This window comes from Heterodontus francisci, chromosome 28 (genome assembly GCF_036365525.1).
Source record: "Heterodontus francisci isolate sHetFra1 chromosome 28, sHetFra1.hap1, whole genome shotgun sequence".
NCBI lineage: Eukaryota > Metazoa > Chordata > Chondrichthyes > Heterodontiformes > Heterodontidae > Heterodontus > Heterodontus francisci.
Genome location: NC_090398.1, coordinates 27,489,172 through 27,633,350, shown reverse-complemented (window position 1 = coordinate 27,633,350; position 144,179 = coordinate 27,489,172). Strand labels below are relative to the sequence as shown.

The 144,179-nt window shown below is 45.7% G+C and overlaps 1 protein-coding gene and 1 pseudogene across 1 annotated transcript; both read right to left on the bottom strand.

Annotated features, from left to right (window-relative positions):
• Nucleotides 1-11,300: 11,300 nt before the first annotated feature.
• LOC137345169 (probable G-protein coupled receptor 139) lies at nucleotides 11,301-12,673 on the bottom strand (annotated as a pseudogene).
• A 33,084-nt stretch (nucleotides 12,674-45,757) lies between these two features.
• On the bottom strand, nucleotides 45,758-136,254 carry LOC137345308 (NACHT, LRR and PYD domains-containing protein 3-like). The gene is made up of 10 exons (XM_068008806.1): nucleotides 136,198-136,254; nucleotides 123,205-123,300; nucleotides 103,060-103,226; nucleotides 90,739-90,910; nucleotides 90,568-90,633; nucleotides 73,605-75,342; nucleotides 52,669-52,755; nucleotides 51,889-52,059; nucleotides 46,931-47,086; nucleotides 45,758-46,762 (listed from the first exon to the last, which is right to left on the bottom strand). The coding sequence occupies exons 2-10, from the start codon at nucleotides 123,266-123,268 to the stop codon at nucleotides 46,675-46,677; spliced, it is 2,709 nt and encodes a 902-aa protein (XP_067864907.1). The 5' UTR covers nucleotides 123,269-123,300; nucleotides 136,198-136,254; the 3' UTR covers nucleotides 45,758-46,674.
• Between the last annotated feature and the right edge of the window lie 7,925 nt (nucleotides 136,255-144,179).

The window sequence follows — 144,179 nt, the reverse complement described above, 5'->3', positions numbered from 1 at the left end:
TCCATTCTGATTGGAACTCTGTGTCCACAACTTGATCACAAATCAAAGCATCCATTCTGATTGGAACTCTGTGTCCACAACTTGATCACAAATCAAATCCCACATTCTGATCACAAATCAAAGCTCCCATTCTGATTGGAACTCTGTGTCCACAACTTGATCACAAATCAAATCCCACATTCTGATCACAAATCAAAGCTCACATTCTGATTGGAACTCTGTGTCCACAACTTGATCACAAATCAAAGCTTCCATTCTGATTGGAACTCTGTGTCCACAACTTGATCACAAATCAAAGCTTCCATTCTGATTGGAACTCTGTGTCCACAACTTGATCACAAATCAAAGCCCACATTCTGATTGGAACTCTGTGTCCACAACTTGATCACAAATCAAAGCTTCCATTCTGATTGGAACTCTGTGTCCACAACTTGATCACAAATCAAAGCTTCCATTCTGATTGGAACTCTGTGTCCACAACTTGATCACAAATCAAATCCCACATTCTGATCACAAATCAAAGCTTCCATTCTGATTGGAACTCTGTGTCCACAACTTGATCACAAATCAAAGCTTCCATTCTGATTGGAACTCTGTGTCCACAACTTGATCACAAATCAAAGCTTCCATTCTGATTGGAACTCTGTGTCCACAACTTGATCACAAATCAAATCCCACATTCTGATCACAAATCAAAGCCCTCATTCTGATCACAAATCAAAGCTTCCATTCTGATTGGAACTCTGTGTCCACAACTTGATCACAAATCAAAGCTTCCATTCTGATTGGAACTCTGTGTCCACAACTTGATCACAAATCAAAGCTTCCATTCTGATTGGAACTCTGTGTCCACAACTTGATCACAAATCAAAGCCCACATTCTGATCACAAATCAAAGCTTCCATTCTGATTGGAACTCTGTGTCCACAACTTGATCACAAATCAAATCCCACATTCTGATCACAAATCAAAGCCCTCATTCTGATCACAAATCAAAGCTTCCATTCTGATTGGAACTCTGTGTCCACAACTTGATCACAAATCAAAGCTTCCATTCTGATTGGAACTCTGTGTCCACAACTTGATCACAAATCAAATCCCTCATTCTGATCACAAATCAAAGCTCACATTCTGATTGGAAATCAATGTCCACAACTTGATCACAAATCAAATTCCACATTCTGATCACAAATCAAAGCCCTCATTCTGATCACAAATCAAAGCTTCCATTCTGATTGGAACTCTGTGTCCACAACTTGATCACAAATCAAATCCCACATTCTGATCACAAATCAAAGCTCACATTCTGATTGGAAATCAGTGTCCACAACTTGATCACAAATCAAACCCACATCCCAATCACAAATCAAAGCCCACACTCTGATTATAAATCAGAGTCCACATCCCGATCACAATTCAGAGCCCACACTTCCATCACAAATCAGAGCCCATATTCTGACCACAAATGACAGAGGACAAATTCTCATTACAGATCAAATCTACATTCTGATCAAAAATCAGAACCACATTCTAATAACAAATCAGAGCCCACATTCTAATAATATATTGGAAAACTCAGTTCCATTTGGAAATCGCAGCTTAATTTCCCATCACAACTAAGAGCCCACATCCTAAAAAACATTAGAGCTCAAATCGGATCACAGATTATAAACAACATTCATATCATAATTCAGAACACACATTCTGATAGTAAATTATATTTCGCGTTTACATCACAATTCAGTGCCCACATTGTGATTGCTAATCAGAGCACACCTTCCGATCATAAATCAAAGCCACATTCTAACCACAAATCAGAGCCCACAGTCTTGACCACAAATCAGAGCCCACAGTTTTGATCACAAATCAGAGCCCACAGTTTTGACCACAAATCAGAGCCCACAGTTTTGATCACAAATCAGAGCCCACAGTTTTGATCACAAATCAGAGGCCACAGTTTTGATCACAAATTAGAGCCCACAGTTTTGATCATAAATCAGAGGCCACAGTTTTGATCACAAATCAGAGTCCACAGTTTCTGATCACAAATCACAGCCCAGTTTCTGATCACAAATCAGAACAAAGAATCTGATCACAGATCAAAGCCCACATTCGGACCAAAACTCAGAGACAACATTGTGATCACACACGATGACACGTCTTCTGATGAGACAGGAGTTCACATTCTAACACATACCCGAACTCATCACTACATCATTGATCACAGCCTAGTTACTGATCACACAGATCGCTGCATACATCTACATTTAAAACAATAGAGCCACATTCTGAACATGACTCAGAGATCACATATTGATCAGATAACGCCGTCCAAATTCTGATCACATGATCTCATATTAACACCCAAAATTCACGTCAATAATCACAGCCCACATTCACATTACCGATCAGAATCCACATTCATACCACAAATCAAAGCTCTCATTCTCATCGAAAATCAAAGCCCACATTCTGTTCATGAATCAGAGTCCCAATTCAAATCACTGATCAGAGGCAACATGCTGATCACAAATCACAAACCATATTGAAATAACAAATCAGTGGCAACATTCTGATCACAAAATAAAGTCCATATTCTGACCACTCCTCAGAGGCAGAATTCTGATTACAAATTATTTCCATATTCCCATCAAAAATCAGAGCCTGCATTCTAATCACAATTCAAGCCCACATTCACATCACAAATCAGAGCTCACACTCTGATTATAAATCAGAGTTCACATTCTGAAAACAAGTTTGAGTCCATATCTTATCTCACATTCTGACAAAAAGTAAGAGGACACATTCTGATGGCAAATCAAATTCCACATCTGGATCACAAATCACAGCCCACATTCTGATTACAAATCAAATCACTTTCTGATCGAAAACCAAACTCGCAATCTGATCAAACATCAAAACCCACATTCTGATGACAAATCTAATCCCACATTCTGATCATAGTATAACATACACATTCTGATCACAAATCAGAGGCAGGATTGGCATCACAATTCAGGCTCATATTCTGAACATAAATAAGAACCCACGCTCTGACAATATATCACAGCCAATATTCAGATCACAAATCACAGCCCCCATTCTGATAATATAACAAAGCTCACATCCATATCAGATCTCAGAGGCCAATTCACATCTCACATAAGAGCTCACTTTCTGATTACAAAAAAACATTTCTCATTCTGGAAGAACATGTAAACCAGGAACAGGGGAAAGTCATTCTGTCTATTAAGCCTGTTCTGCTTTAAAATTAGACCATGGCTGATCTGCAACCTAATGCCAAGTACGCACTTTTGCAATGAAACGTTTAATACCTTTGAGTAACTCGACCATTCGAACTTCTCGTTCTTGTTTTAACAGATTCATCAATAGGGTGACTTTTGTACTGCAAATAGGGGTACATTTCCTGTAGACCCCACTGTAATACTCCTTTCTTTTTATTGGGTAGAAGACAATCTATTATCGCCTGAACCTGGACCTGTCGTGGTAATGCTTGACCTTGACCCAAAATAAATTAGTGACTTTGGCTTGGCAGCTCGCTCTCTGCCAGGTTTATGATAGGGTTATCTTTACCAGCCTGTCAAATAGAGCTCTCAAATCTCTGACTTGATCAAACCAAGTGTCGTTGTACACCAAAAGAACATCGATGTACACAACACTATTACTCAATCTGGCAATGACTTGAAATGTAGCGGTGCATTTTTCATAACAAATGGCATGACTTTACATTGAAACAGAGCATGTGGTGTCACAAAAGCAGACATTTCTTCAGCTTGGTCGGTCAACGGGACTTGACCATATCTCTTCATCAAGTCAATCTTTTTAACAAAGGCCAAGTTCCCAACCCTATTAATGCAATTCTCAAGCCTCAGGTTCAGGTTGGAATTCATCTTAGTTATCACGTGAGATGGGGGCAGTAACTGCAGTGATACAAGGGACACCAACAGATGGAGATGGTGAGAGGGAGCAGTAACTGCAATGAGAGAGGGGCACCAGCAGATGGAGATCTGAGCCATTGCTGATGGGAGACTTTGGGTTGCTGAAAGCTTGAAATGTTCCAAAATTTTGAGGAATCTACTTTATGAAAACTTGAGATGCTTCATAAAAGAATTTCAATACAACTTGTGTCAAGTTGCTAATTGATAAAACTTGTAACATTAAACTAGTTCCTCTTCGGAAAATTATTTTCAGTGATTAACAGTAATGCATAAATAAAACAACAGCCACAAATAAAGTTCAAATAATCATTTACAAATAAAAACTCTATGAATAGGTTGTGTTGAGTTCTTCATCACAAGAATGATGGTATCTCTCTCTCTCACTTCTCTTTCTGTGTTGGTATCTTCTGTACTATAAGTAAAAAGAAGTGAAGTTTTGATCCAGTTTTGTTTTAAAAGTTAATATTGAATCTGTTTTCACCAAGCTGCCAGACAGTAATTTCCAGACGATAATAACACCCTGCCTATTTGTTTCTCTACTCGTGTTGCCTGTAGTTCAGATATTGCCAATCACCTTCAAGCTGTGCTTTCTGCTTCCTGATTCCCGTCTGTTCCTGGAAACAGTCTCTCCTCATCTCTCCAAACTGAGGGGAAAAAATAATTGAAATTAATTTCTCTAGGACAGCAGCTGCAGAGTCGCTGGTAGTTCCTGAATTTAAACAAAAATCCCTCTGAATCCCTCAGGACAGTAGCGGAATGAAACAGTCAGGAAGCAAAGGGAAACAAGTGACACTTTATTGCAGCAGCAAAAACTCTTTGCCAGAATTTCAAGGTACCTGCACTGAGACATTTTCAGTCATTTCCTTAACTTTCTGTTAACTGGAGGTGAGTCGTGAAAGACATTTAATACAATTTGGCTGGGGAGTCAAGAAACAGGGGTCACAGTCTCAGGATATGGAGTATGCCATTTAGAACCGAGATGAGGAGAAATTTCTGCACTCAGAGGGTGGAATTCTGTGGAATTCTCCACCGCGGAAGGCAGTGGAGGCCAAATCATTAAATATATTCAAGAAGGAGATAGATATATTTCTTAATGCCAAAGGGATCAGGGGATATGGGGAGAAAGCAGTAACAGGGTACTGAATTAAACGACTACTCATGATCTTTCTTGAATGGCGGAGAAGGTCTGAAGGGCCGAAGAGCCTACTCCTGCTCCTACTTTCTATGTTTCTGTGCAATTTATGCTACATGGCCATTATCCAATCCGGCTAATTTCCATTCGTGTAAACACGTGTAACATTAAACTGGTTCCTGTTTGGAAAATAATTTTGTGTGATTAAAGGTCATACATAAATTTAAAAAAAAGCATCAAATAAAACTCAAACTATCAATTATAAATGAAAACTCTGACCTGTTGTTGTAATTGCTAGGCGTATTACAACTATTATCTACTAATTATTAAGATCATGATTTACACTAAAGTAATAGTTGTGATTTTGTACACGATAAACAATTTTTAGTGCATGATATGCTTTCTGACTTCTTTGATGATCGAGCAAGAAAATGGCAATTCAGTCATTCAGTAGCTTGCAGGTATTCTGATTCAGGGTCGTTGAGGCAACATACCATCCTGGAATCACATCTGCGACCACAGAAACACCTATCTGTTCCACTAACTATAGAATCCTGTACCACTATTGCTCTCTTGTCTGTTCTCCTCCCTCCCTGCACAGCTGAGCCACCCATGGTGCTCTGATCATGACTTTCACTGCACTCTCCAGAAGAGATCAGCTCAAATACGCCTCTCAACAGCTCAAGGTGGAATAAGCTCCACAGACATTTCTTACTGTCAATACAAAGATTCGAATCGAAATTCATTCTGGGCAATGGTACAAAATAGGCGACTGCGGATCTGCTCCCCACCGAACACACCGCCCGATTTCTACTTCCTTTGCACTCTCAGAAACGGACCTCTACTGCAATTTGATAATCATCTATCAAAACTAATACTGAAGTGCGATGAAACATTTTGGAAGGTCGAATTTGAATGCGGAATACAGGCTTAAAGACAGGATTCTTGGTAGTGTGGGGGAACAGAGTGATCTTGGGGTCCATGTCCATGGATCGCTCAAAGTTGCCACCCAAGTTGATAGGGTTGTTAAGAAGGCGTATGGTGTGTTGGCTTTCATTAACAGGGGGATTGAGTTTAAGAGCCGCGAGGTTATGCTGCAGCTCTATAAGGCCCTGGTTCGACCACACTTGGAATATTGTGTTCAGTTCTGGTCGCCTCATTATAGGAAGGATCTGAAAGCTTTAGAGAGGATGCAGAGGAGATTTACGAAGATGCTGCCTGGACTGGAGGGCATGTCCTACGAAGAAAGATTGAGGGAGCTAGGGCTTTTCTCATTGTAGCGAAGAAGGATGAGTGGTGACTTGATAGAGGGGTACAAGATGATGAGAGACATAGATAGAGTGGATAGTCAGAGACCTTTTCCCAGGGTGGAAAGGGCTATCACCAGGGGACATAATTTTAAGGTGATTGGAGGAAGGTTTCGGGGAGATGTCAGAGGTAGGTTCTTTACACAGAGAGTGGTGGGTGCGTGGAATGCGCTGCCAGCGGTGGGAGTAGAAGCAGATACATTAGGGGCATTTAAGCGACTCTTGGATAGGTACATGGATGATAGTAGAATGAAGGGTAGGTAGTTAGTTTGATCTTAGAGTAGATTAAAGGTTCGGCACAACATCGTGGGCCGAAGGGCCTGTACTGTGCTGTACTGTTCTATGTTCTATGAACCCTCTCTTCAATCGGTACTTAGAAGTGAATACCGGTTAGAAAGTGGGATATTCCCTGGGGTCTCCTGCCTTGAAATTTCTGTTTGTCGGGCAGTACCAAGTCCCTCTCTCAGTGCAATCTCTTATGCTCTGGGGTGAATACCTCCTGAAATGCATTATCCACATTGTTCTCTGCCTCGCGGATGCAGCACAGTGACTCCAGCCACCGCTAGAGTTCTGAAACCCGGAGTTCAAGCTCTGCAGCCGGTGACACTTCCTGCAGATGTGTTTGTCAAGCACACTAGTAACGGAGGAGCATGCATGTGTAGGGAACCACTAGTTACTTAGGAGCTTGCTCACAACCCATGTACGTGTAGGGACATCGCTCGTACCAGAAGAGCACGATCACACCTGGTGTATGTGTATGGGCATTGCTAGCACCAGAAGAGCACTGTCAGATCTAGCATAGTTGATGTTGTAGCACTAGTAAGACAAGAGCATGAACATTTCTGGTGTAACTATGCATTACTAGTGGTACCGGTTGGACTCGATCATCTCTTGTATTTGTGCAGTTTACCACTCGTACCAGAGGACAATTGTCATCGTTAGTGTAATTGTAGGGTACCACAGGTACTGAAGCATCATATATGTCTCCACTGTATGCCAGAGGAAAACTGCATTATCGAACCCAAGGATAGGTCACCACCAGTACCAGAGGAACATTTTTACTTCGAGTGTAAATATTGGGTTATCACTGGAACTGGAGGAAGAATGGTACCGTGAAAGTAAGTTTAGTATTGCACTCACATCGGGGTTGTAAGTCCATTTCCAATGTGAGTTGAGGTCACCACTTGTACTGGAGGAGTATGGTCTCCTCTAATTCATGTGTGGGTCAACCACTCATACTAGAGGAAGGTTTTTTAGTGTAAGTGCAGAGTGCCACTAGGACAGGAGAGGCACGATCACCTCCAGTGTAATTGTGGTTGCTGCACTTGTACTGGAGTAGCACATACAACTTTCGTTTGTGAGGAGGACACAAAAAGACTGCAAGAGATAGAGACAGGTTAGGTGAGTGGGCAAAGTGGCGGTTGATGGAGTATAATATAGGGAAGTGATAAGGTATTTACTTTGGCAGTAAGAAAAAAAAGCTGATCTTTTAAAGGTTGAGAAACTTCTAAATGTTGATGTTCAGACCGAGTTGGTTATGATCGTACAAGGAACGCCAACAAAATAGCATGCAGGAAGAGCAAGCAATTAGGAAGGCAAATGGGATGTTGGCCTTTACTGCAAGCAGATCGGAGTACTGTAATAAGGATGCCTTGCTACAATTGTACAGGGCTCTGGTGAGACCACTCCTAGCGTACTTTGCGTAGTTTCAGTCTCTATATCTAAAGGAAAATAGAATGGCTTTGGAAGCAGTTCACCAGATTGGTTTCTGGGATGAATGAGTTGTCCTATAATGAGAGGCTGAGTAAATTGGGCCTATACTCTCTGGAGTTTAGAAGAATGAGAGGCGATCTCATTGAAACAAATAAGAATCTAAAGGGGTTTGTTAGACTAAACGCTGTGAATTGTAATCCTGGGGAATCCAGAACATGTGGGGCCACAGACTCAGGATAAGGGTTTAGAGCTAGGGTTAAGATTAGGACTGTGCTGAAGAGAGATTTCTTCACTCAAATGGTTGTGAATCATTGGAATTGTGTACTCCAGAGGAATGTGGATGCTCCATCCTTGAAAAAAATATATTTAATGCTGAGATAGACACATTCATAGCCTTTCATGGAATCGAACTATAGAGAGTGGACATAAAAGTGGCGTTGAGGAAAAGGGATCGCATTGAGTAGCAGAGCAGATTTGAGAGACATATGGCCTACTCCTTCTCACATTTCTTATGTTCTTTAGTTCTTATGTAAGTGTAGGGAATCATGAGTAACGGAGGAGCACTGTTACCTCCATTGCAATTATAGATAATCACATATCTTACGTAAGTGTAAGGTTACTACCATTGTACACCTCTACAGTAAATAAAGGGAATTACGAGTATCATACAATGGTTTTTACCTCCATAGTAAGTGTAGGGAACCACTAGTTTGGAGCAGGATGGTGACATTGCCTGCCAGTGTAGATGCTACTAGTATAGAGGAAGATGGACACGTTTACTTTAATCATAGGTGCCATTAGTATGAAAGGAACATGGTCACTTCTCGAGTAAGTGATGTCACACCACTATTACAGAGACATCCTGCTCATCTCAAGCATAATCGAAGGGTACCACTAGTTCTGGAGGTCTATGGCCACCTCTAGTGTGAATGTGGTGTAACTCTAACAAGGATAAGCATGTTTACATGTACTGGTCCCACTAGTCTCAGAAAACTATACTCCCCTGTATTGCTTCAGGACCATTTTTATCACAAATATTACAGGAGTTCTTCTGCTGCCTGATCTGCAGGTGTTGAATCAATAGGTTAGAGTGAAGGTCAGCGTCAGAACAATTCATGCAAAGCGAGCGACATTGGTGGGAATAGGATCCACAGTCATTCAATTTGTAAATAATGTTTTAATTCTGTGTTTTTAAAATTGCCTTAGTGCGAATCTTTTCCCTAATTCTGAAATGTCAGAAAACAACTTACCGAGTTTATTTATGAAATGTTTGCCAACAATGTTAATTATGATTGAAGCTGATTAATTCCATGGAGGATTAAGGCGAATATAAATATAGGTTCCCTTGCACAAGCTCCGAAGTGTACCAGTCTTTCAGCTCCTACAGATTCCATCCATTCTCACATAAAATGGGGAAACCAGTTATTCTGCTGATGAAAGACATTTACTACCCCATTCTCGCAGGCTTGGTTGTCCTTGGTGAGCCATTATAAACTATTAGATTAGATTAGAGATACAGCACTGAAACAGGCCCTTCGGGCCACTGAGTCTGTGCCAAACATCAACCACCCATTTATACTAATCCTACACTAATCCCATATTCCTACCAAACATCCCCACCTGTCCCTATATTTCCCTACCACCTACCGATACTAGTGACAATTTATAATGGCCAATTTACCTATCAACCTGCAAGTCTTTTGGCTTGTGGGAGGAAACCGGAGCACCCGGAGAAAACCCACGCAGACACAGGCAGTGTGCAAACTCCACACAGGCAGTACCCAGAATCGAACCCGGGTCGCTGGAGCTGTGAGGCTGCGGTGCTAACCACTGCGCCACTGTGCCGCCCTCACTGTTCGTAATCTGTGTCAACTATCACTTTGTTTATACTGCATGTTGAATAACATGGATGATAGTCGAATGAAGGGTAGGTAGTTAGTTTGATCTTAGAGTAGGTTAAAGGGTCGGCACACATCGTGGACCGAAGGGCCTGTACTGCGCTGTACTTTTCTATGTTCTATTTTCTATGACCACTTAATTTGTTTAGTGCATGACGTAGTGTTTGGATTCTTCCTTCTCATTTGCGAGAAAGTCTCTCACTCAGAAGCTTGGGGATAAGTTAATCAATGGTTAATACATTGCATTCTTTTGATCCGAATTGAGTAAAATGCAACAGATATCATGAACTTAGTCAAACATTATTCATCCCTCCACCTACACTGGGAGGTAACCACACAACCCAACCGCCTCCCACCAATCGCAGACAATTCCTTACTCAGGAATTAAAGGAGGGAATGTAGGATGTGTCGGATTTTTCAGCTGTTATCTTTCAGGATACCAAAACTCAGCTTTCTTACAATAGGATCTCCACAACTGAGGATAATACTTGGATTCACAGTACAGGATATTCCATGCACCTGTTGCAATGTATGGGTTCGGTAAAAATAATACGTCAGAATTCTACTATTTGAACTTCATTAAAGTGCAACTAACTGAGTTGTCAGGGTTTTCTTTTTTGATTTATTGAAGTAGGGACAGGTGCCACAGACTATCCCATTACAAACTGTCAGGATAATTTTTGCGAATTTCTGTAATACCGTTAAGCATTAGTATTCTCATTCTGTTCTTCTACACTGAAGTATATGTCCTGACAGGAGTATCCCTTTTCTAATTTCACATGTTGTCTCTCGTGGTGATTGAACTCTGTGTCACAGTGACGAATTCAATTCATTATCTGGGGCAAAACAGCTGAAATGTCACATTGATCAGTGTCGAGTTCTGACAGTTTCCTCCATTCGAAAACCTATCACGTTACAAGATCCCGGTTATATTTGTCAATGAGGAATGGTGCCTGACAGTGAGACCCACACTGGCAATATTCACACCAAGAGTCCGGAATGTTACCAATATCAACCATCGCAGAACCTGTTTCTGCACCAAGTGAAGCCCATCATTGTTATCTTTGAAACGTAAACTTGAAATGTGCAGATTTCACAGGAATAAGTTATGTTTACTCAATGAATGAAGGGCGAAGAAGGAATGTAATGCTGACATCAAACGTGTGCGACAAAATGGAAGAACAGTGCGCAAAAGAGCTCATCATATCTTCGCATTTCCGAAAGGAAGGAGCTTGTACGGTAGGAAATGAGTTGAAATTGAGCTTCAGATGTGAACAAGCTTTCTGTAATTTTATCCGCATTTTCTAACTAATCTCAAAAGTACTGGCCAGGGAGATTTCAACACATTCTTCAGCTCTTCTCTGTACTTTCTCTGGGTCACGACATAAATACATGGGTTTTGAATGCAACTCAAAAATTTAAGGAAAGTTCCGGTTTCATTGGCGATATATCCAGGGGCTGTGCGGTCACCACGGTAATAATTGGTGTTTGGCAGTCTGGTCGCCACGAAACTCACAGCAACGGTCAACCACAACAGTACAAAACAGCCCGATACAGTGAACAATAAAATAATGGATTTCCTGCGGTTCTCCATTTCTGAATCACTGCGATTCTCACTCCTGTTACCCCGGAGTTTCCTGCGGGTTCTATTGGCCACTAAAATACGTCCAATGGTTGAACAATTAAATGAGACAATTAAAGCCAAACGACCCAGGCGCTGTGAAACCAGACCCACGCTGGACCCAGTGTTGAGGAAAAAAAATCCACTCTTGCCCGACAGCCCCGCTGCACCTTGTTAATTATTTGCTGAGGTTCGAATGCAAATAAAAAGGGAATGTTCTTGAACAAATTCAATAAACAGAACACTGTTATAACCACACCTGCAGTTCTTGCTGTGCAGTATCTTGCTTTAAACTTCTGGAAGCAGACAGCTACAAAACGGTCAAATGTGAAGGAGACTGTGAACCAAACAGACAAATCAAAGGTGATAGTTGTCATGTATATAATAATCCTACACACGGGGGTGTAAGACAGGAATGAAAGTGGAAAGTGATAACTGAAAATACGATACACCATTACATTGATGATCATGACCAGGAGATCTGCTGTTGCCATGGCCACCATATAAACAGAAATACATTTGGAAAGGCCGCAGTTTTGTCGGGAGAGAATCACAATCGCCACCAAGTTCACTGTAAGAAAGGGAAACGAGATAAATAGCGTTTTAGTGGCTGTTTGAAATATAAATGGTGATATCTCTTGACAGCATTTTACTCCATACAGTGTGATTATATAAGATTAGCAGTGGAGTAAGTTCCTGGGAAACCTATATTTTAATGAGCTGCTGTCGCGCTCCCTCTGCACGGGTGACACTTGATTCTTTATATGGGACCTTGTAGGAACATTATAACATCAGTAAGGCTGTCAGATTGAAGGAAACAGAGAAAGTGTGGGTACCCTGTTCACGAATTTCCTCCAGTAACCACCGGTTGTGTAATGCTGACATCGGAGAAACATGTTATCTTCTTCAACATGCAGTATAAACAAAGTGATAGTTAACACAGATTACGAACAAATAGTTAATAATGGCTCACCAAGGACACCCAGGGGTGCGAGAATTGGGTAGTAAATGTCTTTCGTCAGCAGAATAGCTGGTTTCCCCATTTTATGTGAGAATGGATGGAATCTGTAGAAGTAGAAAGACTGGTGCACTTCTGAGCTTGTGCAAGGAAACCTATATTTATACACGCCTTAAACCTCCAAGGAGTTAATCAGCTTTAATCATAATTAACATTGGTGGCAGTCATTTCATAAATAAACTCGGTAAGTTGTTTTCTGACATTTCAGAATTAGGGAAAGGGTTAACACTAAGGCAATTTTAAAAACACAGAATTAAAACATTATTTACAAGTTGAATGACTGTGGATCCCATTCCCACAGGACCAGCCAATGTCGCTCGCTTTGCATGAATTGTTCTGACGCTGACCTTCACTCTAACCTATTGATACAACACCTGCAGATCAGGCAGCAGAAGAACTACTGCAATATTTGTGATAAAAATGGTCCTGAAGCAATACAGGGGAGTATAGTTTTCTGAGACTAGTGGGACCACTACATGTAAACAGAGGTCTACATGCTTATCCTTGTTAGAGTTACACCACATTCACACTAGAGGTGGCCATAGACCTCCAGAACTAGTGGTACCCTTCGATTATGCTTGAGGTGAGCAGGATGTCCCTGTAATAGTGGTGTGACATCACTTACTCTAGAGGTGACCAAGTTCCTTTCATACTAATGGCATCTATGATTACAGTAAACGTGTCCATCTTCCTCTATACTGGTAGCACCGACACTGACAGGAAATGTGACCATCCTGTTCCAATACTAGTGGTTCCCTACATTTACAATGGAGATAAAAACCATTGTATGATACTCTTGATTCCCATTATTTACTGTAGAGGTGGTGAATGGTGGTAACCCTACACTTATGTAAGGTATGTGATTATCTATAATTGCAATGGAGGTAACAGTGCTCCTCCATTACCAATGGTTCCCTGCACTTACACAAGAACTAAAGAACATAAGAGATATGATCAGGAGTAGGCCATATGTCTCTCAAATCTGCTCTGCTACTCAATGCGATCACTGCTGATCCTTTTCCTCAACTCCACTTTTATGTCCACTCCCGATAGTTCTATTCCATGAAAGGCTATGAATGTGTCTATCTCAGCATTAAATATATTTTTTAAAGGATGGCGCATCCACATTCCTCTGGAGTACACAATTCCAACGATTCACAACCATTTGAGTGAAGAAATGTCCCTTCAGCACAGTCCTAATCTTAACCCTAACCCTAAACCTTTATCCTGAGACTGTGGACCCACATGTTCTGGATTCCCCAGGATTACAATTCACAGTGTTTAGTCTAATAAACCCCTTCAGATTCTTATTTGTTTCAATGAGATCTCCTCTCATTCTTCTAAACTCCAGAGAGTATAGGCCCAATTTACTCAGCCTCTCATCATAGGACAACTCATTCATCCCAGAAACCAATCTGGTGAACTGCTTCCATAGCAATTATATTTTCTCTTCGATATAGAGACTGAAACTGTGCAAAGTACGCTAGGAGTGGTCTCACCAGAGCCCTGTACAATTGTAACAAGACATCCTTATTACAGTACTCCGATCTCCTTGCAGCCAAGGCCAACATCCCACTTGCCTCTCAATTGCTTGATCTTCCTGCATGCTATTTTGTCAGCGTTCCTTGTACGAGCATACCCAACCCCGTCTGAACATCAACATTTAGAAGTTTCTCAACTTTTAAAATATTACCTTTTTTTTCTTACTACCAAAGTGAATAACCTTACACTTCCCCACATTATACACCATCTACCACCACTTTGCCCACTCACTTAACCTGTCTATATCTCCAGTAGTCTTTTTGTGTCCTCCTCACAAATGAAAGGTGTATTTGCTACTCCAGTACAAGTGCAGCAACCACAATTGCACTGGAGGTGATCTTGCCTCCCCTGTCCTAGTGACACTGTACACTTACACTAAAAAATATTCTTCCAGTATGAGTGGTTGACCTGCACATGAATTGAAGGAGACCATGTTCCTCCAGTACAAGTGTTGTCCTAACTCACACTGGAGACAGATTTCCAACCCCGATGTAAGTGCAAACCTAAACTTACCTTCGAGGTACCATTCTTCCTCCAGTGCCAGTGGTAATCCAACATTTACACGAGAGGTAAAAATGTTCCTCTGGTACTGATGGTGCCCTATCCTTGGGCGAGATAATACAGTTCTCCTATGGAATACAGTGGAGACATATATGCTGCTTCAGTACCTGTGGTACCCTACAATTACACTAACGATGACAATCGTCCTCTGGTACGAGTGGTAAACTGCACAAATACAAGGGATGATCGAGTCCAACCGGTACCACTAGTAATGCATAGTTACACCAGAAATGTTCATGCTCCTCTGTTACTAGTGCTGCAACATCAACTACACTAGATCTGACCGTGCTCTTCTGGTGCTAGCAATGACCATACACATACACCAGGTGTGATCGTGCTCTTCTGGTACGAGTGCTGTTCCTACACATGCACTGGTTGTGAGCAAGCTCCTAAGTAACTAGTGGTTCCCTGCACATGCATTATCAGTGACTGTGCTCCTCTGTTAATAGTGTGCTTGACAAACACATCTGCAGGAAGTGTCACTGGCTGCAGAAGCTTGAACTCCGGGTTTCAGAACTCTAGCGGTTGCTGGAGTCACTGTGGTGCATCCACGAGGCACAGAACGAGGTCTACCTAATCCCATTTGCCAGCACTTGGCCCATGGCCTTGAATGTTATGATGTGCCAAGTGCGCATCCAGGTACTTTTTAACGATGTGAGGCAACCTGCTTCTACAACCCTCCCAGGCAGTGCATTCCAGACCGTCGCCACCCTCTGGGTAAAAAAGTTATTCCTCAAATCCCCCTTAAACCTCCTGCCCCTCACCTTAAACATGTGTCCCCTCGTAACTGACCCTTCAACTGAAGGGACCAGCTGCTCCCTATCCACCCTGTCCATGCCCCTCATAATCTTGTACACCTCGATCAGGTCACCCCTCAGTCTTCTCCGCTCCATAACATTTAGATGCTTAATGAAAGAATTTAAATACATCTTGTGTTAAATGGTAATTTTCCAACTATGTAAACGCTTGTGACGTTAACCTGGTTTCTGTTTGAAAAATTATTTTGAGTGAGTAAGTGCAGAAATAAAACAAGATCAAATAAAGTCCGAACATTCATTTACAATTGAAAATTCCCTGAATAAGTTGCGTTGAATTCTTCATCACTGAAGTTATGACATCTCTGACTGTCCTTTTTGTGCTGTTATCTTCTCTACCATTAGTGAGAGGAATTGAAGTATTGATGCAATTGTCTTTTGAAAATGGAGATTAAATCTGCTTTCACCAAACTGTCAGACAGTGCATTCCAAACCAGAACAACGTGTGGTTGATTATTTCCCCTGATTATCTCCTCGCATCGCTGTCCCATTTTTATTCACCTTCATTCTGTGCTGTCTGGTTCCTGGCCCCTCTCGGCTACTGGAAACAAACTGTCCTCATTTATCCAAACTGAGTGAAAGAATTTCACTCGGTGGGCCGAAGGGCCTGTTTCAGTGCTGTATCTCTAATCTAATCTAATCTAATCTAATTTGAATGCTATTTGCTTCTCCAGGGCAGCTGCAGATTAACTAGTAGCTGCTGAATTTGGACAGTGATGAACAAGTGACAAAAATCCCTCTGAATCCCCCAGGGAAGCAGTGGATAGAAACAGTCAAGATGGAAAGTGAAACAAGTGACACTTTAATGCAGCAGCAAAAAGTCATTGCCACATTTTCGAGGTAGTTATTGCTGAAGTTTATGTAAACTGGAGGTGAAAAGTGAAAGACCTTTCATAAAATTTGTGCAAAATGTCTGTTTCTCAACTTTGCAAATCCTTGTGATTTTACAGTGGTAAATGTTGAGAAAATTATTTTGAATGCTTACTGGCTAATGCATAAATGCAACAACATCAAGAAACGAATCGTTTACAGATACAAGTGTAAATATGGGTCAGAATTGTTCTGTGAAATGTCACCAGTTGTAAATGTTTTCTTGGCTGCATCATTTACCTGGCTGCAATTTCAGGAATTGTCATCCAGAGGAACTGAGAAACCTAGGAAAAATTGGCTGTTCCTCAAACTGCAGCAAAAAAGCCTCGCCAGCAAAAACTCTTCACCAGAATTTCAAGTTATTGCTGCACTTTCTGTAAAATGGAAATGAATAGTGAAAGGCATTTCATGGAATTTGTCTAAAATGGCCATTTTCCAAACAGGCCGCTCCAGGTTTTACATTGCAGCAGTTTTTCTACATTCAGTTGTTAATGAGGGCTTAGGTGTGGTGGGGGTGGGGAGAGTGTGTAAGAGGAGAGGGAGAGAGAGATAGGGTCCTGAAATGATCCATTTTCAACATTCGCTGGAATATCCCTACCCCATTCCCACACCATTCCCATTGGAGCGCCCAAAATATCACTTCATTGAAGGTTTTTGTGTGCATATGTGTGTGAATGCCATTGCATCCTTCTGGTCTCTGTACAATGAGCTATGTCAACACAGATCCTGGAATTGGAACCTGGACGATTTCCCATCTCAGACTACCCACGAATCAAGCTCCGTTAAATTCTTGACAATCCATCTATGATAATATTGTTCTTTCCCCGAAATGTTTACAATCTTCAAGCGGCAAGGCTGTGACAACAAATTCCACTGGAACACTCTGGCATCATGGGTTTCAAACCCCTTGACGAAGGTTAATGGATTGTGGTCAGTGTATATCAATGTTGTTTTATAATCATGGTGGACATAAAGTTTAACATGTTTACCAGCTAGCCATAAGCCTAACATTCTTTTATCACAGTGGAATACTTGTTTGGTGGTGCTTCAATTCTTTTGAAAAATTACCCTGCTGGCTGTTCTATGCCTGATTCGTCATCTTGTAATCGGACTGCACCGACCCCCAGGTCATTAGCATCAATCAATACCTTGAAGGGCTTTGTAAAATTTGAAGCAGCCAACACTGGTTCAGTTTTCAAAACTGCCTTTATCTTTTCAAAGGATGCCTGGCATTCACCTGACCACGCTACCTTGGTTTTCTTTTTCTGTAGCAAATCAGTTAGTAAAGTGGCTACAGTACTGAAATTAGGTGCAAACTTTCTGCAGAAAACACACATCCCCAAAAACCTCATGATTTCACTCTTAGTATTCGGGATAGGAACCTCCACTAAGGCTTGTGCTTTTTCCATTTTTGGCAACACTTGCACCACTGTATGCAAGAGGTAGGTCATGCCTGCTTTTGCGAATTCACTTTTTGCCAGATTTGCCAACGAATTAGCTTCCTTTTTACATACATCGCTTCTAACTGTTTTAAGTGTTCTTTCTGAGTGTTACTGCAGAACCATAACACCATAGGAAAGTTGCAGCACAGAAGGGGACCATTCAGCCCATCGTGTCTGTGCCAACAGAAAAAGAAAAAGACACTAGGATCTCTACCTAATCCTACCTTCCAGCACCCGGTCCATAACCTTGCAGGTTACAGCACTTCAGGTCCATGTCCAGCTAACTTTAAAATGAATTGAGGGTTTCTGACTCCACCACCGGTCGGGCAGTGAATTCCAGGCACCCTCTCGGTGAAAAAGATTTTCCTGATGTCCCCTCCAATCCTTCTACAAATCACCTTAAATCTATGCCCCCCTGGTAGTTGACCTCTACACTAGGTGAAACAGATCCTTCCTGTCTACTCTATCTGGACCCCTTATAATTTGATAAACCTGAATTAAGTCGCCCCTCAGCCTCCTCTGTTCAAGAAAACAACCCGAGCTGATCCAAAATTTCCTCATAGCTGCAACTTTCAAACGCTGACAACATTCTTGTAAATCTCCTCTGTGGTGTCTGCAGAGGAATTCTGTCCTTCCTGTAATGTGGTGACCAGAACTGTATGCAAAACTGCAGCTATCGCATAACCAGAGTTTTATACAGTACCAGCATTACATCCCTGCGTTTGTATTCTGTACCTCGGCCAATAAAGGACAACATCCCATATGCCTCCTTCACCACTCTATCTACCTGTCCTGCCACCTTCAGGGACCTGTGGACATGTACTCCAACATCTCTCGCTTCTTTCAAACCTCTCAATTTCCTGCCGTGTTTGTGTGTTCCCTTGCTTTGTTTGCTCTCCCTAAATGAATTAAATCACACTTTTCCAGATTGAATTCAATTTGCCACTTTGCCACTCAAACCAACCATTTATGTCATTCAAGAGTCTACAGGATTCAACTTCACTATCGACTAGACGACCAATTTTTGTGACATCTGCAAATTTTCCAATAATGTCTCCGACATTTAAGTCCAAATCATTAATATATACCACAGACAGCAAGGGACTCAACACTGAGCCCCATTGAACGCTACTGGAAACCACTTTCCATTCGCAAACATATCCATCGGCCACTACCCTTTGTTTCCTGTCACTGAGCCAATTTTGGATCCAGCTTGCCACATTCCGCTGTATTCCATGGGCTTTCATTTTTCTGACCAGTCTGTCATGTGGGAGCTTGTCAAATGCCTGATTAAAATCCATGTGGACCACATCCACTGCACTACTCTCATCAATCTTCCCTGTTACTTCCTCAAAAAATTCAATCGAGTTAGTAAGACATGACCTTTCCTTAACAAATTCATGCTGACTATACCTGATAAATCTGTGCCTTTCTCCCTGGCATTTTATCCTGTCTCAAAATTGAATCTAATAATTTATCCACCACTGAGGTCAGGCTGACCGGCCTATAATTATTAGGCCTTTCCCTCACACCCTTTTTAACCAATGGTACAACTCTTGCAGACCTCCAATCTTCCAGTGTCTCACCTGTATCCAGTGATGATTTGAAGATGATCCTCAGAGCATCCGTTATTTCCTCGCTGGCTTCTTTTGACAACCTCGGACACAATCCATTCGGCCCTGGTGATTTATCCACTTTCAAGGATGTTCGACCCTCTCGCACTTCCTCCCTCATTATGCTTATCATATCTAATATTTCACACTCCTCCTGGTTAACTACAATGTTTGTGTCATCCAACTCCTTTGCGAAGACAAAGACAAAAGAACTCATTAAGAACACTGCCCACATCATCTGTGTCCACGCATAAGTTCCCTTGGACATCTCTGATAGGCCCTATCCTTTCCTGAGTTATCCTCTTGCACTTAATGCACTGAAAGAACCTCTTTCGGTTTTCTTTGATTTTACCTGCCAATAATTGTTCATGTCCTTCCTTTGCTTTCCTAATTTCTTCTTTTACTTCACCTCTGTACTTTTTTTTTAGAATTAGAATTAGAACATTGCAGCGCAGTACAGGCCCTTCGGCCCTCGATGTTGCGCCGACCATCTGACCTACATTATTCCATTTTCATCCATATGTCTATCCAATGACTGCTTAAATGCCCTTAAAGTTGGCGAGTCTACTACTGTTGCAGGCAGGGCATTCCACGCCCCTACTACTCTCTGCGTAAAGAAACTACCTCTGACATCTGTCCTATATCTTTCACCCCTCCACTTAAAGCTATGTCCCCTCGTGTTTGCCATCATCATCCGAGGAAAAAGACTCTCACTATCCACCCTATCTAACCCTCTGATTATCTTATATGTCTCTAGAAAGTCACCTCTCCTCCTTTCTTCAACCCTGTAGATTTTCTACGATATTAAGTTTTTTTGTGACCTCCATAAGCTTTCTTTTTCTGCCTAATCTTATCCTATATGCTTCTACATACGCAGAGGGCTATAGAGTTGGCCGTACCACCCTTTATCTTGTTTGGGACATGCCTATAGATTCTCACTTTTGAATGCCTCCCACTGATTTGCCGCTGATTTTCCTTCAAGTAGCTGTATCCAGTCCACTTTTGCCAGATCACCTGTCAGCTCTGTAAAAGGTCACCAGCTCCAAAATGATAACCCATTACTATTTCATCCATTTGTCCAGCTTCATTATTGAGGACTAAATCTAGAATTGTGCCCCCTCTCGTTGGGCTTGTTATGTGCCAGTTAAAAGATTTCTCTTGAATGCAGTTCAAGAATTTTGTGCCCTCTGTGCCCTTCACACTGTTTGTATTCTAGTCGACATTAGAGTAGTTGAAATCCCCAACTATTATTGCCCTCTTGTTTTTGCTCTCAAATCTGTGCCTACATATTTGTTCTTCTATCTCCCTCTCTCTATTTGGGGGTCTATAGTACACTCCTAATAGTGTGGTTGCCACTTCAGTATTTCTGCGCTCAACCCATATGGCCTCATTGGACGTTTCATTTAGCATATCTTTTTTTTTATTTCCAAAATATACTTTATTCATAAAAATCTGTAAAAATTACATTGCCAAACAGTTTCCAAACAGCACCAAAAAATACAAACATTGCAAGGGAGATCAGTTTCCTTCAATACTGTCATCTGTTTCTTCCCAACCCTTCTGTTTCACAATTGTCATGTCAATTACAGTTTTACATTTACAGCAATTGAGAATATTAACGATACAGTTCGAGGGGTTTCCCAGTGATCCAGCCCCTCAGTCCAGCTTGGTGGGGGAACCTTACACTGTGGTCTTTCCCCATTGAGCCTTTGCTGCGGCTGCCCCAAGCTTTAGTGCATCCCTCAGCACGTAGTCCTGGACCTTGGAATGTGCCAGTCTGCAACATTCGGTGGTGGACAACTCTTTGCGCTGGAAGACCAGCAAGTTTCGGGCAGACCAAAGGGCGTCTTTCACCGAATTGATAGTCCTCCAGCAGCAGTTGATGTTTGTCTCGGTGTGCGTCCCTGGGAACAGCCCGTAGAGCACAGACTCCTGTGTTACAGAGCTGCTTGGGATGAACCTTGACAAAAACCACTGCATCTCTTTCCACACCTGCTTTGCAAAGGCACATTCCAGGAGGAGGTGGGCGACCGTCTCTTCCCCACCACAGCCAACGCGGGGGCACTGTGCGGAGGGGGCGAGACTTCAGGTGTGCATGAAGGATCTGACGGGGAGGGCCCTTCTCACCACCAGCCAAGCTACGTCTTGGTGCTTGTTTGAAAGTTCTGGTGATGAGGCATTCCGCCAAATGACTTTGACGGTCTGCTCGGGGAACCATCCGACAGGATCCACCATTTCCTTTTCCCGTAGGGCCTTGAGGACATTCCGTGCAGACCACTGCCTGATGGACCGGTGGTCAAAGGTGTTTTTCCGCAGAAACTGCTCCACGAAGGATAGGTGGTACGGCGCCGCCCAACTGCATGGTGCGTTCCGCGGCAATGTGACCAGGCCCATCCTTCGCAACACCGGGGACAGATAGAACCTCAGCACGTAGTGACACTTGGAGTTTGCGTACTGGGGATCTACACATAGCTTGATGCAGCCGCACACGAAGGTGGTCATCAGGATGAGGGCCACGTTGGGTACATTTTTCCCGCCCATGTCCAGAGATTTGAACATCGTGTCCCTCCGGACCCGGTCCATTTTAGATCCCCAGACGAAGCGGAAAATGGCTCGGGTGACTGCCACGGCGCAGGAGTGGGGTATGGGCCAGACCTGCGCCACGTAGAGCAACAACGTGAGCGCCTCGCACCTGATGACCAGGTTCTTACCCACAATGGAGAGAGATCGCTGCCCCCACATGCCCAACTTTTGTCGTACCTTGGCTACTCGCTCCTCCCATGTTTTGGTGCACGCCCCGGCACTTCCGAACCATATCCCCAGCACCTTCAGGTAGTCTGACCTGACGGTGAAGGGGACAAAGGATCGGTCAGCCCAGTTCCCAAAGAACATGGCCTCGCTCTTGCCGTGGTTAACTTTGGCTCCCGAGGCCAGTTCGAACTGGTCGCAGATGCTCATCAGTCTGCGCACGGACAGCGGATCCGAGCAGAAGATGGCGACGTCATCCATGTACAGGGAGGTTTTGACCTGAGTGCCTCCGCTGCCTGGGATTGTCACCCCTCTTATGCTCGCATCCTTCCTAATAGACTCAGCAAAGGGTTCAATACAGCAAACAAACAAGACCGGGGACAGAGGACAGCCCTGTCTGACTCCAGATTTGATCGGGAAACTTTCAGATTCCCACCCGTTGATTGACACTGTGCTACTGATGTTTGTGTAGAGCAGTTGGATCCAATTGCAGATTCCCTCCCCAAACCCCATTTTGGAAAGCACGTCCATCATGTAGGTGTGCGATATCCTGTCAAAAGCCTTCTCCTGGTCCAGGCTGATGAGGCAGGTGTCCACCCTCCTGTCCCGTACGTAGGCGATCGTATCCCTGAGTAGCGCGAGACTATCAGAGATCTTCCTGCCGGGTACAGTACAGGTCTGATCGGGGTTTCATTTAGCATATCATTCCTCCTCACAGCTGTTATTGATTCCTTTAACCATTAATGCTACACCACTTCCAAGTTTCCTTCCAAACCACACACCTTTCATTCACTGTTGCTGGGATAAAATACAAGAGCTTCACTGTGAACAGACCGTCGCAAATGGTCAGCAGCTGTTCAAAACCGGGCTCACTACCTGCTCCTCACGGACAATTAAAATGGACAACAAAAGCTGGGTTTTCCAGCCACGCCCATATCTCGTGAATGAATAAATAACGTCTCACCAATTTATAACAGTAGTGTCTGGTTACTGTTGTGCTGAAAGCTCGACATCCTTTGATGCTGATTTATAATGATAAGTTAATTGTCTGGACAACCTTCGCTACTGAAGTAACTCTACCCATCAGTGTTTTCGTACTCCATTGTTAGAAAAATCTTTTTATATGTGTTAATGCTTATTAAGCTCCTGTGTGCTAAACTTTAACTTGCAGCTCTGATTTGTGACTGCTTAATTTATTTAGTACTTGGGGGAGAGTTTGGATTCTTCCTGTTCATTTGTGAGAAATTCTCTCACTCAGAAGCTTGGGGATAACTTAATCGATGGTTAATAAATTGCATTCTTTTTTATCCCAATTGGGTAAAATGCAACAGAGATCGTGAACTTAGTCAAACATCATTCATCCCTTCACCTACAAAGAACAAAGAACAAAGAAAATTACAGCACAGGAACAGGCCCTTCGGCCCTCCAAGCCTGTGCTGATCCAGATCCTCTATCTAAACATGTCGCCTATTTTCTAAGGGTCTGTATCTCTTTGCTTCCTGCCCATTCACGTATCTGTCCAGATACATCTTAAAAGACGCTATCGTGCCCGCGTCTACCACCTCCACTGGCAATGCGTTCCAGGCACCCACCACCCTCTGCATAAAGAACTTTCCACGCATATCCCCCCTAAACTTTTCCCCTCACACTTTGAACTCGTGACCCCTCGTAATTGAATCCCCCACTCTGGGAAAAAGCTTCTTGCTATCCACCCTGTCTATACCTCTCATGATTTTGTAGACCTCAATCAGGTCCCCCCTCAACCTCCGTCTTTCTAATGAAAATAATCCTAATCTGCTCAACCTCTCTTCATAGCTAGCGCCCTCCATACCAGGCAACATCCTGGTGAACCTCCTCTGCACCCTCTCCAAAGCATCCACATCCTTTTGGTAATGTGGTGACCAGAACTGCACGCAGTATTCCAAATGTGGCCGAACCAAAGTCTTATACAACTGTAACATGACCTGCCAACTCTTGTACTCAATACCCCGTCCAATGAAGGAAAGCATGCCGTATGCCTTCTTGACCACTCTATTGACCTGCGTTGCCACCTTCAGGGAACAATGGACCTGAACACCCAAGTCTCTCTGTACATCAATTTTCCCCAGGACTTTTCCATTTACTGTATAATTCACTCTTGAATTGGATCTTCCAAAATGCATCACCTCGCATTTGCCCTGATTGAACTCCATCTGCCATTATTCTGCCCAACTCTCCAATCTATTTATATTCTGCTGTATTCTCTGACAGTCCCCTTCACTATCTGCTACTCCACCAATCTTAGTGTCGTCTGCAAACTTGCTAATCAGACCACCTATACTTCCCTCCAAATCATTTATGTATATCACAAACAACAGTGGTCCCAGCACGGATCCCTGTGGAACACCACTGGTCACACGTCTCCATTTTGAGAAACTCCCTTCCACTGCTACTCTCTGTCTCCTGTTGCCCAGCCAGTTCTTTATCCATCTAGCTAGTACACCCTGGACCCCATGCGACTTCACTTTCTCCATCAGCCTACCATGGGGAACCTTATCAAACGCCTTACTGAAGTCCATGTATATGACATCTACAGCCCTTCCCTCATCAATCAACTTTGTCACTTCCTCAAAGAATTATATTAAGTTGGTAAGACATGACCTTCCCTGCACAAAACCATGCTGCCTATCACTGATAAGCCCATTTTCTTCCAAATGGGAATAGATCCTATCCCTCAGTATCTTCTCCAGCAGCTTCCTGCCACTGACGTCAGGCTCACCGGTCTATAATTACCTGGATTATCCCTGCCACCCTTCTTAAACAAGGGGACAACATTAGCAATTCTCCAGTCCTCCGGGACCTCACCCGTGTTTAAGGATGCTGCAAAGATATCTGTTAAGGCCCCAGCTATTTCCTCTCTCGCTTCCCTCAGTAACCTGGGATAGATCCCATCCGGACCTGGGGACTTGTCCACCTTAATGCCTTTTAGAATACCCAACACTTCCTCCCTCCTTATGCAGACTTGACCTAGAGTAATCAAACATCTGTCCCTAACCTCAACATCCGTCATGTGCCTCTCCTCGGTGAATACCGATGCAAAGTACTCATTTAGAATCTCACCCATTTTCTCTGACTCCACGCATAACTTTCCTACTTTGTCCTTGAGTGGGCCAATCATTTCTCTAGTTACCCTGTTGCTCCTTATATATGAATAAAAGGCTTTGGGATTTTCCTTAACCCTGTTTGCTAAAGATATTTCATGACCCCTTTTCGCCCTCTTAATTCCTCATTTCAGATTGGTCCTACATTCCCGATATTCTTTCAAAGCTTCGTCTTTCTTCAGCCTCCTAGACCTTATGTATGCTTCCTTTTTCCTCTTAGCTAGTCTCACAATTTCACCTGTCATCCATGGTTCCCTAATCTTGCCATTTCTATCCCTCATTTTCACAGGAACATGTCTCTCCTGCACGCTAATCAACGTCTCTTTAAAAGCCTCCCACATATCAAATGTGGATTTACCTTCAAACAGCTGCTCCCAATCTACATTCCCCAGCTCCTGCCGAATTTTGGTATAGTTGGCCTTCCCCCAATTTAGCACTCTTCCTTTGGGACCACTCTCGTCTTTGTCCATGAGTATTCTAAAACTTACGGATTTGTGATCACTATTCCCAAAGTAGTCCCCTACTGAAACTTCAACCACCTGGCCGGGCTCATTCCCCAACACCAGGTCCAGTATGGCCCCTTCCCGAGTTGGGCTATTTACATACTGCTCTAGAAAACCCTCCTGGATGCTCCTTACAAATTCTGCTCCATCTAGACCTCTAACACTAAGTGAATCCCAGTCAATGTTGGGAAAATTAAAATCTCCTATCACCAGAACCCTGTTGCTCCTCCATCTTTCCATAATCTGTTTACATATTTGTACCTCTATCTCACGCTCGCTGTTGGGAGGCCTGTAGTACAGCCCCAACATTGTTACCGCACCCTTCCTATTTCTGAGTTCTGCCCATATTGCCTCACTGCTCGAGTCCTCCATCGTGCCCTCCTTCAGCACAGCTGTGATATCCTCTTTGACCAGTACTGCAACTCCTCCACCCCTTTTACCTCCTGGGATATCCTGGGATATTTAGTTGCCAATCATGCCCTTCCCTCAACCAAGTCTCAGTAATAGCAATAACATCATACTCCCAACTACTAATCCAGGCCCTAAGTTCATCTGCCTTACCTACTACACTTCTTGCATTAAAACAAATGCACCTCAGACCACCAGTCCCTTTGCGTTCATCATCTGCTCCCTGCCTACTCTTTCCCTTAGTCACGCTCACTTCATTATCTAGTTCCTTACAGGCTTTAGTTACTACCTCCTTACTGTCCACTGACCTCCTCATTTGGTTCCCATCCCCCTGCCACATTAGTTTAAACCCTCCCCAACAGCGTTCGCAAAAGCACCCCCAAGGACATTGGTTCCAGTCCGGCCCAGGTGTAGACCGTCCAATTTGTAATAGTCCCACCTCCCCCAGAACCGGTCCCAATGTCCCAAAAATCTGAACCCCTCCCTCCTGCACCATCTCTCAAGCCACGCATTCATCCTGACTATTCTTTCATTTCTACTCTGACTATCACGTGGCACTGGTAGCAATCCTGAGATTACTACCTCTGAGGTCCTACTTTTTAACTTGGCTCCTAACTCCCTAAATTCTGCTTGTAGGACCTCATCCCGTTTTTTACCTATATCATTGGTGCCTATGTGCACAACGACAACTGGCTGTTCACCCTCCCCCCTCAGAATGTTCTGCAGCCGATCTGAGACATCCTTGACCCGTGCACCTGGGAGGCAACATACCATTCGGGAGTCTCGTTTTCGACCACAGAACCGCCTATCTACTGCCCTTACAATCGAATCCCCTATAACTATAGCCCTTCCACTCTTTTTCCCGCCCTTCTGAACAGCAGAGCCAGCCACGGTGCCATGGACCTGGCTACTGCTGCCTTCCCCTGGTGAGCCATCTCCCTCAACAGTATCCAAAACGGTATACCTGTTTTGGAGGGAGATGACCGCAGGGGACACCTGCGCTGCCTTCCTGCTCTTTCTCTGCCTTTTGGTCACCCATTCCCTTTCTCCCTCAGCAATCCTAATCTGCGGTGTGACCAATTCACTAAACGTGCTATCCACGACTTCCTCAGCATCGCGCATGCTCCAAAGTGAGTCCATCCGCAGCTCCAGAGCCGTCATGCGGTCTAACATGAGCTGCAGCTGGACACACTTCCTGCATGTGAAGGAGTCAGGGTCATCAGCCGCTGCCCAAATATATAGGACTTACTTACTGTAAACTCACTTACCCAGCTGCCAGCTCGCTCTCCCTGTCGCCGTTGCAAAAAGACTGGAACCTAACCACCTAACCCAACCGCCTCCCACCAATCCCAGACTATTCCTTACTTATGAGTTAAAGGAGGGAATGTAGGATGTGTCTGATGCTTTAGCTGTTATCTTTCAGGTTATCAGAACTTAGCTTTCTTACCACAGGATCTCCACAACTGAGGAGAATACTTGAATTCACAGTACAGGATATTCCATACACCTGTTGCACTGTATGGGTTCGGTAAAAATAATACGACAGAATTCCACTATTTGAACTTCATTAAAGTGCAGCTAACTGAGTTGTCAGGATTTTCTTTTTTGATTTATTGAAGTAGGGACAGGTGCCACAGACTATCCCATTACAAACTGTCAGGATAATTTTTGCGAATTTCTGTAATACCGTTAAGCATTCGTATTCTCATTCTGTTCTTCTACACTGAAGTATATGTCCTGACAGGAGTATCCCTTTTCTAATTTCACATGTTGTCTCTCGTGGTGATTGAACTCTGTGTCACAGTGAAGAATTCAATTCAGTATCTGGGGCAAAAGAGGTGAAATGTCACATTGATCAGTGTCGTGTTCTGACAGTTTGCTCCATTCGAAAACTTATCATGTTACAAGATCCTGGTTATATTTGTCAATGAGGAATGGTGCCTGACAGTGAGACCCACACTGGCAATATTCACACCAAGCTTCCGGAATGTTACCAATATCAACCATCGCAGAACCTGTTTCTGCACCAAGTGAAGCCCAAAGATTGTTATCTTTGAAACGTGAACTTGAAATATGCTGATTTTGCAGGAATAAGTTATGTTTACTCAATGAATGAAGGGTGAAGAAAGAATATAATGTTGACATCAAACGTGTGCTACAAAATGTAAGAACAGTTTGCAAAAGAGCTCATCTAATTTTCACATTTCCGAAAAGAAGGAACTTGTACGGTAGGAAATGAGTTGAAATTGAGCTTCAGATGTGAACAAGCTTTATTTAATTTTATCCGCATTTTGAACTAATCTCAAAAGTATTGGCCAGGGAGATTTCAACACATTCTTCAGCTCTTCTCTGAAGTTTCTCTGGGTCGCTACATAAAGGGCGGCGCAGTGGTTAGCACCGTAGCCTCACAGCTCCAGGGACCTGGGTTCAATTCTGGGTACTGCCTGTGCAGCGTTTGCTGTGACCGTGTGGGTTTTTGCCGGGTGCTCCGGTTTCCTCCCACCGCCAAAGACTTGCAGGTGTAGGTAAATTGGCCATTGTAAATTACCCCTAGTGTAGGTAGGTGGTAGGGAATATGGGATTACTGTAGGGTTAGTATAAATGGGTGGTTGTTGGTCGGCACAGACTCGGTGGGCCGAAGGGCCTGTTTCAGTGCTGTGTCTCTAAATAAATAAATGTGCAATGCAACTCAAAAACTTAAGGAAAGTTCCGGTTTCATCGGCGATATGTCCAGGGGCTGTGCGGTCACCTCAGTAATAATTGGTGTTTGGCAGTCTGGTCGACACGAAACTCACGGCAGCTGTCAACCACAAGAGTATAAAACTGCCCGACACAGTGAACAATAAAATAATGGATTTCCTGCGGTTCTCCATTTCTAAATCACTGTGATTCTCACTCCTGTTACCCCGGAGTTTCCTGCGGGTTCTATTGGCCACTAAAATACATCCAATGGATGAACAATTAAATGAGACAATTAAAGTAAAAGGAAGCCAAATGACCCAGGCGCTGTGAAACCAGACCCACGCTGTACCGAGTGGTGAGGAAAAAAATTCCACTCTTGCCCGACAGCCCCACTGCACATTGTTAATTATTTGCTGAGGTTCATATGCAAATAAAAAGAGAATGTTCTTGAACAAACTCAAGACGGGACGGGAGTTACACGGGGGTGTCTGTTCACGGAGGAGATGATACAGGGTGGGAATTAGTGGTGGGGAGGCTTTTACAGCACAGGGAGGGTATTTAGAAAGGGGGGAGTGTTTACAGTGAGTGCAGGGGGAGAATTAGAGGGTGATATTCACAGAGGGAATTAGATATGTTATAAATTGGAGGGGTGGGAGAGGATTGTCCAGGTTTAAAATGGGAGGGGGGAGGATTCTCCAGTCTGTTCCAGGGGGTTTAGATGTGAGACTGTTTACTGGGAGGGCGGAGGGCTAATTACATGGGGGCCTGTCGACAGGAAGGGTATTAGATTAGGGTCTGTTCCCGGGGGTGGTATTTAGATGAAGGCCCGTTCCCGGTGGGGTGGGGGGAGGTATTTTGATGGGTTGTCTTTGAACGGGGGGAGGGGATAATTAGATGGGGTCTGTTCATAGTGAGGGTATTAGATGGGGGTGGGGGGTGTCTGTTCACAGGGGGATATTTTCCGGGGGGGGGGAATAATTTCCAGGGGAGGGAATCATTTGCTGGGGGAAATAATTTGAGGGGGAAATTTTGCGGGGGGGGGGGAATATTTTGCGGGGAGGGGGGTAATTTTTGCGCGTGGGGGTAATTTTTGCAGGGGGGGGGGCAATCCAGAAAGAGAGAAAATGCCACAAAGTGAGAGAAATCCAGAGAGAGCCAGAGAAAGTAGAGAAAAGAGAAAAAAAGTCAGAAATAGTCAAAGGACAGAAAGAGACATACAAAAAGAGGAGGGGAAAAAAGTGGAGGGAAAGAACATAGACAGAAAGAAATTGCAGGCAGCAAAGAGGCAGACAGAAAGCCAGTGAGAGAAAGGCACACAGAATCACCGAGAGAGAGAGAGAGATTGAGAGACAGAAGGACAGAGAAAGCCATTAGACGGAAAGATACAATCACTCAGAGAGAAAGAGAGAGAGAACAGAGAGAGAGAAACACAGTGAGGGAGAGAGAGAGATGGGGAAACAGAGAGAGAGAGAAACACACACACACAGACACAGAAACAGAGAGAGAGAGAGAAATAGACACACACACACAGAAACAGAGAGAGAGAGAAATACACACACACACACAGAAACACACACACACAGAAACACAGAGAGAGAGAGAGGGAGAAACACACGGAGAGAGAGTGAGAGAGAAACACGAGAGAGCTAGAGATACACGAGAGAGAGAGAGAGAGAAACACAGAAAGAGAGAGAGAGAGAGATTCTCTCTTTTTCTCTCCCTCACTGTTTCTCTCTCTCTCTCTCTCTGTCATACACACACACACTGTAATCTGCTTGCAATTCTCCTGGGCACTGAGACACAGAAACTCACCTTCACAAACCAGCCGCATGGAAAGAAAGAATGGAGTCTGATGTTGTCCTAATATATCCCAGAACCTGTCACTGAAAACACCAGTCCATCCAAAATACAGCTCATCCAACCAACTCTCAGCTTCCTCCATCTGGACCCTCCCTCCCAGGTATGGGACAGTCCAAGCTGTGTTTCTGTGTAAACAGGGAATGGGGGAGAGAGGGATATTCCAGCCATATCCCAAATGGACCATTCCAGACAGAAACCTGTCTGTCACTTTCCCCCACCCCCAAAAAAAACCTCATTAACAGAGCAGAAAAGCTGCTGTAATTTAAAGCCTGGAGGGGCCACTTTGGATAATGACCATTTAACACTAATTGTATTAAATGTCTTTCACTATTCACCTCCAGTTAACAGAAAGTTCAGAAAATAACTGAGAATGTCTCACTGCAGTTACCTTGAGTTTTTGCTGGAGAGGCCGGTTTGACTGCAGTATAAACAGGCAGTTTTAATTCGGATTTTCAATTCCACTGTGTGACAAAGACTGAAACTAGAGACAGGTTAATGGTGCAGCCAAGAGAACTTTTATAACCGGTGACATTTCACACAATAATTCTCACCCATATTTACAGTTATATTTGTCAATGATTTCTTTGTACTGTATTTGCTGCTGTGTTTATGTATTAGCCTGTAATCAATCAAAACAAACCTTCTTAACATTTACCAGTTTAATGTTACAAGGGTTTACAAAGCTGGGAAATGGCCATTTAACACAAATGGTATTAAAGATCTTCCACTTTTCACCTCCAGTTTTCGAAAGTTCACTGATAAAGACCTCCACATTCTGACAAAGAGTTTTCACTGCTCCAATAAAGTGCCCCTTGTTTCCAGGGTCCACACTAACCTATTTCATTGGAACAAACCTAACTGTAACACAATATGTTTCCTTCTTCATCTTGTAAATGTGCATCAGCTCACCCTGAAATCTATCTTTCTCTGAAGTATAGAGTCCTGTCTCTTTCAGTATATCTTAAAACAAAGATGCTCCAAAGTGGAAATCTGTCTCTTTTGCCTATTTATTACACTACCCACTAAAGTTGCATTTTAATCACTCCTTGCCAATTTTAATCACTATAAAATTGTTGGCCATTCCTTGAAACCTCTCCCCTTTCTCTCTCACATACACACACAGTCTTCCTTCGAGACTGGTAAACCTCCTCTGCACTCTCTCCTAGGCCTTGACATCCTTCCTAAAGTGTGGTGCCCAGGATCGAACACAATACTGCAGTTGAGGCCTAACCAGCAGTTTGAATGAGGCGATTGATTTTAATTCCTTGTCTTAATTATGTTTAAAAAAATCATCTGAAGTAACAGGCTTGCTGATGCTCTTTACTCTCATGGCAATGATCTTTAAATTCCTAGTATTTTATGCATTACTGCAAATATCTCCTTCAGTCTGGAGGAACTCACAGTTGTCTGGTGAGAACACTATGTGTCAATGGAAGGGAATGAGATATAATAAAATAAGGGAGCTCGGTTAGTGGTTACTCTGAGATGGGAAAGGGTCCAGGTTTCAATTCCAGGATCTGTGCTGACAGAGCTGATTGCACAGAGACCAGAAGAATGCAATGGCATTCACACACATATGCACACAAACACACAAAAACCTTCAAAGAAGAGATATTTCAGGCCCTCCAACGGGAATGGTAAGTGAATGGGGTAGGGATATTCCTGTGAATGTTGCAAATGGTTCATTTCAGGACCCTATCACTCTCTCCCTCTCCTCCTGCACAACACCCCCGCCCCCACCCCCCCCATCCCCAAGACCTCATTAACAACTGAATGTAGAAAAACTGTTGCAATGTAAAACCTGGAGTGGCCTGTTTGGAAAATGGCCATTTTAGACAAATTGTATTAAATGCCTTTCACTATTCATCTCCATTTGACAGAAAGGGCAGCAATAACTTGAAATTCTGGCAAAGAGTTTTTGCTGGCGAGGCCTGTTTGCTGCAGATTGAGAAACAGCCAATTTTTCTTAGGTTTCTCAGTTACTCTGGGTGACAATCCCTGAAATTACAGCCAGGTAAATGATGCAGCCAAGAAAACGTTTACAACTGGTTACATTTCACAGAACAATTCTGACCCATATTTACACTTGTATCTGGAAATGATTCGTTTCTTGATGTTGTTGCATTTTTGCATTAGCCGGTAAGCATTCAAAATAATTTTCTCAACATTTACCACTGTAAAATCACAAGGGTTTACAAAGTTGAAAAACAGCCATTTCGCACAAATGTTATGAAAGGTCTTTCAGTTTTCACCTCCAGTTCACATAAAGTTAGCAATAAATACCTCGAGAATCTGGCAATGAGTTTTTGCTGCTGCATTAAAGTGTCACTTGTTTCACTTTCCATCTTGACTGTTTCTATCCTCTGCTTTCCTGGGATATTCAGAGGGATGTTTGTCACTTGTTGTTCTGGTCTGGAATGCACTGTCTGACAGGTTGGTGAAAGCAGATTTAATATCCATTTTCAAAAGACAATTGCATCAATACTTCAATTCCTCTCACTAATAGCAGAGAAGATAACGGCACAAAAAGGAAAGTGAGAGATGTCATAACTTTAGTGATGAAGAATTCAACGCAACTTATTCAGAGAATTTTCAATTGTAAATGAATATTTGGACTTTATTTGATCTTGTTTTATTTCTGCATTAGCGTTTCCTCACTCAAAATAATTTTTCAAACAGAAACCAGGATAACGTTACAAGCATTTACATAGTTATAAAATTACCATTTAACACAAGTTGTATTTAAATTCTTTCATTAAGCATTTAAATGTTGCATAAAGTTTCAGATTGAAACAAACATACATTCCTCTAACTTACAGCAAACTTTCAAACACTCATGAACAGAGAATCTCCCCATCAACAATGGCTCAGTACCTCCATCTGCTGGTGTCCCTCTCTCACTGCAGTTACTGCCTCCGCTCACCATCTCCATCTGCTGGTGTCCCTGTCTCACTGCAGTTACTGCCCCGTCTCACCATCTCCATCTGCTGGTACCCCGTCTCACTGCAGTTACTGCCCCTCTCACCATCTCCATCTGCTGGTGTCCCTCTCTTACTGCAGTTACTGCTCCTCTCACCATCACCATCTGCTGGTGTCCCTGTCTCACTGCAGTTACTGCCCCTCTCACCATCCCCATCTGCTGGTGTCCCTCTCTTACTGCAGTTACTGCTCCTCTCACCATCTCCATCTGTTGGTGTCCCTGTCTCACTGCAGTTACTGCCCCTCTCACCATCCCCATCTGCTGGTGTCCCTCTCTTACTGCAGTTACTGCTCCTCTCACCATCTCCATCTGTTGGTGTCCCTGTCTCACTGCAGTTACTGCCCCTCTCACCATCTCCATCTGCTGGTGTCCCTGTCTCACTGCAGTTACTGCTCCTCTCACCATCACCATCTGTTGGTGTCCCTGTCTCACTGCAGTTACTGCTCCTCTCACCATCTCCATCTGCTGGTGTCCCTCTCTTACTGCAGTTACTGCTCCTCTCACCATCTCCATCTGTTGGTGTCCCTGTCTCACTGCAGTTACTGCTCCTCTCACCATCTCCATCTGCTGGTGTTCCTGCCTCACTGCAGTTACTTGAAGCTGTCCAATGGACAAAACAGGCTCTTCAGCAGTTGGACAGTCAATAGTCTAGGTCCAGTTGAAGTGATGCTCTTCTTCTCCCAGCGGTGATTTCAGCAATTACAGTTCAATAGTTAAAGTAATTGATTATTTTCTTTTCAGAAATTAACCTGGCTTGACTTATCAGAATTCGGAGAGTATAATAAATAGGGTTTAAATAAACCGAGGGAGAACTCTCTTTCCTTCAGTATATGCTGGCAGAACAGATATCTGTGTGTCTGTTAACTGTGTCTGTCAAATGCCAGTTTTTTAAGCTAATTTTGCAAAAGGGAATCAGCAATCATTGTTTCTTTGTCCTTGTTCTCCAAATGGCTGTTTCTGGGTAACCAGGATGCTTTATTTGAATCTGGTTGGTTCCCTCTCCGTGTGGTTGCATCCAACGGCAACTAAAATGCATCTTCTTAGCAATTCCTGAAGCTTGTTTGTTCTTAAAGCAGGAATGATCCTTTTGCAGCCTTAAAGGCACGCCGAATACTTCCCAGAAAAGACAAAATAAAACTGCAGGATCATAACAATGTAAACAGGTGGAGATGAGAAAAAAGGTAAAAATAAAAATTAAATATGGCTTAATTCGCTTCTTTATAATTAATTAAACAAACCCCAGTCAAAGGAAAGTAATGAGTGGTAGAATTTTTTGTTTATCTATAAGGCGTAACGTTTTTCAGTATTAGAAGGATGTAAGTTAGTAACGTAAGTGGATGGTGAGTAGAGGTATTAATTAAAATAATTAAGAAGATAATTAATTAATTAAGTAAAACACAATCGGAATGGCAGGGCCTGGGATATGTTGCAGCTCTAGTATGTGGGAGCTGCTGGACACGAGTGTGATCCACTGCAACCACAGCTGCAGTAAGTGTCTGCTGCTCGAGGAACTTCACCTCAGATTTGACGAGCTGGAGGCCAAGTGACAACACTGTGATGCATCAGGAAGGGGAAAAGTTACTTGGACACTTTGTTCAAGAAGGCAGTCACACCACTTAGGCTAGGGTTTGGTGATTTGGTCAGTGGTCAGGAACAGGAGGGTGTGACTGCGAGTGGGGCAGGTAAGGGGATTGAGAAGTTTTATGTGGAGGAGCCTCAGCACATGCAATTGTTCAACAAGTTAGAGGTTCTTGCAGTTTGTGTGGAAGAGAGTGGGGACAGGAGGGCGGATGAACAAACTGACATCAGCACCGTGGTGCAGGAGGCCACTCAAATGCAAGGAGTACATAGGAATGCAGTGGTCGTAGGGGACAGGACAGTCAGTGGGATCGACACTGTTCTCTGCACTCAAGTGTGTGACTCCAGATGGCTGTGTTGCTGGAGTTCGGAACATTTGCTCAGGGCTGAAGAGGAACATGTAGCCGAAGGGAGAGGGTCCAGTTGTTGTGGTCCACCAGGGTACCAACGACGTAGATAGACTAAGATAGTGGTTCTGCTTATAGATTATGAGCAGCTAGGGGCTAAATTAAAAAGCAGAACCACAAAGGTTATCATCTCTAGATTACTATCAAAGGCACCTAAAAATTGGAATTGGATAAATAAGATGAGAGAGTTGAATGCGTGGCTCAAAACTTAGTGCTGGAGAAATGGGTATCGATTCATGGGACACTGGCAGAAGTACTGGGGAGAGACGGAGCTGTGTCTTTGGAATGAGCTTCCCTTGTGCCATTTTGGGATCAGTGTCCTGGCGAGTATTATAAATAGGGTATGAGAGGACTTTATATAGGGGTGGGGCGGAGCGGGGTGGGGAGAAGAGAGATGTGGTACTGTAATATTCATGGGTGATTTTAATGTACATTTAGATTGGACGAATCAGATTGGCAAATGTAGTCTGGAAGATAAGTTCAAAGAGTATATTTAGTACAATTTCTGAGAGCAGTAGGTTCTGGTGCCAATCAAGGAACTGGCCATTTTAGACCTGGGAATATGAAATGAGATGGGAGTATTGTCCTATCAGAAGCTGTCCCTCAGGTTTGGTCCACCTGCCAAAGTAGTTTAAACCATCCCCAACAGCACTAGCAAACCTTCCTGCATGGATATTTGTCCCAACCCAATTCAGGTGTAGACCATCTTGCTTGCTCAGGTTCCACTTTCCCCAGAACTGGTCCCAATGTCTCAGAAATCTGAAGCCCTCCCTCCTGCACCATCTCTCCAGCCACACATTCATCTGGTGTATTCTGCAATTTCTATACTCACTAGTACGTGGCCTTGTGAACAATCCAGAGATGACGACCCTTGAAGTCCTCCTTGCTAATCTCTTTCCTAACTCTCTGTATTCAACCTGCAGGACCCCATCCCTCTTCCTATATCGTTGGTACCAACATGGAACACGACCTCTGTCTGTGCACCCTCGCCCTCCAGAATGGCCTGTAGCCGCTCAGTGATATCCATGACCCTTGCAGCAGGGAGGCAACATACCAGCCTGGAATCACGTCTGCGACCACAGAAACACCTATCTGTTCCACTAACTATAGAATCATCTACCACTATTGCTCTCTTGCCTGTTCTAATCGTTCTCTGCACAGCTGAGCCACCCATAATGCTCTGGTCATGACTCTTGCTGCACTCTCCAGTGGAACCCTCTCTTCAATCGGTACTCAGAACTGAATACTGGTTAGACAGTGGGATGTTCCCTGGGGTCTCCTGCCTTGACCTTCCTGTCTGCCTGGCAGCACCCAATCTCTCTCTCCCTGCAATCTCTTATGCTCTGGGCTGAATACTTCCTGAAATGCACTATCAACATCGTTCTCTGCCTCGTGGATGCACCACAGTGACTCCAGCCACCGCTCGAGTTCTGAAACCTGGCGTTCAAGCTTTTGCAGCCGGTGACACTTCCTGCAGATGTGTTTGTCAAGCACACTGTTAACGGAGGAGCACAGTCACTGATAATGCATGTGTAGGGAACCACTAGTTACTTAAGAGCTTGCTCACAACCAGTGCATGTGTAGGAACATCACTCGTACCAGAAGAGCACGATCACACCTGGTGTATGTGTATGGGCATTGCTAGCACCGGAAGAGCACGGTCAGATCTAGCTTGGTTGATGTTGCAGCACTAGTAACAGAGGAGCATGAACATTTCATGTGTAACTGTGCGTTACTGGTGGTACCGGATGGACACTATCATCTCTTGGATATGTGCAGTTCACCACTCGTACCAGAGGACAATTGTCATTGTTAGTGTAATTGTAGGGTACCACTGGTACTGAAGCAGCATATATGTCTCCACTGTATTCCAGAGGAAAACTGTATTATCTAGGCCAAGGGTAGGGCACCACCAGTACCAGAGGAACATTTTTACCTCTCGTGTAAATGTTGGATTACCACGGGCACTGGAGGAAGAATGGTCCCTCGAAAGTAAGTTTAGGATTGCACTCACATCGGGGTTGGAAGTCCATCTCCAGTGTGAGTTTAGGTTAACACTTGTACTGGAGGAACATGGTCTCCTCTAATTCATGTGCAGGTCTACCACTCATACTGGAAGAACATTTTTTAGTGTAAGTGTAGAGTGTCACTAGGACAGGAGAGGCAAGATCACCTCCAGTGCAATTGTGGTTGCTGCACTTGCACTGGAGTAGCACATACACCTTTCATTTGTGAGGAGGACACAAAAAGACTACAAGAGATACAGACAGGTTAAGTGAGTGGGCAAAGTGGTGGTAGATGGAGTATAATGCAGGGAATGGTACGGTTATTTACTTTGGTAGGAAGAAAGAAAAGCTATTTTTTTTAAAGTTGAGAAACTTCTAAATGTTGATGTTCAGACGGGGTTGGGTATGCTCATACAAGGAACGCCAACAAAATAGCATGCAGGAAGAGCAAGCAATTAGGAAGACAAATGGGATGTTGGTCTTTACTGCAAGGAGATCGAGGTACTGTAATAAGGATGTCTTGCTACAATTGTACAGGGCTCTGGTGAGACCACACCGAGCGTACTTTGCACAGTTTCAGTCTCTATATCGAAGAGAAAATATAATTGCTTTGGAAGCAGTTCACCAGATTGGTTTCTGGGATGAATGAGTTGTCCTATAATGAGAGGCTGAGTAAATTGGGCCTATACTCTCTGGAGTTTAGAAGAATGAGCGGCGATCTCATTGAAACAAATAAGAATCTGAAGGGGTTTGTTAGACTAAACGCTGTGAATTGTAATCCTGGGGAATCCAGAATATGTGGGGCCACAGTCTCAGGATAAGGGTTTAGGGTTAGGGTTAAGATTAGGACAGTGCTGAAGGGACATTTCTTCACTCAAAAGGTTGTGAATCGTTGGAGTTGTGTCCCCCAGAGGAAAGTGGATGCGCCATCCTTGAAAATATATATTTAATGCTGAGATAGACACATTCATAACCTTTCATGGAATAGAACTATCGGGAGTGGACATAAAAGTGGAGTTGAGGAAAAGGATCAGCAGTGATCGCATTGAGTAACAGAGCAGATTTGACAGACATATGGCCTACTCCTGATCTTTTTTCTCATTTTCTTTATTTCTTATGTAAGTGCAGGGAACCATTAGTAATGGAGGAGCACTGTTACCTCCATTGCAATTATAGGTAACTACGTACCTTATATGAGTGTAAGGTTACCACCATTGACCACCTCTACAGTAAATAAAGGGAATCAAGAGTATCAGACAATGGATTTTATCTCCATTGTAAGTGTAGGGAACCACTAGTATTGGAGCAGGATGGTCACATTTCCTGTCAGTGTAGGTGCTACTAGTTCAGAGGAAGATGGACACGTTTACTGTAATCATAGGTGCCATTAGTATGAAAGGAACTTGGTCACCTCTAGAGTAAGTGATGTCACACCACTATTACAGAGACATCCTGCTCACCTCAAACATAATCGAAGGGTACCACTAGTTCTGGAGGCATATGGCCACCTCTAGTGTGAATGTGGTGTAACTCTAACAAGGATAAGCATGTAGACCTCTGTTTACATGTACTGGTCCCACTAGTCTCAGAAAACTATACTCCCCTGTATTGCTTCAGGACCATTTTTATCACAAATATTGCAGTAGTTCTTCTGCTGCCTGATCTACAGGTGTTGAATCAATAGGTTAGAGTGAAGGTCAGCGTCAGGACAATTCGTGCAAAGCGAGTGACATTGGCTGGTCCTGTGGGAATGGGATCCACAGTCGTTCAATTTGTAAATAATGTTTTAATTCTGTGTTTTTAACATTACCTTAGTGTTAACCCTTTCCCTAATTCTGAAATGTCAGAAAGCAACTTACCCAGTTTATTTATGAAATGACTGCCACCAATGTCTCCCCTCAAATCTTTCTACCAATCACTTTAAATCTATGCACCCTCATCACTGACCTCTTTGCTAAAGTAAATAGGCGCTTTACCTTCACTCTCTCCAAGCCCGTCACAACTTTGTACATTTCCATCGGATCTCCCTTCAGCTTTCTCTGTTCCAAGGAGACAATCCCAGCCTATCTAGTTCTTTCCTCATAGCTGCAATTTTCCAGTCCCGGCAACATCCTGATAAATCTCTAAACCCTCTCCAATGCAATTACATCCTTTCTATTGTGAGTGACCATAACTGCACACAGTACTCAAGTTGTGGCACAACCAATGATTTATGCAGTTCCAGCATAACTTCCATGCTCTTATATTCTATATCTCGGCTAATAAAGGAAAGGATTCCATATGCATTCTTAGCGATCTTATTGACCTGTCCTGCTACCTTCAGGGATCTGTGGACATTCACTTCAAGGTCCCTCACTTCCTCTACACTTTTCCCATTAATTATCTATTCCATTGCCTTGTTTGATATCCCCTTCTCCAGGTTGAATTTCATTTGCCGCTTTTCTGCCTATTTGACCAGAACATCAATATCTTCCTGCAGCCTACAGCTATCATCCTCACTATCTACCACACGGCCAACCTTTGTGTCATCTGAAAACTTCTTGATCGTGCCCCAACATTTTTGTCCAAATCATTAATATATACCACAAAAAGCAGGTGAACCATTACTGAGCCGTGTAGAACACGACTGGAAACAGCCCTCCAGTCGCTAGAACACCCGTCAACAATTACCCTTTGTTTCCTGCCACTGAGCCAATTTTACTGCTGAATTTCCCAGGATCCAATGGGATTTTATTTTTTTAACCAGTCTGCCATGTGGGACCTTGTCAAAAATCTTGCTAATATCCATGTAGACCACATGAACCACACTACCCTCATCTATCTTCCTTGTTACTTCTTCAAAAAAGTTGATCAAGTTACTCAGACAAGATCTTCCCTTAACAAATCCATGCTGACTGTCCTTGATTAATCTGTGCCTTTTTAATTGACAGTTCATCCCTGTCTTTCAGAACATATTCCAATAATTTGCCCACTACTGGCCTGTCACTGTTCAGTCTATCCCTCACTCCATTTTTAAACAGAGGCACAATGTTAGCAGTCCTCCAATCCTCTGGCAGCACAACTGTATCCAGTGAGGCCTGGAAAATGATGGTCAGACCCTCCGCTATTTCCTCCCTTGCTTCTTTTAATAGCCTGGGGTACTACTCATCTGGCCCTGGTGATTTATCAACTTTCAAGGATGCTAATCCCATTAATACTTCCTCTTTCCCGATGTTTGTCACATCCAATACTTCACACCCCGCTTCCTTAACTACAATACCTGCATCATCCTCCTCTTTTGTGTAGACGCATAGTTTTCGTAAAGAACCATGCCAACATCTTCCGTCTCCATGCATAAGTTACATTTTTGGTCTTATATGGGCCCTACCCTTTCCTTAGTTATCCTCTTACTGTTAACGTGTTGAACATTTTTGGGTTCACATTGATTTTATTGCCAATATTCTTTCATGTTCTCTCTTTGCTTTCATAATTTGCTTTTTGATTTCACCCCTCCACTTTCTATAATCCTCTTGGCTTTCTGTAGTAACATTTAGACAACATTATAAGCCTCTTCCTTTTATCTAATAGTATATTTAACTCCTCTTCTTAGCAACAGTTTTTATGCCTTAGGAATGTATATTTCTAGCAAATTATCCATTAATTTTATTACATGCTACCCATTGCTTGCCCATCATCATATCTTTTAATGTAGTTTTCAATCTACCTTTACCAACTCGCCCTTCATACCTGTGTCATTTGCTTTGTTTAGATTTAAGATGCCAGTTTTGGACTTAACTAAATCACTTTCAAACCCAATATAAAATCCTTCTCAAGAAGCCTCTTTACTACAAGTTATCAATTAATTCTTCCTCATTGCACATTTATCGATCCAAAAAGCATGTTCCCTAATCAGTTCATCAACAGACTGATCAAGAAAACTACCTTGTATACATACCATGTACTCATGCTCCACATTATTACTGAATATGGTTTGCCCATTCTGTATGGAGTTTAGAATTCTCCATGATTATTGTATTAGCCCATTTATTATCCCATTCTCTCAGTCGTAGGAATTCCTGGTAATTTATTAAAACAATTATATGTTGAATCAGAACTTGCTGAAACTAAAACCTGCTGCTTGTGTCATTTTGAAGCATTTTTATCTGAATGTCTCCATTACGTAAGGTTAGTGTTTGATGTGGTTCAGTCAGATCTACTGATGGATGGTTGAACCAGTTGTGAACCAGATACATTTGAATCCCTAAGATGGAGGCCAGATCAGAAGGAATTTACTGGGATCCAGGTCATCACTGGGAGAGGGGTAGATCAACAGCAATAGAAATATCATGACAAATGCTGAGCCAATAGTTGGTAATTTAAAATTATGGTAGTAAATGACTCAGGGGTGAGTTTGGTGCAGTGACAGACACAAGAAGTGGTGTTGGAAGTGGGTTGTGAGGGATATGTGGAAGTGATTTTATTGTTTATTGTTGAGACAATAGTAGACAGGCCAGTGAGATGACCAGGTATAGAGGGAAGAAAAGTAACAGCAGGAGGTCATTTAGCCCCTTGAGCCTGTTCTGGAATTCAATGAGGTTGTAGAGGCATTTATGACACAGAAGGAGGCCATTCATCCAGCGAGTCCATGCCAGCTCTCCGCAGAGGGATCCAGTCAGTCTCACTTCCTGGCTCGATCCCTGTAGCCCTGGAAGTCTATCTAATTTAATTTTGAAATTATCTGCTTCCACCATCTTTGTGGGCAGCAGGTTCCAGGTCATTGTGTGAAAATGTTCTTCCTCACATTCCCTCAACATCTCTTGCCCCAAACCTTCAATCTGTATCCCCTAGTCATTGTACCATCAGTTAGTTGGAACAGCTTTTCCTTGTCTAACCTATCTAAGCCTGTCATAAGTACACCTCTATCAAATCTCCCCTCAAACTCCAAGGAGAACAGCCCCAGCTTTCCCAACCTAACCTTGTAACTCAAATCCCTGGAAACTTCTGGTAAATGGCTGATTTACAACCTAGCTCCATATGCCCGCCTTTGCTCATATCCCTTAATACCTTTGGATAACAAAAACATCTCAGTCTCAGTTTTTAAATGGACAACTGATTTGTCCATTTATCATCAATTGCTGTTTGTGGAATGAAGTTCCAAACTTCTGCCACCCTTTGTGTGTAGAAGTGTTCCTTAATTGTAGTCTTGAAAGGTCTGTCTCTAACTTTTAGACCAAGCTCCCTAATCCGAGACTCCCAAACAGCAGAAAAAGTTTTTATCAATCCTATGAGTTCCCCTTTATCTCTTGAAATCTTTGATCAAATCACCCCTTAATCTGCAAAATTCCAGGAAATGCAACCAGTTTGTGTAATCTCTCCTTGCAATTTAAACTTGGACCCAAGGTATAATTCTGGTAAATCTACCCTCCGCTCCCTTCAAGACAAATTTTTCTTTCCTAAGGTGTGGTGCCAGGAACTGCTCACAGTTCTCCAGGTGTCGTCTAATCAGGGCTTTGTATAGCTGAAGCATGATTTCAATCTCACTGTATTCTAGTCCTCATAATATAAAAGGTTAGCATTTGATTAGCTCTTTTCATTCTTTTCTGTACCTGTTTATGATATTTTAACGATCTTTGTCCATAGATCCCAAGTCTCTTTTGGCTTCAACCGTTTCTAGCTATTCTCAATTTATAAAGTATATGTTCTATCCTCTTTAGTCTAAAGTTGGTGACATTGAACACTCCCCTATATTGAAATCCACTTTCCAGAGTTTGTCCATATACTTAATCTATTAATAACTGTTGGTATTTTATAATACTAACAATGCTGATTACAATGCCACCTATCTTTGTGCCATCAACAACATTGGCTGTCGTCGGAATTTGGGGTAACAGTCAATTCACCCTTTAATCCCTCCCTAAATGACACAAACCTTATTGGTGACAGTGGTTATATTTTATTCAGGATAAGTAAGACTTGCTACATGCTAAAGTCTGAGCAGCAGTATCAAACCACAACAGCATTACCATTATGCCCTGTGTAGAAGCACAATGAGGCAGTGTTAATTAGTAATCTCATAGTAAAAGAACTGCTGGGGAAAAAGTGCTCACAATACAGTCGAATTCCATATTAAATTCCATATTCCCCCTGAAGTGAGTGGCTGAGGGAAGGCAGCGGTGAGGCGGGGGGAGCAGACGGGCGTAGCAGGGACCGGCGAAGAGAAGTGTGATGGCAGGAGGGAGTGGGGTAATGTTGGGAGTAAGATGGAAGCGGTAGTTGCAGCCATTGAGGGGGTTTGTGTTTAATTTATTTTTGTGACAAATTGAGCAGCGCCATCTTTTGTACTGGCAGCTGCCTGAGATGGCAGTGACGAGGCTGCATTTGCGCATGTGTCAGTACTGCACCACCTAGTGGTTGCGTTGTCGGCAAACGCAGCCTAAAAAAAATAGGCTGATCCCTTAGAGGCAGAAACAGGAGAAATTACCCTGGGGAATGAAGAAATGGCAGAGACATTGAACAAATATTTTGTGTCTGTCTTCAGAGTAGAAGACACAAGTTACATACCAGACATAGAGGATAACCAAGGGGCTAATAATAATGAGAATTTAAGGTAATATCAGCACAGAAGTAGTACTGGAGAAATAGAAGGGACTAAAATGTGACAAATCCCCCGGACCTGATGGTTTACATCCCAGGGTTCTAAAACAGGCAGCTCCAGAGATAGTGGATACAGTGGCTATGATCTTCCAAAATTCCTTCGAATTGCCGATGACACCAAGCTTGCAGGTTTAGCAAACAGTGAGGATGATATGGACTGCCTGCAATAGGACATAGATAGGCTGGCAGAATGGACAGAGAGGTGGCAGCTGGAATTTAATATTGGCAAGTGTGAGCTGATGCATTTTGGCAGAATGAATAAGGAGAGGTAATATATACTTAATGACACAGTTCTAAAGCGTGTGCAGGAACAGTGGGACGTGAGAGTGCATGTGCATAGATTTTTAAAGGTGGCAGGGCATATTGACAGCGTGGTTATTAAAGCATGTGGGATCTTGGGATTCATAAATGGATGCATTGAGTACAGAAGCAGAGAAGTTATGGTGAACCTTTATAAAGCTGGTTCGGCCCCAACTAGAGAACTGTGTCCAGTTCTAGTCACCACACTTTAGGCAGGATGCGAGGGGCCGTGAGAGGGTGCAGAGGAGATTTACTGGAATGGTTCCAGTGATGGAGAATTTAGTTACAAGGTTAAATGGGAAACACTTGATTAGTTCCCCTTAGAACAAAGGAGATAGAAGGGAGATTTAATAGAAGCGTATAAGATTATCACAGTCTTAGATAAGTTAAATATGGAAAAGGTGTTCCCATCAACAAATGTTACAAGGACTTGGAGACACAGGTGTGGATCCAGATTTCCACTTTTCTTATTGGGGGAAGTGCTTCCTGACATCACCCTGATCAGCCTAGATCTGATTGTAACTTTATAACGTTGGTCAAAAGTAAACTTCAACAGAGATGCAGTAGAGTGTGAAAACAGGTGACCTGCTGTGTGAGAAGTAAAAGATAAACACCTTAGCAGAATCTCAGAGGCTCAGATATAGGTAGTGCCGAGGCAAATTAGCTGGATGTTAAGGCCACATCATTTCTACTTGCTTTTACCAGGCGTTCACATTCGAGCTGATAGGAGTCCGAGTGTGGGAAGTCAGAGATTTTGAGAGTCTGACCTGGTTTGGGTGACAGATCGTTTCCTAATTGGACAATTCAAACAATAGTGAGGTCACGATTGAACGAACTCAGTCTCCAGAGGCTTTTCTATGACCAGAAAATATAAGAAGGGATTCCATGGTCAAAACTCTCTGAAACTATTCTCAAATTTGAAGTTGGTAAGAAGTCCTGAGATGTACTTGTTAAGATAATGTATCATTTAATTCAACATCACACAATAACAATTCTCATCAGTACTGTTACATCATCCAGGAGGCAGTGATACAGAGGTGAAGTTTAATAAAACATTTCCAAGTGGAAGTCATTATACAAATCCAGGTGAGTACAGGTAACAAGTCCGTTCATCGACCCCTCAGTTTCCTCAGGATGTTTCACAGGGTCATTGCACCTTTTCACAATCTCATGGTTTACAGTCTCAGGTGATTCCGTTTGAAAATTTAGTCCACAGTAAGTACACAATGTTTAATTTCCATGGTAACACCAGTACCTGCTCCCATGCTGGTGCCAGAAACACGTTAAGTTCAGGATCCTTAAACACTACAAATGCTCACGATCACCCAGACAGAACAGTGGGATTCCCGACTGGCACTTTCCCCATTTCTCCTCTCGCAGTGCTGACCCATCCTGGGTGCACCAGTTTCAGGAACCTCCCCAATAGGATACTCCCTCTGGGTGACCCCGGACACTGGGTATTGGTATCTATTGGACGGTGGGATCAATCCAAGCTGAACAGAGCCTGTCTCCATCCTGAACACACACAGGTTCACTTCCCAGTAGGGTCACTGGGTACTGATACTGAGTGTGAACCCTGGATAATGTAATTGCCAAACCCAGGGATATTGAGTGTAATTACCAGTGTCCCACTGCAGCCCAGACTGAGCCCCACCCTGGACCCTTCCTGTCTGTACATTTCCCCAGTGCCCCATTGGGGAACATTCAGTCCCGGATATCCTGCAGAAGCAGCGCTGTGGGGCCGGGCGGCTGAGTCACGTGACCCTGTTGCTGGGCCTCTGATGTCACAATGGGAGATGACACTCGCTCAGCTCGAACTAGAAACAGTGAAACAGCCAATAGGATTTAAACCTGGAGCGCGGCCAATTAAAGGGGAAGGACAGAAAATTGGCCAAAAATGTTCAGAGAGAGACCAGTGATGTTTACAAATTGAAATGTTCACACACCCACTGTCAGTCCGGGTCTTGTATCCTGCAGCGACTTCAGCTGATTCTTTCCATTTGAACTGAACCGATTCTCCCACAACCTGAAACAGATTAAAGATTAAACAGGAAATAAACAGATTGAACAATAGTGTAAATAACAGGGAGACTGGGATTAATATTTTAATAATAATTAGAGATATTACTGATAAGAGTGACTGAATCACATTTATATTTTATTTATTACATTAAACATGAACACAAACACTCACACGAGCCACTGCAGACTCCTGCAGTTCAGAATGAGGCGACGGAGAGTGGGGACAGATCGATCTGTGAAGGAGTTTGAGCTCAGGTTCAGATACTTCAGTGACTGGTTTGAACTGAGAACAGAGGCACAAGAATCTGTGAGACCGACATCCAATAGACTGGGGATCAGAGAGAGAAATAACAGGAATCAGTGTAAATCTCCAGTGTTCATTAATAACACTGTTACTGATATTAATAAATAATAATTATATAATAATTAATAATATGAATTAGTAAAGATATTAAAAGGTTCTTCACCATTTCCACAAAGTAGATGGGATTTGAACAAACTAAACAGGAAAGACTGGACTAAGAGCTGCAGCCAGGGAGAGCAGGTGAGAGAGAAATTCAGGCTGGAATACACAAGAATGTACAAGAGCAGCTTTAATACTCAGCTATTTCAGTGAACCCTTCATTCATCTACTGGGAGCTCGATGGGGAGGAGCAGGTGGCCCGAGTGCCCATGAGGTGGTCGTCGAGGCTCAGGACCTCAATCCGGCCTCGGTCGCCCTTCCACCGTCACAGCTGGGAGCCGGGAAAGAAGTTCCACCGTGAGCTGGATGGTGACCAGGAGGACAGAGTCAGCCTGGAGGACGGTGACATCGAGGAGGCCGTGCAGGCTGTGGGCTGGCCCGCTCGCCAGGGTTGCGACCCCCGCCAGACACCTCCCCCCGCACCCCCCTCGCACCCCTTTCCCCTTCGCACCCCCTTCCTGCTCACCTCCCCCTTCCCCCCACACACCCACTCCCCCTCGCATCCCCTTCCCCCCACACCCCACTTTCCCCTCGCATCCCCTTCCCCCAGACCCCCTTCCCCCCACTTCCCCCTCGCACCCCCTTCCCACTCCCCTCCCCCTCGCACCCCCTTCCCACTCCCCTCCCCCTCGCAACCCCTTCCCCCACCCCTCCCTCCTCTTACCCCACCCCCTCCCCCCTCGCACCCCTTCCCCCACCCCCTCACCCCCCTGCCCCCGCCCCCTTACCCCCTCGCACCCCATCCCCCACCCCCTTACCCCTTCCCCCACCCCCCCTCACACCCCCTTCCCCTCCCCTTGCACCCCTCGCGCCCCCTTCTGCCCGCCTCAAACCACACAGCCCCCGGTCACTAAGGTTCTGTCCTGCCACAGTCCACTTGCTTCAATGGGTGCTTGGAGCTCAGGGTCATTGCCCGACAAGTGGACTGTTATACCGCACCAAACAGCACGACCAAAAAAGGAAAGAAGGTACCAGCCCTTCGTTTTGCAAACTGGAACGTCAGAACTATATGTCCTGGCCTGTCGGAAGACCTTACACAAATCAACGATTCTCAGAAGACCGCCATCATTGACAATGAGCTCAGTAGACTCAATGTAGACATTGCAGCACTTCAGGAGACACGCCTGCCTGTGAGCGGATCTCTAAGAGAGCAAGACTACACCTTCTACTGGCAGGGTAGGGATCCTGAAGAACCAAGACAGCATGGAGTGGGCTTCGCCATCAGAAACTCTTTGCTCAGCATGATCGAGCCTCCCTCAAATGGCTCGGAACGCATACTGTCCATCCGACTGCTCACCGCCTCTGGTCCAGTACACCTACTCAGCATCTAAGCTCTAACACTCTGCTCCCCACCTGAAGTTAAAGACCAGTTCTACGAGGAACTCCATAATATCATTAGTAGCATTTCTAATACCGACCATTTGTTCCTGCTGGGGGACTTTAACGCCAGGGTTGGGGGCCGACCATGACTCATGGCCCTCCTGCCTCGGGTGCTATGGCATTGGAAGGATGAATGAGAATGGACAGAGACTGCTGGAGTTGTGTATCTATCATAACCTCTGCATCCCAAACTCGTTCTTTCATACTAAACCGGCATTTCTTTCAAGCCAGCAAGATCGATCTGGAACCTTTTCTGACACTTTTAGTAGAATGTGCATCAGCCAACAATGAACAATTATCTACATAACATTCAATGAGTATGTGATCTTCAGTAAACCCCTTGTATAGAATCTCACTTACAATATTTGACAAATAGAATCCCATATCCACTGTCTCCACAAGGGCCAGTGTGTCAATCAGCTGAAGTACTTTTAACAACCCTTTTTATTTTCTGAGCTTCCCAAGCTGAAGGACGGTATCTCCCATTTTCACCCATCAGTAATATTATGAAACCAGCTGCACTAGAATACCCATCAGGAAGATTAGCATGTGAACCATCGCTAAAAATGACTAGTTTCATGTTCTTTGGGTCACCGAGGGATGGGAACTTAAACACACATTTCTCCAGATTTCTCATCGGGACACAACCCATGTCCACATCTCCACTTCATGCTTCCACTGGTTATTTTTTATACTTATTTGTTTTGTGGGATACAGCGAGGGGGCAAGCGGGAAGAGAGCGAGGGGGGGGAAGCGTGGGTGAGCAAGGGAGGGAAGTGGGAAGAGAGCGAGGGGGGGTAGCGGGTTAGAACGAGGGGGGAAGCGGGAAGAGAGCGAGGGGGGGAAGCAGGGGAGAGCAAGGGAGGGAAGCGGGAAGAGAGCGGTGGGGTTAGCAGGAAGAGAGCGAAGGGGGTAGCGGGAAGAGAGCGAAGGGGGGAAGCGGGAAGAGAGCGAGGGGGGGAAGCGTGGGTGAGCAAGGGAGGGAAGTGGGAAGAGAGCGAGGGGGGGGGGTAGCGGGTTAGAACGAGGGGGGGAAGCGGGAAGAGAGCGAGGGGGGGAAGCGGGGGAGAGCAAGGGAGGGAAGCGGGAAGAGAGCGGGGGGGTTAGCAGGAAGAGAGCGAAGGGGGTAGCGGGAAGAGAGCGAAGGGGGGAAGCGGGAAGAGAGCGAAGGGGGGAAGCGGGAAGAGAGCGAAGGGGGGAAGCGGGAAGAGAGCGAAGGGGGGAAGCGGGAAGAGAGCGAAGGGGGGAAGCGGGAAGAGAGCGAGGGGTGAAGCGGGAAGAGAGCGATGGAGAGAGTGGCGGAGAAGGGGTAGGGGAAGTGGGGAGAGGGCGATGGAGAGAGCAGGGGGAAGTGGGGAAAAGGGAGGAAGAGGGGAGAAGCGGGCAGAGTGCGGGCGGCGGAAGTGCGGGGGAGGAGAAGTGCGCGGGGAGAAGTGTGCGGTGTGAAGTGCGGGGGGGAGGTGTAGAAGTGCGGGGGGGGGGAGAAGAGTGGGGGAGCAAGTGCGGGGGGGAGAAGTGCAGGGGGGAGAAGTGCGGAGGGGGAGAAGTGCGGGGGTGGCAAGTGCGGAGAGCGCAGTGGGGTGAAGTGCGGAGATTGCGGGGGGGGTGTGAAGTGCAAGGAGTGGGCAGTGCGGAGAGTGTGGGGGAGGGAAGTGCGGAAAGTGTGGGGGGGTGAATTGCGGAGAGTGTGTGGGGGTGAATTGCGGAGAGTGTGGGGGGGGGAATTGCGGAGAGTGTGGGGGGGGGAATTGCGGAGAGTGTGGGGGGGGAATTGCGGAGAGTGTGGGGGGGAATTGCGGAGAGTGTGGGGGGGTGAATTGCGGAGAGTGTGGGGGGGGAATTGCGGAGAGTGTGGGGGGGTGAATTGCGGAGAGTGTGGGGGGGTGAATTGCGGAGAGTGTGGGGGGGTGAATTGCAGAGAGTGTGGGGGGGGGGAATTGCGGAGAGTGTGGGGGGGGGGAATTGCGGAGAGTGTGGGGGGGTGAATTGCGGAGAGTGTGGGGGGGTGAATTGCGGAGAGTGTGGGGGGGTGAATTGCGGAGAGTGTGGGGGGGTGAATTGCGGAGAGTGTGGGGGGGGGGAATTGCGGAGAGTGTTGGGGGGGGACGTGCAGAGAGTGCGGGGGGGGGGGGAGTGGGGAGAGTGAGTGGGGGGGGGGAATGCAGAGAGTTGGGGGGGGGGGTGGAGTGTGGAGAGTGTGGACAGAGCAAGGTGAAGGCGGGCAAAGAGCGAGGGGAGAAGCAGGGAGAGAGCGGGGGTAGTGGGGAGAAAGGGAGGGAGAAGCAGGGAGAGTGCGAAGAAGGTGGGGGCGAGCAGCCCGAAGAACTTGGTGGCGGCGGGTCCGACTGCGCTCTCCTCCTCCCCACCCCCCGGCCACTAACTGCAGGCAGCTCACACCCCGCGCTACCCCCATCCTCCCACTCACTCCCTGCTTCCCCCCCCCCCACTCTCCCTCCTTCACTCCCTGCTCCCCATGCACCACCCCCCCTCCTGGCTCCCTACGCGCCCCCACCCCTCGTTCCTGGCTCCCCACCCCACACTCACTCCCCACTCCCCATCCCTCTTTGTTCTCCGCTCCCCACCCTCTTTGTTCCCCGCTCCCCACCCTGCCTTTGTTCCCGACCCCCATTCTCCCCCTTTCCCCACCCCGAATCTCCCCACTCCCTACCCCCCTTGCTCGCCGCTCCCCACCCCCCCCTTCATTCCCCCCTCCCCACTGCTCCTCGTTCCCCTCTCCCACCACACACCCCCCCATCCTCACTCCGGCCACCCGCTTCCCCACCCCTCCCTCTCTCTGCTTCCCCCCCCCACCCACTCCTCTCTTCGCCCCACCACCCCACTCCCTGTCTAGCGATTGTGTGCTGCCATGGGTTTAGGTTGTCTTTCTGTGATTATTTGAGCAGCGCCATCTTTAGTCCTGGCAGTTACCCGAACACCGCAGACAGTGAAATTTCAGTGCAGCAGGCTGTATTTACACATGTGCCAGTGCAGCGCCACCTAGTGGTTAGTTTGTCAGCAAACGCAGCCTTTTTTCATAACCTTTGACCTTCACTATGAGGCGACCATTCTCTGTTACCATATTCTACTCTGGAAATCCAGTTGGTGAAGAATATTACTGGAGCTAATCTTTACTCAGTCTTACATTAATTTTGAGTTTAGCATTACAAACATACATCTCCTCACTCAACCACACCACAGTATCAATAAGTGCCTCTTTATATGTGCTCAAGTGAAACCCCAGTTACTGCCCACTACCTGAATGTAATTAATATACAACTAGCACTTACTCCAGTCTCTGTATTTTACAGTCCGGGTTCCTCAGAGCCTCAAACGGTAGTTTCACTCCTGAATCTCCCAGTTTATTATCACTCAGGTCCAGATCCGTCAATGACCGGTTTGTACTGAGAGCGGATGAGAGATCTTTGAAACAAGAATCTGTGAGATTGTTTCTTTCCAGCCTGGCATCAAAGATGGAGAAATAACATGAATCAGATGAGAGGGGGGGAGGAAGTGCAGAGAGTGCGGGGGGGTTAATTAATAACATTATTACTGATGGTGTTATTTTAGTTTTAGTTTTAGTGATACAGCACTGAAATAGGCCCTTCGGCCCACCGAGTCAGTGCCGACCATCAACCACCCATTTATACTAATCCTACACTAATTCCATATTTCTACCACATCCCCACCTGTCCCTATATTTCCCTACCACCTACCTATACTAGGGGCAATTTATAATGGCCAATTTACCTATCAACCTGCAAGTCTTTGGCACGTGGGAGGAAACCGGAGCACCCGGAGGAAACCCACGCAGACACAGGGAGAACTTGCAAACTCCACACAAGCAGTACCCAGAATTGAACCCGGGTCGCTGGAGCTGTGAGGCTGCGGTGCTAACCACTGCGCCGCCCCACAGTAGAGTAATATGTAGTGCTTAGCAACAACACTATTGCTGATACTAATAATAATGCACACTGTTTATTAATAACACCATTACTGATATTAATAGTAACGTACAGTGTCAGATACCCAGTTATTATAAACACAATCTCACACAGTCTGGTACTTACTCCAGTTTCTGTATTTTACAGTCCGGGTTCCTCAAAGCCGCAGACAGTAGTTTCATTCCTGAATCTCCCAGATTATTGGAATCCAGTCTAAACACAAACAGACAGAGAGTGAGAAACAAACTGAATCAAACCCTGGACCTGATACAATTCACTTTCTGTTGAATGTTACAGGAAACACTGAAAAAGACTTGAGGAAATTAACAACCAGATTTTCCCATCACTGACAATGAATCTCACACTGTAGAACTCCTCATATATTCAGGAGCTGTCAATAAACATCAAAGAGGGAAGTAACAGGACAGAAGGTAGGTGATTGGTTGTTGAGTATTACAGTGTGTTTTTGTCTCTCCAAGTGACAGCATTTGAATAAAGTATTGCTTGGGGAAATAAATCTATTATTTTATTAAATTAATCAGATAAATCAATTAATTAATACATTTATTATGAATTGTTTTAAAAGACCTAATTCAAGTTATCAATAAGCAAATTAATTATAAAAGACTAGAGATAACAGGGCAGGCTACGTGTTGGGACTGTAGGATGTGGGAGTTTGAGGATAGCGAGACTGTCCCACATTCCCACACCAGCAGGAAATGTCTCCATCTTCAGTCATTCCAGCTCAGAGTCAATGGGCTGGAATGTGAGTTGGAGACACTCCCAAACATAAGGGAGGGGGAGGAATTTCTTCAGTTTTATCCAGAACACAGTCACAGCTCAGAGAAAATCACAGGTTCAAGAAGAGGGTGTAACCATTAGGGAGCAGCATGGTGAGGACTGAGGAGAGATTGAGAAGGAGGTTCCTCAAACACAGGTCCTGTCCAAAAGGTACAATGTACTTGTTACCTGTGAGGACAAGGAGAAAGACTGTGGGGAGGACAGTCACAATGTAGACCAAGGTACTGTGGCTCAGAAGACTGTCCAAGGGGGAAAAGAACAGAATAGAATGTGGTAGTGATATCTTCTTTGGCCTCCTTATCTCGAGAGACAATGGGCAAGCGCCTGGAGGTGGTCAGTGATTTGTGAAGCAGCTCCTGGAGTGGCTATAAAGGAAAATTCTAGAGTGTCAGACTCTTCCACTGGTGCCGCAGATAAAATGGTTGTCGGGGCTGTTACACAGTTGGCTCTCCCCTTGCACGTCTGTCTTTTTTCCTGCCAACTGCGAAGTCTCTTCGACTCACCACACTTTAGCCCCGCCTTTATGGCTGTCCGCCAGCTCTGGCGATCGCTGGCAACTGACTCCCCGACTTGTGATCAATGTCACAGGACTTCATGTCGCATTTGCAGATATCTTTAAAGCGGAGACATGGACGGCCAGTGGGTCTGATACCAGTGACGAGCTGAATGTACAATGTGTCCTTGGGGATCCTCCCATCTTCCATGCCGCTCATATGGCCAAGCCATCTCAGGCGCCGCTGGCTCAGTAGGGTGTATAAGCTGGGGATGTTGGCCACCTCGAGGACTTCTGTGTTGGAGATACGGTCCTGCCACCTGATGCCAAGGATTCTCCGGAGGCAGCGAAGATGGAATGAATTGAGACGTTGCTCTTGGCTGACATACGTTGTCCAGGCCTCGCTGCCGTAGAGCAAGGCACTGAGGACACAGGCTTGATATACTCGGACTTTTGTGTTCTGTGTCAGTGCGCCATTTTCCCACACTCTCTTGGTAGTGATAAGGGTTTCTATAATTAGAGGGATGGATAGCGTCCTCTGCAGACATGAATGAGAATCCTGTCGGACACGTTGTCTACAAGGTGCCAGGGTAAGGGATATCTTATGGTGGCAGGAGAGCAATTTGGAAGGGGAGGGAATAATCCAGTTGTCGTGGTCGATGTTGGAACAAACAACATATGTCGGAACCGGGAGGAGATCCTGCTGAGGGAATATCAGGTGTTAGGAGCTAAATTAAATAGCAGAACCTCAAGGGCAATAATCACTGGATTATTTCCCAAGCCACATGCAAATTGGCAAAGAAACAGTCAGATCAGGAGAATTAAAGTGTGGCTAAAGAGCTGGTGTGGGAAAGAGGGGTTCCTTTAAAGGAAACACTGGCACCGGTACTGGCACAGGAAGGAGTTATACTGAGTTTACAGACTCCACCTGAACCGGGATGGGTAAATAGGGAGGTGGTAAAGGCTTTAAACTAATAAGATGGGACAGGGTGGGGGTGTGGGGGAGATGGGGAGGGATGAACAGAAATTGAAATCAGCCTGAATATAAACAAATCAGGAAAGTGGAGCATTGGCAAGAAAAAAAAAAGTGAGGACTTCGATGGAAAGGAGGTAAATAGAATTATGGAGCATGAGTGTAAAAAGATGGTTAAAAAAAAGTAAGAGGAACTGCTATTACAAATGATTTAAACTTTTTATACAGCAATACACACAGTGTGTGTAATAAAACAGGGGAACTGGAGGCAATACTACATTGTGAGGATCCATATTAGGGATTACTGAGACATAGCTATGGAAAAATCTGGACTGAGCATTAAACATTGCAGGATATAAACTACTTAGAAAAGAGAGAGAGGAAATTGGGGAGGTGGAGTAGCTGTACTTAATACTGAAAACAATGGCAGGAGCAAAAAGTGACACGGCCATCAGCAAGACAGAATTAGAATCCACATGGATAAAGATAAAAGATAATAAAGGATCAACCACATTAACAGGGATAGTCTACGGATCACCTAATAGTGGAAGGAAAGTGAGGAAGAAGTATACAAAGAAATCAGGGAAATTAATAAAAAAACATGGAATAATAATCATGGGGAATTTCAACTAACATGAGATTAATTGGCCAGAAGAGGGATGTAAAGGAAATAGGGAATGGAGTTCCAACAATGTGTACAAGACTCCTTTCTAACCCAATATGGAAGAAGCTCAACAAGGGAGGATTCCCTACTGGATCGAGTAATGGGGGAATGAGCCAGAGTAGATAAAAGAAGTAAAAGTAGGGGAACATCGAGACAATAGTGAACATTAATATTATATACTTTAAGACAATAATTGAGAAGGACGTATGACGAAGACCAGGGAATAGATTGGAGAAAAGTGGATTTTGAGGGTCTGAGAATAGAGCCGAGGAAAATAAAACTGACAACAATATTGTCAAACAGTGATGTAGAACAGCAATGGGAAACATTTAAAATCATGTTCGACATAGTCCAGGAAAAATATATTCTGTGTAAAAGACAAGAACAAATGAAACACTAATGAGTTACCATGGATGAATAAAGACATCAGATAAAGAAAAATGAGGTCTTGGAAAAAGACAGACACTAAGTACATGAGCAGCAGGGGAGAGCATGACAAAGAGATCAGAAGAAAAAAAAAAGGACAAAAAGGAACAATTACATTTTCAAGGAATAAATAGTAAAATATTTTATAGGTACATAAATAAAAAAAGGAAAATCATGATAGAAATAGGGCCAATTATTGATGGTCAGGATTATATCACAACAGGAAACGATAGAGAAATGGCAGAAATATTAAATAATGACCTTGCTTCAATATTTACCAGGAAAACAGGATAGGTGGACAGATTAGAAATCAGATAACAGCATTGAAAATAAAAAAGGTGAAGTTTTAAATAAACTAATCAAACTCAGAGGATAAAAACCCCTGGTCCAAATGGATTACATCCACACATTTTAAAAGAATCTAGGGAAGAGATAGCAGAGACATTACTACACATTTTTAATAATTCTTTAGAGAAAGGTGTAGTGTCAGAAGACTGACCGATAGCTAACATTATACCGATATTTAAGAAAGGAGATAGAACATGTACAGGGAACTATAGACCAGTTGGCTTAACATCAGTGGTAAAAAATAATGGAATCTCTACTAAAGGTGGGAATAGAAGAATATCTCGAAAACAAAGATATAATAATGAAAGGTCAGCATGGATTTAAAGAGAAAGTCTTGCTTAACCAACCTTGTTGAATTCTTTGAAGAGGTGACAGAGAAAGTAGACAATGCTAATGCAGTAGATGCAATTTATCCAGATTTTCAAAAAGTCTTTGATAAGATATCACACAACAGACTAATAAATAAGGTCAGAGATTGCAGGATCAGGGAACAAGCAGAATGGACAGCTAGCTGGCTTCAAAACAGAAAGCAGAGAGTAGGGATAAAGAGTAGTTACTCAGAATGGCAGAAGGTGGAAAGTGGTGTTGCACATGGATCAGTGCTGGGATCACTGTTTTACAATTTATATTAATGATTTAGACTTTGGAATCAAAAACCCAATTTCTAAATCTTCAGATGGCACCAAACTTGGGGTTGGGGGGATAGTTAATCTGAGGAGGATAGCAACAAAGTACATGAAGATATTCACAAACTTGCAGAATGGACATGTAATTGACAAATTAATATCAACATAGATAAATGTGAGGTATTACATTTTGGAAAGAAAAGTAAAGAGGTTACATATTACTTACAAAATAAGAATCTAAATAGGGCAGAGAAGGTAAGGGATCTGGGAGTACAAATACACAAATCACTAAAAGTAGTTACACAGGTTAACAGTTAACCAAGCACTAAGGTTTATTCCTAGGGGGTAGAATTGAAAAGTATAGAAGTTATGCTAAACTTGTGTCAAACCCTGGTTGGACCACACCTGGAATACTGCATATAATTCTGTTCACAATATTATAAAAAAGATATGGAGGCACTGGAGAGGGTGAAAAATATTTACAAGGATGATACCAGAAATGTAGGGAATACCGATCAGGAGGGAATGAACAGGCTGGTCTCTTTTCTCTAAAAAGAGAGCAGGCTGAGGGGTGACCTAATAGAGGTGTTTAAAAGTATGAAAGGTTTCAATAGAGGAGACACAGAGAGAATGTTTCCACTTGTGGGGAAAAGCAAAACTAGAGGCCATCAATGTAAGATAGTCACCCACAAATCAAACAGTGAATTCAGATTGGTCAGTCCTGTATGATGTGTTACCTCCCTGGTGCTGGGGTAAAGGACATCACGGAGAATGGGCTAAGTACATTCCAACAAGCTGGAAAGGTCGGAGAATCAAAGCCAGGGCTCCTTGGATAATGAGGGAGATAGAGAATATGACAAAATTTAAAAACAGTGGATGGAGCATGTCAGGTGAATTCTTCAAGCACGAACCAGGCCAAACACAATGGGCTGGATTTTACCGAGCACCTGATTTCAGGCTCCGTGGTGGGGGAGGTGGAAGATGCTTCTGGCAGAGGCTCACCATGGAGCCCGACTCCGGGAGGGCCCGGCCTGATCCTCTTGGAGGTGACAAGGCTCTGTGACGGCACCCCTGTCGCTGGGCAACGGGACCTGCATTTAAATATTTTAATGAATCGATTGAAATAAACTTACCTCGAATCTTCCGGGCCCACCACGGTCTCCAGTGCAGCAGCCGGCACTCCCACACCTTCACTTCCCCGTCTGGGAAAAGCAGGCAGGACACTGGTGCGGGGTGGGGGGGGAATTAAGATTTTTCGTGTGGGGGGGGAGCGGTGATGGGGAGACGGGGTCAAATAATCATCATTAGTACAGGGGATTGTGGGAAGGGATGAACTTTAAACATTGTACAGTCTGGGGGCAGGGGTGAAAGGTCACTTTCAAAGGTAAGTGTTGTGTGCAGGGAAAGGGCAAATAGTTAATGTAATTCTTATTGGGGGTGGGAAAGGGGCGTTACAATTTTATTTGGTTAATTTTGGGGGCGGGGATACTTCTTTAAAAATTCAAATTGGCGGCAGAACTGGCTGCCCTTGAAAGATGGCGGCAGTGCCTGTGCACAGACATCTGACACCATTGCCGATGTCAGACAGCTCACCCTCTCCACGTTGTCGGGGGAGGCCGCGCCGGCTATTTAAATGAGCTGCCGTGCGGGAGATTGCTGTGGCTCTGATGTGTGTGGTCATCTGAGAATGGAATGGCAGTTAACATAAAAGGGAACCCAAAAATCATCTAATGGTTTGTAAATGGTAAGAAACATAAAAACACAGAAAAAGTACAGCACTGAAGGAGACCATTCAGCCCATCGTGTCCGTGCTGGCCAAACAAGCTATCCACCCAAACTAATCCCATCTCCCAGCACCTGGTCCACAGCCCCGCAGGTTACAGCACCCTCGGTACATGTCCAGGTACCATTTAAAAGAATTGAGAGTTTCTGCCTCCACCACCATTCCTGACAGTGAATTCCAGACACCCACCACCCTCTGGGTGAAAACGTTTCCCCTCATGTGCCCTGTAATCCTTCTGGCAATCACCTTAAGGGCTTAAGGGGGTAGTAAGATGTGGGGTGAGGCCTCTTAGGGTCAAAGAGGGTGATATATGCTTGGAGGTGCAGGGCAAGGCGAGAACATGAAATGAGTAATTCGTATCGGTGTTTACTAAGGAAGCGGAATGTGACAAAATACCGGTTGAAGTGGAGATGGTAGGGGTAATGGATGGGGTGAAAATTGATAGGCAGGATGTACTGGAAAGGCCGGCACTGCTTCGAGTGCATATGTCACCTGGTCCGGATGTCTTGCACCCAGGTTGCTTCAGAAAATATACAAACTGGGTGGTTTTATTTTAATAAAAAAAAGTCAACAGATGAAACTCTCCGCCGAACAAAGGCGGTGGAGGGGTGCCACCACCCGGTAAACGGGACCTGGAACAAGCAGAGATCAGCAGCCGCCAGCCTCTCAATCCGGTGCCGGGGAGGAGGGAGGGTGGGTGGGGTTGGGGGTGGGGGGGTAAGAGAAGGGCTTTCCATAAACTTCCAATCTTCACCAAGATACGGGGAATGTGCTAGAGGATTGGAGAGTGGCAGATGTGACACCCTTGTTCAAGAAAGTTTGTAAGAACATGTGTAGTAACTACAGACCAGTCGGTTTAACTGTGTTGGGTAAGATTTTGGAACCAATGATCAGGGAAAAAATTAACAGGTGTTTGGAGAGGTTTGAGTTAATTAAGGAGAGTCAGTACGGATTTGTAAAAGGCAGATCATGTTTGACTAATCTAACTGAATTTTTTTAATGATGTAAGAGAGAAGGTTGATGAGGGGAATTCGGTGGACGTTCTCGATATGGATTTTAAAATACCTTTTGACAAAGTTCCACATAAAAGGCTGGTTAATAAAAAAAAAATCGAGGTGCCTGGAATAGAAAGGTCAGTGTCAGCTTAGACAAAAAAACTGGTTTAAGGATGGAAACCAGCGAGTGGTGGTAAATGGTTGTTTCTCAGACTGCTGGATGGTGGACATTGATGTTCCCCAAGGGTCAGTGCTGGTGCACTGATTTTATTTGTGACATTTCTAAATGACTTGGATGTTGTAACGGAGTAAAATTTCAAAATTTACTGATGATACCAAACTCGGAGATGTAGCAGACTGTGAGGATGTCACCAATCGACTGTAACAGGGCAGAGATAGACTAGTAATATAGGCAGACAAGTGGCAGATGGAATTTAATACAGTGAAGTGTGAGGTGATGCATTTTGGCAGAATGGGGAGGGAGAGGCAATATAGACTTAATGTCATAGTTCTAAAGAGTGTGGAGGGACAGAGGGACAATGTCTTCCCTAATCAGTACTGTCACCACACTTCCCTTTTATCCTTCCCTATCTTTACATCAGTTCTGATGAAAGGTCACAGACCTGACATGTTAACTCTGCTTCTCTCTCCACAGATGCTGCCAGACCTGCTGAGTATTTACTGCACTTTCTGTTTTTATTTCATATTCCCACATGCTGTTTGTACTTGTAGCTCAACAAACTGATTCACCACACTTTGTGCTTATACACACATGTCTAAACATGTCTTTGTATTCCTTGTAATCCTTCTTAATCTCTCTATCTCTGTAATCTCCTCCAGCCCCACAACTCTCCAAGATATCTGCGCTCCTCTAATTCTGGCCTCTTGTACATCCCTGATTTTAATCGCTCCACCGTTGGTGACCTTCAGTTTTCTCGGCCCCAAGCTCTGGAATACCCTCCCCAGACCACTTTCTTTCAATAAGAAACTCCTTAAAACCTACTTTTAACCAAGCTTTTGGTCACCTGATCTAATATCTCCATATAAAGAAAAAGACTTGCATTTCCATAGCGCTTTTCACAACCACCGGACGTCTCAAAACACTTTACAGTCAATGAAGTAAATAAAGAGTCCACAAAGAGATATAGATAGGTTAAGTGAGTGGGCAAAACTTTGGCAGATGGAGCATAATGTGGGAAAATGTGTACTTGTCTACTTTGGCAGGAAGAATTGAAAAGCAGTATATTATTTAAATGGAGAGAAATTGCAGAACTGCAGTACAGAGGGATTTGGGTGTCCAGGTTTCATGGAGACACCCAAGATCACGTCGTTGGCACCAGCTGGACCTCATCGTCACAAGGCGAGCCTCTATAAGCAGTGTCCAAATCACATGCAGCTTCCACAGTGCGGACTGCGACACCGACCACTCCCTGGTATGCAGCAAAGTTAGACTCAAACCAAAGAAGCTGCATCACTCCAAGCAGAAGGGACGCCCACGCATCAACATTAACAGAATTTCTTATCCACAGCTGTTACATAAGTTTCAAAATTCACTTGAGAAAGCCCTTCAAAACACTCCTACAGGGGATGCAGAGACCAAGTGGGCCCACATCAGAGACGCCATCGTTGACTCAGCAATGACTACCTTTGGCAAACATGAGAAGCAGAATGCAGACTGGTTTCAATCTCACTTTGAAGAGCTGGAAGTTGTCATAGCCGCTAAGCGCATTGCACTGCTGAACTACAAGAACGCCCCGAGTGAATTAACATCCGTAGCAGTTGAAGCAGCCAGAAGCACTGCACAAAGAACAGCCAGGCGCTGTGCAAATGACTACTGGCAACACCTATGCAGTCGTATTCAGCTGGCCTCCGACACCGGAAACATCAGAGGAATGTATAATGACATTAAGAGAGCTTTTGGACCAACCATCAAGAAGATCGCCCCCCTCAAATCTAAATCGGGGTTACGATCACTGACCAACGCAAGCAAATGGACCGCTGGGTGGAGCACTACCTAGAACTGTACTCCAGGGAAAATGTTGTCATTGATTCTGCCCTCAATGCAGCCCAGTCTCTGTCAGTCATGGATGAGCTGGACAAACAGCCAACAAAATCGGAACTCAGTGATGCCATTGATTCTCTAGCCAGTGGAAAAGCCCCTGGGAGGATGGCATTTCCCCTGAAATAATCAAGAGTGCCAAGCCTGCCATACTCTCAGCGCTCCATGAACTGCTTTGCCTGTGCTGGGATGAGAGAGCAGTACCACAGGATATGCGCGATGCCAATATCATCACCCTCTGCAAGAACAAGGGTGACCGCGGTGACTGCAACAACTACCGTGGAATCTCCCTGCTTGGCATAGTGGGCAAAGTCATTTTAAACAGCCTCCAGAAGCTGGCTGAGCGTGTCTATCCTGAGGAACAGTGTGGCTTTCGAGCATAGAGATCCACCATTGACATGCTGTTCTCCCTTCGCCAGATATAGGAGAAATGCCGCAAACAACAGATGCCCCTCTATGTTGCTTTCATAGATCTCACCAAAGCCTTTGACCTCACCAGCAGACGTGGTCTCTTCAGACTACTAGAAAAGATCGGATGTCCACCAAAGCTACTAAGTATCATCACCTCATTCCATGACAATATGAAAGGCACAATTCAGCATAGCGTCGCCTCATCAGACCCCTTTCCTATCCTGAGTGGCGTCAAACAGGGCTGTGTTCTTGCACCTACACTGTTTGGGATCTTCTCACTGCTGCTCTCACATTCCTTCAGAAGAAGGAATTTTCCTCCATACAAGATCAGGTGGCAGGTTGTTCAACCTTGCCCGTCTTGGAGCGAAGACCAAAGTACGGAAGGTCCTCATCAGGGAACTCCTCTTTGCTGACGATGCTGCATTAACATCTCACACTGAAGAGTGGCTGCAGAGACTCATCGACAGGATTGCGGCTGCCTGCAACAAATTTGGCCTCACCATCAGCCTCAAGAAAACAAACATCTTGGGACAGGACGTCAGAAATGCTCCATCCATCAATATCGGCGACGACACTCTGGAAGTGGTTCAAGAGTTCACCTACCTAGGCTCAACTGTCACCAGTAACCTGTCTCTCGATGCAGAAATCAACAAGCACATGGGAAAAGCGTCCGCTGCTATGTCCAGACTGGCCAGGAGGGCATGGGAAAATGGCACACTGACATGGAACACAAAAGCCGAGTGTATCAAGCCTGTGTCCTCAGTACCTTGCTCTATGGCAGCGAGGCCTGGACAACGTATGTCAGCCAAGAGCAACGTCTCAATTCATTCCATCTTCGCTGCCTCCGGAAAATCCTTGGCATCGGGTGGCAGGACCGTATCTCCAACACGGAAGTCCTCGAGGCGGCCAACATCCCCAGCATATACGCCCTACTGAGCCAGCGGCGCTTGAGATGGCTTGGCCATGTGAGCCGCATGGAAGATGGCAGGATCCCCAAGGACACATTGTACAGCGAGCTCGACACTGGTATCAGACCCACCGGCCGTCCATGTCTCCGCTTTAAAGACATCTGCAAATGCGACATGAAGTCCTGTGACATTGATCACAAGTCGTGGGAGTCAGTTGCCAGCGATCGCCAGAGCTGGCGGGCAGCCGGAAAGGCGGGGCTAAAGTGTGGCGAGTCGAACAGACTTAGCAGTTGGCAGGAAAAAAGACAGAACGCAAGGGGAGAGCCAACTGTGTAACAGCCCCGACAACCAATTTTAATTGTAGCACCTGTGGCAGTCTGTCACTCTGGAATTGGCCTTTACTCGCCACTCCAGACGCTGCTTCACAAACCACTGACCACCTCCAGGTGCTTACCCATTGTCTCTCGAGACAAGGAGGCCAAAGAAAGAAAGATTACTTTCGAGGTCTGACTTTTTAACTTTCGCCTGATGTCCTGAAAATCAGACTATAGGACCTCAATACCTGCCCTCTCTAGGTCGTTGGTACTGATGTGTACCACAACTTCTAGCTCGCTTCCTTCCCCCTGCAAACTATTCTACACTCTCTCCTTTACCCCGGCATTAGGGAGGCAACACACCATGTGAGACTCATAATGAGGGTTACAGAAATGCCTGACTATGGGCGGCACAGTGGCGCGCACCGCAGCCTCACAGCTCCAGTGACCCGGGTTCAATTCTGGGTACTGCCTGTGTGGAGTTTGCAAGTTCTCCCTGTGTCTGTGTGGGTTTTCTCCGGGTGCTCCGGTTTCCTCCCACATGCCAAAGACTTGCAGGTTGATAGGTAAATTGGCCATTAGCAATTGCCCCCAGTATAGGTAGGTGGTAGGGAATTATAGGGACAGGTGGGGATGTGGTCGAAATATGGAATTAGTGTAGGATTAGTATAAATGGGTGGTTGATGGTTGGCACAGACTCGGTGGGCCGAAGGGCCTGTTTCAGTGCTGTATCTCTAAACTAAACTAAACTATGGAATCTCCTATAACCACTCTACACTTTGCTGTTCCCCCCTGTGCAGTCTCTTGCTCATTGGTGCCATGGTCTGGACTGCTCTCCAATGTGTTGTCATTCTCAGCAGTCTCCAATGGGAGGAGATGTTTCAGGTACAGGTTCAGTCCATTCCAACAAGGGTAAAAGTTAGTGGAACCAAAGCCAGGACTCCTGGGATGATGAACGAGATAGAGAATATACTGAAACAAGAAAAGGGTGTATGATTCATGTCAGCTGGATTCTTCATGAGAGAACCAGGACAAATACAATAAGCTGAAAGGGGAAGTGAAGAGCAAAATAAGACTGGCAAAGAGAGAATGTGAGAATAGAATGGCAGTTAATAAAGAAGGGAATCCAAATATCTTCTGCAGGCATGTAAATGGTAAGCGGGGAGGCAGGGTGGGGTCTATTAGTAACTAAGAAGGTGATATATGTTTCGAGACACAGGGCAAGGTTAAAATACCTAATGAGTACTTTGTATTGGTGTCTGCTGAGGAAGATGATGCTGACAAAATAGCAGTCGAAGTGGAGATGCTGGAAGTAATGGACGGGTGAAAATTGCTCGGCCGGATGGACTGGAAAGGCTGGCTTTGCTTGGAGTGGATGGGTCGGCTGGTCCGGATGGCTTGCATCCCAGGTTGCTAAGGGAAGTGGGCTGGAGATCGCAGAAGGGCTTGTCATAATCTTCCAATCTTCCCTAGATACAGGGGAGGTGCCAGAGGATTGGAAAGTGGTAAATATGACACACTGACTCAAAATAGGGTGCAAGGACATTCGTAGTAACTACAGGACGGGCAGTTTAACATCAGTGGTGGGTAAGGTTTTAGAAAGAATAATCAGGGAAAAAACATTGATCAGCACTTGGAGAGGTTTATGTTAATTGAGGAGAGCCAGCATAGATTTGTAAAATCTATGAGTCATGTTGTTTTTCAGAGTGGAGGATGGTAGACAGAGTCAGTACTGGGACCACTGCTTTTTTGATATATACAAATGACTTGGATATTGGAATACAGAGTAGAATTTCAAAATTTGCCAACGATACCAAACTTGGAGATGTGGCAAACAGTGAAAATCAGGAAGCAAAAGGGAGGGAGGAATTTAAAACAATCACCCTCACTGGAGAAAAAGTAATGGGAATACTAATGGGACTAAAGGCTGACAAGTCCCCTGGACCTGATGGCCTGCACCTGAGAGTCTTAAAGGAAGTGGCTGCAGAGATAGTGGATGCATTGGTTTTAATCTTCCAAAATTCCCTCGATTCTGGAAAGCTCCCAGTGGATCAGAAAAAACACAAGTATAACACCTCTGTTCAAGAAAGGAGAGAGACAGAAAGCAGGAAACTACAGGCCAGTTAGCCTAACATCTATCGTTGGGAAAACGCTAGAATCCATTATTTAAAGAGGTAGTAGCAGGATATCTGGAAAAATCACAACACAATCAGGCAGAGTCAACATGGTTTTGTGAAAGGGAAATCGTGTTTGACAAATTTATGAGAGTTCTTTGAGGATGTAACAAGCAGGGTGAATAAAGGAGAACCAGTAAATGTAGTGTATGTGGATTTCCAAAAGTTATTCGATAAGGTGCCACATAAAAGGTTACTGCACAAGATAAGAGCTCCTGGTATTAGGGGCAATATATTAACATGGATAGAGGACTGGCTAAGTGACAGGAAAGAGAGAGTCGGGATAAATGGGTCATTTTCAGGATGGCAAACTGTAACTAGCAGAGTGCCACAGGGATCAGTGCTGAGGTCTCAACTACTTACAATCTATATTAATGACTTAGATGAAGAGACTGAATGTATTGTAGCCAAATTTGCTCATGATATGAAGATAGGTATGAAAGCAAGTTGTGAGGAGTCTGCAAAGGGATATCGATACGTTACGTGGGTGGGCAAAAACTGTTTATGAGTCATGTACAAGGTCACCCAGGTCCCTCTGGACCACAGCATTCTGCAGTCTCTCTCCATGTAAATCATTTTATTCCTGATGGCAGATGGAGTATAATGTGAGAAATGTGAAGTTGTCCACTTTAGCAGGAATACAATTATTTACATGGAGAGAGACTACAGAATGCTGTGGTCCAGAAGGACCTGGGTGACCTTGCACATGACTCACAAACAGTCAGCATGCAGGAACACCAAGTAATTAGGAAAGCAAATGAATGTTGGCCTTCATTGCAAAGGGGATGGCGTATAAAAATAGGTAAGTCTTGCTACAACAGTACAGCGCATTGTTGTGTCCGCATCTGCAGTACTCTGTGCAGTTTTGGTCACCTTATTTAAGGGGGGACACACTTGCATTGGAAGTAGTTCAGAGGTCACTAGGCTAATTCCTGAATGAGGGTGTAGGCCCTGAAAAGTTGGTCAAGTAACACTTCATACCCAGCATGCTCTTGGGCAGCTAAAGATAAGTGCAGAACTTGCTGAAGTAAGCGAACAGACATGTCGAAGCTTGTGGTTAGGGATATGTGACCATTAGACTAGAGTGTTGAACAAGAATAGATAAAAGAGGAACAGATATAGGGGAATGAACAGTGGTTATTGTAAACAAGTCTGGACTTCTGTCCAGGTGGCTAAATGGCTAATGCTGTTCAAAGATGAGATAATGCTTCAAGATTTGTGCAAAACAAGATCATGTGAGTCATGGGTTGAACAAGGAGCCTTCAAAGAATATATAAGGGTTAAAACTGGAAGGTATTCTCGGCGGGAAGCCGGGAACAACTCTCGAAGACAGGACCCTGAGTCTGGAGGCTTAGTGATCAACCGTGACAAGAGACTGATCACCTCTGTGTTGACGGGTAGTATCTTGTGCAAGAAGTGAGACTTGTACTTATTTGGTTTCTAAATAAAACTGCTGTAAGCTTTTGTATGCTTTAAGTGATTCGAGTACTAATAAAGTGAAGTTATCCGAGATTTTGGTTTTAGTGTATCTTTGTCTGTCACATCAGTTGATACCCTACAGAGAAAAAGGGTCAACAAGGGGTTTGTCTGATGAGGAAAGGTTGAGCAAGTTGGACGTATACTCATTGGAGTTTAGAAGATTGAGATGTGATCGAATTGAAAAATATAAGATTCTGAGGGGACTTGACAGGGTAGATGCTGAGGGGATGTTTCCCCTGGTGGGGAATGTAGAACTGGGGGGGAAGGGGGAGTGGGAGGGGGGGAGCACAGGTTCAAACTAAGGGGCCTCCCATTTCAGACGGAGATGAGGAGGAACTTCTTCTCCGAGGGTTGTTAGTGTTTGGAATTCTCTTCCCCAGAGAGCAGTGGAGGCTGGATCATTGAATATATTCAAGGCTGAGTTAGACAGGTTTTTGATTGACAAGGGAGTCAAGGTTTAGTGGAGGCTGACAGGAAAGCAGAGATAAGGCCACAATTTGATGAGCCATGATCTTATTGAATGACAGAACAGACTCGAGGGGCTGAATGGCCTACTCCTGCTCCTATTTCTAATGTTCTTATGAGGATGATACCAATCGCCTGCATCAGGACATAGATAGGCTATCAGAATGGGCAGACAAATAGCAGATGGAATGTCATACAGAGAAGTGTGAGGTGATGCATTTGACAGAAGGGATAGGGAGAGGCAATATAGACTTAGTGGCACAGTTCCAGACTGTGCAGGAACAGAGGGACCTGGGGATTCATGTGCATGGGTCTTTGAACAAGGTAGGACATATTGGGAGAGTAGTTAACAAAGTTTATGGGATTTTTAAAATGTTTTTTATTCATTCATGGGATGTGGACATCGTTGGCTGTGCCAGCATTTACTGCCCATCCCTAATTGCCCTTGAGAGGGTGGTGGTGAGCTGCCTTCTTAAACCGTTGCAGTCCATGTGAGGTAGGTACACCCACAGTGCTGTTAGGAAGGCAGTTCCAGCATTTTGACCCAGCGACAGTGAAGGAATGGCGATATAGTTCCAAGTCAGGATGGTGTGTGACTTGGATGGGAACTTGCAGGTGGTGATGTTCCCATGCATCTGCTGCCCTTGTCCTTCGAAGTGGTAGAAGTCGTGGGTTTGGAAGGTGCTGTCTAAGGAGCCTTGGTGCGTTGCTGCAGTGTATCTTGTAGATGGTACACACTGCTGCCACTGTGCGTCGGTGGTGGAGGGAGTCAATGCTTGTGGATGGTGTGCCAATCAAGCTGGCTGCTTTGTTCTGGATGGTGTCGAGCTTCTTGAGTGTTGTTGGAGCTGCACCCATCCAGGCAAGTGGAGAGTATTCCATCACACTCCTGACTTGTGCCTTGTAGATGGTGGACAGGCTTTGGGGAGTCAGGAGGTGAGTTACTCGCTGCAGGATTCCTAGCCTCTGACCTGCTGTTGTAGCCATGGTATTTATATGGCTACTCCAGTTCAGTTTCTGGTCAATGGTAGCCCCTAAGATGTTGATAGTGGGGGATTCTGCGATGGTAATGCCGTTGAATGTCAAGGGGAGATGGTTAGATTCTCTCTTGTTGGAGATAGTCATTGTCTGGCACTTGTGTGGCGCAAATGTTACTTGCCACTTATCAGCCCAAGCCTGGATATTGTCCAGGTCTTGCTGCATTTCTACATGGACTGCTTCAGTATTTGAGGAGTCGCGAATGGTGCTGATATCACGCGGAGTGAATCGAATTGGCTGAAGTCTGGCATCTGTAATGCTGGGGACTTCAGCAAGGGGTCGATATGGATCATCAACTCGGCACTTCTGGGTGAAGATTGTTGCAAATGCTTCAGCCTTATTTTTCACACTGATGTGCTGTGCTCCCCATCATTGAGGATGGGAATATTTGTGGAACCACCTCCTCCAGTTAGTTGTTTATTTGTCCACCACCATTCACAACTGGATGTGGCAGGACTGCAGAGCTTAGATCTGATCCGTTGCTTATGGGATCGCTTAGCTCTGTCTATTGCATGCTGCTTATGTAATTTGGCATGCAGTTAGTCCTGGGTTGTGGCTTCACCAGGTTGACACCCCATTTTGAGGTATGCCTGGTGCTGCTCCTGGCATGCCCTCCTGCACTCTTCATTGAACCAGGGTTGGTCTCCTGGCTTGATGGTAATGGTAGAGTGGGGGATATGCCGGGCCATGAGGTTACAGATTGTGGTTGAGTACAATTCTGCTGCTGCTGATGGCCCACAGCGCCTGTTGGATTCCCAGTTTTGCATTGCTAGATCTGTTCGAAATCTATCCCATTTAGCACAGTGATTGTGCCACACAACACGATGGACGGTATCCTCAATGTGAAGGCGGGACTTCGTCTCCACACGGACTGTGCGGTGGTCACTCCTACCAATACTGTCATGGACAGAAGCATATGCGGCAGGCAGATTGGTGAGGTCAAGTATGTTTTTCCCTCGTGTTGGTTCCCTCACCACCTGCCGGAGACCCAGTCTAGCAGCCATGTCCTTTAGTCCTCGGCCAGCTCAGTCAGTAGTGGTGCTACCGAGCCACTCTTGGTGATGGACATTGAACTCCCCCACCCAGAGTACACTTTGTGCCCTCGTCGCCCCCAGTGCTTCCTCCAAGGGATCTTGGGCTTCATAAATAGAAGTATTGAGTACAAAAGCAGGGAAGTTATGTAGCATCTTTATAAAGCTCTGGTTAGGCCACAATTGGAGTATTACGCCCAGATGTGGTCACCACACATTAGGAAGGATGTGAGGGTCCCTGAGAGGGTGCAGTGGAGATTTAGCAGAACAGTTCCAGGGGTGGGGGATTTTAGCTGCAAGGTTAGATTGGAAAATCTGGGGTTGTTCTCCTTACATAAGAATTAGTCGGCGGAGTAGGCCACTCAGCCCCTCGAGTCTGCTCCATTCAATAGGATCATGGCTGATATCCTGCCTATCCTCAATAACCTTTCACCCCCTTGCATACAAAGAATCTATCTCCCTCTAACTTAAAAACATTCAAAGACTCTGCTTCCACCACCTTTTGAGGAAGGAATTTCCAAAGACTCACGAACCTGAGAGAAAAAAAAATTCTCATCTCTGTCTTAAATGGGCGATCCCTTATTTTTAAACAGTGACCCCTGATTCTAGATTCTCCCACAAAAGGAAACATCCTTTCCACATCCACCTTGTCAAGACCTATCAGAATCTTATATGTTTCAATCAAGTTACCTCTTACTCTCCTAAACTTCCAGTGAATACAAGTCTAGCCTGTCCAACCTTTCCAATAGGACAACCCACCCATTCCAGATATTACTCTAGTAAACCTTCTTTGAACTGCTTCCAATGCATTTCCATCCTTCCTTAAATAAGGAGACCAATGCTGTACACATTACTCCAGATGTGGTCTCAACAATACCCTGTATAACTGAAGCATAACCTCCCTACTTTTGTATTCAATTCCCCTCACGATAAATGAAAACATTCTATTAGCTTTCCTAATTACCTGCTGTACCTGTATACTAACCTTTTGTGATTCATGCACTAGGACACCCAGATCCCTCTGCATCTCCGAGCTCTGCAATCTCTCACCATTTAGATAATATGTTTCTTTTATTCTTCCTGCCAAAATGGACAATTTCAGGATCACAGAATTGTTACAGTGCAGAAGGAGGCCATTCAGCCCATCGTGTCTGCACCAGCCCTCTGAATGAGCAATTCACCCAATGCCATCCCCCCGCAAATCTTTCCTTTCAAGTATTCCCTTTTGAAAGTTATGATTGAATCTGCTTCACTGTCATTTCAGGCAGTGCAATCCAGATCACAGCAAATGACTGTGTAAGACTTCTTCAAGACACTACTTCAGCCTCCGCTGGAGTATTGTGTCCAATTCTAGGCACCACACTTGAGGGAAGACGTGAGGGCTTTGGAGAAAGTACAGAAAAGATTAAAAAGAATGGTTCCAGGGATGAGGAACGTCAGTTATGAAGATAGACTGGGGAAGTTAGGACTGTTCCAGAGTCTATAGAATTTTGGAAAATGACCACCAATACATCCACTATTTCCAGGGCCATTAATGAGTAGTAATGACTTGGAACTCACTGCCTATGAGGGTGTTGGAAGTGGAGATGATCAATGATTTCAAAAGAGAGTTGGATCGGCAATTGATGGAAATAAACTCGCAGGGCTATGGGGATAGAGCAGGGGACTGAGTGAACTACAATACAGAGAGCTGGCATGGACTCAATGGGTCAAATGGCCTCCTTCTGTGACAGAAAGACTCTCGAATGAGAATGTGGAACCTGCTACCACAGTAGGTATTTGTGGTGAATAGTTTATATACATTGAAGGAGAGTCTGGATAATCATATGAGAGAGAAGACAATAGAGAGTTATGTTGATAGAATTAGATGAGGAAAGACGGGAGGAGGCTCGAGTGCAGCATAAATGCCTGCATGGACTGGTTGGGCCGAATGGCCTGTTTCTGTGCTGTATATCCTCTGTAATACAGTACTGTCTGTGTGAAGTCTTTAACTGTCCCTCAGTCTGGTCTCATTGCCTGATGATCAGAATTACTCTCCTGGAGATTAGTGACCAGCCTCGTCATGTTTGGGGGAAATGGTCTCATTTCTGTCACTTCTTAAATCCTGGAGTTTATGGGAATGGGGTGATTTCCCCTGAATTAAATGATAAAACGGTGATTTCCTGTACTTTTTACTCTGTACAGTATATCTTCTTCTTTGGCCTCCTTGTCTCGAGAGACAATGCGTAAGCGCCTGGAGGTGGTCAGTGGTTTGTGAAGCAGCGCATGGAGTGGCTATAAAAGCCAATTCTAGAGTGACAGACTCTTCCACAAGTGCTGCAGATAAAATTGGTTGTCGGGGCTGTTACACAGTTGGCTGTCCCTTTGCGCTTCTGCCTTTTTTCCTGCCAACTGCTAAGTCTCTTCGACTTGCCACATGACTGTATTAAATGTATTAAATTAAATCCAGATCCTGAATTAAATGATAAAACGGTGATTTCCTGTACTTTTTACTCTGTCCAGTAGATCAATCTGTATAATACCTGGGGTGAGTTATATTGTGAAATGGTGCTAACTGCTGCTGTAAAATCCATTCCCCCAGGATTTTATATAACAAGGAGAATTGATTCTGTCCCATTGTAAGTTTTAAATGTGCCTGTGCTCCTATTTTACAGGGGAGGGGAGTCTCTCACTTTATTCCCCATTAAACTGGCACTGCATTTATTTCAAAGGTTAACTGGTCCGACAGTTTTGGGGAATTTTTGGAAGTTCCCTCCTAGATTGGGACTTCACACAAGGGGACGGATTATGGGAAATTCCCGGGTTCAGGCCCCTGGCTTACCCAGGAGCTGCTGCTGTGAGACTCCACCACTGACCGGTGTGTGTCTGTACTCCGGGTTTAATACCCCATAACACGTCAGACTGGAGTCTTTTTATCAGCAAGTTGAACCTCCCAAATGTCGCTCTTTACTTAATGTTCAGGACTGTGAATAATTCTAAACATTTACAGAAAAAATAATTCCTGTTTTCCCAATACTCCCAATCCAGGAAACGTCTCCCTCGACATACACATCCTGCATGGGATTGGATTAAATATCTAATGTTAATTATTTAAACTCGGGTTTCTGTCCTGTTTCTAGTTAAAATGGTGGATGTGGAAAATATTTGACATTAATTTTCTGTACTACTGGTTTATATTTTATATTTACATTCTGCTGTCCAGCCTTATTAATGATGATTTATTGTAATTAAATTATCAGACCCTTTCAGTGACCTGTATTTACTGATTCCATACAGATTGTAAAATCCCTGATGGTTCACAAGGATCCATTTTAGATTTTCCAGTCCTGATGGTAAAACTAAACAATCCTCTTATTATTTGTCATTGTTGTGTTAAATCTGTTTCTCTCTGGTTTAACTGAACTGCAGCCGAAGGTTAACAGCTAAAACTGTGCAAGGCATGAAGGGAAAAGTTGCCAGCTTTACACAAGGAGAAGGAGCTGTGAAGCAGCTGAAGTCATTATTTTCCAGCCTGCTAGGCAGTGGGTGATAAAACATTCAATGAGACTGTGGGATGCTGTGGTAACAAGGTTACAGATAAGAAGGAAGGCCAGCAGATGGATTTTGATTTTAAACCTAAGCAGACAGACGACTCCAGGCCCTGAGTGTACGTGACAAAGAACATTTGCGATGCTGGGAGAAACTGGATAAGAAGGGGAGGCTAGGAGCCCCGAAAGGAGAAGACCTGCAGGACCATCACGGAAAGGGAACCCTGAGTCCACTTCAGTGAAGAGAACCCATCAGAGGGAGACTGATCACCTCACCTCACAACGGGTCGTATTGAAGTCCAAGCCGTGAGTCTTGTGATTTATAGTAACAAGTCGTTTAACAAGTGAAATAACAAGTAGCTAAGTGATTTAAGTAACAATAAAGGTGTTTATACGAAGTATCTTGTGCAGGTGTCTTTTGTCTGCCACATCAGTTGACACCCGAGTTTGAGGGTCAACAGAACGGTTTCTTTCCCTTCATTACGGAGCAACAACACAATCTGTGACTGTTCAACATTTCAACAGTTAGAGACAAATAAACAGTTACCTCAACACCTGGAATGTGTGCAATACGGGTCCCAGCTGTTGGAGTCCTTCACACTGAATGGTGCAGTAATCTAGATCAAGGTTTTTTATGGTATCACAGAAACCAATAACGTGAGACAGGACCGCACAGTCAATTGGAGTCAGTCGCAATTCACTAAATGTAAGTGTGTTCACAGATCCCACTGTGTCCTGAACCAGTGCTTTATTCTGAGACTCAGTCAGGTAGTGCAATGTGTTCAGGAGGTTCCTTTTATCATTTTCACGGTTTGTGTTTCTAATCGCTCCTTTAAACTTCTCCTTCACCCAGTCAATCACTCGGCAGGTTGTTTGATGAGGAAATGGACCCAGAAACTCCTCCAGGGGTCGAGCTGCCTGTGGGGAGGAGAGACCAGCAACAAAACGCAGAAATATCTCAAATCTTCCATCCTTCATCCTGCGGGCATCACTGAGGAGTTTCCGGATGTCCCCGGGATTTGGAGACAGGAATTGTGCGAGTGCGGCTACAAACTCTTGGATGGTGAGGTGCGGGAATGTGTAAACCACATTCTGGACAGAATCATCTCTCTCCAAAAGTTCCATCAGGAATCCAGACAGGAACTGGGAAGGTTGCAGATTGTACTCGATCAAATCTCCATCTCTAAACACAATCTTCTTCCTGGAGACTCCTGTGAAGGCCATCTCACCGATCTTCAGTAACACATCACGGGGGTTTTCAATCTCTCGGCTATGGTTTTTCAGAATGTTGTAAATATAGTAGGAATATAGCTGGGTGATGGTCTTGGGAACTTGCTGCTGTTTCCTGTCTCTTTGTGTAAAGAAGGGACCCAGTGACAGACAGAGGATCCAGCAGTAGGAAGGGTTGTAACACATGGTGTACAGGATCTCGTTCTCCTCCACGTGTTTGAAAACAGCTGCTGCCACCGTCTGATCTTCAAAAAACTTGTTGAAATATTCCTTCCGTTCATCACCAACAAATCCCAGGATTTCAGTCCAGACACTGATCTCAGCCTTTTCCAATAAATGTAATGCAGTGGGACGACTGGTCACTAACACTGAACATCCTGGGAGCAGCTTGTGCTGTATTAAACTGTACACAATGTCAGACACTTCACACCAGCATTCGGGATCTGTGCACATGTACTGAGGTTCTGTATTTCTCCGATTGTCAGTAAAATCGATCGTGTCCTTGAATTCATCCAAACCATCAAATATAAAAAGCAATCCCTCTGGATTCTTCCAGAGCTCTCCCAGAACATTCCCAAAGTAAGGATACAGATCCAGTATCAGATTCCTCAGGTTTATTCTACAGTTAATAGTATTCAAATCCCGGAATTTAAAACTGAAAACAAATTGAAAGTTTGGGTATATTTTCCCAGTGGCCCAGTCATAAACAATCTTTTGTACCATTGTTGTTTTTCCAATCCCTGGGACTCCACTCACTGCTGCTGAACTCCCAGATTTGGATTTTCCCCAGGAAAAACTGCTGTGGAATAATTGATCAGTTCGGATTTTTTCCAGTTCTTTCTGGAGATGTTTCTCTCTCCACTCTTTATGGTCTTGGCCTCTTACCAGCAGTTCATGTTCTACAAGTGTCCGATCTCGAACAGTAGAAATGACCGTTAGCTCAGCGTATCGATCAACCAGCTGGAAAATCTTAACCTTCTCCTTTATTAGGATAGTGTTCACTCTCAGTGTTTCAGTTTGTACCCGGAGTGTTTCCTTGTGTTTCTGTTGAACATCTTCAATTAGAACAGACAGAAAGTGGTTTTCAATGTTAGTTATATTGATATAAAAACAACTTCTGAAAACATTTTATTATTCAATAAATGTTGCAAGATTTAATTCACAGCTTCAATAGAGGTGTGTGTATAAATTAAAACTCAGTTAATTAAAACTTCACCTGAAAATGAACAATGGTGAAAAGAAGTTTTAAATCCTGATTTGATTCTAACATTTACTGAACATGGAGATGCCTACACAGGTGATATTTTCCCTCTGATGGTTAACATGATCTGTCCTGCCCTGTATGATAAGAAATCTCATTACAAATCCACACGTGATCTGGGATATACAACAGTAGAGGTTCCATTGGATTAATTTTTAAAACTATCAGCAGTAAAAATGGGAAATATGACATCGGACACAAGTGGGTTATACTGTGAATTGTCAGTAATCCCACTGTTATTGTATCAGACAATGAGCAGTTTATCTGGCTGGACATTGGCTCCCAGTTCGGCAACATATCAATTTAAAAATTCTCACTGTTTTCAAATCCCTCCATAGCCTGGACCCTCCCTATCGCTGTAACCACCTCCAGCCTGTCAAAACTCTGAGGTCTCTGTTTTTCACCAAGGGTAAAGTAACACACTTATGTCACTGGACTAGTAAGCCAGAGGCCTGGACCACTGATCCGGAGATATGAGTTTATATACAACCATGGCAGCTGGGGAATGTTAATTCTGTTCAGTAAATAAATGTGGAATAAAGCTGGTATCTATTTATTTTATTTATTTAGAGATACAGCACTGAAACAGGCCCTTCGGCCCACCAAAGTCTGTGCCAACCAACAACCACCCATTTTATACTAACCCTGCAGTAATCCCATATTCCCTATCACCTACCTACACTAGGGGCAATTTACAATGGCCAATTTACCTATCAACCTGCAAGTCTTTTGGCTGTGGGGGGAAACTGGAGCACCCGGCGAAAACCCACGCGGTCATAGGGAGAACTTGCAAACTTCGCACAAACTTACCCAGAATCGAACCCAGGTCCCTGGAGCTGTGAGGCTGCAGCGCTAACCACTGCGCCACTGTATCAAGAATGTTGTCCATGAAAACTACGAGATTGTCATGAAAACCCACTTGGTTCACTAATGTCATTTAGGGAAAGAAATCTGCCAACCTTATCCAGTCTGGTTCCAGGTGACTCCAGACACACAACAATGTGGTTGACTGCGAACTGCTGGCTGAAATGGCCTGGCAAGTTACTCAATTCTATCAGATCAGTATTTAAAAAGGTATTTAAAACCAGACAAACCACTGGCATCGACTGAGGCCTCAATGACACAACCAGCCCAGTCAACCCTGTAAACTTCTCCTCACTAACATATGGGTTCTTGTGCCAAAATTGGGAGAGCTGTCCCACACTCAAGCAACAGCCTGAGATATTCATAATCACAGAATCATAACTTTCAGCCAATGTCCCAAACGACTCGATCACCATCGCTAGTTACATCCTGTCAGACTGGCAGGTCATACCCACCTGAAGTGGCAGCACAGTCGTACAGAGTCAGGAGGGAGTGGCCATCACAGTCCCCAAAAATGACTCCAGACCCTATGAAGTTTTATGGTATCAGATCAACCATGGACAAGGAAACATTCTGCTGATTATTACCGACTGCCCTCAAATCATTACTCCTCCATATTGAACATCATATGGGAGAAGCACTGAGGGTAGGAAGGGCACAGAATGTTTGCTGGGTGGGGAATTTCAATGTCCATCATCCAGACCGTCTCTCTTGCTCCACTACTGACTGAGCTGGCCGTGTCCTGAAAGACATAGCTGCCAGACTGAGCTTGCGGCAGGTAGTGACAGAACCAACAAGAGGGGAAAATCTACTTGGCCTTCTCCTCACCATTCTACCTATCGCAGATGCATCTGCCCATGATAATATTGGTAACAGCGACCACCACACAGTCCTTGTGGAGACAAAGTACTGTCTTTACACTGAGGGCACCTTCCATTATATTGTGTGGCACAACCACCATGTTAAATGGGACAGATTCAGAACTGATCTAGTAACTCAAAACTGAGCATCCATGAGACACTACAGGCCATCAGCAGCAGCAGTGGTGTCTTCCACCACAATCTCCAACCTCATATCCTTCATTCTACCAAGACCATCAAGCCAGGGTATCAATAAAAGCAAAACACTGCAGATGCTGGAAATCTGAAATAAAAACAAGAAATGCTGGAAATACTCAGCAGGTCTGGCAGCATCTGTGGAGAGAGAAGCAGAGTTAACGTTTCAGGTCAGTGACCCTTCTTTAGAACTGGCAAATATTAGAAATGTGAAAGGTTATAAGCAAGTAAAGCAGGGGTGAGGCAAGAGATAACAAAGGAGAGGGTGTAGATAGGACAATGTCACAGAATAGCTGACCAGAAGGTCATGCAACAAAGGCAAACAATATGTTACTGGTGTGTTGAAAGACAAAGCATTAGTACAGATAGGGTGTTAATGGACTGAAAATTGAACAGCTGCAAGTACAAACATGAAAAAAAATCAGTGGGTAAGCAAACTGAACAAACTAAGATGAAATAAAATAAAATAAACACAAAAAAAATCAAAAAGAAAAAAATTACTAAAAATATAAGTAAAATGGGGGGCCCCGTCATGTTCTGAAATTATTGAACTCAGTGTTCAGTCCGGCAGGCTACAGTGTGCCGAATCGGTAAATGAGATCTGTTCCTTGAGCTTGTGTTGATGTTCACTGGAACACTGCAGCAATCCCAGGACAGAGATGTGAGCATGAGAGCAAGGGGGAGTGTTGAAAGGACAAGCAACCGGAAGCTCAGTGTCATGTTTTCAGACTGAGCGGAGGTGTTCTGCAAAGCGGTCACCTAGTCTGCGTTTGGTCTCCCCAGTGTAGAGGAGACCACATTGTGAGCAGCGAATACAGTATACTACATTGAAAGAAGTACAAGTAAATCGCTGCTTCACCTGAAAGGAGTATTTGGGGCCTGGGATAGTGAGGAGAGAGGAGGTAAATGGGCAGGTATTACACCTCCTGCGATTGCAGGGGAAGGTGCCGTGGGAAGTGGACGAGGTGGTGGGGGTAATGGAGGAGTGGACCAGGGTGTCGCGGAGGGAACGATCCCTTCGGAATGCTGACAGGGGAAGGGAGGGGAAGATGCGTTTGGCAGTGGCATCATGCAGCGTTTGGTCTCCCCAGTGTCGAGGAGATCACATTGTGAGCAGCGAATACAGTGTACTATATTGAAAGAAGTACAAGTAAATCTTCTTCACACTTCTTCACACCCTGCCTCCTGTAAGAACTCCATTCCACTCTCCCAGTTTCTCCGGCTCCGACATATCTGCTCTGATGATGCTACCTTCCATGACAGCGCTTCTGATATGTCTTCTTTTTTCCTCATATGAGGATTCCCCTCCACTGGACACAGAGCCCTCAACTGTGTCCGGCCAATCTCCCGCACCTCTACCCTCACCCCTTCCCCTCCCTCCCAGAACCGCAAGAGGGTTCCCCTTGTCCTCACTTTCCACCCCATCAGCCTCCACATCCAAAGGATCATCCTCTGCCATTTCCGCCACCTCCAGCGTGATGTCACTACCAAACGCATCTTCCCCTCCCTTCCCCTATCAGCATTCTGAATGGATCGTTCCCTCCGCGACACCCTGGTCCACTCCACCATTATCCCCACCACCTCATCCCCTTCCCACGGCACCTTCCCCTGCAATCGCAGGTGGTGTAATACCTGCCCATTTACCTCCTCTGTCCTCATTATCCCAGGCCCCAAACACTCTTTTCAGGTGAAGCAGCGATTTACTTGTACCTCTTTCAACGTAGTATACTGTATTTGCTGCTCACAGTGTGGTCTCCTCTACATTGGGGAGACCAAACGTAGACTGGGTAACCGCTTTGCGGAACACCTCCCCTCAGTCCGAAAGCATGACCCTGAGCTTCCGGTTTCTTGCCATTTCAACACTCCCCACTGCTCTCATGCTCACATCTCTGTCCACGGATTGCTGCAGTGTTCCAGTGAACATCAACACAAGCTCAAGGAACAGCATCTCATTTATCGATTCGGCACACGACAGCCTGCTGGACTGATCATTGAGTTCAATAATTTCAGAGCATGACGGGCCCTCCAATTTACTTATATTTTTAGTAATTTTTTCCTTTTTGATTTTTTTTGTGTTTATTTTATTTTATTTTAGTTTGTTCAGTTTGCTTACCCACTGATTTTTTTTCATGTTTATATTTGCGGCTGTTCAATTTTCAGTCCATTAACACCCTATCTGTACTAATGCTTTGTCTTTCAATACACCAGTAACATATTGTTTGCCTTTGCTGCATGACCTTCTGGTCAGCTATTCTGTGACCTTGACCTATCTACACCCTCTCCTTTGTTATCTCTTGCCCCACCCCTGCTTTACTTGCTTATAACCTTTCACATTTCTAATATTTGCCAATTCTAAAGAAGGGTCACTGACCTGAAACATTGGCCGGAATTTTACGCTGGGCGGATGGGAGTCAGACTCCAACGTAAATGTCGGCGCCAATCCCACTCCTGCTCAGCCTGGGGATCTGTCCTGTATTTTATGGATCCCCAGGCTGTCACTGGCCCGAGGCGGGACTTCCACCCGCTTGAGAGAGGAGATCCTGCCTCAGTGAGCTGCCGGCCAATCAGCGGGCCGGCAGCTCTTAGTCTCAGCAGCGTCACCGGGAGCAGTGGCCACTGCTGAGACTGCAGGCCAGCTGGCCGAGGAGGACGCAATGGAACCAGGACAGAAGGTAAATTCGGGCAGCCTCACCAGGGGAATCGGTCGTGCCCTGGTGAGGCTCGGGTGGTCCTCTGGGGGGAGGTGGGCATCTTGGATCCCAGGGTTGGGTTGGGAGGCGGCCCTCAATCGGGTACCCTGTGCCCGATTGCCAGGCCACCTCCCCAGGGTGCGGAAAAGCTGGCAGCTATAGCTGGGCGGCCATTCACGTCCCCGGCACACCTGCTTGCCACAGGTAAAATACCCGTGGAGGCGGGCGAGGGCCGTTGAGTGGCCATTAAGTGGTGAGGCTGCCCGAACTTACCTTCTGTCCCAGTCTCACACCCCCGCCCCCTCTACTGGACCTCCGTAAACTTGGTCGGCGGCAGAATCGGGGTGTTTAAGCCTCCCGGAGCCTGCTGCTCAATTTTACGCCGCACCCGCGCCACCATCCGACCCGCTGGGGCGGCGTAAAATTCCGGCCGTTAACTCTGCTTCTCTCTCCACAGATGCTGCCAGACCTGCTGAGTATTTCCAGTATTTCTTGTTTTTAAGCCAGGGTATCAACCCTGATTCAATGAGGAGTGGGGAAGAACATGCCAAGAGCAGCAGAAGGCATATATAAAAATGAGGTGACAACCTGGTAAGGCGACAACACAGAACTATATGCATGTTAAACAGAGGGTTGAGGGCACTGCCCTGAAGAACTCCTGCAGTGATGTCCTGGGTCTGAGATTAGTTTTTATTCTTTCACGAGATGTGGGCATCACTGGTTGGGACAGCATTTATTGCGCATCCCTAATTGCCCTTGAGAAGGTGTTGAACCACTGCAGTCCATGTGGGTTAGTTACACCCACCGATGCTCAGTTTGGTTTCCATTAGCGTCACTTGGCTTCTGACCTCATTACGGCATTGGTCCAAACATGAACAAAAGAGCTGAATTCAAGAGGTGGGGTGAAAGTGACCAAGTGACTGCCCTCGATATCAATGCAGCATTTTACCCAATATGGCATCAAGAAGCCCTGGCAAAATTGAAGTCAATGGGAATCGTGGGGGGGGGGGGGTGAGCTCTCCACTCGTTGGTATCATACCGAATACAAAGGAAGATGATTGGGGTTGTTGAAGGCCAAACATTTAAGCTCTGGGACATCACTGCAGGGGTTCCTCAGGGTAGTTTCCTACCATCTTCAGCTGCTTCATCAATGACCTTCCTTTCATCATATCAGAAGTGAGGATGTTCATTGATGATTGTAGTCTTCAGTACCATTTGCAACTCCTCAGATACTGAGACTGTCCCCATCCACATGCAGCAAGTCCTGGGCAAAATTCAGCCTTCTGCAAATAAATAGAAAGTAATATTCGTGCCACACAAGTGCCAGGCACTGACCATCTCCAACAAAAGAGAATCGAACCATTTTGCCTTGACATTCAATGGTATTACCATCACTGAGCATCCCACTAAGCCTCCCCCACCCCACCTCAGCATCAATATCCTGGGAGTTGTCACTGACCTGAAAGCTAACTTGACCAACCACACAAATACTGTGACTACAGTATTGAGGCTGGGAATTCTGCAGCGAGTAACTTACTTCCTAACTCTCCAAAGCCTGTCCACCATCCACAAGTCAGGGGCGTGATCGAATACTCTCCACTTGGCTGGATGAGTGCAGCTCCAACAACACTCAAGAAGCTCGACACCATCCAAGACAAAGCAGTCTACTTGATCGGCAGCCCATCCACCAACTTAAACATTCACTCCTCCACCAGCAGCACACAGTGGCAGCAGTGTGTACCAGATACAAGATGCAGTACAGCAACTTGCCAAGCCTCTGCCGACAGTACCTTCCAAACCCACAACCTCTACCAACCAGAGAACAAGGGCAGCAGCTGCATGGTGTCACACTCACGAGAAGTGCAATGGTGGAAATACAGAAGCAAACTGACAATTTATAAAAACTGACCGTCCTTTTGAAAAGTGGACAGTGTGCTGCAAAATGGCTGCCGAAGGTTGGGCTGACTTGGCCTGTATATTCAAACTGTCTCACGATCTGTTAAGAACAAAAGGATACATTCCAGGCTCGGAGGTGTCAATTACACCCATCCTGAAAACATCAAGAGACATTCCTGAATTGAATGGTTTCTTCTGAAACAAAGGATGTGCGACGTAGCCACATTCTGGGCCACTTTGTGGTCACAACAGGGAGGGAGCAGGCATCTCCTAACAGTGACTAATGTGAGTGGTTTTTTTTTAACCTTAAAAAGGTCTCTCTCTGGAGAGCGAAAGAGAGACACAGAGAGAGAGAGAGAGAGATAACAGGAATATCTCCAAAAAGAAGTCCAACCAAGGGCTATGAAAAGTAGCCCAGCAAAAACCAAAGAAGGAGCCCTGCTGCAAATTCTCCACTTCAACTTGGTACAGCAGAGAACTGAAAGTGACCAGCGCCTCCTCCAGTCTGAAGTCTTAACTACCAGAAAATGGCAAACACCCAGGCCTGCAACTTTAAAGAAACTGTCCTCTGAGAAGATTCAACAGGTTTACCATGAACCCCTAACACCTACCTAATTTCAAACTATTTACCCTTTTCCTCTCTATCTATCGATTCTTTTGTCAGTGTGTGAGTGAAAACGTGCATGGATGCAGTTACGACCATTTCAGAAATGAAAACTGTTCAATAAATAGTTAATCTTCTGTTTTAAACCTCCAAGAAAACCTGTCACTGTCTATTTATTTGACAAATAAAACACAAGGGGTTAAAACCTGAATAACAAAATCACTTGCTGTGGTCAGTTGGGAAGTGAACAGTGGGAACAAGCCAGGCCTCACCCACCTGGCCATAACAATGGGAACACCACCACCTACAAGTTCCCCTCTAAGTCACACATCATCCTGACTTGGATCGGTTTTGCTGTTCCTTCACTGTCACTGGGTCAGAAACCTGGAACTCCCTTCCTAACTGCAGTGTGGGTGTACCTACACCAGATAGTCTGCAGCAGTTCAAGACAGCTCCCCATCACCTTCTCAACAGCAATTAGGATGGGCAACAAATGTGGGCCTTGCCAGCGATGCTCAAATCCCATGAACGTATAACAAAAATGTACAGGACTGCTAAGCATTGATCTGATACGTTGGTTGTGGGATCGCTTAGCTGTCTACAGCATGCTGCTTCTGCTGTTTATAATGCATGTAGTCCTGTGTCATTACATTATCAGGTTGGTGCCTAATGTTTAGATATGCCCAGTGCTGATCCTGCAATGCTCTCCTACACTCACCATTGAACCAGGTTGAACCCCTGGCTCCACAGTAACTGTAGAGTGAGAGATATGCCAGGCCACGAGGTTACTGGTCACGATGGAATACAATTCTGCTGCTCCTGATGGTTCACAGTGCCTCATGGATTCCCAGATTTGTGTTGTTAGATCTGTTCTGAAACTATTACATTCAACACTATGGCAGTTGCCCCTCAGCACGATGGAGGGGGTCCTCAGTGTGAAGATGGGATTTACTCCACAAGCATTGTGTGGTTGTCACTCCTACCAATACTGTCATGGACAGATGCATCTGCAATAGGTAGATTGGGGAAAATGATGCCAAGCAGGTTTTTACCACGTGTTAGTTCTCCCATCTGTTGCAGGCTCCGTCTGGCAGTTATGTCCTCACGACTTAGCCAGTTCGGTCAGCAGTGGTGCTGCACTGAAGTGCCCCATTCAGAGTACATTCTGTGACATCTCTTCTCAGTGTGTCTTCTGTGTGGTGTTCAACATGAACAAATAATATCTTATCAGTTGAGGGAGTGCTGTAGGTGGTAATCAACAGGATATTTCCTTGTCTATATGTGACCTGATGCCATGAGAATTCAAGGGATCTGGAGTCAATGTTGAGAACTCCCAGGGCCACTCTCTCCTGACTGTGTAACACTGTGCCACCACCTGTGATGGGTCTGTCCTGTCAGTGGGACTGGACATATCCAGTGATTGTGATGGAAGAATCTGGGCCATTGGCTGAGATATATGATGATGTAACTATGACTATTTCAGGCTGTAATTTGACGAGCCTGTGGGACAGCTCTCCCAATTTTGGCACAATTCCCCAGATGTCAGTGAGAAGCACTTTGCAGGGTCGACTGGGCTGGTTATATCTGGTGCCCAGGTCAATACTGAATGGTGTCAGCAGTGGCTCAGTTGGTAGCACATTTACTGTGAGTCAGAAGGTTACGGGTTTAAGTCCCACTCCAGAAACCGGAGAATAAAAATCAAGGCTGATACTCCAGTGCAGTACTGAAGGAGTGCTGCACTGCCAGAGGTGCTGTTTTTATGCTGAGACATTAAACCAAAACTCCTTTTCCCTCTGACGTGAATGTACAACTTCCCATGGCACTATTTCGAAGACGACCAGGGGAGTTATGCCAAGGGAGTTATTGCCTGTGTCTTGGTCAACATTTACCCCTCAATCAACATCACAAAAGCAGATTATCTGGTTATTTTTATTGCAAAGTATGACAGATCCTGGGTTCATCAATAGAGATACTGAATACAAAAGCAGGGATGTTATGCTGAACCTTTAAAAAGCTCTGGTTAGGCTACAACTTGAGTATTGCAGCCAGTCCTGGTCACCCACACCTTAGGAAGGACGCGAGGGTCCTTGTAATAGAAACATAGGAGGAGTAGGCCATTCAGCCCATTGAGCCTGCTCCATCATTCAATTAGATCATGGCTGATCATCGACCTCAATGCCACTTTCCCACGTTATCTCCATATCCCTTGGTGTCATTAGTACCCAGATATCCATCAATATCTGTCTTGAACATGCTCAATGACTGAGCTTCCACAGCCCTCTGGGGTAGAGAATTCCAAAGATTCATCACCACTCTGAGTGAAGAAATTCCTCATGATCTCAGTCTTAAATAGCCTACCCCTTATTCTGAGACGATGTCCCCTTGTTTAGACTCAAAGCCATGAGAAACATCCCATCTACATCCACCCTGTCACACCCTGTAAGAATTTTGAACATTTCAATGAAATCAGCTCTCATTCTTCAAAATTCGAGAGAATACAGGCCCAGTTTCCTCGATCTCTCCACATAAGACAATCCCGCCACCCCAGGGTGATGCAGCAGAGATTTACCACAGTTGTTCCAGGGATGAGGGATTTTAGCTACAAGGTCAGGTTGGAGAAGCTGGGGTTGTTCTCCTTGGAGCAAAGGAGATTGAGGGGAGATTTGACAGACAGGTTTGGACAGAGTAGACAGAGAAAAGCTATTCCCATTAGCTGACTGTTCCCAAGACCGTGTACTCAGCTTTAATGTATTCGGCAAGAGAAGCAGGGGGAATGTGAGGAAAAACTTTTACACTCAGCGAGTGGTCATGACCTGGAACTCACTGCCTACGAAGATGGAGGAAGCAGAAACGATCAATGATTTCAAAAGGAAATTGGATGGGCACTTGAGGGAAATAAACTATGGGGAAAGGGCCGGCAAACGGGGCTGATTGGATTCCTCTGCAAAGAGCTGACGTGGACTCAATGGGCCAAATGGCCTCACTCTCTGTGTGGTTATGACTCTATGATGTTTATGGGAGTTTTGTGTGTGCAAGTTGGCTGCTGAGTTTCCCACATTACAACAGTGACTGCATTTCAAAAGTACCTCATGGGCGAGAAAGCGCTTTGGGACGTCTGGGGGTCAAGAAAGGCCCTATATAAATGCAAGGTTTTTATAGTTTACAGCAACTATACATTCCTTCAAGGCACAAAAACCACAAAAGCAAAGGCAGTCAACCATGGATAACAAAGGAAGTTAAGGATTGCATAAGATCAAAAGAAAAGGCCAAAAATGAGCCTGAAATAGTAGCAAACCTGAGAATTGGGAGGATTTTGAAATACAGCAAAGCAGAACCAAGAAACTGATAAAGAAAGGAAGAATAGATTATGAATGTAAGCTAGCAGAAAATATAAAAACAAGCTGTAAAAGCTTCTACAGGTATGTAAAAAGGAAACGTTTGGCTGAGACAAATGTGGGTCCATCACAGGCAGAGTCAGGAGAATTTATAATGGGGAATACAGAAAGGGCAGAGAAGCTAAATGATGACTTTGTGTCTGTCTTCACTGAGGAAGATACAAGAAATCTCCCACAATTAGAGATCCAAATGATTGGGGGGGGTGAAGAGGAACTGAAGGAAATTAGTATTAGTGAGAAGGTTGTATTGGAGAAATTAATGGGGCTGAAGGTTGATAAGTTCCCAGGACCTGATATTCGACATCCCAGAGTGTTGAAAGAGTTAGCTATGGAGATAGTAGATGCATTGATCATTTTCCAAAATTCTATAGATTCTGGAGTGGTTCCTGCAGATTGGAACATCACAAATGTCACCCACAATTTAAGAAGGAAGGGAGGGAGAAAACAGGGAATTACAGACCTGTTAGCCTTACATCAGTCATTGGGAAAATGCTAGAATCTATTCGAAAGGATTTGATAAATGGTCACTTGAATAATAATGATCTAATTGGGCATAGGCAACATGGATTTATGAATGGGAAATCATGTTTGACGAATCTATTGGAATTTTTTGAGGATGCTACTAACAGAATTGATAAACGGGAGTCAGTGGACGTGGTATCCTTGGATTTTCAGAAGGCTTTGGATGAAGTCCCCCACAGGAGATTGGTTAGCAAAATTAAAGCACATGAGATTGGAGGTAATATACTGGCATGGATTAAGGATTGGTGAACAGGCAGAAAGCAGAGAGTAGGAATAAACGGGTCACTCCCGCGTTGGCAGGCTGTGACTAGTAGGGTACTGCAGGGGTCAGTACTTGGGCCCCAGCTGTTCACAATATATATCAATGATTTGGATGTGGGGACCAAATGTAGCACTTACAAGTTCGCGGATGAGACAAAACTAGGTGGGAATGTGTGTTTTGATGAAGATGCAAAGCTGCTTCAAGGGTATTTGGCCAGACTTAGTGAGTGGGCAAGAACGTGGCAGATGAAATATAATGTGGAAAAATGTGAGGTTATCTCACTTTGGTAGGAAGAATAGATGTGCAGAGGATCTCTTAAATGGTAAGAGATTAGAAAGTGTAGATGTACAAAAGGACCTGGGTGTCCTTGTCAATAAGTCACTGAAAGCTAACACGCAGGTGCAGCAAGCAGTTAAGAAGGCTAATGGTATGTTAGCCTTAATCACAAGAGGATCTGCGTACAGGAGTAGTGAAGTCTTGCTTCAATTGTATAGAACCTTGGTTAAACCACACCTGGAGTACTGTGTGCAGTTTTGGTCCCCTTATCTTAGGAAGGATATTATTGCCACAGAGGGAGTGCAATGAAGATTCACCAGACTTGTTCCCTGGATGGCAGGACTGTCCTATGAAGAGAGATTGGGGAAACTGGGCCTGTATTCTCTAGAGTTTCGAAGGATGAGAGGTAATCTCATTGAAACCTACAAAATACTTAAAGGGATAGACAGGGTAGATGCAGCTAAGATGTTTCCCCTGGTTGGGGAGTCTAGAACCAGGGGACACAATTTCAAAGTTTGAGGTAAGACACTTAGGACAGAGATGAGGAGAAATGTCTTTACTCAGAGGGTTGTGAATCTTTGGAATTCACTACCCCAGAGGGCTGTGGAAGCTCAGTCATTGAGTATGTTTAAAGCAGAGATTGACAGATTTCTAAATACAAATGACATAAGAGGATCTGGGGGTAGTGTGAGAAAAAGACATTGAAGTGGTTGAGCAGCCATGATCATATTGAATGGCGGGGCAGGCTCGATGGGCTGAATGGCTTACTCCTGCTCCGATGTTCCAATGTTATGGTGTGTCTGTTTTGAGTGCAGTAGCATAGTGGTTATGCGACTGGATTGAAATCCAGATGCGTGAAGTAGTGATCTGGAGATATGAATTAATATAAAAACCAGGCCAGCTGGGGATTTAAAGTTCGGATAGGTAAAAAAAGAAATTGGAATCAAACACAAGGATCACAAGTAATACTTGACAATAAAACTATCAAATTATTGTAAAAAAAAAAGCTATCTGCTTCATCAGTGTCCACAGGGAAGGAAATCAACTGTCCTTAGCAATTTTACAAATCCAGACCCACAGCAATACATTTCATTCTTAACTGCACTCTGAAAAGGCCAAGCAAGTCACTCAGTTGCATCAAACCACCACTATCAAGCCAGGTGTATAAAGGATTTCACAGTGTATCAGGATCCTGCCAGGTGTATATGGGGTTTCACAGTGTATCAGGATCCTGCCAGGTGTGTATGGGGTTTCACAGTGTATCAGGATCCTGCCAGGTGTGTATGGGTTTTCACAGTGCATCAGGATCCTGCCAGGTGTGTATGGGTGTGTATGGGGTTTCACAGTGTATCAGGAACTTGCCAGCTGTGTATGGGGTTCACAGTGTATCAGGATCCTGTCAGGTGTCTATGGGGTTTCGCAGTGTATCAGGATCCTGCCAGGTGTCTATGGAGTTTCACAGTGTATCAGGATCCTGCCAGGTGTGTATGGGTTTCACAGTGTATCAGGATCCTGCCAGGTGTGTATGGGGTTTCACAGTGTATCAGGATCCTGCCAGGTGTGTATGGGGTTTCACAGTGTATCAGGATCCTGCCAGGTGTGTATGGGGTTTCACAGTGTATCAGGATCCTGCCAGGTGTGTATGGGGTTTCACAGTGTATCAGGATCCTGCCCGGTGTGTATGGGGTTTCACAGTGTATCAGGATCCTGCCAGGTGTGTATGGGGTTTCACAGTGTATCAGGATGCTGCCCGGTGTGTATGGGGTTTCACAGTGTATCAGGATCCTGCCAGGTGTGTACGGGGTTTCACAGTGTATCAGGATCCTGCCAGGTGTGTACAGGGTTTCACAGTGTATCAGGATCCTGCCAGGTGTGTATGGGGTTTCACAGTGTATCAGGATCCTGCCAGCTGTGTCTGGGTTTCACAGTGTATCAGGATCCTGCCAGGTGTGTATGGGTTTCACAGTGAATCAGGATCCTGTCAGGTGTGTACAGGGTTTCACAGTGTATCAGGATCCTGTCAGGCGTGTATGGGGTTTCACAGTGCATCAGGATCCTGTCAGGTGTGTATGGGGTTTCACAGTGTATCAGGATCCTGCCAGGTGTGTATGGGGTTTCACAGTGTATCAGGATCCTGCCAGGTGTGTATGGGGTTTCACAGTGTCTCGGGATCCTGCCAGGTGTGAATGGGGTTTCACAGTGTATCAGGATCCTGCCAGGTGTGTATGGGGTTTCACAGTGTCTCGGGATCCTGCCAGGTGTCTTTGGGGTTTCACAGTGTATCAGGATCCTGCCAGGTGTGTATGGGTTTCACAATGTATCAGGATCCTGCCAGCTGTGTATGGAGTTTCACAGTGTATCAGGATCCTGCCAGGTGTGTATGCGATTTCACAGTGTATCAGGATCCTGCCAGGTGTGTATGGAGTTTCACAGTGCATCAGGATCCTGCCAGGTGTGTATGGGGTTTCACAGTGTATCAGGATGCTGCCAGGTGTGTATGGAGTTTCACAGTGTATCAGGATCCTGCCAAGTGTGTATGGGGTTTCACAGTGTATCAGGATCCTGCCAGGTGTGTATGGAGTTTCACAGTGTATCAGGATCCTGCCTGGTGTGTATGGGGATTCACAGTGTATCAGGATCCTGCCCGGTGTGTATGGGGATTCACAGTGTATCAGGATCCTGCCAGGTGTGTATGGAGTTTCACAGTGTATCAGGATCCTGCCCGGTGTGTATGGGGTTTCACAGTGTATCAGGATCCTGCCAGGTGTGTATGGAGTTTCACAGTGTATCAGGATCCTGTCAGGTGTGTACAGGGTTTCACAGTGTATCACGATCCTGCCAGGTGTGTATGGGGTTTCACAGTGTATCAGGATCCTGTCAGGTGTGTATGGGGTTTCACAGTGTATCAGGATCCTGTCAGGTGTGTACAGGGTTTCACAGTGTATCACGATCCTGCCAGGTGTGTATGGGTTTCACAGTGTATCACGATCCTGCCAGCTGTGTTTGGGTTTCACAGTGTATCAGGATCCTGTCAGGTGTGTACAGGGTTTCACAGTGTATCACGATCCTGCCAGCTGTGTTTGGGTTTCACAGTGTATTGGGATCCTGTCAGGTGTGTACAGGGTTTCACAGTGTATCAGGATCCTGCCAGGTGTGTATGGGGTTTCACAGTTTACAGGGTCTTGATTGAAAGGCTTCATAAGTGATGCCCATCAGCAGCTGCATTGTGTGAAATAATGTCAAGTCCACATATTTACAGCATAGATCAGAAATTGTACAAATTGAAATTTGAATCTCTGCAGAATATATGAGGATTGATGACAAATTTCAACAACGTTCAATCCTGTTCCACATTCTTTGAATTTGATTCCCAGATTCTGACAAACGGATGCAGTCAAACATTCTGTTTCTCAAAAGTGAAATAAACAGTTTGAAATCTCTGTATCATCACTTACCTTTCAGGTTACCGGGTACTTCGGATAAACCTTGTGCGATATTCATATAGTCAAATGGATCAGAACCTGTTTAAATTATTTAGATTTCATGAAATCAGATTTGTGTAATATTATAGTAAATTCTGCAGTGTTTGAATCTGAAGTTGAATTCAGTGTGTGATTTTACCGTACCGAGTTCCTGTATATCTTTCAGTATTTTGTCCAACTTTGGTACTCCGTGACGCATTTTCACAAAGGATTCCCACATCAGCCTTCGGACCCGAGAGCCTTTCTCCATCACCAGATTTAGGAGAAGTTTGGAACTGTCCGCCCTGTTTCCCTTCTTTGTGAGTTCAATGATCTTCTGTAAAGAATAATAATGATTACATTGAGGAGGGGAGTGAAAGACACACATAGAGAATGAGAAGGAAAGGATCTGCTCAATGATGATATCTCCCAGTGGTTTTCAGCACAGAAAGCAGTCACTGGGCTGGTTACTGACCCATTCTGATCATGAGCGGAATATTATAGAAACATTTTAGGAACATGGGAACAGGAGGAGGCCATTCAGTCCTCGAGGCTGCTCCACAATTCAATCAGATCATGGCTGATCTGTACCCTAACTCCATCCACCCACTTTGGCTCCATATCCCTTAATACCCTGGGTTAGCAATAATCTATCAATCTCAGATCTTGATTCAGTCATTAATGGAAATCAATTAGATGGAACCAAAATAGAAATCAGAAGAGTTGTTCCAGGAGAGTGAGGAATCACTGAGAATCTGCAGCAATTTTAATGGGATTAGTTTTCTCTGTCCTTCAGTGTCCAACATGACATCAGATACTGACTGACAAAATGATCCACTTGTTTCTCACACTTACTTCCTGTTGTCACACTTTCTGATTTACTCAGAAATAAAAGACCAGAGAATCAGAATTCAAGTCACAGGGAAGGGTTAATTCTGAAGTGAGGGAAGCAGCTGGAAAACTGTCTGAGAAATTACCACCTACTAATCGAAATAACCACTGTTGATTTATCGTTCAGGAGGATCAACCAATAATAATGAAAATCCACTCACTTGTCCCTCGCTAATTATACATTTGTTTCCCAGTATTTTACATGCCCACTGTTGGGTGGAAACCTCGACTGGGAGCATATATTGAGCAATGGGGCTTGTGTGGTCAGGACTTTCATCAACAGCTTAGGTCTGTATAGTGGCTTTAATGAAGATTGTCATAAAACCTAATGTCCTTTAGGTCTGGCCTCTACGTGACTCCAGTCCTTCATCAATGTGGTCACCTCTGAAATGGCCGAACAAGTCTCGATAAAGGAGGATATACAAGAACAAAACCGAGTAGGTCACGTATTTTTCACCTCAGCATCAGATTTGGACACGATGAAGGAAAACGGAGTCCACTCGCCCTTGTAACATCTCACTAACATCTGGGACTAGTGCAAAAATTGGGAGAGCTGCGCCACACGTTACTCAACAACAGTGTGAGAAAGGGCAGGACTGGGTGTTAAATATTCCTGGATACATGGTGTTCAGGAAAGAGAGTAAAGCAAGAAAGGGGAGAGGAATGGAGGTACTGATTAAGGAGAACATTGCAGTGCTGGAGAGAGAGGATATCCCTGAGGGGTCCAGGATGGAATCTGTTTGGCTGGAGATAAGGAACAAAAAAAAGGTGCAATTACATTGCTCGGTGTAGACTATAGGCCACCAACTAGCAGGAAAGGATGAAGAGGAACAAAGTTGCAAGGAAATTACAGAGAGATGCAAGAACTATAGGATTCTTTTTTTAAAATAATTCTTTCATGGGATGTCGGCTTCGCTGGCCAGGCCAGCATTTATTGCCCATCCCTAATTGCCCTTGAGAAGGCGGTGGTGAGCTGCCTTCTTGAACCGCTGCAGTCCATGTGGGGTAGGTACACCCACAGTGCTGTTAGGAAGTGAGTTCCAGGATTTTGACCCAGCGACAGTGAAGGAACGCCGATATAGTTCCAAGTCAGGATGGTGTGTGACTTGGAGGGGAACGTGTAGGTGGTCGTGTTCCCATGTATGTGCTGCCCTTGTCCTTCTAGTTGGTAGAGGTCGCGGGTTTGGAAGGTGCTGTCTAAGGAGCCTTGGTGCATTGCTGCAGTGCATCTTGTAGATGGTACACACTGCTGCCACTGTGCGTCGGTGGTGGAGGGAGTGAATGTTTGAAGATGGGGTGCCAATCAAGCGGGCAGCTTTGTCCTGGATGGTGTCGAGCTTCTTGAGTGTTGTTGGAGCTGCACCCATCCAGGCAAGTGGAGAGTATTCCATCACACTCCTGACCTGTGCCTTGTAGATGGTGGACAGACTTTGGGGAGTCAGGAGGTGAGTTACTCATCTCAGGATTCCTAGCCTCTGACCTGCTCTTGTAGCCACGGTATTTATATGGCTACTCCAGTTCAGTTTCTGGTCAATGGTAGCCCCTAGGATGTTGATAGTGGGGGTTTCAGCGATGGTAATGCCGTTGAATGTCAAGGGGAGATGGTTAGATTCTCTCTTGTTGGAGATGGTCATTGCCTGGCACTTGTGTGGCGCGAATGTTACTTGCCACTTATCAGCCCAAGCCTGGATATTGTCCAGGTATTGCTGCATTTCTACACAGACTACTTCAGTATCTGATGAGTCACGAATGGTGCTGAACATTGTGCAATCATCAGCGAACATCCCCACTTCTGACCTTATGATTGAAGGAAGGTCATTGATGAAGCAGCTGAAGATGGTTGGGCCCAGGACACTACCCCGAGAAACTCCTGCAGTGATGTCCTGGAGCTCAGATGATTGACCTCCAACAACCACAACCATCTTCCTTTGTGCTAGGTATGACTCCAGCCAGTGGAGGGCTTTCCCCGTGATTCCCATTGTCCTCAGTTTTGCTTGGGATCCTTGATGCCATGCTCGGTCGAATGCTGCCTTGATGTCAAGATCAGTCACTCTCACCTCACCTCTTGAGTTCAGCTCTTTTGTCCATGTTTGAACCAAGGCTGTAATGAGGTCCGGAGCTGAGTGGCCCTGGCGGAACCCAAACTGAGCGTCACTCAGCAGGTTGTTGCTAAGCAAGTGCCGCTTGATGGCACTGTTGATGACACCTTCCATCACTTTACTGATGATTGAGAGGAGGCTAATTGGGCGGTAGTTGGCCGGGTTGGATTTGTCCTGCTTTTGGTGTACCGGACATACCTGGGCAATTTTCCACATTGCAGGGTAGATGCCAGTGTTGCAGCTGTACTGGAAGAGCTTGGCTCGGGGCGCGGCAAGTTCTGGAGCACAGGTTTTCAGTCCTATTACTATCTTATAAAGGGGGACTTTAATTATCCAAATATAGACTGGGATATTAGAAGTGCAAAGGGCAGAGAGGGGCAAGAATTCCTAGAGTGTGTTCAGGAAAATTTTCTACAGCAGTATGTTTCCAGTCCAATGAGAAAGGAGGCACTGCTAGAACTGGCTCCTGGGAATGAGATGGGCCAAGTGGATCAAATATAAGTAGCAGTACGTTTAGGGCACAGTGATCATTGTATCATAAGGCTTAGGTTGGTAATTGAAAAGAATAAAGAACAATCTAGAGTCAGAATAATTAACTCGGGTAAAGCCAACTTCAATGGGATAAGAATGGATCTGGGCCGAATAAATTGGAATTAAAGGTTGGCAGGAAAAACAGTCACTGAACAATGGGCCACCTTCAAAGAAGAGATAGTTTGGTCACAATCAAGGTGTATTCCTTTGAAGCACAAAGGTAGGGCAAATAAATCCAGAGCTGCCTGGATGTTCAAAGAGATAGAGATGAAGAAGCAGAAGTGTGCTGATGACAGATATCAGATAAATAATACAATAGAGAACCAGGCTGAACATAGAAGGTTCAGAGGGAAAGTGAAAAAGAAAATAAGAGAAGCAAAGAGAGAGTATGAAAAGAGACTGGCAGCTTACATAAAATGGAATCCCAAAGTCTTCTATTGGCATGTAAATGGTAAAAGGGTGGTCAAAGGTCGAGTAGGGCCGATTAGGGACCAAAAGGGGGATTTACACAAGGAGGCAGGAGGAATAGTTGAGGTCTTAAATGAATACTTTGCATCTGTCTTTAACAAAGAAGATATTGCTGCCCAGACCACAGTGGAAGAGGAGGTAATTAATACATTAGAAGGATTTAAAATTGATAAGGAGGTGGTATTGGATAAGCTTTCTATACTTAAAGTTGATAAATCACCAGGGACAGATGAGATGCATCCAAGGTTACTGCAGGAAGTGAGAGTGGAAATTGCAGAGGCCAAATTTTTCTGTCTTCCTTCGACTCAGGGGTGGTGCCAAAGGACTGGAGAGTGTTATGAAAGTGCCTCTGTGTTTTGTTAAATATATTTTTTAATGATTCATTTTTGTAAGATTGAAGCAATGTTAAACTTTGGGGTTTTCAAAATGGGCCATTTAAAGGCCACTTGACTTTGAAAAACAGTCCCTGGAAATGTTTTTTTTTAAAGGGGCACAGAGTGGTCTTGTGAGGAAACAAGTCTTTCCAGGAAACCACCTGACTTCCAGCAACAACAACAAGCCTTTCTGGGAAACCACATGACTTCCAGATCAATAAACAAGAGAACTTTGGACACCTGGACAAGTTGTTTATAAAGCAGTGACAGGTCAAGATTGATGGAGGTCAACTCCTGTTGTTGGTTTCACTTTTGAATTGGTGTTGAACTGCACAAAAAGGAAGAGAACTTCCAAGGAGAGAAGAGAATTCCTAAGGAAGGAGGAGAAGATCACAACCTCGCTCAGCTTTCCAGCACCTCTCTGAAAGACCCTGAAAGGTCCACTATGTCAACTCATCTCGTCTCCTGTCTTGCAAGAAAAGCCTGCGAAATTAATTCTCAACGCCGCATGAAAAAAACTGTTCTCAAAGATCCCAGTGACGCGTCAACGTTTACTCGGAGGCCAGCCTATACGCCAATTTTGGAACACAACATATCTCATCTGTTTTTGTTCAAGAATGAGCAGGTATTCGGCTTAAGTGGCTTTTTCATCTTTTTCTTTTGTAACAGAGCTCTAAACAACAAGCCATTTTAGGGTGTGTGTGTGTGTGAGACTAAGGTCAAAAGGGAACTTTCAAATTTCAATCTATGTGTTTATGCTTTACTTCATTACTGGTTAACACTTGTTTTATAATAAACTGATAACTTTGCTGTTTATTAAAGAAACCTGGTGGTTTGTTTCACTCTGGGATAAAAATAGAGTCTATAATTGACCATATCAGTAAGTGGGAAAACATTTCAATATATGTTGTGACCCATGGAGAAGTGGAACCAGAATAAACTGTGCACTCCTCCCACTTCGGTCGTAACAGGAGTTGCAAATGTTACATCTCAGTTCAAAAAATGATGTAAAGAAAAGGCCAGTCAGTATATCTTCAGTGGTGGGGAAACTCCGAGAAACAATAATTCAAGACCAAATTAAGTCGCATAGACAAATACAGGTTAATTAAGGAAAGCCAACACTGATTTCTTCAGGGAAAATCATGTTCAACTAAGTTGCTGGAGTTTTTTTGAAGAGATAACAGAGAGAGTTGATGAGGGAAATGTAGTTGATGTGGTGTAAATGGACTCCCAGAATGTATTTGAAATGATGCTGCACAAGCGACTTCAGACAAATTATGGCACATGGAATAAAAGGGCCAGTGGCATGAATATGAAATTAGTTGAGTGACAGGAAACAGGGGGTAGTGGTTAATGGATGTTCTTCAGGCTGGAGGAAGGTTTGTAGTGGGGATCCCCAGGGATAAATATTGGGACCCTTGCTTTTCCTGTTATAAATTAATGACTTAGACCTTGGTGTACAGGGCCAAGGGATGGACAGACAAATGGCAGATGAAGTTAAATGTGGATAAATGTGAAGTGATTCATTTTGATGGGAAGAATATGGAGAGACAATATAACAAAGGGTACAACTCTCAAGAGATGAAAGAGCAAAGAGCAGAGGGACGTGGGGGTATATGTGCAGAAGTCATTGAATGTGACAGGACAGGTTGTGAGAGCGTTAAATAAAGCACACAGTATCTTGGACTTTATTAATAGGGGCATAGAGTACAAGAGCAAGGAAGTTATGCTGAACTTATACAAGACACCAGTTCAGCCTCAGCGAGAGTACTGTGTCCAGTTCTGGGCACTGCGCCTTAGCAATGATGTGAAGGCGTTAGAGAGGGTGCAGAAAAGATTCATGAGAATGGTTCAAAGGTTGAGGAACTTCAGTTATGAAGATACTTGAAGAAGTTGGGACTGTTTTCTTTGGAGAAGACTGAGTGGAGATTTGATAGAGGCATTCAAAATCATGAGGGTTCTGGACAGAGTGGATATGGGAAAGCTGTTCCCACTCATGAAAAGATCGAGAACGAGAGGACACAGATTTAAAGTGATTGGCAAAAGAAGCAAAATGACTTGAGGGAAAACTTCTTCACGCAGCCAGTGGTTAGGATCTGGAATGTACTGCTTGAGAGGGTGGTGGAGGCAGGTTCAACTGAAGCATTCAGAAGGGAATTAGACTGTTATCTGAAAAGGAAGAATGTGCAGGATTATGGGGAGAAGGCAGAGGAATGGCACTGGGTGAATTGCTCATTCAGAGAGCCAGTGCAGATACCTTCTGCACTGTAACAATTCTGTGATTCTGTGAAATTATACTCATAAAATCACATTTATTGGCCAACGTCCCAGACTCCTTCAACAGCATCCCTGGGTATGTTCTGTTGCAGTGACAATGGGGCACAGTGGAATACACTCGGCTGGGTCTGACCCTGAGAATCTACCACACCGACTGCAGCCCCAATGTAGTCTCATGAATTCATGAAAACTAGAGCATGGAAATCTCCTGCTAATTACAACCTGTCACCCTCCGGAACTGAAGACTCAGTTCTGTTCCATGTTGAAATGCACATGGAGGATGCACTGAGGATATAAAATGCATAGAACCGAGACTAGGTGGGGAATTTAAATGTTCAGTTTCCAACCAATTTGATTCACCTCACAGATCATCAAGAAATGGTTGAACACATGGAACGAAGCAAAGGTTATTGGTTTGGAAGAATGAGAGGTGATCTCATTCAAACATGCAAAATTCTTACAGGGCTCGAAAGGGTAGATTCAGGAAGGATATTTCCCCTGGCTGGGGAGTCTATAATCAGGGGACACAGTGTCAGAATAAGGGGCAGGCCATTTAGGACTGAGATGAGGAGGAATTTCTTCACTCAGATGGTGGTGAATCTTTGGAATTCTCTGCCCCAGAGGGCTGTGGAGGCTCAGTCACTGAGGATGTTCAAGACTGAGATTGATAGATTTCTACATATTGAAAACATCAAGGGATATGGGGATAGTGCAGGAAAATGGTGTTGAAGTAGATCAGCCATGATCTCATTGAATGGTGGAGTGGGCTCGAAGGGCTGAATGGCCTACTCCTGCTCCTATTGCTTAGGTTATGTTCCTTTCTGCACCTCATTCCTCTTTTCTACTTCTATATGCTGGTGCTGATCCACTGAATAAAACAGTCCTGTTGAGGTGAAACCCATCCCTTTTGAATTTGTGCCACCTGGCCCAAAACTGGTCCCAATGGCCCAAGAATCTAAAGCCCTCCCTCCTGCACCATACCTCAAGTCACACATTGATGCTCCTTACCTTCCTACTTGTACTCTCTGTCTCCAATAAGGGACAGTCTAACCACTTTCCTTCCTCCTTCAATGACATTACCATCTCCGGCCACCATTGGTAAGGCAAAGAACTAGGTGCTGGGTGAGTGCACAGAGGCCAGTGTAAGAGGGAACAGAGAATTCCAGTGGCACCAGAAGTTTACAGGGATAGAGCAGTTTACAGAGAATAGGGAAGGGCAAGACAATGAAGGTATTTAAATTGGAAATGGGGGATTTTAAATTGGAGTCAGAAATAAAAACTGAAAATGCTGAAAATACTCAGCAGGTCAAGCAGCATCTGTGGAGACAGAAACAGAGTTAACATTTCAGATCAATGACCTTTCATGTGAACTTTCATGGAGTCATTAGAGAATCAGGAACCACAATAAGTGAGTGAGCAAACGAGTGGTAGCTGAGCAGGACGTGGACAAGACAGGGAACAGGCAGCAGAGTTTTAGATGAACTGAAGTTTACAGAATGTGACAGTCGGGAGGCTGGTCAGGGAATCATTTAAATAATCGAGTTTAATGACTTAGACACGGATGATGGTTTAATCAGCAGATGGGCTAAGATAGGAGTTGAGTCAGGCAATATAATGGAGACAGCAGTGTAGACCCAGTAAAAACACATATAGTAAAAGCACATCAGAACTTAGTTGAAACAAAGGGGCTAATCACACAACAATGAACAGTGTGTTAAGGCATAGGGGGGCTGGGTAGAAAGGGGCCACAGCACACAGATGGCCAAGGAATTGTAGACAGTATAGAAAAGACATATTGATGATCCAATACACTTTCCTTGCACATAACAGATAAACATGGACACCAGATATAATTAGACTCATAGTAGACAATGGGAAACTGTAAAATGTTGAACAGGTTCTCACTGAGCCAAATAAGGAATTATCATTCTGTCATTATACCAGATCCCTATGAGTAAGTGAGAGGGGAGGGTCTTGGAAATAAGATTTAATCCCTGACTGAAACTGGGAAAGGCACGAGAACCCCGGGGAAGAACACTCGAGAAGATACCCCTGAGCCAAGGGCTCAGAGAAGAGCAGCCACAAGTCCGAGATTGATCACCTCATGCCTTGGCGGGTAGAATACTGAGCAAGTAGTGAGAGCTTGTACTTTGATGATTTAGTGTGTGAATAAAATATTGATATACCTTTCACCAATCGGATTCCGTGGATTCTTTCAGAGTAAGTGCAGATTAGGCACAACAGCAGTATGGTGTATTTTTGATGTGGAGGGTATGGGATCGAAAGCTCAGTTCGAAGCAAATAGAATCTTAGTATCAAAGACTGTTAGACAGGAGGCCCTTTGTCCATTGTGTCCGTGCCAGCTCTCTGCAAGAGCAACTCACCTAGTCCCACTTCCTTGCCTTTTCTCCGAAGTCCTGCAAATTTTTTTCCTCTTCATCTCTTCAGATAATTATCCAATTCTCTTTTGAAAGCCTCAATTGAATCTGCCTCAACCACACTCTCAGACAGTGTATTCCAGATCCGAACCACTCACTGCATAAAAAAACTTCTTCCTCATGTCACTGTTGTTTCTTTTACCAATCACCTTCAATCAGTGTCCTCTGGTTCTCGATCCTCTGCCAACGGGAGTAATTTCTCCCGATCTACTCTGTCCAGACCCCTCATGATTTTGAATAATCTCCTCTCAACCTTCTCTTCTCTGAGCAGAACATCTCCAGCTTCTCCAATCAATCCACCTCAATAAAGTTCCTCATAAAGGCCTGCTTGGGTCTGCAAATGAAACCCGACCCGAGTCCAACAGCACTACATCCGAGCCGAGCCCAACCTGGCCCGAGCTCTTTCATTTTTCCCGCGCCTGACCCAACCACCGGAATATAATCAAATTTATTGAAGATGTTGTGCTCTACCTTCGATGGAATCACTCACTGCATACTGGTGCGCAGTGTTTCCCAACTTGACATACTGGCTGTCACTGTGTCTGACCCAGCCCAACCCGACCTGAACCCGAATGCTGGACCCGGAAGAGCGACCCAACCCAACCCGAACCCAACACATGTCATCGGGTCCCGTCGGATTCGGGTTGGGTAGCCATGCTCTAGTTCCTCATCCCTGGAACCATTCTCCTGAATCTTCTCTGCACCCTCTTTAATGCCTTCACATTCTCCTAAAGGGTGGTGCCCAGAACAGGACACAATATCCTGGAGGGTCTGAACCAGTGTTTTACACAGGTTTATCTTAACTGCCTTGTTTTTGTACTCTATGCCACTAATTATAAAGCCCAGGATGCCGTATGCTTTGTGAACTCCTTTCTCAACCTGCTCTGCCACCTTCAATTATTTCTGCACATACACCCCAGGTCCTTCTGCTCCTGCACCTCATTTAGAATTTCACTCTTTATTTTATATTGTCTCTCCTCATTCTTCCTATCAAAACGTATCACTTCATACTTCACTGCATTAAATTTCACCTGCTACTTGTCCACCCATTCCACCAGCCTGTCTACGTCCACTTGAAGTTCACTGTCCTCCTCACAGTTCACAATACTTTCAAGTTTTCTGTCATCCACAAATTTTGAAATTGTGCCCTGTACACACAACCCTAGGTCATTAATACATATCAGGAAAAGCACTGGTACCAACACCGACCCCTGGGGAATCCCACTATATAACTTCCTCCAGTCCGAGGAAATAGGATGCAGAGTTTATGAACATTTAGGTGCAGCCTCAAACAGTGGTCATGGAGGGGGATGGAAAGAAGTGGCAAGGAGACAGAGTTTGTGTTAAAAGAAGAAGACAATGTCATTAGTCATCACAATATTTAACTTGAGGAAAATTCAAACTAAATAAACTGTGAAAGAACAATGAGCCGGATTTTGTGATCAGTGGTGAAAGGATTACGCCAGTCAATCATCACACTGGCACTTGTCCATCAAAATTTTATAGGCATTTGTGCTGGAGGTTCTTCTCAGTCAACTCTTGAAAACACACAAACCCCTTTACAAAGCATCTGGGATCCGTGTGAACAGGGGAAGATAGTGTGTATCCTTAACCAGTCAGATTGAAAATTTGTTAATAAACAGCACGGAGTCTGAAGCAGGAAGTGTCAGTTTGGATATTTAATTCAATGTCAAACCAGGTACAGAAAGCACAATAACATGAGGGAAAGAATAATCAGATCGGGAGAGAGGGAAAAGAGACAGCAAGAAAAAGTAATAAATATTAAAATGCATTTATTTTCTTTAATCTCCAACAATAATTTAAATTTGAAGGAACGAGACTCCACAATTGTAAAAGTTATTTTTCCATGCCAGAGAGGTTGTTTGGCAGTAACTAAGATTTATCACTCTGCTAAAAAATTACTTACACTGGAATGAACAAGCTGTAACATTTTTTTTGACCAGTTTAAAGTGTATCTATTCGGTAAATTCAGCAATTTCACACAGTTCAATGGTAAATCACCAATGAAGCTTTTGGAGGAGCACGGTGTCTCAGACAGAAACTGTGAGATTTCTGTGTTTAACTGGGCATGTGCAGTGGCTAAAAGTTACTGTCCGGTTTAATGTTAATAATGACAAGCGCTGTTAGCCTCACTATTATTTCTACTGCAAAGTCCAGCTGCTGATAAAAACATTAAACTACAACATTTTATCTCCTAGTCATGCTTTCCAGAACCAAAATGGAGCAGAAGTCAATCCATTTATCGGAAAATAACAGACAGAATATATTCAATTTCCTGATGTTCCGCCAGGCTGTGGTGTTCCACAGCAAGAGCACAGGGGTAGGAAATTACAGAGTGAATGAGCTCAATTTCCTGCTATTTCTCTGCAGTGAGGTTCCACAGTAAGACACGTATAGGAAGTAAAAGCATCGGGGAAAGAAAAACTGACATGCAGATTACTAGGATGCTGTTAATGAGGAATGTGGAATTACTGTTACAGTGAGGGATTTGAGAACTTTAGGCTCATTCCACTCGAGGGTGAGCAGATTAAGTGAGAAGTTGCTGCAGGTCTTCAGATTCTGAAGAGAAATGATCAAATAAATAGATTATAGTTTTCACTGATTGGCCAAAGAGCAAATCTTTAAGTAAATTTGATGCATTCAGGTTGAATTTGGAAAAATGTCTTCATACACACAATGTGTTTAAAAAGCATAATTTACTCCCAAAAACTACTGGGCAAATGTTTATTAATGAGAATTCTGTTGGTGTGTGGAGAAGTAGGAAAGCTAGAGTATGGAGAATGATCATAAAACTGGGAGTAGATTGAGTGGATATTAATGTTAATGGGTGGTAAACAGATGCTTGAGATTAGAATAGTTTTTCAACTTGTGCAGGTGGTAGCAGATCCATCGTCCATTATATACCCTGTCTGATTTTCATTCCCATTTACTTCTCTTCCATTAAAAGGAACTAACAGAACATTACAGGCTGTTTGTATGGAATTTTCTAAAGTGCTCTTCCGGGGAGTGACCCTCCACAGTAAGTTCTACTGTCCAGATTGTGCCTGCACTGAAGTTGGAATTGGTGATGTGTGGGGGAGAATAAACCCTGCACAATATCAGGTTTTCAATCCCCATCGCTGGCTTCTGGTTAGTTTCCCTGTTTGGGTCTCACATTTTATCCATTTGAAGATTTTTGTTTTTGTTCTTGAAATGCCGGTAATACCCGCTGGGTATTTTCACCTCTTCATATCATTGTTTCAGATTCATAATATGTTCAGGTTTATCCATTTCTTTCCTGTTTAACCTGTTTCTCTTCTGTAACATTCTATGATTGTAAAATCTGACATCCTGTTAGTTCTGTGGTGTTTAAATAATCCAAACTCATTCTGTGTCCCTCTCACTTACCCCATGTTCTTGTCCACTGAAATGTCTCTCGTATGTTAACAATGAACTGACTCCGTCCACTCCTTCTTTAATCGCCTGTTCTAGTCTGTCCCGGTAGAATTTTGTCAATTTGAACAACTGGTAATCGTCGTAATTTGTGAAGAAATCATTGATGGTGGAGTTCGGATCTGTGAACACAAATGGAGAAAACTAAACACATTATCGACATTCTATCCAGAATGTGACATTTCCTCTTATAACAAACGGCTACAACCTTCACTGAGACAAACATCTTCTGAAAACCCAGATATACCACATGTGCTACATTCTATAAGTCTCAACAAAGATGTCTCTTAATGTGTTCGGATATTGTGCTCATGAATGGAAAATAATATTTAGTTTGGATAGATACTTACATACTTATAAACACTCTACACATGGGTAGGGTAAATGCTCAATATTCACAAACCCTTCAGGGAAAAGTATTGAAGAAATTGGAGAAAGTGATTGGGGATTCTAGTGGTTACTGACCGGTGATAAGGGGTGTGGGTGGTTCCCACTCTTTACCTTCCAACTGACCGAAAATGTGTTTGGTTAAAGTGATGTGCCAGTGCTCTGAGTGTCTTTTGGTCAAATAAACAGACAATTGACAGGTTTTCTCATAGGTTGAAAACAGAAGATTAAATATTTTTTCACTATTCCCAAAATGGCTGTAACCTCATTCATGTCCACATTTACTCTCACACTCATGCACAGGGATAGATAGATAGAGAGGTAAAGGGGTAAGTAGGTCAAAGTGAGGTTGGTGTTCGTGGTTTACAGGAACCCTGTGAGAACTTCTCTGGTGGATGGGCTTTTTCTTTTAAAGTTGCAGGCTTGGGTTGCTTGTAGACTTGAGCTTGTTGAAATGTTTGTAGGATTTCTGGTGGTTACGATTTCAGACTTGAGTTTATCTTAAATCTAATCTGTCTTTTATTTCGCAGATCAACTTAACAGTTGCTGTTAGGGTTGGGGAAGGTGAGTTTTAGACCAGCTTTAAACAGGGTTCACTCAGGCTCTGCTTGCAGCTGCACCTCGTTAATTAGAGAATTGGTTTAAACCAGTTTTCAGGGGGCGAGAGTGAGTCAGTATAAAAGTGAGCCATCTTACAGCGCTGACTTTCTTTGCATTGGAGTGCTACAGTGGAAGTTTGGTCAGTGAGGAAGTTCAGGAAGGAGGGAGCGAGGAGCTCCTTTCATTTCCTACCTGTCCTCAGAGTGAGGGGAGGTCAGAGCTTCCAAAGAGCACAGCTGACTGGGAGAAGACTCAGAGGGCGGAGTTCTGGACCGGTAAGTATAAAAAACTTACCTCTGGTAAAAAAAACTGAAAATGATGTCACAGGAAATCTGTGACCTGATTGGCTGGTAGGGAATTTTTTTTACTGAATTTGAAAAAACATTGATAAAAATAGATTAAAACCTTAATTAACTGATAAATGAGTAACTAAACCAGAGGGAGGAGATTACTGTACTTAGTTAGCATTTAATATTTATAGTAGGAATCTAGCACAAGGGACCATATAGTTATAACAATTTAGTAAGGATTTAATAAGTATTTATTTATCTTAAATTAATTTATTAATTTGTGCTAGAAATGTCAGTTAGAGGGGTGAAGTGCTTCACCTGTGAGATGTGGGAGGTCCGTGACACTTACAGCGTTCCAGACAACTACATCTGCAGGAAGTGTACCCAGTTGCAGCTCCTCACAGCCCGCATGGATCGGTTGGAGCGGCAACTGGATGCACTTAGGAGCATGCAGGTGGCAGAGAGCATCATAGACAGGAGTTTTAGAGAAGTGGTTACACCCAAGGTGCAGGCAGATAGATGGGTGACCGCTAGAAGGGGCAGGCAGTGAGTGCAGGAATCACCTGTGGCTATTCCCCTCTCGAACAAGTATACTGTTTTGGATAATGTTGGGGGGGTTGGTCTATCAGGGGAAAACAGCAGCAGCCAGAGCAGTGGCACCACGGCTGGCACTGTTGTTCAGCAGGAAGGGACAAAGCGTAGAAGAGCAATAGTTATAGGGGACTCTATAGTCAGGGGCACAGATAGGCGCTTCTGTGGATGTGAAAGAGACTCCAGGAAGGTATGTTGCCTCCCTGGTGCCAGGGTCTAAGATGTCTCTGAACGGACAGGGGGCATTCTGATGGGGGAGGGTGAACAGCCAGATGTTGTGATACACATCGGTACCAATAACATAGGCAGGAAGAGTGATGAGGTCCTGCAGGGGGAGTTTAGGGAGTTAGATAGAAAGTTAAAAGACAGGACCTCTAGGGTTGTAATCTCGGGATTACTCCCTGTGCCACATGCCAGTGAGGCGAGAAATAGAAAGATAGTACAGCTAAACATGTGGCTGAACAGCTGGTGTAGAAGGGAGGGTTTCAGATATCTGGAGCATTGGGATCTCTTCAGGAACAGATGGGACCTGTACAAGAAGGGCGGGTTGCATCTAAACTGGAGGGGCACAAATATCCTGGCTGCGAGGTTTGCTAGCGTCACTTGGGAGGGTTTAAACTAGTGTGGCAGGGGGGTGGGAACCAGAACAGTAGGACAACAAGTGAAATAAATGAGGGGGAACTAGTAAATAAGGCCAGTAAGACTAAGAGGAAGAGCAGGCAGGGAGATGTTGCGGAGCACAGCGGGACTGGTAGTCTGAAGTGCATTTGTTTCAATGCGAGAAGTATAACAGGTAAGGCAGATGAACTTAGAGCTTGGATTAGTACTTGGAACTATGATGTTGCTATTACAGAGACTTGATTGAGGGAAGGACAGGATTGGCAGCTAAATGTTCCAGGATTTAGATGCATCAGGCGAGATAGAGGGGGATGTAAAAGGGGTGGGGGAGTTGCATTACTGGTTAAGGAGAATATCACAGCTGTACTGTGGGAGGACACCTCGGAGGGGTCGTGCAGCGAGGCAATATGGGTGGAGCTCAGGAATAGGAAGGGTGCAGTCACGATGTTGGGGGTTTTCTACAGGCCTCCCAACAGCCAGCCGGGGGGGGGGGGGGGGGTAGAGGAGCAGATATGTCGACAGATTTTGGAAAGATGTAAAGGTAACAGGGTTGTGGTGGTGGGTGATTTTAACTTCCCCAATATTGACTGGGACTCACTTCGTGCTAGGGGCTGAGATGGGGAAGGATTGGTAAGGAGCATCCAGGAGGGCTTCTTGAAACAGTATGTAGATAGTCCAACTAGGGATGGGGCCATTCTGGACCTGGTATTGGGGAATGAGCCCGGCCAGGTGGTTGAGGTTTCAGTGGGGGAGCATTTCGGCAGCAGTGACCCTAATTCCATAAGTATTAAGGTACTTGTGGATAAGGATAACAGTAGTTCTCGGGTGAAGGTGCTAAATTGGGGGAAGGCTAATATAACAATATTAGGCAGGAACTGAAGAATTTAGATTGGGGGCGGCTGTTTGAGGGTAAATCAACATCTGACATGTGGGAATCTTTCAAATGTCAGTTGATTAGAATCCAGGACCAGCATGCTCCTGTGAGGAAGAAGGATAAGTTTGGCAAGTTTCGGGAACCTTGGATAACGCGGGAATATTGTGAGCCTGGTCAAAAAGAAAAAGGAAGCATTCGTAAGGGCTGGAAGGCTAGGAAGAGACAAATCCCTTGAGGAATATAAAGACAGTAGAAAAAAATTAAGCAAGGAGTCAGGAGGGCTAAAAGGGGTCATGAAAAGTCATAGGAAAACAGGATTAAGGATAATCCCAAGGCTTTTTATACATATATGAAGAGCAGGAGGGTAACTAGGGAAAGGGTTGTCCCGCTCAAGGACAGAGAAGGGAATCTATGTGTGGAGCCAGAGGAAATGGGCGAGGTACTAAATGAGTACTTTGCATCAGTATTCACCAAAGAGAAGGATTTGGTGGATGATGAGCCTGGGGAGGGGAGTGTGGATAGTCTCAGTCATCTCATTATCAAAAAGGAGGAGGTGTTGGGTGTCTTGCAAAGCATTAAGGTAGATAAGTCCCCAGGGTCTGATGGGATATACCCCAGAATACTAAGGGAGTCAAGGGAAGAAATTGCTGGGGCCTTGACAGAAAACTTTGCATCCTCATTGGCTACAGGTGAGGTCCCAGAGGACTGAAGAATAGCCAATGTTGTTCCTTTGTTTAAGAAGGGTAGCAAGGATAATCCAGGAAATTATAGGCCGGTGAGCCTTACATCAGTGGTAGGGAAATTATTAGAGAGGATTCTTTGGGACAGGATTTACTCCCATTTAGAAAGAAACAAACTTATTAGCCAGAGGCAGCATGGTTTTGTGAAGGGGAGGTCGTGTCTCTCTAATTTGATTGAGTTTTTTGAGGAAGTGACCAAGATGATTGATGATGGGAGGGCAGTGAATGTTATCTATATGGACTTCAGTAAAGCCTTTGACAAGGTCCCTCATGGCAGACTGATACAAAAGGTGAAGTCACACAGGATCAGAGGTGAGCTGGCAAGATGGATACAGAACTGGCTCTGTCATCGAAGACAGAGGGTAGCAGCGGAAGGGTGCTTTTCTGAATGGAGGCATGTGACTAGTGGTGTTCCGCAGGGATCAGTGCTGGGACCTTTGCTCTTTGCAGTATATATAAATGATCTGGAGGAAAATGCAGCTGGTCTGATTAGTAAGTTTGCAGACGACACAAAGGTTGGAGGAGTTGCGGATAGTGATGAGGATTGTCAGAGGATATAGATCGGTTGGAGACTTGGGCGGAGAAATGGCAGATGGAGTTTAATTCGGACAAATGTGAGGTAATGCATTTTGGAAGATCTAATGCAGGTGGGAAGTATGCAGTAAATGGCAGAACTCTTAGGAGTATTGACAGGCAGAGAGATATGGGCGTATAGGTCCACAGGTCACAAAGTGGCAACGCAGGTGGATAAGGTAGTCAAGAAGGCATACGGTTTGCTTGCCTTCATCGGTCGGGGCATAGAGTATAAAAATTGGCAAGTCATGCTGCAGCTGTACAGAACTTTAGTTAGGCCGCACTTAGAATATTGCGTGCAATTCTGGTCACCACATTACCAGAAGGATGTGGAGGCTTTGGAGAGAGTACAGAAGAGGTTTACCAGGATGTTGCCTGGTCTGGAGGGCATTAGCTGTGAGGAGAGGTTGGATAAACTCGGATTGTTTTCACTGGAATGACGGAGGTGGAGGGGTGACATGATAGAGGTTTACAATGTTATGAGCGGCATGGACAGAGTGGATAGTCAGAAGCTTTTTCCCAGGGTGGAAGAGTCAGTTACTAGGGGACATCGGTTTAAGGTGAGAGGGGCAAACTTTAGAGGGGATGTGCGAGGCAAGTTCTTTACACAGAGGGTGGTGAGTGCCTGGAACTTGCTGCCGGGGGAGGTGGTGGAAGCAGGTACGATAATGACGTTTAATAGGCATCTTGACAAATATATGAATAGGATGGGAATAGAGGGATACGGACCCCGGAAGTGCAGAAGGTTTTAGTTTAGGCAGGCATCAAGATCGGCGCAGGCTTGGAGGGCCGAATGGCCTGTTCCTGTGCTGTACCGTTCTTTTTGTTCTTTGAGTTGATGGTCACTTTAAACTCTATGTTGTGGTGCAGCAGGGTTTGTCCTCCTTGGCTGGGCTGCTTTCGAAGGTGTCACCTGGATGATTTGTTGAAATCTCTGTCTCTCTGCAGAGGGCTGGCTTTCGAAGGTAAAAATCTCTCACAATTCAAAAATGTCTCTTGACGGTTCAGGATGAGTGTAATTGACACCGCTTAGCTTGGAATACATATACTGTTTGATCCTCGGTGGAAAAGTGATTTTTTTTTATACAAGTCTTCAATTTGAGTTCTACATTTTCAATTGAGGGAGGAAGGAAGGAAGGACTGAATGGGGGTCACACGACTGCACACATGATACCCACACCTCAATTTTCCAACTGCTACAGCTGGCATTAACAGCCATTTCTTGTTTCAGTGTTTTAGATCATCCCCTTCTTTGAGGCACAATTATACTTAAAATTCCTTTCACATCTAAATGTAGCCCCAGAATTTGTTTTAAACCTGGTGCTGTGAATTGTCTCTTGCCTTTAAGTCCGAGTTACGTGTTGTCAAACAGAATTGGTTTTACTCTAGCATCTGTAGTACTTTGGGAACTTTAATATCAAACATGTCGTTGTTTGTGAGGTTTTGCCTGAAGAGTAATTCAATTTTGGCTCCTGAGTCCTTGAAGTGATCATTTTTTTTCAGGGGGATGCAGGGACCTCTTTTCTGAGCCAAGGTTTGTAATGTGGAAATTTCTGTTACTGCATTGTTTTTGGCTGGTGGCAAGAGATACTGTCTGTACAGACTTTAACCCCTTAACTGCTGTTTCCACAACACATGGACTCAGTAGCTCAAACTCCAGCATATCGATAACTCATCTCTCGGTTGATAAACTGATTTTTAGCCCCAGTGAAGCATAGGGATTCTCCTCCTGCACTTTGTCCTTAGTGGATTCTAATCGCTGGGTTTCATTAGCTTTGGATTTAGAAACTGATTGTTTGATTCTTCAGTGGACAAATCCACACTGACCTCGCTCCTAGTTTTCTTGTGACTTTCACAAATGCTGCTTACCTCAGGAAATTTTACCTTCCCTTTTCCTTTACCTCGGGGATGGGTTTTTCTTTAACCTGACCCATGCCCTCTGGGATATTATTGTTCGCAGGTGGCTGTCCAGCTTCCACTGCACTTCCTTGTGGCACTTAAGCTAGATGAGGCAGCTCCCTCACTTTTGACTTGCCTGTTTGGCAACTTTCTTTGTCCCTATTTAAATCTTTAAAGAAGGTTTCGGCTCACCATATATCTGGCACTTTTCCTTCAATCTTTGCTGCTTTTATCACAGCTCCTTTAAATTCTACTGGCTCCATCCTGGCCTTTTTAAATTCTACTGGCTTTCCTTTAGTGTCTTTAATTTTTCTTGACCCCCTGTGGGATTTTTGGAACTTCCTCAGCCCACAGCAGCTGCACAGAAATTTGCTTGTTCACTTCAGTTTCCCCAGTCTCTGTGGACTGTTCTGGACCTTCTGGAAAAAATACTGCGCTTCCTGCCAAGTCATTGCCCAGCAATAGGTCGACCCCGGCACTGGTAAGCTCAGAATGACCCTAACCATCACTACACTGGTGACCAACTTACTTCGCAGGTTAACATTAAATAAGGGAACCTTTAAGCATTTGCTGGTCGGCCCTTTACCAATACAATGGTACTTGTTCAGCTTTCGTGCAGCATTTTTGCAATCTTTACTACCAGCAGTGTTTGTAGACAACTGGTATCCCTGAGGATAGTTATCTCTTTGCCTGGTGCCTGGGATACAAAAGGAGTCATTTTCCCGTTGTGCAAAATTTTTTGTAGCCAACCTGATCTTGTGTGATATTGGAACACATGCTCACAACTTGTATCGCGATAGTCACTGGCTTGACTGCAGTGTCCAATCTACCTTAACAGGCCCAGATTTTCCACAGTGGTAACACACTGTGCGTGCACCGACTGGTTTATCATCTTGGTTCCTTCTTTTAATCGTTGAAGACTGATCTGTTTTTCCTTCCCTTCTCTCCTTTTCTCAAGCCCATTTCTGCTTCTTCTACATCCATCTCATTTCTCCCTGACCTGTAAGAGTTACTTGTTTATTCTGAATTTAAGGTCTGTGTGTTAATTCATAATCGGTCATTTTTGCTGTGTCTCTCACCCTGTTAATTCTTTGTTCTTCAATTTGGGTTCTTATATCAGTTGGCACATTACTTTTAGATTCTTCCAGAAAAATCACTTCTGTCAAATTTTCACATGAGGGTTTTAGCTTGAGAGATCGAGAGCCAAATGTTTAATTCTTTCAAATTCATTGCCAGTCCAGGCAGGTCTCTTCCTAACATTTCAAACCTGTTACCGACAGGCTTCAGGGACTAACTTGTCCACATTCAGAATTGCTGTTTTAGTTTGTTCATAATCGAGACAGCTTTCTTCTGATAACAGAGAAAAAGCTTTACGAGCTCTTCCTGCCAATTCGTCTTGCAAGAGGAGAGTCCAATATTCTTTCAGTCACTTTAGCCAATTAGCTATTTTCTCAAATGAGTTAAAATAGGACTCGACCTCTTCCTCATTGAATTTTGGCACTAACCGTGAGTGTCTCAAAACATCAAAATTTTGCTCCGAATCGGGGATAAGGTTTGAGTGGCTGGTAACATTTCCACCTTGTACTGGCAGCCTGTTTAACTCGAACTCTCTCACCTCCCTTTCTTCCTGCAATTGTATTTACTCCCTTTTCAACTGAAATGCTCTTTCCTCTTTTTCTTTCTGAAACTGCATCTCCTCTTTTCGACTGAATTTTAGCTGGGATTATTTTCTCAGACTCCAGTTCAATGCTTTTTTTTTCCTTCTGGTTGAGAGGTAAATTTAAAATGGCTAGCTAGACTCTTCAATATTTCAGGTTTCTTTGTTTTCTGTATAAAAGTGTCTCCCACGTCAGTAACTACAACTTTTAAATCTTCAATACTTAATTGAATGTATTATGGGATATGTCTCCCTGCTCTACAACTCCTTAGCATTAAAGATGGCCATGTCTTTTGTTTTTACCAACGTGGAGAAGAAAAGAATGAACCTCTACGTGTCTCTGGTTAGGCCCCAACTAGAGAACTGTCCAGTTCTGGTCACCACTCTTCAGGAAGGATGTGAGGGTCCTTGAGAGGGTGCAGAGGAGATTTACCAGAATGGTTTCAGCGGTGGAGAATTTAGTTACAAGGTTAGGTTGGAAAAGCTGGATTTGTTCTCCATGGAACAAAGGAGATTGAGCGGAGATTTACTAAAAGTGTACATGATTATGACAGGCTTTGATAAGTTAGATAAGGAAAAGCTGTTCCCATTAACAAATGTTACAAGGACTAGGGGACACAGATTGAAAGCTTTGGGCAAAAGATGTCGGGGGAATATGAGGAAACACTTTTTTACACAGTGGGTGATAATGACCTGGAACTCACTGCCCACAAGGGTGGTGGAAGTGGAGACGATCAATAACTTCAAGAGGAAGTTGGATGGTCACCTGAGAGAAATAGACTTGCAGGGCGACGGGGATCTAGCCAGGGAGTGAGACTGACAGCATAACTACGTGGAGAGCTGGCATGGACTCGACGGGCCAAATGGCCTCCTTCTATGCTGTAAATAATATGAGAAAACCTGTTTGCTTAATTTTCCACAAATCTCTTGTCTAACCTGCTGTTTCAGCTGCTGGCTTCAAACCCCCAATTTCTTACTGACAGGTGGTAAGGGGTGTGGGTCATTCCCACTGTTTAACTAAACACGTTTGTGGTCAGTTGAAAGGTAAAGTGATGGGTTAGTCCTTTGAGTATCTTTAGGTCAAATAAACAAATAAATGACAGGTTTTATCACAGGGTTAACACAAAAGATTAAATATTTATTTTTTCACTATTCCCAAAATGGTGGTAACCCCAGTCACATCCGCATTCACTCACACACTCATACACAAGAATAGAAAGGAAAAGGGGTAAGTAGGTCAAAGTGAGGTTGGTGTTCGTGGTTTGCAGTAAACCTGTTGGAACTTCTCTGGTGGATGGGCTTTTTCATTTAAAGTTGCAGGCCTGGGTTGCTTGTAGACTTGAACTTGTTGAGATGTTTGTATATTTTCTGGTGGTTCAGATTTCAGAATTGAGTTGATGGTCATTTTAAATTCTGTGCTGTGGTGTAGCAGGGTTCATCTGCCTTGGCTGGGCTGCTTTCAAAGCTGTCAGCTGGATGACTTGCTGAGATCTCTCTCCCTCTCCCCAGAGTGCTGCTTTTTTAAGGTAAGAAATCTCTCACATTAGCTTCTGTTAGGAGACACTGGTCTTCTTCCCTGTGGTGACCAACAATGGACCAGGATGTGGTTATTTCACACCTTTGTTGTTTCAGAAGAATCCATTCAATTGAAAAATGTCTCTTGATGGTTCAGATGAGTGTAATTGACACCTCTTAGCTTAAAATGTATCCTTTTGTCCTTGCCAGACAGGAAGACAGTTTGAATATACTGTGACCTTCAGTGGCCATTTCCTTCCAGCACATTATCCACATTTTTAAAAGTCAATTTTTTTTATAACGCTTCAATTGAGTTCTGTATTTTCAATCGCTGCACTCCACATGAGCATGACATAATGCACACATCTCTAAAGGTAGACAAATAATGTTGTGAAGAGATAGCTGGTGAAAAATGGGTGTATTCATAGGATAGCTGACATCAAGTCAAAGGAGGGGACAATAGAACAACAAAGTGATTCCTGACAACGCAGCAGACCGCTGACATCATCAGAGTGCACCAAGATGCACAGACACGCAGCTACATCTTGCCAGGACTAAGTGGCGCATGCGCGGGATGATGTCATCATGCAGCACTAATGTCATCGCGTATCGGCACCTGGTCCATCTTCGCACATGCGCATTGAAGCATCGGGTATCCAGCACCACGCCCCCCCCTGTTTCGCTGGAGGAAGTGGCTGAATGGGAGACTTTGAGGCTGGACCTTGATCGCCTCGGCAACTCACTCTAAGCCTTGTCCCTTCCTTCCCTTAGTTGCTCGCTCCAGACCTCGCTGCTCCCCCTCCCCACAACCGATTGTTACTCGCTTCGTACCACCCCGCTCTCCGGCTGCTAGCTCTGGGCTGCGCTGCTTCCCTCCTCTCGGCCACTTGCTCTGGAGAGTGGGGTGGCATGAGCGGGGATCAATTGGCCAGGGGAGTGGGGGGAGCAGTGAGGTCTGGAGAGAAGGGGTGGCGGGGGGGGGGGGTGGGGGGGGAGCGAGTTGCCAAGGGGGGAGAGCGGCCAGTGGGACAGGAGCTAGTAGCTGCATTCGGGTAAAATCAGTCCTGGTCAGTCATATAAACAAATCGCAATAATGAATTGGCAGCACATTTTATAATCTGCCTAATTTTCGATCAGGGTGACAATACACTATTTTCCGATGGAAAATCAAGTATAAAATTCCTTTTGCATTCAATAGGATTACTGGAATATTAAATGTTTCTGAGGATTACAGTTAGTATCCGATAACTACATAGTAGCATATGACTGGGCTTCCATCCAACTTAATGTAAGGTTAGTTTGCTGGAACAATGTCGCCATAAGCATTTCCTGTGATAAATTGAGCAGCACCATCTTTAATCCTGGCAGCTGACTGAACGTCGCAGACACTGACGTTCCAGTTGAAGAGCCTCTATTTGCGCATGTGCAAGCGCTGCGCCACCTAGTGGTTGTATTGTCAGCAAACGCAGCCTGAGAACAATCAAAGTTTGCTCAACGAGCTGGGCTTGAAGGAACATCTCAAAAAGTGAGGTGGAGAGGCTGAGGGGATCAGGCAGGGAATTCCAGAACTTAGGATCTGGACAGCTGAAGGGCCGTTGCCAACGGCGAGGCAAAAGAAATGGGGGCTGCACAAGAGACACGAGTTAGAGGAACATTCTCAGACTGTTGTCGGATTGGAGGAGGTTACAGAGATGTGTAAAGGAAGTCAATGGAAGGATTTGAACACATGGATGAAAATGTTAATATCAGGTGGTGATTTAAAAATTATGGGATAAAGGGGGCAGTAGCAGCATGGATACAAAATTGGTTAAGGGTTAGAAAACTGTTGGTTCCCATGGTTCAGCACTAGGACCACTGGTGTTTTTGATGCACCTCAATGACTTGGAATTGGGTGTGCAAGTGCAGGGAACAATTTCGAAATTTGCAGGTCACATGAAACTTGGAAGTCTGGTGAGGAAAATGATAATGGACATCAAGAGATCATAGACAGGCTGGTAGAATGAGTGGGCACATGGCAGCTGAAATTCAATACAGCAAAGTGTGATGTCTGGAATAATGAGGAGAGACAATACAAGCTAATGGTACAATTTTAAAGGAGGTGTCAGAACAGAGAAGCCTGGGGTGTTAGTGAACAAATCTTGGACAGTGGCAGGACAGGCTAACAAAGCAGTTAATAACACATATGGGATCCTGGGCTTTATAAATAGAGACATAGAGCACAATAGTCAGGAGGTTATACTAAACCTATATAATACAGTTCAGCACCAACCATACTGTCCAATTCTGGACACCACACTTTAGGAAGAGCATGAAGGCTTTGAAGAGGGTACAAAAAGATTTATTAGAATGGTTACAGGGCTGAGGGATTAACGTTACAGATATACTGTACAAACTGGAGTTGTTCTCCGAAGAGAAGGCTAAGAGGAAATTTGATAGTGACGTTTAAATTATCAAGACTTTGAACAGTAAATAAAAATAAACTGTTTCCAATGGTTGAAGGTCAATGACCAGAGGACACAGAATTAAGGTGATTGGCAAAAGAGTCAGAGGCAGCATGAGGAAAAACTTGCTTCAGAGAGTATAAATTCAGGGGCCTCTCAGTGCTGCTTGTCTACATTGAGTGCTGCTGGAGGGCACAGAGTGTGAAGCAGGGAGTTTGGTAAGTGAGGGAGTTCGGTAAAGAGGGCAACTGTAAAATAATTAAGAGAAAATAATTTAACTTAAATTAACAAAATAAGGAAGGCAGGACAAGTGATGTGTCGCGACTGCAGTATGTGGGAGCTCCTGGATGCCACAGCAATCCATGGCAACCACATCTGTAGTGAGTGCAGCTTGAGAAGCTTCAGCTCAGAGTCATTGAGCTGGAGGCCGAGCTGCAGACACTGCAATGCATCAGGGAGGGGGAAAGTTACCTGGACACTTTGCTCCAGAAGGCAGTCACACCCCTTTGGTCAGTGGTCAGGGACAGGAGGGTGTGACTGCGAGTCAAGCAGGTAAAGAGATCAAGAAGGTGGGAGCGGAGGAGGCACAGCCCATGCAATTGAGCAACAAGTTCGAGGTTCTTGCATCTTGTACGGAAAAGAGCGAGGGCTGTAGTGTGGGGGAGCAGACTGACCATGGCACCAGGAAGCCATTCAAGTGGGGGGATCAAAAAGGAAAGTACTGGTAGTCGGGGACAATATAGTGGGGGAGATTGACACTGTTCTCGGTAGCAAAGAGCGAGAGTCCAGAAGGCTGTGTTGCCTGCCCGGTGCCAGGGTGCGTGACATCTCCTCAGGAGAGGAGCTTACAGTGGGAGCGGGAGGATCCAGTCGTCGTGGTCCATGTAGGTACCAAAGATACAGGCAGGACAAGGAAGGAGGTTCTGCATATTCAGTATGAGGAACTGGGCACCAAATTAAGAAGCAGAACCTCAAAGGGAATAATACTGGGGGAGGTGGTGGCGTAGTGTTATTGTCAGTGGACGAGTAACCCAAAGATCTGACGTACTGCTTTGGGGACATGTGTTCGAATCCCACCACGGCAGAAGGTGGAATTTGAATTCAACTAACAAATCTGGAATTAAAAGCTAGTCTAATGATGGCCATGAAAATATCACATTGTCATCAAAAACAACTGATTCACTAATGGCCTTTAGGGAAGGAAATCTGCTGTCCTTACCTGGTCTGGTCTACATGTGACTCCAGACCCACAGCAATTTGGTCGACTCTTAAAATGGCCCAGCAAGTCACTTAGTTGTATCTAACTGCTACAAAGTCAGTAAAGAATGAAATTAGACGGACCACCCGGCATTGACCGAGGCACCAGAAACGACAACGGCAAACCCAGCCCTGTCAACTCTGCAAAGTCCTCCTTAGTAACATCTGGGGGCCTGTGCCAAAGCTGGGAGAGCTGATTCATAGACTAGTCAAGCAACAATTTGACATAGTCACACTCAGAGAATCATATCTTGCAGATAATGTTCCAGACACCACCATCACCACCGCCCAGCAGAGGCGGGCAGCACAGTGGTATACAGCATGGCCCGGGTATAAAATTAAAACCTGACCTGACCACAGCCAACCCGAGCTGTTTAATTTTTTTTCGCACCCGACCCGACCTGACACGAATATCCTTCATCTGTTCCAGCAGCAGGCTATTTCTGCAGATGGAGTTGTGGGGAATCATGGGTAAGCCTGAACCCGTGACTTCCCGGAAACAGCACTGTCCAGCCCGATCCGAGCTGAGCTCGAATACTGGACTCGGAATTTCGACCGGACACGAACCCGACACATGCAGTCGGGTCTATTTGGGTTCGGGTTGGGTAGCCAGGCTTTACAGTGGTATACAGTCAGGAGGCAGTTGTCTGGGGAGTCCTCAACATGGACGCCAGACCCCATGAAGTCTCATGGCGTCAGGTCAAAGATGGACCTCCTGCTGATGACCACCTCCCTCAGATGATGAATCAGTACTCTTCCATGTTGAACAGCACTTGGAGGAAGCACTGAGGGTAGCAAAAGGGCACAGAATGAAATCTGGGTGGGGAACTTCAATGTCCATCACCAAGAGTGGCTCAGTAGCACCACTGCTGACCGAGTCCTAAAGGACATAGCTGCTAGACTGAGTCCACAGCAGCTGGTAAGGGAACTAATAAGAGGGAAAAATATACTTGACATTGCCCTCACCAATCTACCTGTCGCAGATGCATCTGTCCATAGCAGTATTGGTAGGAGGGACCACCTCACAGTCCTTGTGGAGATGAGGTCCCGCCTTCACATTGAGGATATCCTCCATCCTCTTGTTTAGAACTATCACCGTGCTAAATGGGATAGATTTCGAACAGATCTATCAATGCAAAACTCTGCATCCATGAGGCGCTGTGGGCCACCAGCAGCAGCAGAACTGTACTCAACCACAATCTGTAACCTCATGGCCTGGCAGATTCCCCACTCCACCATTACCATCAAGCCAGGAGACCAACCCTTCTTCATTGAAGTGTGCAGGAGGGTATGCCAGGAGCAGAACCAGGCATACCTGAAAATGAGGTGTCAACTTGGTGAAGCTATAACCCAGGACTACTTCCATGCCAAACTGCGTAAGCAGTATGCGATAGACAGAGCTAAACGATCCCACAACAACGGATAGGATCTCATCTTTGCAGTCCTGTCACATCCAGTCGTGAATAGTGCTGGACAATTAAACTACTAACAGGAGGAGGTGGCTCTACAAATATCCCCATCCTCAATGATGGGGGAACCCAGCACATCAGTGTGAAAGATAAGGCTGAAGCATTTGTAACAATCTTCAGCCAGAAGTGCTGAGTGGATAATCCATCTCGGCCTCCTCCTGGAGTCCCCAGCATCACAAATGTCAGTCTTGAGCCAATTCGAGTCACTCTGTGTGATATCAAGAAACGACTGAAGTCACTGGATACTGCAAAGCTATGGGTCCTGACAACAGTCCGGCAATAATACTGAAGACCTGTGCTCCAGAACTTTCCGCGCCCCGAGCCAAGCTGTTTCAGTACAGCTATAACACTGGCATCTACCCTGCAATGTGGAAAATTGACCTGTTATGTCCTGTACATAAAAAAGCAGGACAAATCCAACCTGGCCAATCACCACCCAATCGGTCTACTCTCAATCATCAGTAATGTGATGGAAGGTATCGTTGACAGTGCTATCAAGCGGCACTTGCTTATCAATAACCTACTCTGTGACGCACAGTTTGTGTTCCGCCAGGGTCATTCAGCTCCTGACCTCATTTCAGCCTTGGTTCAAACATGAACAAAAGAGCTGAACTCAAGAGGTGAGGTGAGAGTGATTGCCCTTGACATCAAGGCAGCATTTGACCGAGTATGGCATCAAGGAGCCCAAGGAAAAGTGGTCAAACTCTCCGCTGGTTGGAGTGTACCTAGTGCAAAGGAAAATGGTTGTGGTTGTTGGAGATCAATCATCTCAGCTCCAGGACATCACTGCAGGAGATCCTCAGGGAGTGTCCTAGGCCCAACCGTCTTCAGCTGCTTCATCAATGACCTTCCTTCAATCAGAAGGTCAGAAGTGGGGATGTTCGCTGATGATTGCACAATGTTCAGCACCATTTGTGATTCCTCAGGTACTGAAGCAGTCCGTGTAGAAATGCAGCAAGCCCTGGACAATATCCAGGCTTGGGCTGATAAGTGGCAAGTAGCAGTCACACTATACAAGTGCTGGGCAATGACTATCTCAAACAAGAGAGAATCTAACCATCTCCTCTTCACTTTCAATTACATTACCATCATTGAATCCCCCACTATCACACACTGGGTTACCATTGACCAGAAAATGAGGAGTAGCCATATAAATACTGTGGCTACAAAAGCAGGTCAGAGGCTGGGAATTCTGCAGCATGTAACTCACCTGCTGACTCCCCAAAGCCTGTTCAACATCTCCAAGGCACAAGTCAGGAGTAAGATGAAATGCTCTCCACTTGCCAGGATGGGTGCAGCTCCAACAATACTCAAGAAGCTCAACCCCATCCAGGACTCAGCAGTCTGCTTGACTGGCACCCCATCAACAAACATTCACTCCATCCACCAGCGAGGGAGGTGCACAGTGGCAGCAGTGTGTACTATCTACAAGATGCACAGCAGCAACTCACCAAGGCTCCTTCGACAGCACCTTCAAAACCTGCTGTCTCTCCTACCTAGAAGGGTAAGGGCAGCAGATGCTTAGGAACACCACCACCTGCAAGTTCCTCTCCAAGTCACAAACCATTCTCACTTGGAACTATATCACCGCTCCTTCACTGTCACTGGTGCAAATTCCTGGAACACCCTTACAGCACTGTGGGTGTTCCAACCCCACATGGACTGCAGCAGTTCAAGAAGGCAGCTCACCACCACCTCCTCAAAGGCAATTAGGCATTGGCAATAAATGCTGGCCTGGCCATCGATGCCCACATCCCATGAATGAATTAGAAAAGAAAATCCTCCTGACTATAGAATCTCCCACCACTACACTCTCCTATTCCCGTGCTCCACCTGTCTCTCACCCCCACTCACTCGTGGTGACCTCCTGCTCCCTGGTGTCACCCTGTTGCAGAGGAAGATCCTTCTCCAAGCCACTGTCTCTATCCATCTTTCAGTCCCCAATAATTGGACAAAAATCCAATTCTCCTTTGAAAGCTACAATTGAATCTGCCTCCACCACACTCTCAGGCAGTGTATTCCAGATTCTAACCACTCACTAGATAAAAAAGTTTTTCCTTGCTTCTTTAGCCAATCACCTTAAATCGGTGTCCTCAGCTTTTCGACCCTTCACCAATGGGAACAGTTTCTCCCTATCAGCTCTGGCCAGACACCTCATCATTTTGAACACCTCTATCAAATCTCCCCTCAACATTCTCTTCTCCAAGAACAGCCCCAGCTTCTCCAATCTCTCCATGTAATTGAACTCCCTCATCCTTGGAATTATTCTCTTGAATATTTTCTGCATCCTCTTGAATGCCTTCACATCCTTCCTGAAATGTGGTGCCCAGAACTGGACACAATACTCCAGTTGAGGTCAAACCAGTCTTTTGGACAGGTTTAACATAACTTCTGTGTTCTGTACTCTATACCCCCATTTATAAAGCCCCAGATCCCATCTGCTTTATCATCCTGCCACCTTCAATGATTTGTGCACATATACCCCCAGGACCCTCTGCACATCCATTCCACCAGTCTGTCTATGTCCTGTTGAAGTTTATCACTATCCTCACAGTTGACCATATTTCCTAGTTTTGTGTCATCTGCAAATTTTGAAATTGTACCCTATACATCGAAGACTCAGTCATTAATATATTTCGAGAAAAGCAGGGATCCCAACACCAACCCCTGGTGACCCCACAATATATCTTCCTTCAGTTACAAAAACTCTATTTCCTGTTACTCAGCCAATTTTGTATCCATGCTGCTGCTGTCCCTTTTATTGCATTGGATTTAATTTTGCTGACAAGCCTGTTTTGTGGCTCTTTATCAAATGCCATTTGGAAGTCCATGAGCACCACATTAACCACATTACCATCATCAACCCTCTCTGTTAGCTCATCAAAAAACTCGAGCAGGTCAGTGAAAAACAATTTGCCCTTAACAAATGAAAGAGAGGCAGTGAAAGAGGATGTAGTGCTCGACTGTGTCAATGACTGCAGAGGTCAAGAAGAATGAGGAGGGATAGTTTATCACAGTCAGAGAAGGTGTTATTTGTGATTTGATTATTATCAGTTCACTGCTGTGACAGGAGCGGAAACCTGATTGGAGAGATTTAAATACAGAGTTGTGAGGAAGATTCAGGAGGTGACAAAACATTGAGAGGAAAGAGAGGCTGGAGATGGAGATATACATGTCTAACCCTCGACCCACAGGTCAAACTGGGCAAGTCTCTGATCAAATCCTCCCCGCTGAAAAACCCAGTTCACCTTTGTGCTTGAAGTTATAGAAGCAGTTAAACTCAGGTCACTTTGACTGAATATTCCACACGCTGTGGATGGGAGACTGGAATCTCTCAGTTCCACCAGAGCAGTTTGCTTGTTGCAGTCTCCAGAATGAGAGCAAAGCTTCAAAATGTGAAATTGTCACTTCCCTTTTTAAATAGAATTTTTAAATGGAATTAACAGATCAGAAACAGGTTATTCGACCCAACTGCTGCACATGAGACTCCACCCATCCTTTTCTCAAGCCCTATCAGTGTATCCTTCTAATTCTTTCTCTCTCGTGTGTTTATCCAACTTCCCCTGAAATGGATATTTTCTTTGCAGTGAACATCAGTAACCTGAGCTTCCCTTCACATCGACCCTGTACAGTTCATCTGTTGTTCCCGCCGACCCAGCCCCACACCCGCACCCACTGACCCTGCCCCGCACCCACTGACCCTGCCCCACAACCACTGACCAGCTCCAGACCCGCAACCCCCGACCCAGCCCCACACCCACACCCGCTGACCCAACCATTTAAAAATTCCTTTGGAATTTTCTTCCACCAATATTTCATGTCATGCATTCCATATTTTAACAGCCCTTTTTGTTCCATTCCCTCTCTTCATTTGCCATTTATTTTAAAACTATGATTTCTGGTTGCTGACACTTGACAGAGGAAACAGATTCTCCAGACTCGCTCAAACACAATCTCTCTATTTTTAATATCTATATTCAGTCTGCTCTTATCCTTCCCTGCTCTAAAACGAACAATTCAGCTTCTCCAATCTCACCATGTAACTGAAATCCCTCATCCCTGGTATCATCCTGGTAAATCTCCTCTGTACCCCCTGCAAGGACTTCCTGAAATGTGGTGCCCAGAATTGTACAGAATACTCCAGCTGAAACCTCACCAGTAACCAAGGCAGTAACAAGGACTTTAAACGAGTAAATGGAGGGAAGGGATCAGGTGGAAAAAATAGTAATACAATAATTAATTATAAATAATAGTTCAAAAGCAAATGAAAGGAAAGAGATTAGAGTAGCAGTTAGAAACTGTTTTGGGATGGCACAGTGGCTCATTGGTTAGCACCGCAGCCTCACTGCCCCAGCGACCTGGGTTCAATTCTGGGTACTGCCTGTGTGGAGTTTGCAAATTCTCCCTGTGACCATGCGGGTTTCCGACGGGTTCTCCAGTTTCCTCCCACAGCCAAAGACTTGCAGCTTGATAGGTAAATTGGCCATTGTAAATTGCCGCTAGTGTAGGTGGTACGAGACTTGTGGGGATGTGGTAGGGAATATGAGATTAATGTAGGATTAGTATAAATGGGTGGTTGATGGTCGGCACAGACTTGGTGGGCCGAAGGGCCTGTTTCAGTGCTGTATCTCTCTATCTATCTATCTCTCTATCTATCTATAACATCTATCTCCTGGACAGTTCCAGTACTCAGGGGCTCCCTCCACCTGTGACAGCAATATCCCTCTAGTTTAGTTTAGTTTAGAGATACAGCACTGAAACAGGCCCTTCGGCCCACCGAGTCTGTGCCGAACATCGACCACCCATTTATACTAATCCTACACTAATTCCATATTCCTGCCACATCCCCCCCTCCCCCGTCCCTATATTTCCCTACCACCGACCGATACTCGGGGCAATTGCTAATGGCCAATTTACCTATCAACCTGCAAGTCTTTGGCATGTGGGAGGAAACCCACGCAGACACAGGGAGAACTTGCAAACTCCACACAGGCAGTACCCAGAATTGAACCCGGGTCGCTGGAGCTGTGAGGCTGCGGTGCTAACCACTGCGCCACTGTGCTGCTTGAGATGGTCACTCACCTCCCTCTTTCTACTCAGCCCATTCTGTTCCCTCTTGCTGTGTGAGCTGCAGGTTCTTGCACAAGATCAGGTCAGAGATGATATTTTCAAGTATTTTGTGAACCTACCTGTATCCATTCTCATTCTTTTTGAAGATGTTGGATCTTCTCCCCTATTTGGACATTCAGCCATGGTGGTGACAGACGTTCCCAGATTCTGGTTCTCTGTAATAAAGGTAAAATTAATAAGAGGGTTAGACAGAAATACTAAAAAAAAAGAGAACGTTGCCTAGTTAAACATGATATCAGTCCCTCCTCCCCATCAGTATAACAGCTGTTATCTCTGGGATCGAGCATCAGGTGTGACCCAGACAGCTGCCCAGTCAGTCCCGCTGAGCTCCATCACTCTGTTCCAGATGGACACCCATCACCGAGACTCTGCACTAGAAGTGGGAAAGACAGTGGTGTAATGATGATGTCACTGAACTAGTAATACAGCAGCTGGTGGAATTTAATTCAATAAATTAATAACAATCTGGAATTAAAAGCTCGTCTCAGTAATGGTGCCATAAGAACATAAGAAATAGGAGCTGGAGTAGGCCATTCAGCCCCTCAAGCCTATGAAACTATCAATTGTGGTAAAAACCTATCTGGTTAACGAATGTCCTTGAGGGAAGGAGATCTGCCATCTTTACCTGGTCTGGTTTACGAGTGACTCCAGACCCACAGCAATGTGATTGACTCTTATCTGCCCTCTGAAATGTCCCATCAAGCCACTCAGGTCAATTAGGGATGAGCAATAAATGCTGACCTAGTCAGCGACACCCACATCCCCCAAACAAATAAAAAAAACTCATTTCTAAAAGCTTTCCCACCACTGAGGTTAATCTGACTGGCCTGTAGTTGCTGGGTTCATCCTTACATCCTTTCTTGAACAAGGGTGTAACATTTGTACTTGTCTTGTCCTCTGGCAACACCCCTGTATCTAAGAAAGATTGGAAGATTATGGCCAGTGGAGATTTTGATAGAGGTTTAGAACCATAGAAAAGTTACAGCACAGAAGGAGGCCATTCAGCCCATCGTGTCTGCGCCAGCTGAAAAACCGAGCTACCCAATCTAATCCAACCTTCCAACACCTGCTCCATAGCTTTGCAGGTTACTGCACTTCAGCTGCAGGTCCAGGTACCTTTTAAATGGGTTGAGGGTTTCTGCCTCCACCACTGATCTGGGCAGTGAATTCCAGACACTCACCACCCTCTGGGTGGACAAGATTTTCCTCAAGGCCCCTCTAATCCTTCTATCAATCACCTTCAATCTGTGCCCCCGGTAAGTGACCTCTCCGCGAGGGGAAACAGGTCCTTCCTGTCTACTCTATCTTGGCCACGCATAATTTTATACACCTCAATTCAGTCAGCCCTCAGCCTCCTCGGTTCTAAGGAAAACGACCCCAGCCAAACCAATCTTTTCTCATAGCTGCAACTTTACAAGATTATGACCGGTTTGGATAAGGTCAACAAAGAAAAGCTGTTCCCATTAGTTGATGGTACGAGGACAAGGGGCCACAGATTTAAGATTTTGCGTAAGAGATGCCAGTGTGGGCTGGTGGGGGGGCGGGGGGATGTGAGGAAGAATTTTCTTCACAGCAAGTGTCAATGAGCTGCAACTCGCTGTCTTTAAGGACAGTGGAAGTGGAGATGATCAATGATTTAGAAATGAAATTGGATGGGCACTTGAGGGAAATAAATTTGAAAGGCTATACGGATAGAACAGGGGGATGCGGCTGATTGGATTGCACGAGAGCCAGCATGGACGCAATGGGCTCCTTCTGTGCCATAATGATGGATTTTTAGACTTGCAGTCAAACTTGTAGCATGAAATCGCAGAGGCAGTGGAGGTGTCGAGAGAGGTGGAGCAGAGTGTTGTCAGTGCACATGTGAAAGCTGAGTCCTTGTCTTTACATCGTGTCTCCAAGGAGCAGCATAAGGATGAGAAATAGGAGGGAGCGAGGAGAGATCCATGGGGCTCTCCAGAGGTAATGGTGCAGCGGCAGAGAGAGAAGCCATTGAACAAGATTCTCCAGTTATCATTGGATGGGTAAGAGTGGAAACAAGTGAGTTGAGTCCCACTGAGCTGGACAATGAAGGAGAGGCACTGAAGGAGGATGTTGTGCTTGACAGTGTCAAAGACTGAAAGGAAAGTGAGGCTGGAGATGATGATGTACATGTTGAACTCTTCACCCACAGGTCAGACTGGGCGAGTCTCTGATTGAACCCTATCTTCTGGAATACACAATCTCATTTGTGGTTTAATGTTATAGAAACCATTAAAGTCAGTTCATTTTTACAGGATATTCCACATGCTCTAGCTGGAAGACTGGAATCTTTCAGTTCCATCAGAGGAGCTTGCTTGTTGCAGCTGCAGAAGAGGATGTGGGTGCAGGGTACAGAGGGCCGGTAACACACTGTCTGATCTCACTGGGTCCATCCTCCCCAGGTTACACACTGTCTGATCTCACTGGGTCCATCCTCCCCGGGTTACACACTGTCTGATCACACTGGGTCCATCCTCCCCAGGTTACACACTGTCTGATCTCACTGGGTCCATCCTCCCCGGGTTACACACTGTCTGATCTCACTGGGGTCCATCCTCCCTGGGTTATTCACTGTCTGATCTCACTGGGTCCATCCTCCCTGGGTTATTCACTGTCTGATCTCACTGGGTCCATCCTCCCCGGGTTATTCACTGTCTGATCTCACTGGGTCCATCCTCCCCGGGTTACACAATGTCTGATCTCACTGGGGTCCATCCTCCCCGGGTTATTCACTGTCTGATCTCACTGGGTCCATCTTCCCCGGGTTACACACTGTCTGATCACACTGGGTCCATCCTCCCCGGGTTACACACTGTCTGATCTCACTGGGTCCATCCTCCCCGGGTTACACAATGTCTGATCACACTGGGTCCATCCTCCCCCGGGTTACACACTGTCTGATCACACTGGGTCCATCCTCCCCGGGTTACACACTGTCTGATCACACTGGGTCCATCCTCCCCGGGTTACACACTGTCTGATCACACTGGGTCCATCCTCCCCGGGTTACACACTGTCTGATCACACTGGGTCCATCCTCCCCGGGTTACACACTGTCTGATCACACTGGGTCCATCCTCCCCGGGTTATTCACTGTCTGATCACACTGGGTCCATCCTCCCCTGGGTTACACACTGTCTGATCACACTGGGTCCATCCTCCCCGGGTTACACACTGTCTGATCACACTGGGTCCATCCTCCCCGGGTTACACACTGTCTGATCACACTGGGTCCATCCTCCCCGGGTTACACACTGTCTGATCACACTGGGTCCATCCTCCCCGGGTTACACACTGTCTGATCACACTGGGTCCATCCTCCCCGGGTTACACACTGTCTGATCACACTGGGTCCATCCTCCCCGGGTTACACACTGTCTGATCACACTGGGTCCATCCTCCCCGGGTTACACACTGTCTGATCACACTGGGTCCATCCTCCCCGGGTTACTCACTGTCTGATCACACTGGGTCCATCCTCCCCGGGTTATTCACTGTCTGATCACACTGGGTCCATCCTCCCCGGGTTACACACTGTCTGATCACACTGGGTCCATCCTCCCCGGGTTACACACTGTCTGATCACACTGGGTCCATCCTCCCCGGGTTACACACTGTCTGATCTCACTGGGTCCATCCTCCCCGGGTTATTCACTGTCTGATCTCACTGGGTCCATCCTCCCCGGGTTATTCACTGTCTGATCACACTGGGTCCATCCTCCCCGGGTTATTCACTGTCTGATCACACTGGGTCCATCCTCCCCGGGTTACACACTGTCTGATCACACTGGGTCCATCCTCCCCGGGTTACACACTGTCTGATCACACTGGGTCCATCCTCCCCGGGTTACACACTGTCTGATCACACTGGGTCCATCCTCCCCGGGTTATTCACTGTCTGATCACACTGGGTCCATCCTCCCCGGGTTACACACTGTCTGATCTCACTGGGTCCATCCTCCCCGGGTTATTCACTGTCTGATCTCACTGGGTCCATCCTCCCCGGGTTATTCACTGTCTGATCACACTGGGTCCATCCTCCCCGGGTTACACACTGTCTGATCTCACTGGGTCCATCCTCCCCGGGTTATTCACTGTCTGATCTCACTGGGTCCATCCTCCCCGGGTTATTCACTGTCTGATCTCACTGGGTCCATCCTCCCCGGGTTATTCACTGTCTGATCACACTGGGTCCATCCTCCCCGGGTTATTCACTGTCTGATCTCACTGGGTCCATCCTCCCCGGGTTACACACTGTCTGATCACATTGGGTCCATCCTCCCCGGGTTACACACTGTCTGATCACACTGGGTCCATCCTCCCCGGGTTATTCACTGTCTGATCACACTGGGTCCATCCTCCCCGGGTTATTCACTGTCTGATCACACTGGGTCCATCCTCCCCGGGTTATTCACTGTCTGATCTCACTGGGTCCATCCTCCCCGGGTTATTCACTGTCTGATCTCACTGGGTCCATCCTCCCCGGGTTATTCACTGTCTGATCTCACTGGGTCCATCCTCCCCGGGTTATTCACTGTCTGATCACACTGGGTCCATCCTCCCCGGGTTATTCACTGTCTGATCACACTGGGTCCATCCTCCCCGGGTTATTCACTGTCTGATCACACTGGGTCCATCCTCCCCGGGTTATTCACTGTCTGATCACACTGGGTCCATCCTCCCCGGGTTATTCACTGTCTGATCACACTGGGTCCATCCTCCCCGGGTTACACACTGATCACACTGGGTCCATCCTCCCCGGGTTACACACTGTCTGATCACACTGGGTCCATCCTCCCCGGGTTACACACTGTCTGATCACACTGGGTCCATCCTCCCCGGGTTATTCACTGTCTGATCACACTGGGTCCATCCTCCCCGGGTTTTTCACTGTCTGATCACACTGGGTCCATCCTCCCCGGGTTACACACTGTCTGATCACACTGGGTCCATCCTCCCCGGGTTATTCACTGTCTGATCACACTGGGTCCATCCTCCCCGGGTTATTCACTGTCTGATCACACTGGGTCCATCCTCCCCGGGTTACACACTGATCACACTGGGTCCATCCTCCCCGGGTTACACACTGATCACACTGGGTCCATCCTCCCCGGGTTACACACTGATCACACTGGGTCCATCCTCCCTGGGTTACACACTGTCTGATCTCATGGGTCCATCCTCCCCGGGTTACACACTGTCTGATCACACTGGGTCCATCCTCCCCGGGTTACACACTGTCTGATCACACTGGGTCCATCCTCCCCGGGTTATTCACTGTCTGATCACACTGGGTCCATCCTCCCCGGGTTACACACTGATCACACTGGGTCCATCCTCCCTGGGTTACACACTGTCTGATCTCACTGGGTCCATCCTCCCCGGGTTACACACTGTCTGATCTCACTGGGTCCATCCTCCCCGGGTTATTCACTGTCTGATCACACTGGGTCCATCCTCCCTGGGTTAAACACTGTCTGATCTGACTGGGTCCATCCTCCCCGGGTTATTCACTGTCTGATCACACTGGGTCCATCCTCCCTGGGTTAAACACTGTCTGATCTGACTGGGTCCATCCTCCCCGGGTTACACAGTGTCTGATCTCACTGGGTCCATCCTCCCCGGGTTACACACTGTCTGATCACACTGGGTCCATCCTCCCTGGGTTAAACACTGTCTGATCTGACTGGGTCCATCCTCCCCGGGTTACACAGTGTCTGATCTGACTGGGTCCATCCTCCCCGGGTTATTCACTGTCTGATCACACTGGGTCCATCCTCCCCGGGTTACACACTGTCTGATCTCACTGGGTCCATCCTCCCCGGATTACACACTGTCTGATCTCACTGGGTCCATCCTCCCCGGGTTATTCACTGTCTGATCACACTGGGTCCATCCTCCCTGGGTTACACACTGTCTGATCTCACTGGGTCCATCCTCCCCGGGTTATTCACTGTCTGATCACACTGGGTCCATCCTCCCCGGGTTATTCACTGTCTGATCACACTGGGTCCATCCTCCCCGGGTTACACACTGTCTGATCTCACTGGGTCCATCCTCCCCGGATTACACACTGTCTGATCTCACTGGGTCCATCCTCCCCGGGTTATTCACTGTCTGATCACACTGGGTCCATCCTCCCTGGGTTACACACTGTCTGATCTCACTGGGTCCATCCTCCCCGGGTTATTCACTGTCTGATCTCACTGGGTCCATCCTCCCCGGGTTATTCACTGTCTGATCACACTGGGTCCATCCTCCCCGGGTTACACACTGTCTGATCTCACTGGGTCCATCCTCCCCGGATTACACACTGTCTGATCTCACTGGGTCCATCCTCCCCGGGTTATTCACTGTCTGATCTCACTGGGTCCATCCTCCCCGGGTTATTCACTGTCTGATCACACTGGGTCCATCCTCCCCGGGTTATTCACTGTCTGATCTCACTGGGTCCATCCTCCCCGGGTTACACACTGTCTGATCACACTGGGTCCATCCTCCCCGGGTTACACACTGTCTGATCACACTGGGTCCATCCTCCCCGGGTTATTCACTGTCTGATCACACTGGGTCCATCCTCCCCGGGTTATTCACTGTCTGATCACACTGGGTCCATCCTCCCCGGGTTATTCACTGTCTGATCTCACTGGGTCCATCCTCCCCGGGTTATTCACTGTCTGATCTCACTGGGTCCATCCTCCCCGGGTTATTCACTGTCTGATCACACTGGGTCCATCCTCCCCGGGTTATTCACTGTCTGATCACACTGGGTCCATCCTCCCCGGGTTATTCACTGTCTGATCACACTGGGTCCATCCTCCCCGGGTTATTCACTGTCTGATCACACTGGGTCCATCCTCCCCGGGTTATTCACTGTCTGATCACACTGGGTCCATCCTCCCCGGGTTATTCACTGTCTGATCACACTGGGTCCATCCTCCCCGGGTTACACACTGATCACACTGGGTCCATCCTCCCCGGGTTACACACTGTCTGATCACACTGGGTCCATCCTCCCCGGGTTACACACTGTCTGATCACACTGGGTCCATCCTCCCCGGGTTATTCACTGTCTGATCACACTGGGTCCATCCTCCCCGGGTTTTTCACTGTCTGATCACACTGGGTCCATCCTCCCCGGGTTACACACTGTCTGATCACACTGGGTCCATCCTCCCCGGGTTATTCACTGTCTGATCACACTGGGTCCATCCTCCCCGGGTTATTCACTGTCTGATCACACTGGGTCCATCCTCCCCGGGTTACACACTGATCACACTGGGTCCATCCTCCCCGGGTTACACACTGATCACACTGGGTCCATCCTCCCCGGGTTACACACTGATCACACTGGGTCCATCCTCCCTGGGTTACACACTGTCTGATCTCATGGGTCCATCCTCCCCGGGTTACACACTGTCTGATCACACTGGGTCCATCCTCCCCGGGTTACACACTGTCTGATCACACTGGGTCCATCCTCCCCGGGTTATTCACTGTCTGATCACACTGGGTCCATCCTCCCCGGGTTACACACTGATCACACTGGGTCCATCCTCCCTGGGTTACACACTGTCTGATCTCACTGGGTCCATCCTCCCCGGGTTACACACTGTCTGATCTCACTGGGTCCATCCTCCCCGGGTTATTCACTGTCTGATCACACTGGGTCCATCCTCCCTGGGTTAAACACTGTCTGATCTGACTGGGTCCATCCTCCCCGGGTTATTCACTGTCTGATCACACTGGGTCCATCCTCCCTGGGTTAAACACTGTCTGATCTGACTGGGTCCATCCTCCCCGGGTTACACAGTGTCTGATCTCACTGGGTCCATCCTCCCCGGGTTACACACTGTCTGATCACACTGGGTCCATCCTCCCTGGGTTAAACACTGTCTGATCTGACTGGGTCCATCCTCCCCGGGTTACACAGTGTCTGATCTGACTGGGTCCATCCTCCCCGGGTTATTCACTGTCTGATCACACTGGGTCCATCCTCCCCGGGTTACACACTGTCTGATCTCACTGGGTCCATCCTCCCCGGATTACACACTGTCTGATCTCACTGGGTCCATCCTCCCCGGGTTATTCACTGTCTGATCACACTGGGTCCATCCTCCCTGGGTTACACACTGTCTGATCTCACTGGGTCCATCCTCCCCGGGTTATTCACTGTCTGATCACACTGGGTCCATCCTCCCCGGGTTATTCACTGTCTGATCACACTGGGTCCATCCTCCCCGGGTTACACACTGTCTGATCTCACTGGGTCCATCCTCCCCGGATTACACACTGTCTGATCTCACTGGGTCCATCCTCCCCGGGTTATTCACTGTCTGATCACACTGGGTCCATCCTCCCTGGGTTACACACTGTCTGATCTCACTGGGTCCATCCTCCCCGGGTTATTCACTGTCTGATCTCACTGGGTCCATCCTCCCCGGGTTATTCACTGTCTGATCACACTGGGTCCATCCTCCCCGGGTTACACACTGTCTGATCTCACTGGGTCCATCCTCCCCGGATTACACACTGTCTGATCTCACTGGGTCCATCCTCCCCGGGTTATTCACTGTCTGATCTCACTGGGTCCATCCTCCCCGGGTTATTCACTGTCTGATCTCACTGGGTCCATCCTCCCCGGGTTACACACTGTCTGATCTCACTGGGTCCATCCTCCCCGGGTTACACACTGTCTGATCTCACTGGGTCCATCCTCCCCGGGTTACACACTGTCTGATCTGACTGGGTCCATCCTCCCCGGGTTATTCACTGTCTGATCACACTGGGTCCATCCTCCCTGGGTTAAACACTGTCTGATCTGACTGGGTCCATCCTCCCCGGGTTACACAGTGTCTGATCTCACTGGGTCCATCCTCCCCGGGTTACACACTGTCTGATCACACTGGGTCCATCCTCCCTGGGTTAAACACTGTCTGATCTGACTGGGTCCATCCTCCCCGGGTTACACAGTGTCTGATCTGACTGGGTCCATCCTCCCCGGGTTATTCACTGTCTGATCACACTGGGTCCATCCTCCCCGGGTTACACACTGTCTGATCTCACTGGGTCCATCCTCCCCGGATTACACACTGTCTGATCTCACTGGGTCCATCCTCCCCGGGTTATTCACTGTCTGATCACACTGGGTCCATCCTCCCTGGGTTACACACTGTCTGATCTCACTGGGTCCATCCTCCCCGGGTTATTCACTGTCTGATCACACTGGGTCCATCCTCCCCGGGTTATTCACTGTCTGATCACACTGGGTCCATCCTCCCCGGGTTACACACTGTCTGATCTCACTGGGTCCATCCTCCCCGGATTACACACTGTCTGATCTCACTGGGTCCATCCTCCCCGGGTTATTCACTGTCTGATCACACTGGGTCCATCCTCCCTGGGTTACACACTGTCTGATCTCACTGGGTCCATCCTCCCCGGGTTATTCACTGTCTGATCTCACTGGGTCCATCCTCCCCGGGTTATTCACTGTCTGATCACACTGGGTCCATCCTCCCCGGGTTACACACTGTCTGATCTCACTGGGTCCATCCTCCCCGGATTACACACTGTCTGATCTCACTGGGTCCATCCTCCCCGGGTTATTCACTGTCTGATCTCACTGGGTCCATCCTCCCCGGGTTATTCACTGTCTGATCTCACTGGGTCCATCCTCCCCGGGTTACACACTGTCTGATCTCACTGGGTCCATCCTCCCCGGGTTACACACTGTCTGATCTCACTGGGTCCATCCTCCCCGGGTTACACACTGTCTGATCTCACTGGGTCCATCCTCCCCGGGTTACACACTGTCTGATCTCACTGGGTCCATCCTCCCCGGGTTACACACTGTCTGATCACACTGGGTCCATCCTCCCCGGGTTATTCACTGTCTGATCACACTGGGTCCATCCTCCCCGGGTTATTCACTGTCTGATCTGACTGGGTCCATCCTCCCCGGGTTACACACTGTCTGATCTCACTGGGTCCATCCTCCTCTGGTTATTCACTGTCTGATCACACTGGGTCCATCCTCCCCGGGTTACACACTGTCTGATCACACTGGGTCCATCCTCCCCGGGTTACACACTGTCTGATCACACTGGGTCCATCCTCCCCGGGTTATTCACTGTCTGATCACACTGGGTCCATCCTCCCCGGGTTACACACTGTCTGATCACACTGGGTCCAGACTCCCCGGGTTATTCACTGTCTGATCACACTGGGTCCATCCTCCCCGGGTTACACACTGTCTGATCACACTGGGTCCAGACTCCCCGGGTTATTCACTGTCTGATCACACTGGGTCCATCCTCCCCGGGTTACACACTGTCTGATCACACTGGGTCCAGACTCCCCGGGTTATTCACTGTCTGATCACACTGGGTCCATCCTCCCCGGGTTACACACTGTCTGATCACACTGGGTCCATCCTCCCCGGGTTACACACTGTCTGATCACACTGGGTCCATCCTCCCCGGGTTATTCACTGTCTGATCACACTGGGTCCATCCTCCCCGGGTTACACACTGTCTGATCACACTGGGTCCATCCTCCCCGGGTTATTCACTGTCTGATCACACAGGGTCCATCCTCCCTGGGTTACACACTGTCTGATCACACTGGGTCCATCCTCCCCGGATTACACACTGTCTGATCACACTGGGTCCATCCTCCCCAGGTTGCACACTGTCTGATCACACAGGGTCCATCCTCCCCAGGTTACACACTGTCTGATCTCACTGGGTCCATCCTCCCCGGGTTATTCACTGTCTGATCACACTGGGTCCATCCTCCCCGGATTACACACTGTCTGATCACACTGGGTCCATCCTCCCCGGGTTACACACTGTCTGATCACACTGGGTCCATCCTCCCCGGGTTATTCACTGTCTGATCACACTGGGTCCATCCTCCCCGGATTACACACTGTCTGATCACACTGGGTCCATCCTCCCCAGGTTGCACACTGTCTGATCACACAGGGTCCATCCTCCCCGGGTTACACACTGTCTGATCTCACTGGGTCCATCCTCCCCGGGTTACACACTGTCTGATATCACTGGGTCCATCCTCCCCGGGTTACACACTGTCTGATCACACTGGGTCCATCCTCCCCGGGTTATTCACTGTCTGATCACACTGGGTCCATCCTCCCCGGGTTATTCACTGTCTGATCACACTGGGTCCATCCTCCCCGGGTTACACACTGTCTGATCACACTGGGTCCATCCTCCCCAGGTTGCACACTGTCTGATCACACAGGGTCCATCCTCCCCGGGTTACACACTGTCTGATCTCACTGGGTCCATCCTCCCCGGGTTACACACTGTCTGATATCACTGGGTCCATCCTCCCCGGGTTACACACTGTCTGATCACACTGGGTCCATCCTCCCCGGGTTATTCACTGTCTGATCACACTGGGTCCATCCTCCCCGGGTTACACACTGTCTGATCACACTGGGTCCATCCTCCCCGGGTTACACACTGTCTGATATCACTGGGTCCATCCTCCCCGGGTTACACACTGTCTGATCACACTGGGTCCATCCTCCCCGGGTTATTCACTGTCTGATCACACTGGGTCCATCCTCCCCGGGTTACACACTGTCTGATCACACTGGGTCCATCCTCCCCGGGTTACACACTGTCTGATATCACTGGGTCCATCCTCCCCGGGTTACACACTGTCTGATCACACTGGGTCCATCCTCCCCGGGTTATTCACTGTCTGATCACACTGGGTCCATCCTCCCCGGGTTATTCACTGTCTGATCACACTGGGTCCATCCTCCCCGGGTTACACACTGTCTGATCACACTGGGTCCATCCTCCCCGGGTTACACACTGTCTGATATCACTGGGTCCATCCTCCCCGGGTTACACACTGTCTGATCACACTGGGTCCATCCTCCCCGGGTTATTCACTGTCTGATCACACTGGGTCCATCCTCCCCGGGTTACACACTGTCTGATCACACTGGGTCCATCCTCCCCGGGTTACACACTGTCTGATATCACTGGGTCCATCCTCCCCGGGTTACACACTGTCTGATCACACTGGGTCCATCCTCCCCGGGTTATTCACTGTCTGATCACACTGGGTCCATCCTCCCCGGGTTATTCACTGTCTGATCACACTGGGTCCATCCTCCCCGGGTTACACACTGTCTGATCACACTGGGTCCATCCTCCCCAGGTTGCACACTGTCTGATCACACAGGGTCCATCCTCCCCGGGTTACACACTGTCTGATCTCACTGGGTCCATCCTCCCCGGGTTACACACTGTCTGATATCACTGGGTCCATCCTCCCCGGGTTACACACTGTCTGATCACACTGGGTCCATCCTCCCCGGGTTATTCACTGTCTGATCACACTGGGTCCATCCTCCCCGGGTTACACACTGTCTGATCACACTGGGTCCATCCTCCCCGGGTTACACACTGTCTGATATCACTGGGTCCATCCTCCCCGGGTTACACACTGTCTGATCACACTGGGTCCATCCTCCCCGGGTTATTCACTGTCTGATCACACTGGGTCCATCCTCCCCGGGTTACACACTGTCTGATATCACTGGGTCCATCCTCCCCGGGTTACACACTGTCTGATCACACTGGGTCCATCCTCCCCGGGTTATTCACTGTCTGATCACACTGGGTCCATCCTCCCCGGGTTACACACTGTCTGATCTCACTGGGTCCATCCTCCCCGGGTTACACACTGTCTGATCACACTGGGTCTATCCTCCCCGGGTTACACACTGTCTGATATCACTGGGTCCATCCTCCCCGGGTTACACACTGTCTGATCTCACTGGGTCCATCCTCCCCGGGTTATTCACTGTCTGATCCTCCCCGGGAAATTCTCCATCTTGTCTACGAATTGCAGATTAACCCAACCAGGTCTAAACCTGTACTAACACTCTACATTAATATATAGCTGTATTAATACTATATCACTCTATATTCCTGCTATTTTACTCGATATTAATACTATTCAATGCTGCAGCTTTTCCTCACCGTCACTGAGACAACAGCTCGCGCTGCCCGTCACTGGGAATCCCCGGATTACCGGAAGCGAGGAACGGTGCGCCTGCGCGGGAAAGGCTGTAACTGCGCCTGCGCGGCCGAGGAGCCGTTGAACGATTTCGAACTCGCAGTGAATTTAAAATCCTGCTGAGTCAGTGGGTGAACAAACTGAAATAAAATAAACACAAACAATTCAATAATATCAGAACATGATGGGGCCCCTCATTTTACTGTTATTTTTAGTTATTTTTTCTTTTTTGTTTGTGTTTATTTTATTTCATCTCAGTTTGATCAGTTTGCTCACCCACTGTTTTTGTTCATGTTTATACTTTAGTCCATTCAGTCCATTAACACCCTCTCTGTACTAATGCTTTGTCTTTCAAAACATCATTCACATATTGTTTGCTTTTGGTCCATGACCTTCTGGTCAGCTATTCTGTGACCTTGTCCTATCAACATCTCCTTTCTTATCTCTTGCCCCATCCCCGTTTTACTTGCTTTTAGTCTTTTACATTTCTAATATTTACCAGTTCTAAAGAAGGGTTACTGCCCTGAAGCGTTAACTCTGCTTCTCTCTCCAGAGCTGCTGCCAGACCTGCTGAGTATTTCCAGCATTTCCTGTTTTTATTTCAGATATTCCAGCATCCACATATTTTGCTTTTAGTGAAATATTCAGCAGCTTTGGCAATAACTGTGCAGATAGAAAGAAAATTAATGTTTCAGTTCAAAAAAGGTTCATCATTTCTGTTTGATCTGTCTGCACCAATTGTTTCCATATTCTCACTGATGGAGGTGGAAATTCACCATTTACAGGAACAGCAGATTAATTAACCGGGCCCTGTACTGACAGCTGAAATTAATATTGTATCACTTTATATTTATATCACTTTATATTTATATTGTCCAATGTTGGGGCCGGAACTGTTCATCAGCATCACTCCGATCAGCCCCTGCCGCCCGTCACTAGGAAACCCGAGAGTAAAGGCAGCGAAATGGGAAAAGGGGGAGAGTCAATGGGAAAAGGGAGGATGGAGCCGGGGGAGAGTCAATGGGAAAAGGGAGGATGGAGCCGGGGGAGAGTCAATGGGAAAAGGGAGGATGGAGCCGGGGGAGAGTCAATGGGGAAAAGGGACGATGGAGCCAGGGGAGAGTCAATGGGAAAAGGGAGGATGGAGCCGGGGGAGAGTCAATGGGAAAGGGGAGGATGGACCGCGGGAGAGTCAATGGGAAAAGGGACGAGGGAGCCGGGGGAGAGTCAACGGAGAAAGGGACGATGGAGCCGAGGGAGAGTCAGTGGGAAAAGGGAGGATGGAGCCGAGGGAGAGTCAGTGGGAATGGGAAAAGGGAGGATGGAGCCGGGGGAGAATCAATGGAAAAAGGGAGGATGGAGCCGGGGGAGAGTCCATGTCAATGGGAACATGGGGAGTCAACACCAGGAGCTCCCGGACAAAAACAAACAAAATAAATTTAAAATAGACCTGGGGCAGAGATTCTGCCCTGATCGAGGCTGAATCTGGAGGCTGTAAAGAGCTGAATTGAAAGATGAGCCATTGTTCCTGGACCTTAGGCTGAGTTTCATTGAAACAGGGCTGGAGGCCAAGGCCATAGCGAACAGAGTGGGAATGGAGACCAGAATTAAAATGACAGGGATCTGGGAGTCAGGGCCAGGTTAGTTATCTGAATGGAGGAAGGTGAGCACTCAAACATGTTTAGTCTCCTCAATGTAGAGGAGATGGCATCGTAATCAGTAAATACAGTTACTAAACTGAAAGGAGTAAAAGTCAATTACTATTTCACCTGGAAGGGGTGTTTGGGGCCCTGGATGATGATAAAGGAGGAGGTGAAAGGGCAGGGATCGCACCTCCTGTTTACATTTCATTCACCCATTCCTTCTCAAAGACCGTATAAATTAACAGTAATAATAATAGAATATAATTTAATTTAGTTCCCGAACCTGTTTAGTTCCCGGTGCCATGTCCTAGTCAGGGCTACAATATAATATCCTCCAAGCTGACTCTGCACCGAATTCAATTTATTCTTTACACTCTGTGTGTTTGTATTAAGAACGCTTATTTTGGACTTTGGTCACAACCCCTAACCTGTGCTTCTGCTCAAATATGTTAATCACGTTTATTCCTTTCTGCCCATTAAATTTCTTTACATTTTTTAGTTTTCCCTATACCTATAGTGCATAAAACACAGGTTAGAGTTATAGATAGAGAGATCCAGCACTGAAACAGGCCCTTCAGCCCACCAAGTCTGTGCCGACCATCAACCACCCATTTATACTAATCCTACATTAATCCCATATTCCCTACCACATCCCCACAATTCTCCTACCACCTACCTACACGAGGGGCAATTTACAATGGCCAATTTACCTATCAACCTGCAAGTCTTTGGCTGTGGGAGGAAACCGGAGCACCCGGCAGAAACCCACGCGGTCACAGGGAGAATTTGCAAACTCCACACAGGCAGTACCCAGAACCGAACCCAGGTCGCTGGAGCTGTCAGGCTGCGGTGCTAACCACTGCACCACTGTGCCACCCCAAAACAGTTTCTAACTGCTACTCTCATCTCTTTCATTTGCTTTTGAGCTATTATTTATAATTAATTATTGTATTACTATTTTTCCACCTCCACCCCTTCCCTCCATTTACTAGTTTAAAGTCCTTGTTACTGCCTTGGTTACTAGTGAGGTTTCAGCTGGAGAATTCTGTACAATTCTGGGAACCACATTTCAATTCTGGCGACCACGCTCTGGAAGTGGTTCAAGAGTTCACCTACCTAGGCTCAACTATCACCAGTAACCTGTCTCTAGATGCAGAAATCAACAAGCGCATGGGAAAGGCTTCCACTGCTATGTCCAGACTTATCAAGAGAGTGTGGGAAAATGGCGCACTGACACGGAACACAAAAGTCCGAGTGTATCAAGCCTGTCCTCAGTACCTTGCTCTATGGCAGCGAGGCCTGGACAACGTATGTCAGCCAAGAGTGACGTCTCAATTCATTCCATCTTCGCTGCCTCCGGAGAATCCTTGGCATCAGGTGGCAGGTCCGTATCTCCAACACAGAAGTCCTCGAATCGGCCAACATCCCCAGCATATACACCCTACTGAGCCAGCGGCGCTTGAGATGGCTTGGCCATGTGAGCCGCATGGAAGATGACAGGATCCCCAAAGACACATTGTACAGCGAGCTCGTCACTGGTATCAGACCCACTAGCCGTCCATGTCTCCGCTTTAAAGACGTCTGCAAACGCGACATGAAGTCCTGTGACATTGATCACAAGTCGTGGGAGTCAGTTGCCAGCAATCGCCAGAGCTGGCGGGCAGCCATAAAGGCGGGGCTAATGTGTGGCGAGTCAAAGAGACTCAGCAGTTGGCAGGAAAAAAGACAGAAGTGCAAGGGGAGAGCCAACTGTGTAACAGCCCCGACAACCAATTTTATCTGCAGCACCTGTGGAAGAGTCTGTCACTCTGGAATTGGCCTTTATAGCCACTCCAGGCACTTCTTCACAAACCACTGACCACCTCCAGGCACTTACCCATTGCCTCTCGAGACAAGGAGGCCAAAGAAAAAAAAAGAAAAAAATTCTGTACAATTCTGGGAACCACATTTCAGGAAGTCCTTGGAGGGGGTACAGAGGAAATTTACCACGTTAATACCAGGGGTGTGAGGTTTCAGTTACATGGTGAGATTGGAGAAGCTGGAATTGTTCGTTTTAGAGCAGAGAAGTTTAAGAGCAGACTGAACAGAGATATTAAAAATAGAGAGGTTGTGTTTGAGTGAGTCTGGAGAATCTGTTTCCTCTGGCAAGTGTCAGCAACCAGAGATCACAGATTTAAAATAATTGGTAAATGAAGAGAGGGAATGGAACAAAAAGGGTTGTTAAAATCTGGAATGCATGACATGAAATATTGGTGGAAGCAGATTCCAAAGGAATTTTTAAATGGCTGGGACAATGGGTGTGGGTGCGGGGCCAGGTCAGTGGTTGCGGGTGCGGAGCTGGGTCAGTGGGTGCGGGGCAGGGTCAGTGGTTGCGGGTGCAGAGCTGGGTCAGTGGGTGCGGGGCAGGGTCAGTGGTTGCGGGTGCAGAGCTGGGTCAGTGGGTGCGGGGCAGGGTCAGTGGTTGTGGGTGCGGGACTGGGTCAGTGGTTGTGGGTGCGGGACTGGGTCAGTGGTTGTGGGTGCGGGGCTGGGTCAGTGGTTGTGGGTGCGGGGCTGGGTCGGTGGGTGCGGGGCGGTGGGTGTGGGTGTGGGTGCGGGGCTGGGGCGGTGGGTGCGGGGCTGGGGCGGTGGGTGCGGGGCTGGGTCAGTGCGTGTGGGGCAGGGTCAGTGGGTGTGGGTGCGGGGCTGGGTCAGTGGGTGTGGGGCTGGGTCAGTGCGTGTGGATGTGGGACTGGGTCAGTGGTAGTGGGTGTGGGACTGGGTCAGTGGTTCTGGGTGCGGGACTGGGTCAGTGGTTCTGGGTGCGGGGCTGGGTCGGTGGGTGTGCGGCTGGGACAGTGGGTGTGGATGTGGGACTGGGTCGGTGGGTGCGGGGCTGGGTCGGTGGGTGCGGGGCTGGGTCGGTGGGTGCGGGGCAGGGTCGGTGGGTGTGGATGTGGGACTGGGTCAGTGGGTGTGGATGTGGGACTGGGTCGGTGGGTGTGGGTGCGGGGCTGGGTCGGTGGGTGTGGGTGCGGGGCTGGGTCGGTGGGTGTGGGTGCGGGGCTGGGTCGGTGGGTGTGGGTGCGGGGCTGGGTCGGTGCGTGTGGGTGCGGGGCTGGGTCAGTGCGTGTGGGCAGGGTCAGTGGTTGTGGGTGCGGGACTGGGACAGTGCGTGTGGGCAGGGTCAGTGGGTGTGGGTGCGGGACTGGGTCAGTGGGTGTGGATGTGGGACTGGGACAGTGGTTGTGGGTGCGGGACTGGGACAGTCGTTGTGGGTGCGGGACTGGGTCAGTAGGACAGAGGAACAACAGGTGAACTGTACAGGGACGATGTGAAGGGAAGCTCAGGTTACTGATCCTCACTGCAAAGAAAATATCCATTTCAGGAGAAGTTGGATAAACACACAAGTGAGAAAGAATTAGAAGGATACACTAATAGGGCTTGAGAAAAGGGTGGGTGGAGTCTCATGTGGAGCAGTTGGGTCGAATAACCTGTTTATGTTCTGTTAATTCTATTTAAAAATTCTATTTAAAAAGGGAAGTGACAATTCCGCATATTCTGAAGCTTTGCTGTAATTCTGGAGACTGCAACAAGCAAACTGCTCTGGTGGAACTGAGAGATTCCAGTCTCCCATCCAGAGTGTGTGGAATATTCAAAGTGACCTGAGTTTAACTGCTTCTATAACTTTAAGCACAAAGGTGAATTGGGTTTTTCAGCGGAGAGGATTTGATCAGAGACTTGCCCAGTTTGACCTGTGGATGAAGATTTGGACATGTGTCTCTCCATCTCCAGCCTCCCTTTCCTCTCAATGTTTTGTCACCTCCCGAATCACTGTTCCTCTTCCTCACAACTCTGTATTTAAATCTCTCCAATCAGGTTTCCGCTCCTGTCACAGCACTGAACTGATAATCAAATCACAAATAACACCTTCTCTGACTGTGATAAACTATCCCTCCTCATTCTTCTCGACCTCTGCAGTCATTGACACAGTCGAGCACAACATCCTCTTTCACTGCCTCTCTTTCATTTGTTAAGGGCAAATTGTTTTTCACTAACCTGCTTGAGTTTTTTGATGAGCTAACAGAGAGGGTTGATGATGGTAATGTGGTTAATGTGGTGCTCATGGACTTCCAAATGCCATTTCATAAAGAGCCACAAAACAGGCTTGTCAGCAAAATTAAATCCTGTGGAATAAAAGGGACAGGAGCAGCATGGATACAAAATTGGCTGAGTAACAGGAAACAGAGTTTTGTAACTGGTGGAAGGTATGTAGTGGGGTCACCAGGGGTTGGTGTTGGGATCCCTGCTTTTCTCGATATATATTAATGACTGAGTCTTCGATGTAGAGGGTACAATTTCAAAATTTGCAGATGACACAAAACGTGGAAATATGGTCAACTGTGAAGAGGATCGTGATAAACTGCAACAGGACATAGACAGACTGGTGGAATGGATGTGCAGAGGGACCTGGGGGTATATGTGCGCAAATCATTGAAGGTGGCAGGATGATAAAGCAAATGGGATCTCTTCTTTGGCCTCCTTATCTCGAGAGACAATGGGTAAGCGCCTGGAGGTGGTCAGTGGTGTGTGGAGCAGTGCCTGGAGCGGCTATAAAGGCCAATTCTAAAGTGACAGACTCTTCCACAGGTGCTGCAGAAAAAATTTGTTTGTCGGGGCTGTTACACAGTTGGCTCTCCCCTTGTGCCTCTGTCTTTTTTCCTGCCAAATGCTCAGTCTCTTCGACTCGCCACACTTTAGCCCCGCCTTTATGGCTGCCCGCCAGCTCTAGCGATTGCTGGCAACTGACTCCCACGACTTGTGATCAATGTCGCAGGACTTCATGTCCATTTGTTTGCGTTGGTCAGTGATTGTGTCCCCTGATTTAGATTTGAGGGGGGCGATCTTCTTGATGGTTGGCCCAAGGGCTCTCTTAATGCCATCATACATTGCTCTCATGTTTCCGGTGTCTGAGGCCAGCTGAATATGACTGCATAGGTGTTGCCAGTAATCGTTTGCGCAGCACCTGGCTGTTCTTTGTGCAGTGCTTCTGGCTGCTTTCAGTGCTACGGAAGTTAACTCGCTGGGGGCTTTCTTGTAGTTCAACAGTGCAATGCGCTTAGCGGCTATGACAGGTTCCAGCTCTTCATTTTGAGATTGAAACCAGTCTGCATTTCTCTTTCTCTTTTGCCGTAAGTGGTCAAAGCTGACTCATAGATGGCGTCTCTGATGTGGGCCCACTTGGTCTCAGCATCCCCTGTGGGAGTGTTTTGAAGGGCTGATGCAAGTGAATTTAGAAATTTTTGTAACAGCTGTGAGTGAGAAATTCTGCTCGTGTTGATGCGCGGGTGGCCCTTCTGCTTGGAATGATGCAACTTCTTTGGTCTGAGTCTAACCTTGCTGCACACCAGGGAGTGGTCGGTGTCGCAGTCCGCACTGTGGAAGCTGCATGTGATTTGAACGCTGTTTAAGGCGGCTCGCCTTGTGACAATGAGGTCTAGCTGGTGCCAACGACGTGATCTTGGGTGCCTCCATGAAACCTGGTGACAGGGTTTAGTGTGAAAGAACGAGTTGATAAAGCAGGATGATAAAGCAAACGGGATCTGGGGCTTTATAAATGGGGGTATGGAGTACAGAACACAGAAGTTATGTTAAACCTGTATAAAAAACTGGTTTGACCTCAACTGGAGTATTGTGTCCAGTTCTGGGCACCACATTTTAAGAAGGATATGAAGGCATTCAAGAGGGTGCAGAAAAGATTCACGTAAATAATTCCAGGGATAAGGGACTTCAATTACATGGAGAGATTGGAGAAGCTGGGGCTGTTCTTGGAGAAGAGAACGTTGAGGGGAGATTTGATAGAGGTGTTAAAAATGATGAGGGATCTGGCCAGAGCTGATAGGGAGAAACTGTTCCCATTGGTGAAGGGTCGAGAAGCTGAGGACACTGATTTAAGGTGATTGGCAAAAGAAACATGGAAAAAGTTTTTTATCCAGGGAGTGGTTAGGATCTGGAATGCACTGCCTGAGAGTGTGATGGAGGCAGATTCAATCGTAGCTTTCAAAAGGGAATTTGATAATTGACATAAAAGACATTTGCAGCACTCCAGGGAAAAGGTGGGAGAGCAGGACTGGGAGTGTTGCTCTTGCAGAGAGCTGGCCGAATGGTTATAGCACAGAAGGAGGCCATTCTATGATTTTGTGACTCTATGATTGTCCAGCTCAGTGGGATTGACCTCACTTGCTTTCACTTTTACCCATCCAATGATAGCCAGACGATCTTCATCAATGGCTTCTTCTCCCACTGCCACACTGTTACCTCTG

Coding starts and splice junctions, on each gene's coding strand:
- LOC137345308 (XM_068008806.1), bottom strand. CDS start 123,268: ATGGCTGAATGTCCAAATAGGGGAGAAGATCCAACATCTTCAAAAAGA. Junction 52,060..52,668: donor TGTAAAATACAGAAACTGGA/GTAAGTACCAGA, acceptor CTTTGATGCCAG/GCTGGAAAGAAACAATCTCA. Junction 46,763..46,930: donor AGGAGTCTGCAGTGGCTCGT/GTGAGTGTTTGT, acceptor AATCTGTTTCAG/GTTGTGGGAGAATCGGTTCA.